Below are 121,896 nucleotides of genomic sequence, written 5' to 3' on the forward strand. Positions count from 1 at the left end.
AAAATCTCCATAACTAGTACCCTTGACATTTACCAAACCAGAAACTAAACCTGGCCCATGTGAAAAGTGATTAAGTGAAAATCATGAACACAGCTTTAATATTTCATAAGAAGCCTCTAATTCAAGGACAGCCTTTTGTTTCAACAGTAAACCAAAATGATCAGAAACCCATATGCATATGAGCATGATGAATGTTTTATTAATAACAAGTGGCCCAAATTGAGATCCAAACATAGCTATCTGTAAATGTCAGATGAACTAGTGGGAGGCCCAAAGGAACTAATTTGCATGAATCTGTTTGTAAGTGACTAGGGTTTTTGGGGTTGTGGGGTTTTTTGCCTTGTCTTGTTTTTTGGTTTGGACTAATCAAAGACGGAGGTTCTGTGTGGCACTTTAAAGAAATCTGAGAAACGGACAAGAGAATATAGTACATGCCTCTCCCCTTTGCCACCGGACCCATGAGCACAGGCGGAACCAGCTTGTGAAGCACGGGGATATATCAGAGCATAAAGACCATAGCTTTGATTCCAAGCGACAGAATGAAACCTTAAAACATACAGTCTCCCTGGCAATCAGAAACTGTGTTCAATAGCTTTTGTTGCTGTTACACTAACCCTTTAACTGTGTGCCTGGTCTATTTGCTCTGGTTCAGTGATCCTAGACAACAGACTTTAATGTGAAAAACAGGTAAACAGCTCAGCAATACTAGCTGAACACTGTAACAGTTTCTCCGAGGTTTGAGGGCATTCTTTGCAACCTGCATTTTCTCATAATAATAGCCAATCAAGGGAGTGGAGGAAATGAAGGAAGAAAGGTGAGAGAAAGAGAATGAGAGAGACTGAGCAGGATCTAAGAACTCAAAATTCGTAAAGTACTGTTTTTCAGTTAGTCTTCCTGATTTTTTTTCATTTCTGTTGTTTTCCTTTTTTAAACACTGATAAAATCCTACATAATTTTCTTTTTATGTAATTGCTCTCTCCCTAACCATAACAATGCCTGTGCTTCTGGTTTGGGTCACTACACCTCAGACACACACAGGCGCATCCTTCTCTTGGTCTTTTCAGGACTGTGGCACTGACCCAGGAGCCCTCTCCCGCCCAAGAGATGTGCATATTCTCAGCAGATCAACCGCCCGGAAGTGAGGAGGGCAAGGTCATGCCCCTCAGTGTCATGGGCCCTTGGAAAATGTGGACATTCCCACTGCAACCTGCAGTCTGATCCAGACAGACTGACCCTTATAACACAGGAACCAGGAGCTCCTGGAGACACTCAGTTCCACAGCAGGTTAGTCTGGAATAAAGGCTCAAACTTTCAACAACAAACTGCAGAGAGGAAGGAGACCACCGGACACAGTTAAGGCAGGCACTGCTTTGTTCTCCAGGGGAGTTTTCAGTAGGATGCATACACATCGCACTTGCAACCATTTATAAAACTTGTAGCACAGCTGCCTTGGTGGTCAGAAGTCTGTAGTCACGGACTTGTTGCTTTAATTATGTTTTGTCACTGACATCACTCATCTGTTACACACCAGTATAATTCCAAACTCTACTGCAAACCGCCACTCCCAGGACTATGAGATGTGGTAAAATCCTCAGGTCAGCCTCCACAGGCTGAACCATTTCAAGGCAGATGCCACTTGTTTCTTCTTTTTTTTTTTTCTTTTAATTTTTATTTTGATGTTATTACTTATTTTTGAGACAGAAAGAAAGCACGAGCTGGGGAGGGGCAGGGAAAGAGGCAAACAAGAACCAAAGTGGGCTCCACGCCAACATTACAGAGCCCGACGCAGGGCTCAAACTCACAAGCCATGACATCATGGCCTGAGCCAAAGCCGAACCCTTAGCCGACTGAGCCACCCAGGTGCCTCTCACTTGTCTCTTCTTAGTGAGGGAGCTTGTAGTTGTCTCCCATGTGTTTCTGAATAATGTTCCTCCTGACACCTCCCTGAATCCTCCATTCAACTGCCGCTGGCACTCAGGGAAAGTGATGCTTGGTGCCATCCATGGAATGTCTTTTCCACCAAAGGTGAGTAAAAGAGACCGATGTTCTCCATACCTTACCCCTGCCATAATTCCCTGTATTCTGCTTTATCTACTTTAATACCACCCTCTGAAAAACAAAATCTCCTAAATATGACAATCTTTGTCCTAGGTTTATGTCTTTTTTTTAATTAAATGTACATCTTGCCTCCCATGTTTTAGTATTCTAGTACCCTTGAGTAGCAGGGGTCATAAATTGTAGCCAATAACATTAGAGAAGCTGGGCTCTAGTCTGGTCCCTGCCACCTTCCAGGTGGGTGATACTGGGCAATAATTTCTATCTCAAGGTGCTCACCTATATGGGGTAATTATCCTACCTCAAAGGCAGTTGTCAGATTATCTGTTATATTGTCAAATTCCCTCAGACCCTACGGAAGTCCTCTAATTGAACACATCTGGGACTAGAAGTTCATAGGTTAATCAAAAAAAGCCATAAATATGGAGAAATCTTATGAATTAATAATACATACTGTGGTAAGCAGAACAGTTGGCCTCCCAAAGATGTTCGCATCCTAATTTCCAGAACTTATAAGTATGTTGTTATGTGACCAAGAGGAATCAAGATGGCAGAAGGAATTAAGATTGTTAATCAGATGATCTTAACATGGGAAGATTATCCTGGATTATCCCAGTGGACCCAATGTAATCACAAGCGTCCTTAAAAGTGGGAGTGGGAAGAGTGCCTAGGTGGCTCAGTTGGTTGAGTGTCCAACTTCAGCTCAGGTCATGATCTCATGGTCCGTGAGTTCAAGCCCCATGTCAGGCTCTGTGCTGACAGCTCAGAGCCTGAAGCCTGCTTTAGATTCTATGTCCCTCTCTCTCTGTCTCTCTCTGCCCTCCCCTTCTTGCGCTCTCTCTCACTCTCAAAAAAATAGAATAAACATTAAAAAAAAAAGTGGGAGTGGGAAGCAAAAGAGGAAAACCAAAGAGGTGAAAGCACGAGAAGCATTCAGCCTCGCATTCCTGTCTTTGAAGATGGCCACAAGCCCAGTAGTATAGAAGTCCCATAGAAGATATAAAAGGAAGAGAAATGGATTCTCCCCTAGACCTTCCACAAGGAAGGCACCCCTGCTGACACTTTGATTTCAGCCCAGTGAGACACATTTTGGATGTGTCAATCACAGACCTTTAAGATAATATATTTGTGCTGTTTCAAGTCTCTATGTTGTGTACTTTGTCACAGCAGCAAAAAGAAACTAATACATATTAGTAACATTTCAGATTAAAACATGTAATTGTTCATTCACCTGCCAATCTTTTGATTTGACTATATATCAGAGATAAGAGTTACACAAAGTCCTTTTTTATTAAATAACATTCATATATTTGGCTACAATTTCCATTTTGGTTTCTTAAAATGAAGCAGGTATCTGCTAAAAGACTGTATCCAAATATAAAACTAACTCTTACAACACATTCAGATGATAAAAAACAAACCAACAGAAAAAAGGCAAAAAAGTAGACATTTCACAAAAGAAGTTATAGGAGTAACCAAAGAGCATGGGACAAGATGCTCGACATCATTAGTCATCAGAAAAATGCAAATTAAAATCACAGTGAGATAAACTGCATACCACTAAAATAACTAAAATTTAAAATATTAAGTACTGTCAAGGATTAGAGTTTCCATTACACTGCATTTTTATTTTTATTTTTATCTTTAGCTTTTTAAAAATTTCTTTTTAAATAGCTTTTTAAAAAGTAGGGGGCTCCTGGGTGGCTCAGTTGGTTAAGTGTATGACTTCAGCTCAAGTCATGATCTCACAGTTTGTGACTTTGAGCCCCGTGTCAGGCTGTGTGCTGACAGCTCAGAGCCTGGGGCCTGCTTCCAGAATCTGTGACTCCCACACTCTCTCTGCCCCTCCCCTACTCATGCTGTCTGTCTGTGTCTCTCAAAAAATAAATAAACGTTAAAAAAAATTTTTTTTTAATTTTTTAAGTAGGCTCTAGGCCCATCGTGGGGCTTGAACTCATGACCCCAAGATCGAGAGTCACACCCTCCATCCAGGACCCCCTCTGCAGCATTTTTTTTTTTAATTTTTTTTTTAACGTTTTTTATTTATTTTTGAGACAGAGAGAGACAGAGCATGAATGGGGGAGGAGCAGAGAGAGAGGGAGACACAGAATCGGAAGCAGGCTCCAGGCTCTGAGCCATCAGCCCAGAGCCCGACGCGGGGCTCGAACTCACGGACCGCGAGATCGTGACCTGAGCTGAAGTCGGCCGCTCAACCGACTGAGCCACCCAGGCGCCCCAGCAGCATTTTAAATAATATATTTTGTTATCTATTCTTAGAAGTTTCAGCAATGGTTCAGCTGACTCTACAACTTACTCAAGAAGCAAACTGATGGATTTTCCAAGAGAAAATTGATACATATTTTTAAGACTAAAGTTATCTTTAAGATGTATATTCAAAGTAGGGCGCCTGGGTGGCCCAGTCAGTTAAGCATCTGACTTCAGCTCAGGTCATGATCTCCAGGCTCTGTGCTGACAGCTCAGAGCCTGGAGCCTGCTTCAGATTCTGTGTCTCCTTTTCTCTCTGCCCCTCCTCTGCTCATGCTCTGTCTTGCTCTGTCTCTCAAAAATAAATAAATGTTTAAAAAAAAATGTTTTTTTAAAAATATGTATATTCAAATAAAAATAGATCCGATGAGCATGAGATTTCTTTCCCATAATAGTATTTCAGGAAACAAAGTAGCAATATCAATAGAGTCTCAAGGAAAGAATATTGTGACCCAGAATTACTGTTCATGTGAAAGGGAAAAAAAGAAACCAGTGAAGAAATGGTAGTGAGCCATGTAACAGGAAGGAAGAGGACGAAGAAGAAGGGGAGGAGGAGGAGGTAAGAGAGGGAGGGAGGAGAGAAAGCAATGAAGGAAGGAAAAAGTGAGGGAAGAAGGGAAGGCGGAAAAGGACATGTATCAAAAATAATCCTTGAGAAAAGGAAATGTGACCAAAAATTAAGTAATAATTACGTGGATCTAAAATATTATAGGGGTACCTGGGTGGCTCAGTTGGTTAAGTGCCTGACTCTTGATTTCAGCTCAGGTCATGATCTCACAGTTCGTGAGATCAAGCCCCACATTGGGCTCTGTTGCTGACGGCACGGAGCCTGCCTGGGATTCTCTCTCTCCCTCTCTCTTCCCCTCCCCCCACTCTCTTTCTTTCCCTCTCTCTCATAATAATTAAACATTAAAAAAAATAAAAATAAATAAAATACTACATATGTTTTAGGGGCATCTGGGTGGCTCAGTTGGTTAAGCTTCTGACTCTTGATTCCAGCTCAGGTCATGATCTCGTGGTTCATAGTTCATAGTCTCAAGCCCCACGTTGGGCTCTGCACTGAGAGCACAGAGCCTGGTTGGGTTTCTCTCTGTCTCTCTCTGCCCCTCCCCTGCTTACATGCATTCTCTCTTCTTCTCTCTCAAAATAAATAAACTTAAAAAAATTAAATAAAATAAAATAGTACATAGTTTTCATATCTTAGGATATAATTAACGATGTGAGAGGAGAAAGTAAAAGCACACTAAAAGTTCTCAGCTTTTACTCTCTGTCATATGTGAAATGTTATAAAATTTCCAAAAATTGAGGACTTTGATACAATGATATGTTATATAGTCATTAAAAGTATGTAGTTCTGATTAAAGATAGCACAATAAACCCATTTCCCTCAGGTCACATGGACCAGACATGGTTCCCATGCCCAAACCTGGGCCCATTTGCAAAGACCAATCGTGAGGCATTCTGGGTTGGGAGTGAGGCTGACCTTCTTGGAGAACAAGAGGGCTTTACTAGCCCCACGTCATGGTTCTGTTTTCAGGAAAGAAAAGATGGAAGGATTGGCTGTTTAGAAACCAGTGGTTAGTGTCAATGTCCTCCAGCCCAAGATCACAAGGAACACACCCAAAGCTGAATGAGCTAAGTTTAGCACTCATTGCAGTGAGGGAGAAGGCACGGCATAGGGGACCGCGGGGCATCTCAGTAAGAAAGAGTGAGAAAGGACTAATTACAGAAGTTAGCCAAGGGCTAGGTGATTTGGGGGAGGGCTAAAGGCAGCAGGGTTCACAATGGATTGGATGCTACCAGGAAACGAGGGCAACTCTAGCCTTGTTGTCCTAGTAAATCTGACCTATCAGGCAAGCGATATAAACCAAAGCCAGAGCTGTGATAGCCACTCATATTAGCCAGGAAAGGAGGATGTTCAGTACTTTTGTGGTTTGTTTTTGTCTGTACTTGGAAAATGATCAAGTTCTCTCATGTATGTTTTCTCTCATTTCACCATGGTCACAGAATTCCCTTGTGTGACGTGGATAGATGTTCAGTGAGGTTATTTGTGTCCAACAGGAGAACACTGTGGCCTCATTGTTCAGTGTCCTGCCAGTCCCTGAATGTCAGGAGTGCCTTGCCTCCTTTTCCACAGTTTTATCCAAATGGCGGGGTTGAGGGGAAAGCTAATCCTGATGCCATTATTTGTACCTATTACTTTTGGTGCTGTTCCATATGCCCAGTAAGAGGCACAAATGTGGCAAGATTTCAGTAACAACTATTTCAGTTTACATAGTTTGTGTGTAAACTAATGAAACAGTTCATTTTCTCTGTGTGGGAAAATGACCCCCTCCCACCCCTCGGTTCCCCTAGAGCACCACTAGGGTGTTTCTGTTTGCAATAAACATATCGGGTTTTATTTACTTGGTCCTCCCTAACACTCACAAATATTGATTTATATCAGTTGGTTTATTTAACCGGCAAGCAAAAGAAAGCTTCCCCAAATGAACATCTCTAAGCCAAGTTTCTGGCCGGAGGGAATATGCTTCCCTTTCAGTTATAATTCTCTCCCAACAAGGTACTATCAGGGGAAGCCTAAGAAACAGCATGTGCCACTCAGCTCATTGTGGCTTTAGATCAAGCCTCAGCTGTAACCAGAGCTGAGTTACAAAATACAGATACCAATGGAAACAAAAGGTTCCATTTCCACTGGAAAGAGTAGCTTCCAGATCTCGGTGGGCAACAAAGAGAAAAGAATACTTCTCAGAAATTGAACATGAGGCTTTTTCTCTCTCCGGTTTACCTTCAGAGCGCTGCCATTCTGAGTTTTCCACCCATTTGAACCTTCTCAGCTCAAGGAAGACAAAATAAGACTAAACTGGCAATCGTTGAGTCAGACAAATAAATCGGGCAACTATCTTCTACAGTCTCCTAAGTGGGACACAAAAGACAGCCAGAGACACAAGTCAGGCTAGCGTGCCTCCGGGGAGCTAGAGAGCCCCAAAACCAGGAAAGAGTTGGATCTCGGCTGTGCCTGCCCACCCAAAAGAGCAGAGACAGCCAGTAGGCAAAGCTCACTTGTCTGAGGATGTGTTTTGTGGAACAAGCGAAAGTTGGAGAAATCACTCTCCTCAGATTTCCATCCTTTTCCCATTCCCTGCCACCTGCACTATCATAGGCTTCTCTAACCCGGGTCAGTTGGTCAGAGAGGCCCTTCCTTCTGGTTTCCAGGACAGGATTCCATGACAGAGCCTTCCAGGAGAAACTTCACAAGAGGTTGAGCCCCGCTTTGTTTGTCAGCAGGAATCCCACCACCTCCCCCCCACCCCCACCAGCCCCTGACAACAGGAATACCTGATGACCCATTTACAACCCTGGGTCTAATGCAGCAGGGGTCTAATGAAGAAAACACGTGACTCTTCATCTCAGGGTCATGAGTTCAAACCCTACATTGGGCCTAGAGCTTACTCTAAACAAAAACAAAAACAAAACAAAACAAAAATTGCTACAAATCTCAAGGTGGTGCCTGATCCTGACCCTGTCACCCAGGCACTTAGGATCTGCCCTGGGCCAGGTGGTAGACCCCGTAGTCACAGCTTCCCTTTCTGTCCTCTCTACCCCACCCCATCCCTTGCCCTGTGTAGGGACCAAGGGCAGTACCCCAAAGGCCACTTTGGCATGAAGATTATTTTGAATTAAAAGCAATCAAAAGCCAACAAATTCAGAAGAAGCTCTTTATCTCCCCTTCAACTAACAAAAAAGAATTTAGACAGAAGACATTCCTGAGGAAGAGAACTATCACTATAGACAACTATATTATAATATGAACTAGGTATAGTAGACAGGGAGGAACCTAGTGAGGCTTGTTTCATCAAAGTCCTCTGTGTCCTGTCATTTCCGAGCAGCCCAGCAAACACTTGGTTACCATTTATTCTTTTTCATCTTCCTGTGAGTTGCACTCCTTCCCTTTGAAGTCTCAGACCCCTATCCCCTTCTCCTTAGTTCAGAATGACATAAATACCTCATTTTGCCTGCCTTTCTAATTTCATGTCTGTGTGGCTTCCTCATATATACAAAATTAAATTTTATTTTCTCCTGTTAATCTGTCTCATGTTAATTTGATTGTTAGTCCAGCTAAAAGGACCTTCACGGACAGAGGAAATTCTTCCTCTCAACACCTGAAGCATTGATCCAGACTCTGGGACATGACTTTTTCCTTTATTTTCCTGCCTTACACTCCCACTGTTCCCTAAGGCCACCTGAGCCCAAGGAAGCCTGATTAAGACCCAAAGATCATGCCAGCCTCTTCTGGGAGACTGGGTACTATCTCAGCTCCCTGCCTCTGGCTAAGCACCTAGTTTAAACTGACCTTTCCTTACCCCTTCCAAAGCCAAACCTGTCACATTTATTCTGACCTGAACCTGAGGTCTCACACCCCTCTATTCTTCATAATATTCTGTACTGATTGGTAAACAATAAAAATCAGATTCACAGTCTCAGCTATACAAACCTCAAACTAATGAGGTGATATAATCATGTCACAGTGAAAAAAGGATACGGGGTACATGTAAGAAGAAATCATTTGCTGTAACAAGTCTGAGCCCAGTTTCTACCCAATGTTGGTTGTGTAGGTGGCCCTTGACAAACGGGGAGCACATACACATAAAATCAAATGCCTGCCTGGAAAATATCTGCATGTCAATCATGTGATTAATCAACTCCGCATCACGGCCACATTATATATGTCATTTTATATGTTAAAGTTTAAAAAATGCGGACCCTTCTAATGTGCAGTCTCTCCCATCCTCTGCTGAGTGGTAAATCATGGTTCCAGGAGCTTGCACTTCCTCTCCCTCCCCCTTTCTCCTGGAGGGTTCTGAGGGTTACGCATTTGCCCTTCAGCAGTGATGAATGGAGTGTTGTGCTAATGCTGGGCGCCACCATTATTCATGTCCCCATCCTCTGTCCAGGCCTTTAATTGCAGCATGGTGCAAGTAGAAGCAAAAACTGTATTACAGAGGAAAACTTTCATCTTCCTGATTATAATAGCTGACAAAAGGCAGGCTCTTCTATTAATCTTGGGCACCTTCCACCAGAGGGGCATCCATTCACTCACCAGATTCATGCAGGACCCATATCGAGCCAGCATCACACGGAAACAGAAGATGTGGCTCTTGGGACCCATAACTTCAGCCAGAAGAAGCTGAGCTGATAATCATATCACTCTGTGGTCACATCCTTAATCGGCCTATTATGGGGCATAAATTAAGAATTTTACCGGAGAGAATCTAGGTCTCAGAATTCCTGACTGCAGGGACCCAGATGAGCTCTGCTGAATAAAAAGTTTTCCAGCATATTCTAGCTCTCTCACTGCAGCCTATTATAATCCAGTTCACGCTTATTCAGAAATGCCCTGGATTCGTCAGAGTCCTCTTTCCTCCCTTTTTAGTTCTTAAAGCAATATTCAAAAGACGGTATTCAGCTACACAAATCATATCTAAAGGATATTGGCCAAAGATCTATTGTTCCATATGTATAATTATAGTGATTTTTTGTCATAATTAACAAAGAGACAGACAAGTGGCAAGCCCATCAGACCACAATAAAAGCATCAATTTGGGGGGCGCCTGGGTGGCTCAGTCAGTCAGTTAAGCATTGGACTTCGGCTCAGGTCATGATCTCACCTTTCATGAGTTCGAACCCCACATAGGGCTCTGCTGACAGCTCGGAGCCTCAAGCCTGCTTCAGATTCTGTGTCTCCCACACTCTCTCTGCCCCTCCCCTGCTCATGCTCTCTCTCTCTCTCTCTCTCTCTGTTGAAAATAAGTAAACATTAAAAAAAAATTTCAAAAATGAATAAATGTTAAAAAAGTTTTTAATAAAAATGAAAAGCATCAATTTGGGTTACAAGACAGTCCATTACTGTAGTTGATCATGGTTTCTATTAAGTCTTGGAGCCACAAAGGTTGTAGTGTCAGGAACTGACCATTTTCAGACAACAAGCCCCCTTTTCTCAAGAGCTAAAGATAAATCTTTTCCTTTGGTATCTGGGACAAAATTGGCTATGCCACCTCAAGGTGGGACACAAAAAGAGGCAGTCAGAAGAGGTGTCCAGGGGCTCCTGGGTGGCTCAGTAGGTCGAGCGTCTGACTTCGGCTCAGGTCATGATCTTATGGTTCGTGGGTTCAAGCACCATGTCAGGCTTTGCACTGACAAGCAGAGAGGCTGCTTTGGATTCTGTGTCTCCCTCTCCCTCTACCCCTCTCCTCTCTCTCACTCTTTCTCTCAAAAATAAATAAACATTAAAAAATTTTTAAAAGGGGCGCCTGGGTGGCTCAATCGGTTAAGCATCCGACTTCAGCTCAGGTCATGATCTCATAGTTTGTGAGTTCCAGCACCGCATCAGGCTCTGTGCTGACAGCTCAGAGCCTGGAGCCTGCTTCAGATACTGTGTCTCCCTCTCTCTCTGCCCCTCCTCCTCCTCCTCTCTCTCTCTCCAAAAATAAACATTAAAATTTTTTTAAAAGATTAAAAAAAAAAAAAAGAAGGGGTGCCCGTTGGTGGAAAGTGCCAATTTTGAACACTTTGAACAGTGGCTTCTTATTCTATCCTTCCAATCTCCTTTTTTATAGAAGCTATAGCACGTGCCTGCATGCGTGCATGTGTGTGTGTGTGTGTGTGTGTGTGTGTGTGTGTGTGTGTAGAGACAGAGAAAAAAAGTTAAAACAAACTTTAGAGAGTTTCTATCCCTTGCCAAGCATCTCACAGTCTAGTCAAGGAGATGGACAAAAATTGCACTAATTGCGAAACAGCATATTACACTTTATGATGGAAAGGTCGTGCGGGCACCAAGGAGGGAGTGGTAAACGCTGTCAGGTGAAGGCAGAGAAGACTTCATGGAAAAGGTGATGAATAAACTGACTCCTGAAGAATGAGTAGGAATTTCCAGATTCCTTATGGGGTTAAGGCCATTTCTGCTTAGCTTGGGTGAGCAGTTCTCAAACTTTAGTCTGCAAGTTTACTAAAGCACAGATGGCTGAGCCTCACCAGCAGAGTTTCTGATTGAATAGGTCTGAAGTGGGCTCACAAATTTGCATTTCTAACAAGCTCACAAGTGATGCTAATGCTGAGAACTGGGGCTTAGGTGCAGGGTGAGGAGCAGAAGTGGAGAAAGATACACTGGAAAATAGGCATGGCCTGGATCATAAGGGACCCTGGGGTCCACAGGGAGACCAATCACTCTCTGGACAGTAAAGACCCACTGACACGTGTTAAGCCACAGACTGGAGTAACTGTAATTGTGTTTTCAGAGGTCACCTTTGGTGCAGGTGTACAGGAACAGGGTGGTTATAACTGGGTCTCACTCAGGAAATGAAGTTAGAACAAAAGCCCCAGGGAGTGATAGGAACATCTAGGAAGGATGTGAGGTTACTTTATGTGAAAATGAGAACACTCGCCTGGTCTCCTGAGCTCTCCTCTCAAAGCAGGGAAATAAATCAACTGTCTCCTTTGCCTCTAGAAACTCTTATTCGTTTTCATCCCTTATTAAAATATGCATGATGTATCTTCTGGGAATGGACACACAGGTTTCAGTATCATTTACTTACCTGCCATAGTTTGTTAATTCTTTTTTTCCAAGAAATAAAAGGAAACATCCTTGTTTACTGAAGTCAGAGTATCCTGGTGGGTCTTTCACATGCACCTCTGTTACCTACAAAGCCCTGGATTAAGGGTGCCTGGGAGATGAAAAGGGTAGGGTTAGGGGAGCCTTTGTGTTTCCAGTTTGGGCAGAAGATGACCAGAAAAGGTTGGAGCAACACAGACTAGCCATGTAGAGGAGGCGGGGGTGGGGGCCGGTGGCAGTGGCAGAAATATCAAAGGTTGGTGCACCTGCAGGGAATAAAATGAGGGTTTCTAGGAAGCCCCAGAAGTATTTGGTAGGCGACTGACTTTCTTCTAGAATATGTTGGATGAAGGAAATATACAATATTAGCAGTAACATTAAAAAAGCTAACATTTATTGATGCTTACTGTCTTAGCCTGGGTTCCCCCTAAAGCAGAGCATGAAACAAAGGCTCACCTGATGGTGGTTTGGGAATTGGGATATGAGAAAGCAGGGGTGCAGCACAGGGAAGTAGCTTGGGAGTAGAAAAAGCCAGTCCCAGCTTCGGATAGAACTGACCCCTGCCGTGGGCCACCGCTCACTTGACTCACAGGACCTCCTGAGAAGATTTTTTTTTTTTAATTTTTTTAACACTTATTCATTTTTGAGAGACAGAGTATGAGTCGGGGAGGGGCAGAGAGACACAGAATCAGAAGCAGGCTCTAGGCTCTGAGCTGTCAGCACAAGGCCCAACGCAGGCTCGAACTCACGAACTGGGAGATCATGACCTGAGCTGAAGCCGGATGCTCAACCGACTGAGCCACCCAAGCTCCCCTAAACCTCCCAATAAGCTTTATGAAATGCTTATCAAATGTCTGTCCAGGCAAGAAAAGGGGCAGGTTTCATTCAGACATTGGCCACCTTCCCCCAGTGGTCAAGGGCTGGCCTGCAAGACATTATTAAACCCCTTGAACTTCTGAGTCACACACACAGGAGCACCCACAGCAAGTATCAGAGAAGACTGGGCAGAAAGTGGGAGTGCTGAGGGGCTGTCAGCCTGCACCTGCACCCAGTGGGTGAGGCCTACGTGGAGCTGGTCACCACATGGCAGCATCAGGGATGAGGCTGAGAGCCTACGTGATGGAACGTGAGTGTCCAGTACACTGGTGATGGGCCAGGTCCAGGGCTAAGGGCCTCACATGCATTCTTTCATTTAACCCATAAAACAACCCTGTAAGGCAGGCATTGCTATCCCCACAGTACAGATGAGGAAATGAGGGTTAGAGACTCAAGACGGTTAGCAAAGTTAGTTAGGCGCGAACTCAAATCTACTTCTGGCTTCAGAGGTCATGCTTTCCCACAATATTAGGCTGTATCCAACACATTCAGCTGGATGGTAACTCAGAAGGTCAGTTTAGGAAGCCATATCAACAATCTTTAAAGTGCTTATTAATTGCATTTCTATCCTAGAAATACGACTTAAGGAAATCATCAGAAATGTGCACAAGAATGATGTTTACCCCAATCTTATTTATAATGAGATAGGTACATGTATGTATATGTATATATATGAGTATCATGCAATTATTTAAAATGACTATGAAAAAATATAATCCAGTAAAGAGAAAAAATATAGCCCACAGAACATATGTAATGAGCTTAACAACATAGAAAACATAAAAATATAGAGAAAAAACAGAAAGGAAAAGTAAAAAAATGTGAAAGTAGGTAGTAAGATCATGTTAAAACTTTTTTCTTTCTACTTCTCAATAGTTTTTAAGTTTTCCACCAAAAAACAAAACAAAAACAAAAACAAAAACCTATTATTTTGCATTGAGGAGGGCACTTGTTGGGATGAGCACTGGGTGTTGTATGTAAGCGATGAATCATGGGAATCTACTCCCAAAACCAAGAGCACACTATATACACTGTATATTAGCTAACTTGACAATACATTAAATAATTTAAAAAACCCTATTACCTTTGGGATAATTGGCATTTTTTATTTTATTTTAATAGGCAGTGGGGGGAGCGACTGCTACCCACCAGTGGCTCACCCCCAGGGGCTCTAGGTCACCTTCCAGGACCAGCGGGGTTGGGTTGTCTGTCCATCCTGCAAGTTTGCTGTCCCTGAGGAAGAAAGGGTCCTTTGTAGCTGAGAGAAGGTTTTGTGTGCTTTACAAATAATCTCCTTCAAAACCTTCTGCTTGGAGCCTAGACCTGTATCTCCACTCCCGGGCTCCAGAGATATCTCTGTCACCCAAGGCTGGGCACCACCGCAGCCTGGGCTCTGCTCTAATAAGTCGTGGAATGCTTGTGTCCGAGATCTTAACTGGGGGCAGCCCTGCTGAAATGAGCTCTGTCCCAGGTGAGGACAGAACTGTTTCTGTGGCATTCCCTGAAGTCCAGGAGTCCTCCTGGTGGAAGAAGATGGGAATGTGGGACGGGAAAAGGGCACGGGATCTGCACCTTCCTACCCTTTACTAATATCTCTAGTGCTAGTTTTACTTTCACACCCTGGCCAGCCCAGTCTCCCTCACTCCCAATGGAGAGAGAGATTCTTACACCAATACGATTTCCCACTTCTGAGTCTGCCAATTAAGTCCCTCCCTTCTCTTTGCTTTTTTTAGGGATACAGGTGACCCTTGCTACATTTTACTCATAATTGCCATGTGGCCACTTCCATTATTATTTTGTTTGTGGAGTCTTATTCCCTCTGCTTACCTCCTAGAAATAAGTCCTGGAGACCCAAAACTAGAAGACTACATGCTCAGAATGGTCATGGCCCAGTGCTTCACAGTGATGTCTCAAAAGCCCACATGGTTCCCTTTTGTTCTTTACTAAATAATCTGGGCTATTTCAGGGAAAACAGTTGCTTGGTCAGGTGTCCAATGGAGGAGACAAGGCTGTAAATTCTGGCTATCACCCGAAGCATATCTGTAGTTCTATCTTTCTCTACATTATCAGACATCAAAAGATACTTTGACAAGAGAATCATTTGGAAGAAATCTTGAAACCAATCATTTGCTAGTTCAGTGGAGGTACAGCATATTTTAAACAGCATTTCTGTGTCTACAGGATTTCACACATTATGAGGCCCATGTTCCCCAAGGAGATGTGAGATCAATCTACCCAGCATCCTTTCCAGTAATATGATGGTAAATATTTCACAATTAGTTTTCCAGGGGGGGCAAAAAGCCCTGATTTGTATCACTTGCCAATTTTCAGGGTGTAAATACTCCTAGTAAGGCCATTTCAAATCACCAATAATTTTAAAACTGGCCCATAAAAATCCTTGAGACTTAACATTCAGCTCTCAGAAGCTGGTTTGAGCCACTTCAACAGACCACTGGACAGGCACGTGACTTAGACCCTGTAAACAGATGCACCTGCATGAAATGAGCTTTGAAGAGAAAAATACTAGGAAGCAGTCTCCACATGGACTCTATCTTTTTGCAATGTGGCAGAGGAAGTGCCCTGTTGTGGAGTGTGGGAGCCTGGTTGTGGTGTCCAGTCCGAGCACCAGCAGTGTGAGCTGCTGTGTCTGTTCCCATGGCACCGGCCCTAGGGTCGGCCCTGGAGCAGACCTGAGGTGCACCTGAGTGTTGTTCCTGACTTCATGGCCTCCTGGCTCACCTACAGGTTCTGTGAACTTGCTCATCTCCTTTAATAAATCTCTTTTGTGGTTTGCCTGAATAGAGTGAATTCTCGTATTTGCAAATATGAGCCCTAGCTGCTTCTGTTTGAGGCAGAGATAGATTCTTGGAAGCGTAATTAAATATTGCTTCCATTACATCTGTCTTCAGAGTTTATGATTTTCCCCGTCGGGGTGAATTCAGGTTTCATTCGATCCCCTGTACTCCCATTGATGGCAATCGTGGACAGAAACCTCAAACTCGGATTACTCAACAGCTCCTGATGCAGGAAGGGTTCGGCTTTACTGTGCAATGAAGCATCTAATAAGAAGGCCTTGCTCTCCCAGAAAGCCTCAGGGAGAGGGAGGGATAATTCCTTTGACCTCAGCAGTGCCAGCTCTCACACTCACCAAAGACACTGTGGAAAACTCTCTGAAGAGCAACACAGGAACCATGCAATTATCCACTACGTACATTTTGATAACCGCTCCCAAATCATTGATTCATCAAACTTTACCTTAGATATTATTCTAGCACTTTAGGAACCTCCCACCCGCAAGGCACCTTCAATTCTTGCTAAAAATTATATATGCCTTGCCAGACCTCCTGAAGACCAGGAATTTACATTTTCAACTTGTCCTTAAAATTTCTGAGAGCCAAACTTATTTATGATCAATATCACACAAAAAAAGGGCAACTCCCCCCCCAAAAAAAGAAAAAAAAAAAATATATATATATATATATATTTAAAAGTTTAACAGAAAATCCTAGGTATACAATACAGATTACATCTTTAGACATTCACGCATAACATTATCATGAAATGATTAATAAATAAATTTTAACCCATAGTTTCAGGCCAATAAAGTTCTCCAAAATGCCTCACGTGGGTGAAGAGAAGCTGAGTGGAACCCAGTGCATTTCCTGGAAGTCACCACCCTCCCCCAACTTTTTCTCCGTATCTACAGACCTTCTGTCTCCCGTGGTAGTTTCCAAAAGAGAACTCTACCCAGCAGTTTTGAAATTCTGCTGCTTCTCATCATGCCTGAAAGATATGGTGGAGTTAAAAATAACAACAGCTGAGCTTGAAGGTCTGTTTAAAAAACACCAGGCTAAGCACTTTGAATGGATTATTTCATTTAATCCTCACAGCTCTGTGGTGTAGGCACAGTCATTATCCTCATTATATAGATGAGGAAACTAGACACAAGGAAATTGTCCAAGTTCTCAGGAAGGTAATGGCAAAGGGAGGATATGAACTGTGGGAATCTAACTCCAGAGTCTATACTCTTTTTTTTATTATTATTTATTTTCAATGTTTATTTATTTTTGAGAGAGAGAGACGGTGCAAGCTGGGGAGGAGCAGAGAGACAGAGGCAGAGGATCCAAAGCAGGCTCTGCACTGTCAGCAAAGAGCCCAACACGGGGCTCAAACCCATGAAATGCGAGATCACGACCTGAGCTGAAGTCAAATGCCTAACCAACTGAGCCACCCAGGCGCCCCTGGAGTCAATATTCTTAAGGACTGCACCACACTGATAGTAGCTGACAGTGGTCAGATCAAAGACAAGCCAAAGCAGTCTTAAGAAAGAAGAACAAAGCAGGAGATATCACGCTCCCTGGTTTCAAACTATACTATAAAACTATAGTACTCAAAACAGTGTAGTACTGGCATAAAAATAGATACAAAGATCAACAGAATAGAATACAGAATCCAGAAATAAACCCAGCTTATGTGGCCAATTAATCTTCAACAAAGGAGGTAAGAATATACAGTGGGGAAAAGACAGTCTCTTCATTAAATAGTGTTGGAAAAACTGGACAACTATACTCAAAAGAATGAAACTGGACCATCTTCTTACACTGTACACAAAATAATGTAAGTAAATGTAAGACTAGAAACCATAAAAATCCTAGAAGTAAACATAGGCAGTAAGCCCTTTGACATCTAAGCAGTATTATTCTGGATCTGTCTCCTCAAACAAAGGAAACAAAGGACTACAGCTAGGTGTATCAACTAGGACTACATCAAACTAAAAAGCTTTTGCACAGCAAAGGAAACCATCAACACGAAAAGGCAAACTACTGAATGGGAGAAGATATTTGTAAATGATATAATCAATAAGGGGTTAATAACCAAAATGCATAAAGAACTCACATAAGTCAATATCAAAAAAACAAACAATCCAGGCACCTGGGTGGCTCCATCAGTTAAGCATTTGGCTCTTTACATTTCGACTCAGGTCATGATCCCAGGGTTGTGGGATCAAGCCCCATGTCAGGCTCCATGCTCAGCATGGGATTCTCTTTCTCCCTCTCTCTGTGCCCCTACCCTGATCATATGCACACACTCTCTCTTTCAAAATAACCTTTTAAAAAAATAATCCAATTAAAAAATGCTCAGAGGACCCAAATAAACATTTTTTCCAAAGAAGACACACAGATATCCAACAGACATATGAAAAGATGCTCAACATCACTCATCATCAGGGAAATACAAATCAAACCACAATGAGATATCACCTTATATCTATCAGAGTATTCTGGCTATTATCAAAAATATAAGAAATAACAATTGCTGGCGAGGATGTGAAGAAAAAGGAACCCTCCAGCACTGTTGGTGGAAATGCAAAATGAGGGCAGCAACTATGGAAAACAGTATGGAGATTCCTCAAAAAATTAAATATAGAACTACCATATAACCCAGCAATTCTACTTCTGGGTATTTGTCAAAAGAAAGTGAAAAATTCTAATTCAGAAAGATATATGCACCCTTATGTTTACTGCAGCAATATTTACAATAGTCAAAATATGGAAACAACCTAAGTGTCCATCTATAGAAGAATGGATAAGGAAGATAAAATATACACACACACGTGCACACACACACACACATACACACAGGAATATTACTCAACCATAAAAAGGAATGAAATCTTACCATTTGCAACAACATAGATAGACCTAGTAGGTATTATGATCAGTGAAATAAAGGCAGAGAAAGACAAATACCATATGATTTCACTTATATGTAGACTCTAAAAAAACAAACAAATGAACAAACAAAACAGAAGCAGACTCATAGATACAGAGAATAATCTGATAGTTGCCAGAGAGGAGGGGGTAGGAAGATGGGTGAAATAGAAGAAGGGGATTAAAAGGCACAAACTTCCAGTTATAACATAAATAAGACACAGGGATACAATGTACAGCTTTGAGAATATAGGTAACAATTGGCAGCTTTATACAGCGATGGATGGCAGCTAAGTTCACCATGTTGATCACTTCATAATGTATCTGAATGCTGAGCCACTATGTTGTATATCTGAAACTAATATAATATTGGGGCTTTTTTAGTTTCAAGTTTTTATTTAAATTCCCATTATTTCACAAAAACAAATATTACATGTCAACTACACTTCAATAAAAAAAGAAAGAAAGAAAAAGACAGAGGTGGGACGCTGGGGAATGACAAGTGCTGCAAGGAAGCTGCTTAATGTACACAAAAGGACCTCCCAGAATGTCCAAGGCTTGCAGAAAATCTTGGAGGGTTTTACAGGGGCTGGGTGTCCTCATTAGCTAGTGAGGACTAGTCTGTGACACAGGGATGGGAGCAGCAATTGTGACCCCACTCACAGTTTGTGGCCCGAAGAGTCAGTAAAGTGGCTACAGTTCTTGCTACAGAGAACAGATTCTGTCATTGTCATCTGATCCATTTGTTGTCTTTGTTATAAAAGCCAGGTGTAAGAATACTTTCTAGGGTTTCTGCTGAAAAGCGTTGACCCGGGGTGCTCACTGAAGCAGTCCCAGACTCAATTCCACCTCCTCCACTGTCTTGCTTTTCAGGTTTCACAGGAACTAAAACCGTTCCCTTGAATCAGGGCAGCACAGACCTGGGCTCAAATCCTAACTCTACCACACAAGGTCCGAAACCTCGGGCAAGTTAATTGACCTCTCTGAACCTGGTTTTTCATCTGTAAGAAATTGATGAACATTCTTAACTCACGGGAATGAGCATGAGAATTAAATGAAAACAGCATTTAGCAAAGGTCCTGGCTACGAGCAAATGTTCAATAAATAGTAATTACTTGGACCATCACACAAGCGCACACTTCTTCCCAAATCATTTATTCATTAATTCCTTTATACACAAGTCCCTTCAACAAACACTTCTGAATTCTGTACTTTTGCTTTGTGTACACACATATCAACGGGACGTGGATAGATGGAGGGTGTGGGTATGTGTCATCAGGCCTGTGCTTACTTCCTTTGCAAAAGCAGTATCTGGAAGGTATAACGCCCACAGTGCAGTCTGTGTTCAGACAGACATGGACTGCAGTCAGGCCTAGGGCATCCAGGGAAGCAAGCTATCTCTTCTTCTGCATTCCCTACCTTTTCTCTCCAAACAGCAAGAACAGGGTTTCTTTTCACATGGGAATAAATGAAATGCAGAAAGTTTTGCTTCCATTCACAGCCTCCCTCCCATCCCTCTGCCATCTGAGCACTGACTGCCTGGCTCTCTGTGTGTCTCCACACTGTGCTATATTGAGACCCTGCCTGTAATAAAGAGAAGTAAATCAAGTCCATATTCAAAAGCCACACTGAAGAGCAAAACAAACTCAGACACAAGACTGTGCCCATTCTAATGAACGAGGACTGCCAGCCTGGTGGGTGAAGGTAAGACTGAATGATGCCTGTACATAGATTTCATTTTCTGCCTTTCCCCCAGGGCCTCTTAGCTTGGCGTTTTTCATGTATATTTTTGACATTTATTCATAGGGATAAATGGACTGTTTGATCTTTCTGGATTTCCCTTTCAGTGACTAACCAAGACAGGAAAATATAGAAATACATAATTTCGAGCCCTCAAACCACTGGTTGTATCTGCAAAGACGCAGATAAGAAATGAATACTCTCTTCTTTGACCAATATTTATCATGTCTTCTACAGCTTGCTGCAAGCTCCCTGCCCTCAGATTTCATGGACTACAGCAGGGCTTTGCAGCCTCAGTACTATTTGGGGAGGGATCATTCTTTGCTGTGGAGAACTGTCCTGTGCATCGCACGATCTGGGCAATATCTATAGTCTCTACTACTCACTGACGCCATAGCACTCTCGACCAGAGCTGTGCCAACCGAACTATCTGCAAACGTTGCCAAAATGTCTCCTGGGGGACAAACCCCCCCTCACCCCGGTTGAGAACCACAGGACCAGAGAGACATGTAAATGAATACCTATCATGAAATGAGAAGGCGGTGACTGGCAGAAACGTGTCAAGTGCTACAGAAAGAGAAACTCCTTCCACCAGGAAAAATAAGGAAAACAGGAGACAACAGCTGAAGCTGAGCTTAGAGCTTTCGTTGTCAGAAGTAACTCCCCATTTTGAACTCAGATTCGCCTTCTGACACCACTACCATCCTTTGGTCTAGTTCTCTCATTCGATACAAAAACGATTTGCCTATACAAGTATTTGCCAGCTCGCATGATACTGTCTGGGTTTGCTACTCTGGTATTAAAGGAGAATTCCCAGGAATGGGGTGGAAAATCACCGGTGGAGCCTCAGCCATGGTCCATGAAGACAGGAGGGCAAAGAAGAATGCAGATCCTGGGAGACAACCTGAGGAAACAAAAGCGTATCATCTATCACTAAGCATAAGCATCTATGTTTACTATAAAAACAAAAGTCCGGACAAGAACTTCAATGATCCTTTGCAACTACGTGGATGGAACTGGAGGGTATTATGCTAGATGAAATCAGTCAGTCAGAGAAAGACAAATATCATGACTTCATTTATATGAGAACTTTAAGAGACAAAACAGATGAACATAAGGGAAGGGAAGCAAAAATCATATAAAAACAGGGAGGGGGACAAACATAAGAGACTGTTAAATATAGAGAACAAACAGAGGGTTACTGGAGGGGTTGTGGGAGGGGGGATGGGCTAAATGGGTAAGGGGCACTAAGGAATCCACTCCTGAAATCACTGTTGCACACTATATGCTAACTACCTTGGATATAAATTTTAAAAAACAGTAATAATAAAAATTTTTAAAAAGAACTTCAATGATCCGATACATTTCTCTACTATGAAATGAAACAAAAGTGAGCTCTAGCTATTGAGTTTTCTGAAACATCATGAGTTTAAGCTAGTGAATTCAACACTCAGAAACCCTACGCATGTGGCCAGTGCTGCTTGCAGTGGTGTTCCCTTTGCTCTCCTTCCATGTTGTAACTGTTTGCTCCTCTTGAAGCTAAAAGAAGTTCCAGATGAAATGGCAGGTGCTTAGACACTCACTGCCAGACGCCATTCACAGCAAGCAGCCCCACAGCCACATTGTCCCATGTGAGCAAATTTGTGTGGGTGCACAGGAGCCCATTTAATTGACTTTTAATGCTGATAAATCCACAAAGTAAACATGGAGGGACTGGAGGGAGGCACTCCAAATAATGGAGCATGAACCTCTAAAGATCCACTCATGTCAAAATTCACTTTTTCAGAACTCCACAAATCAAAGGCTCACAATGATCCAAGAAGTATTTATTGAAGTACTGAATCTGGGTAAAAAGGGTGAGCTTCATGGTATTTGAACTTGTCCTATCACAACCCTATTTTGAATCAGAAAGTTTGCACCGTTATTTGTTGAACAAATGGATGCAGTTTGCTCTGGCTGATTAAGCATCAGTTGGGCTATAAAATGGCTGAAAAATCTGCATTAACAGCAAAGCGACAATTTCACCATCCACAAACCCAGCTTTGGCAGTTACGTTTCCTTCCACTAAGAGAACTGACACAGCAATTTTTCTTGTGGCCTAATGGAGCTCACGTAGATCCTAGGAGATGACTTTAATAAGGAGATAATCTGAGGGGCACCTGGGTGGCTCAGTCAGCTATGCATCTGACTGCGGCTCAGGTCATGATATTGCGGTTTGTGAGTTCAAGCCCCACGTTGGGCTCTGGGCTGACAGCTCTGGAGCCTGGATCCTGCTTCGGATTCTGTGTTTCCCTCTCTCTCTGCCTCCCCCCTGCTCACACTCTGTCTCTCTCTCTCTCTCAAAAATGAACATTAAATTTTTTTTAAAAAAATAATGTGATAATCTGAAAGCTTAAGGTTAACACCACACGTACTGACTGCTTTGTAAATTCTTGACGTGCTATCATCACTAGTTTCACTAGAAAATGTGTCCATGGGCTTTTGACTGGGCTTCTGCCACTGAGCTTAGAATTATAAAATAAGAGTTGCAGGGGAAGCAACAAATAACTCTCCTCTGTAACTACTACTCCTGCTGGGATGTAAACCCTACACCCGAATGAAAAAAACAAACGTTAAATTGCCTACAACTGTTAGTTGTAGTGATTCAGGACTTTTCACACCTTTCTTTTTTCTTTTTTTTTTTTTCCAATTCTTTTGCCAAGAGTATAAGTCCCTCTTACATTATCTCTGACTACATTGGTTGCCATGGTTTTCTAGCTTTCACTACTTCTGGAAATAAATAACCCATTAGATGTATGTCATTGTTAATTTGTCTCTTTGTATCACACAGATAGGTGATTTGTAGCCTGGACATCAGCACTAGTTATCCTGAGTCTCTCTTAGTGAAAAGTTGGCGCCAGAATGTTTTAGCAAAATATATAATACCCCGACTTCCGTTTAGGAGATCTGTCCTCATGAAAAGGTGAGTATTGTTTCTTAGTAGTGAGTCAATCTTACTTGCTTCTATTGTTACTAAAGATAATTTATTTTATTAATAACGTTTTGTACATTTTCTGTACTATCTTATGTCCAGGCCCCCTTTTTTATAGACACTGTAAAAATTAAAATTAGCCTCAACTGTTTCAAAACATCACAAATTCCAAAGTGATAGACTCCAAAGGAATGTTTAAAAAAAAAATTACATGAAAATGATTATTACAGAATATCTGGGTGGTTTTTTTTGTACCTTCTGAACTGTTTTTACTCATGACACTTCTGACATCAAATATATGGGTTTTTTTTTTTTTCCCCACACCAACCAACTCTCCAAATCTCCAGACGCTAACTGGTTGCCTACAACTCAATTCAGTCTTGACATGGTCTGGAGTCCACTCCTGTCTGGAATTAGAAGAGATCCCACAGGCGAAGGGTTCAGCCCCATAAGACTACCCCCCACTTCAAATGCCAATCACAAGAAATGCCAGGGCCTTCCTATACTTTTGACTGACCAGCTATAAATCAGAGGTCCCCATGACCCCCTCATCAGTGTCAAAGATGATTTGCTAGAACAGCTCACAAAACTCAGGAAAACAGTTTACTATTACTGGTTTATGATTTTCAAAATGCAACTCTGAAACGGCCAAATGGAAGACATGCATAGGACAAGGTACGGGGTGAGCAGCGCAGAGCCCCCTCCAGGCATACTGCCACCCTCCCAACACCTCCAATGTGTTCACCAACCCAGAAGTTCTCTGAACCTCGTGTTTTGGAGGTGTTTATGGAGGTTTTATTAAGCTGGCATGACTGACGAAATCACTGGCCATTGCTGAGCCCCTGTCTCCTTCCCAGAGGTCAGGGGATGAGTATGAAATTTCCAACACTCACCACGCCTTGGTCTTTCTGGCAACCAACCTCCATCCCGAAGCTATCTTGGGAGCCCAGCCATCAGCCATCTCATCAGCATACAAAAAAGACACTCTTATCACACCAAAGATTCCAAGGGTCTTAGAAGTTCTTGTGTCAGGAAGGAGGGAATAAGACTAACATATAACATAAGATGTTTTTATCATCCCTATCACTCAAGAAATTCTAAGTTTTAGGAGCTCTGTACCAGAAACTGGGGACAAAGACAGATGTATCTATCTATCTATCTATCTATCTATCTATCTATCTATCTATGTAGAGAGAGAGAGAGAGAGGGAGAGATCTTATTATTTCATGGTATCACAGAGGTACATCAATTCTTTCAAGTTGCAGAGATAATCAGTCTACAATTTGGTGGGTATGAGTCTCCCAAATGACCTCAGCCCCACGCAGTCCAGGATCCAAAGAGAATTCAGCATGAAAAAATACGGTTTTGTACCCACTAGCAAGAAAGGAAGATGGGGCAAAAGTTAATCTCCCAAGGGGCTAGATCCTATTTCTTGTCAAAAGTATCTCAGAAGCTCCTAAATCAAGACCATATTCCCTTTTGGTGTCATGAAGAACTTTGCACAAAACCTTGATGTTGGGACTTCCCATACATCCACCCACCCCACCTACACCATCTCTAGCTCAGTGGCACCCTTGACACGTAATACTTGTTAGTGGCTTTAGGCCCTCATCCTTGCACTATCAGCACATACCACAGAAAGCTCTCAATTGTGTTGAAATAAACAGGACTGAAGTTATTTGTTAAATGAGCTGTTTATGCACAAGCCTGTAATCATAACAACTTGAATGCAAAGTGAGACATCTGAGGGAACAATAGGTCATTGTGCCTGTCCCAGGCTAAACCCAGTCAGTCTGACAAAAAAAAAAAAAAAAAAGAATAGCAGAGCTGAGGGGAATGGCCAAGAATCAGAACCTTCAGGGAGGTCACATACACCTAGGCCACTGGCCAATCCAGAGAGAGTTCAAGAGGCAACAACACACATTAAGATTATTTGCCTTCCCCATTGGCTTGGGACATAGCCTTGACTTCCAATGTTCCCTGAATCTGTTTATTCTTTGATTCAACATTCAGCAAGTCCATATGCAAAACCGCCTTCTGAGAGATACAGGGATAACTAAGGCTTTCTAGAGCCCACAGAGATCCTCTGGAGATGGACATAAGTAGCCACAACACAAAATCAAATGGGCAGAGGTCATAAGAGGGACACAAATGAAGTTCTCCTTGATAAGAGATCTGTTAATAACCATCTTCCAACCTGATTTTCATGAAAGAAGTTCTTTCTCACTTGTGACTTTCTGAATATATCTGCACAGAAGAAAGGAATTATGAAGGCTGCTCAGACTGGTCCCTCCCCAGTCAACTCCACTCATCATTAGGTCTCAACTTATAAGTCACTTCCTCCAAAATATCTTCTTCGATCCTTCCTAGGTCCCTGCTACATTCTCCAAGGTCCATAGGATTTTCCTAATCAGATACTTAATATTCTGCTTAATTATTTGCTTAATTTTCTGTCCCTATAATTAGATTAAATTCCATGAAAGGAGAGCTGCGCCCTGTATCTCTGCTCAGGGTTTGGTGCACAGTAGGCATGCAGTGAACATTTTATACACATTTATCAATCAGTCAACACATAGCACATTTAAAAAGCCTCAGCAAAAATCAAAGGGGAGGAACACTGAGCAGCAAAACTGCTCAGCAATCTAACTGGACATGAAAATGGATTAATGCAAACTTTTAACACAAAATATAGAATTATAGACTATAGGCCCTGCCCCTCATGCATGGAAAGAGGTTCAATGGTGCTGGCAATAAATCACAGATCGTTTGAAACCCAAAATTATTCAACATTTTTTTTATCCCTACCTACCATTAGTTTCCCACACACACACACACACACACACACACACACAATACTTTTTAATAGAACCACTAATAAATTAGGAGGAGAAACCATGCTCTGACTTTCATCTCCTCCTTCTTCTGCCTTCCACCTTCTGGGAGGCTTGAGAGAGAGACAATAGCCAGAAGAAGAAGGAATAAAGAGAATGAATAATCCCTGTGCTTCAGCTTTTAGCTGTCAGTCTCTCACTAAGGATCAGAATCCTGCCCAAGATCTGAAGAACCTGGGGTTCTGGCATTCAGGGTTCTGTATCCCCAGTCCTGGACCCTCTGCTCAGGAAGCTTCCACATAAAGGCTGCCTCTCCACCTAAGAACAAGGCTGCCAGGGGATGTCAGGTCCAGCCAGCATCCATCAGCATCACTGAGTGTCATACATACCTGGACAGCGACTGAACATGACCCTGAGCAGGCAAATTAGCACTGGGATGCAAAAAAAAAAAACAACCTGTGCTGCACTTTTCAATGAAAATGCTCCCGTTTGATCTCTATCAGGAACAGTGCTTTTCTACAAGCCTGTCACTGCATGTGATGCCTCTATTACATACACAGCCTCTGGCAACATGGACAAGGCTGAATCCCTGCCCAAAATCAAAATGTGCCAAGGCAGATCAAAACATGAAGCAGTGCTTAAGTTGAGGTGAAGAGCAATTCACGAGCACAGACATCTAACTCTTAACTCTTTCTTTGCTTCTATCCTTAGTTTCCAGTTGGACTGTGGATACCACAATACCACCCTCCTCCCTGCTCCTCAAACCCATATCACCACCAAAAATCACCCAGATTCCACAACATCATACAATGCATTCATTGGATTCTAGCAGAGAGGCAATGGAAACACAACATGACATCTTCCATTTCCAAACAGAGCCCAAGGAAAGCATTGCCCCATTGACAAATGCTTGCTTTCAGGCGCTCCCGCTATCCCCAGGTGGTTCATATGCACACCCAGTGGGAGACCGGCACTTTCCAGTCTAGAACAGCTGTTCCACTGAGCCACCCCCAGAAGGATGCCTCAACCAAAAGCCAATTTTTTATGGCAATGCCCACTGATTAATAAAGCATGTGCAAAGAGACAGCCCTCCAAATAATTAGCCTTCCTTTTGCAGATCTTGGGAAGTCATGCCCGATCCAAGCCTGCCTGCAATTCTGGCTCCTTAACCAGCACAGTTGTGAGCAAATAAGAGCTTTTGTTATAAACTTCAGGTGTCTTTGCTAAAGCACAGGTGAGAAATGTAGGACAGAGTAACTTCCAGCTCTTACCAGAATGCAAACATGCTTCTCTCTTGAAGCTGGAAGGTACCAGTGGGGTGGCCATAATGCTCCTAACTAAAATGAAACCACATTTGGGGAGGAGTGAGAACAAGGACTGATGTTAGACCTTCCTGAATCTATATTTGAGGAGACGTGAGAAAAAGGACTGACAATGAACCTTGTTGGGATTGATTCTTGCAGACGTTTAAGGAATAATGGGATTTTTTTACTACAAAAGGAATTAATGTTCACTGTAGAAATACAGACAAGCATGGGAAGAAAAATAAATTAGTGATAATCCACTTTCTAAAAGTAATCACTATTAAGATTTTACTGTAATTCCTTTCTTCCACGCATGAGTGTATGTGTGTATGTGTATTTTTTGTTGTGAGTACTATTTTGTAACTGGTGTTTTTACTTAATAAAAACTACTATGTTAATTTTTTGCACAATTTTTAAATGTTGTTCTATTTATTTATTTTTGAAAAAGAGCATGAGTGGGGGAGAGGTAGAGAGAGGAGAGGAGGACAGAGGATCTGAGGCAGGCTCTGTGCTGACAGCAGTGAGCTGTATGTGGGGCTCGAACTCATGAACCATTAGATCATGACCTGAGCCGAAGTCAGACACTCAACCAATTGACCCACTCAGGTGCCCTGTTCGTTTTTTAAAGACCACATTTATGGGTACTAAAAATAGCTCACATTTATTAAACCAGGAACACTACTGTATTATCTCTTGCTAAAAGACAAACTGAGGCATATTAAAAATTTTAAGAGTTTATTTGAGCAAAAAATCAGTTCAAATTGAACAGCACCAAGCAGAAAGTGGACAGGAGTTCTCCACCAACAGGAGCCAAAGGAAAGACTTATATGCATAGAGAAAATGCAGAAACAAAGTAAAGGAGTTATTGATTGGCTACACCTTGAAGCCTGGCTGGCTATTTGGGACTGGTTGTCCTCAGCATTTTGATTTCATAACTGAGGCATTTACAGACTTAGATTTTGGTTTGCTTGCAGAGGGTTAGAACCACATCAGTCTAATGGTCTCCTTGTTTATTTAACCTAACATTCTTAATCTTCACAAGGACTCTCTGAGTTGGATACTATTAGATTTTGCCATTTTTTTAGAAGTTTTATTTATTTGTTTTGTAAGGGAGCATGCATGAGCAGGGGAGGGGCAGAGAGAGGGGGAAAGGGAGAATTCCAAGCAGGCTCAGGTTGTTAGTGCATAGCCCGACTCAGGGCTCGATCCCACGAACCGTGAGATCATGACCTGAGCTGAAAGCAGGAGCTGGACGCTTAACTGACTGAGCCAGTCAGGCACCCCAGATTTTACCATTTTTCAATGAGGATACAGAGATGTAGAAATAAGACAGGTGGTGTCTCTTGTCTGCTCCTCCTTTCCTTCTCCTCTTGCCCTTATTCCATCCTCACATCAAGAGACAGAGACAGCTTCCGGTGCCTTCTCACAGCTCCACAAAACCAGCTAGATGAGGCCATGTGGAAACAGGTCACCAGAGAGATCTTCCAGGACCATCTCTGCCAGGGCAAAGCAGACCTCCAGGAAACTCAGCCATCAGACTTCCAATGACAGCTTCCTGAAGGCTCTCTGCCCTGCTTCCACCCAGTGTGGGACCTGGACTCAGTTTAATACAAGCGGGGAAGACACACAGCACCAATTTCTATGCGTGCTCTTTCTGGCTTTTTAGCTCTTGTTTTGAATTATTTTATCTCTTGTTTTGATTTCTTTGTCTTCTGTTTCTCTTCTCTTTCACTCTATTTTCATTAGCGCTTATGTCTTTGAAAGACAACTTTTGTTTCCTTTGTTCACTGCACCTCTCCCCCAGCTCACCCCAGTCCCCTCCACCAAGCAAGGGTTTCTCAGCTTCAGTTTCTATAGATCTCACTCTGGTCTAAGAGGTCCCCTTCCTTTTTCCCTTGGTTTAGCATGCTCAGTCAAGGCTGCTTCTGGTACCTGCTTCTGGTACCTGCTTCTGGAGAAGCCAATGACACCAAAATGGACAGATCACTGTTCCAGTGTAATAAAGAGATGGTGGGAAATTATCCCACCAGGAAGAAACTGCTAGCTGCGCACACACACACACACACACACACACACACAAGCACACACTCCCCTTACCAAGTGAAAGCTGTTTCCCTTACTTTGAATTTATCTGCATCTTTCCAGCTCTCATTTGTTCCGATGCAACCCAACCCAATGTGATGTTATTACACTAAAGGGTCTTTCCTAGAGCCTCTCAGTCAGCATTTTGCTTCACAACAGGTTATATTTCACAAATGCAAATATAAGTAATGTGTGCAGAAAGATTACAATGCACCCTACAGGTACCATCTGGAGTCTGTTCTGCTTAGCTTTCCAACAAAGGCCGAGGTATTCTAAGACATTTCACTGCAGTCCAACCTGCTACCTAGAAACCAGGCTGCCTAATTTCACTTGTCACCAATAACTCAGGTTTAGGAGTCAGAGCACTGCAAGCAGTTTAGAGTGAGGGGAGGGGGGCAGTCTAAATGCAATTCATTTTCCTTTCTGGGCTGACTCTCCAGCCAAGCATTAGGGAGCACTTGTTTTTCACTTTGATTATATTCCCTTACCATTCCAGGGTCTTCAGCTCCTCCCATCCCTTCTCTGTGTCCTGCCGCCCCCCCCCCGCCCCGTTTTACATATGCATACACACACACACACACACACACACACACACACACACACACACACACACATACACACACACACACACACACACACACACACGAAAATCTACACCTAAGATTCCAAGGACTTTCAAAATGTACTCACTGATAGGAACCAAGTGCTGCTTATAATGGGTTTTTTGTTGTTGTTGTTGATGTTGTTGTTATTTTTACTATAATAGAAAACAGAGAAGAGAATTAAAGACAGATAGAGCTTATAATAAGGACAAATCCCTACGTAGCTGCTGAGACTTGACCACTGAAAATCTCCTAAGAGGCCTGGCAGCCTCCATGGGACTCATCTCAAAGGTTTGATGCATTAGGGTCCTGAATTATTGGCAGCATCCCCTGAAAATAATGAAGGATCCAAGAATGCAGATTGTGCTATTCACTGGGTCTGCTTTCTAGAAGTATATCCAATCCTGACCTATCCTCTAATGCTAACGTTGGGGAGCTATTTCATAGACATTAGTGTTGCAGTGAACAGTGAAGAGGCTCCCGTCTGAATAATGTCAGATCAAAATTGTGTTGCTGCTTCACCTCAACACACAGTCTCCAACTCCAGACAAAATGATAGTGGCACAATTCTGCTCTGCGTTGAGCTAGGAAAGAATCTGCATGATTTTTTCAAGGATGACAGAAACATCCAGAATATGTCAGGACACAAATATCTCACTGAAGACAGAGTGCACAGGATTAAGACAAAGTCTACGGAGAAATCAGAAGAATCATTGATTTGGGAAGCTTTCAAGCAGGTAGGAGCAAGAGGCAAGGCTTTAAATAGCTACTGCTGGCTATAAAAATAAGTGAACTGTAAATTCTTCTGACTGGAGGTTTCCTAAAACAGCAGAAATAGAAGTATTCCTAAAATCCTAATACAGGGAAAGTCACTCAAAGAAATACTTCTTAAGGGAATTGATGCATTAAGAGGAAGCATTTGCAGACTAAAAGCCACATAATACACAGGGGTTGCATCCTGACAGGATACTTGTTAAAAGAATCCATTTGCGGCTCCAATATTGAGGGTCAGTAATTTCTCAGAAAAAGGTTAATGGAAACAAAACAGAATTCAGGGCGCATTCTCCCAATCAGTGTGCAGAAGTATAAGCAAAAGTACACCCTTAGCATACCCTCAGGCTATAGAAAGCAAAATTATTGCAACATTCTATTTTGTAGAATGTGCAATCAATACCATGAAGAAGAGAGGGAGGCCAGATGTAGGGGGACACTTGTGTGTGTGATTAGGCAGGTGGACAAAATCACCCTGTCACTTCCAGAGAGGCTGCAGTGATGCCCTTTTTGAAGGCAGAGAGAATGAATGTGAATAAACCAAGTGGTGACTGGATGGAGCTAAAGAAACTTTCTCAAACCAGCTTCCAGCCCCAGAAGCTACTCCAAAAAATTTATAAACATGTCACAGATGAACAGAGATTAGGGAAAGCTGATGGAGAATGAAGACATGAAACCTAATGGCTGTGGTCCATATCTTCCCTCCTGGAAAGAAAGGGAAACATGATCTGAGCCACAGTATTCTAGAAAGGTTGGGACGGGGGAGTCTGGCTTGGCTTTCATGGTATAAAGCAGCAGTGTTCTTCTCTGGAACATCACAAACAACGAAAGTACCAACAGAACAAGAGAAGGATCAAGCTAGAGAAGATGCGAAGAGAGTCTAGAATCACCAACAGGACACAGGAACAATGAACACAGAGGTTTGGAACAGGATGAATAAGCAAATATGAGGCTAGAGGGAACCCTTCCAGAAGGGGATATCAAAGTTAACTCGTGTCCAAGGACTTTTGAAAAAGACACCACTGCATTCAAGAGGCCATATGGATATCCACACAAGTCAGCCACAGCAGATAATCTGTGTCCTTTGGTTAAGGGTGGTGCAGGTGCAGGCTGACCATGCATGGCTTTCACCACCTGCTAGGCTCAGGGCCAAGTGTTCTGCATGCAACATGTTATTCAGTCTTCCCAGCAGTCTCCCACCCTCATCAAACCCCTCAGTCAGAGAAATAACATCCACAGAGAATTGATGGATTCTGAATTGTATCCTTCTGTTAAACTAAACAATCAGAAAGCTACACTACAAGGGATGTTTTGGGATACATGGTGCTCACCCTCCACCTTCCACCTCAAATTCCTTTAATTAAATCATGCTGTGGGACTACCCATCAGCTGACACTGTAAGCAGTAGTCCTGTGAAAAATATCACTGGGTTAATGTAAGGGTATTACCTATTGGATTACACAGTATCCCCTTCATGAGTCCCCAAGAAACACAACTCCTGACCTTAGTATTAAGGATTATTATAGTTTCCCTAGCACAGGGCATGCTTTTACTTTATAGACACTGGGCCATGCAACTAATCCTGTTTGCTGACTTGCATGGGCTGCTAGGAAGCTCCAGGCCAGATTTGTGGCTCAACTCAAGGCATGCTATTACTCTAACTTCATTCCATTCTTTCTTGCTCCACTTTTCAAATATTTATGCTTATCTTTTTATCCTATAAAATTATATACATTTTTTAAAACCCAGTTTGTACAAGATCAGGTATAAACACATACATACATACATACATACATACATACATACATACATACATTCACATGTACAGATCTAAAAGTGCTATGGCCAAATTGCAAAAACAGTGCAAGTACTATGAGGTTCATGTACATATAATTGAAATTAGAGAAAAATCCTGTCCCCTGCTAAAAGTATTTCTTATTAAAATTTATAAGTAACCCAGTTCTCCTGCTTCACATTTTTATTGAGCAAATCCATTTTCAACTTGCCAGAAACCTGAATTTCTTTAGTCATCATAGAGGAGCCAAGCCTTCTGATTTATATGGAACAATCTCTCCATCTATTGGCACAATTTAATATTGCAGATGATATCTTGAAATCAAACGTTCCCTTATTACTTTATGTAGATTTTGTTTCCTTCATTAAGTCTCTCAAAAAGTTTCCACTGTCAATAATTAAATTCATCTCCCCTGAATTAAGCTCTTTGCCTGCCGGAATTAATAAACCTATAGAAATTAAAATCACAGCATTATCACTGAGCTGAGAGGCTTCCTGGATCACAATCTTCAACTCCTAAAGGAGGTCAGGCCAAATTTTCCAAAATAAGATATAAAAGAATGAAGAAGTATTATGCATATATTTAATATAAACCATTTTAGGATGTGATCATCATTTTAAAGTCATGTTTAATGGTTGAGTGAAAGGTTGGACATGCCAACATTTTAATCCTCATTTGGAATAGCTCATAAGAGACCAAACATATGGGCATCCAAATGTGCCGATCAGATTTAAAAGTCTGTATCATAGACTGATATTGACTTGAGACAGAACCAGTCTCACCATTCCTCGCCCACCAGCGAATACCTACCTTTGAGTAAATCCCTTCACCTGACAAGGCAATCCCACTCGTTAACAAAATACATAACCCTTGAAGTGTTTTTAAAGCATAAAATGTTCTCAAAAGTCTCTGTGATATTGCAATCTCTCTATGACTCTATATATCTGCAGTGAATTTATTTTTATGTACATCTCTCGTATTACTACCCTACAGATCTAAGCTTAAAACCCAGTCTTCCACTTATACAAAGCATGTAGCCTTGAGTTAGTTTAACCTCCATAACCTTCTTTCCTTATGTATATGCGAATATAATACTAATTACCTTATGGTGAGGATTAAAAAAGATAATTTAAAAAAATATATGTGGCATTCAGCAGACACTAAATAAATGGTAGATTTTAGTAGTTGTTGCAGGGAGAAGAAAGGGCTTTGTCACATTTTTCCCCTAAGTCCCTTAACAATTCAGTACTTTTCAAATTGAATCTCTGGCCTGAAGAAACAACTTTAAGAGGATCTGAAAGCAGAGAGGTTCACCAACAGCAAGAAATAAGGGCCTTAATGAAAACTCTGAAGGAAGGAAGAAGCAAATGGAAGCAGAATGAAAAATAAGAGCAGAAATCAGTAAAACAGCACACAGGAAATCAATAGAGAAAATCAGCAAAACCCAAAGTTGGCTCTTGGAAAAAAATTCAAAAAAATTGATAAGTCTCTAGCCAAGGTAACTAAGCAAAAAAAGAGAGAAGACACAAATTACTAATATCAGAAATGGAAGACGGGACATCACTCTAGATCTCACAGAAATTGAAAAGAGGTCTCACAGACCTAAATGTAAAATCAAAACTATAAAACTCCTAAAAGATAACATAGGAGAAAACCTAGATGCCCTTAGGGATGGCAATGATTTTTAAAATACAAAACCAAAGACTTGCTCAATGAAATTAAGAATTGATAAACTGGACTTGATTAAAATTAAAAACTTCTGTTCTGTAAAAGACAATCTCAAGAGAATGAGAATACACACCACAAACTAGGAGAAAATATTTGCAAAAGACACAATTTATAGAGGTCTTGTTATTCAAAATATACAAAGAACACTTAAAACTCAATGATAAAACTCAATAAACAATCTGATTAAAAATGAGCAAGACCTAAGAGACACTTCACCAAAGAAGAAATACAAATTGACAAGTAAGCACAGGAAAGATGTTCAATATCATATGTTATTGGGGAAATGCACATTTGCACAACAATGAGATAACAATACTTATCTATTAAAATGACTAAAAGCCAGAACAGTGACAACACCAAATGCTGGAGAGGATATGGAGCGAGAGGAATTCTCATTCATTACTGATGGGAATGCAAAATAGCACAGCCACTTTGGAAGACAGTTTGCAATTTCTTACAAAACTAAATATATATTCTTTCACAAAATCTAGTAGCTGCACTGCTTGGTGTTTACCCAAATGAAATGAAAACTTATGTCCACACACAAACCTGCATACAGATGTTTAAAGCAGCTTTATTCATAACTGCCAAAACTTAGAAGCAACCAACTTGTCCTTCAATAGGAGAATGATGAATTAAACTGTGGTACATCCAGAGAGTGGAATACTACTCAGCACTAAAAGGAAAAGAGCTACCAAGCCATGAAATGACATGGAGGAAACTTAAATGCATATTACTTCATGAAAGAAGCTGATCTCAAAAGGCTGTATGATTTCAAATACATAGCATTCACAGAAAGGCAAAACTCTGGACACAGTTAAAGAATCAGTGGTTGCCAGGGATTGGGGGAGAGAGAGTGATGAATAGGCATAGCACAGAAAACTTTTCATTTGCCTTTCCATATAAATTTTAGAATCGGCTTATTAATTTGTACAAAAAAAAATCCTGCTGGATTTTATTGGTTTTGCATTGGATCTCTAGTTCAATTTGAATAGAATTGACATTTTAACAAGTATGAGATTTCAAATCCTTGAACATAGTATTGTTGCCCATTTATTCAGCTCTTTCCTTGATTATAAGTGTCATCAGTGTTTGGTAGTTTTAGCATATAGATCCTATCCATATTTTTTGAGATTTATACCTACGTTTTGTATAATTTTTGTGCTATTGCATATAGTACTCATCTTTAATTTCAACTTCCAATTGTTCATTGTTAATACATAAAAATGTAATTGAATTTTATATATTTACCTTCTATTCTAAAATCCTGCTAAACTGGGGTGCCTGGGTAGCTCAGTCAGTTGAATGTTCGACTCTTGATTTCAGGCCAGGTCATGATCCCAGGGTCATGGGATCAAATACTCTGTCAGGCTCCATGCTGAGCATGCAGCCTGCCTAAGATTCTCTCTCTCCCTCTGCCCCTCTCCCCCACTCATGCACTTTCTCTCTAAATAAAATATTTAAAATAATAATAATAAAAATACAATCCTGCTAAACTTGTTAGTTCTAGTAATCTTTTTGCAGACTCTTTGAGATTTTCTATATAGTTGTTCATATCAGCTGCAAACAGATTATAGTTTTATTTAACTTTCCGGTTTGTATGCCCTTTATCTTTTTGGACCCAGAACAAAACTGAATGGAAGTAATGACAGGGGACACTCTTGCCTTTTTTCTGACCTTACAGGGAAAGCATTCAGTCTTTCACCATTAAGTGTGATGTTTCACTTAGCATAATATTTCAAGATTTGTCCATGGTGTAGCATGTATCAGTATTTCATTCTCCAAACAAATGGATTTATGGATTGGAAGAATCGACATTGTTAAAATAGCCATATTACTGAAAGTGATCTATGAACTCAATGTAATCCCTACCAAAATTCCAATGGCATTTTTCACAGAAATAGAAAAAGCAATCTTAAAATTCATATGGAACCACACAAAAAAACTCCAAATAGCCAAAGCAGTCTTGAAAAAGAACAACAATGTTGGCAGTATTACACTTCCTCATTTGAAACTACATTACAAAGCTAGAGTAATAATAACAGCATAGTACTAGCTAATCTGACACTTTAAAAATATCAGATTTTCAGCTTTTGCCCTTATCTCCTTAACAGCATATAATGACTATCTCAGTGCTTTATACTTTCAGACCATCCATGCCAGCAATTTTTTTTTTCTTTCCTGCTACTGAAATGTGTGGCACCCGGTTTCAACTATAATTTTGATCAAGCTAAATCAGGAATATTTTGGTCTTATATTTACAAATTAATATTCAAGAATATACACTTTTAATGAGTATCAATTTCTCCCATTAAGTTAACAAAAAAAAAAATTATTGGTAGTATCCAGCATTGTGATGGATCCCAAAAGACAGTTATTCTGTCTCAGCCAGTGGAAATTTGACCTAATACAAGTTCTCTAAAGAATGATTTGGGGGCACCTGGGTGGCTCAGTCGGTTAAGCATCTGACTTCATTCAGCTCAGGTCAGGATCTCACGGTCCGTGAGTTCGAGCCCCGCATCGGGCTCTGTGCTGACAGCTCAGAGCCTGGAGCCTGCTTCTGATTCTGTGTCTCCCTCTCTCTCTCTGACCCTCCCCCGTTCATGCTCTGTCTCTCTCTGTCTCAAAAATAAATAAACGTTAAAAAAATATTTAAAAAAAAAGAATGATTTGGGAACATATTTTAAAAGTTTTCAAAGTGTGCAAACCTTCAACCCAGCAATTCTTCTTATAGGAATTTGTGCTAAGAAAATAATTAGATATTTAGTCAACATTTTATGCATAAAAATGTTCATCTGTTCATAAGGGAAAATAAGAAATTTTTTAAATCGCTAAACATGGGAAATGGTCAAGGGTTAAATAAAATACAATCTATTTGTGTGCTATAATATTATGCAATACAAAAATCATGCTTTCAATTCAGTTTCAATGACCTGAGAAAAGTTTCTAATGTTATGTTTTGAAAAAAAAAATGCAACATATAAAAAACAGCTACTATGCACTCCCTACTTATTGAGGTAAGCCGGAGACTGATAAAATGAAACATATTAACAGTGATAACTCATCATGGGTGATAGGATTACAGGCAGTTTTTAATGGGTGTGTGTGTGTTTGTGTGTGTGTGTGTGTGTGTGTGTGTGTGTACGCACACATCTAAGTATATTTTCAAAGTTTTTGGCTGCGAACATGTTTTACTTTTATACAATGGTGAAAGTGATGTACAGAAGTGTTCTTAATTTGACCTCTGTTTAAACCACTTCTTTATTTTACTGCACAGCGATAAATGTCTCCTTCAATAATACCTCATTTTGTTTTCTCCAAAAGTTGCAAAAACAACTTAGATAATGAGCAGTTTATTTGCAGTAATAATGTATTGGCACTACTTAGGGAACTAGTTCACAGAACTTTTCCCTATGGCAAAACAAAAATGTCATACACAGAGGTATTACAGTGTTTATGCTAACTCTGGCATTTTATACGCTTGAGCTCATTATTATTCTCATTAATTTTGTGATTGTTAATAGCACTGCTATTTATATGATGACTTAACCTTTACAAATTTATATCAAAGATTTCAAAATTCAATGGAGAATGTGTCTAGAATGTAAGAGGATGTATCTCTGAATGATTTTCCCCAGGGGGGAGCATATTTTGATCCTTAATGTATTTAAATAATTGGGGACGCCTAACTACAGAAAAATTGAGAAACACTATTTTATCAGTAAAAGTATGAAAATTGGAAATGATTAACTGGCTTTCATAAAAATACGTATGAATGTCAAAAATACATATGAAATGAAAACAACCCAAGGGAGTATTTTCTACATGTTCCCTTTTGTGAAGGTGATTTTCAAATAAGCAAAGAATATGAACCTTTTAACAAAGAGGCCTTATTTTAAAGCAAAAGCTATCCTAGGGTTAAATCTGAGCAAGACAAACTGAAAAATTCAACAGGATAAAAATATGGAAGATCCTCTATTTTAATTGTTAGGAATGCAGTGAGGACCCCGCTGTTCACTTTTGCCAACAGATGGTTTAGGCAGTCTTGCAGTCATTTTATCCCTGGTCACAGAGTTGTTCTGTGTCAGCTGTGTTTCTGTACAGTTGTCAAGTGTTTTACAAGCATTGTTAAAGCCATTGTATATGATGAGCATAAAAGCAGTAGGAACCATTATATCTTCTATCTTTTTCTATACTTTAGAAGAGTTCATAAAGCATGATAATTACCTGTTGTTGAAAAGTAGAATCTGAAGGCAAAAATGAAAGTCTAACAAAATACCAGATCTGTTGCTGAGCCCGTGAGGAAACAGGGCCTCCGTGGGAGAAATGCATAACGGGGCCTCCACACCTACAGACAGTTGACCAGCAGAGATTATAACCTTGCTGTCTCTCAGTTCCTCCCTTACTCTGCTCGCTGATGCTGGGCCAGGCTTCTCAAGCCACCTTTCAGGCTCGAAGTCAGGATGTATGGCTGGGGGCACCAGAGGGAGTCTGAGAGGCTGGAGGAGGAGGCTGGAAGGGACTGGCTCCTTCCTGCCTGTATCTGGGGGGCTTCCTGTTTGCTTGCAGTTCCCAGGAGACTGCGCTGCGATGCTTTCCACCCTGACAGCACCAGTACCTTCCCAAGTGGCAACCAAATACAGTTTTCAGTCTTCCCCATAGTTGCAAACTCCGATTTCCCATAGAAACATCAGAATCAGGGGCACCTGGGTGGCTCAGTCGGTTGAGCGTCATGATCTCACAGGTCATGATCTCACAGCTCGTGAGTTCGAGCCCCGTGTCGGGCTCTTTGCTGACAGCTCAGAGCCTGGAGCCTGCTTCAGATTCTGTGCCTCCCTCCCTGTCTGCCCCAACCTACTCACATTCTGTCTCCGTCTCTCTCAAAAATAAATAAACATTAAAAAATAATAATAATAATAATAAAAGAAACATCAGAATCAGCTGGCTACCGCCTTCTTCAAGATCCGGGCCCTGTTTCAAACTCAGAACCACAGCACCAGGGAAGCAGCACCACCTCCACAGAGGTCTGAGTTGCCATTCCATGGGATCCCTCCTCAAAGTTTCCTCAGCCGTGGGCTAGTACAGGCTTCCAACATCTGCTGCCTTTTTGATTCCCTGAAGTTTTCTTTTTACCCCTTCAGCGATTTAATTAACCCCATACCTAGTGAACAGTTCTTTATATTAAATTCCATCGGTTGAAATAACTGATGTGGTTTGTTTCCACACTTGACCTCATCTTTGAGTCAGTTTGGGCTCTATAGCAAGTTACCATAGACTAAGTGGTTTAAACAACAAGCATTTAGCTCTCACAGTTCTAGATCCTGGAAGTCCAAGATGAAGTCAGTCGGTCCTGAGGAGGACCTCCTTCTAGGCTGCAGTCTGCTGACACTGCATCCTCGAGTGACAGAGAGAGCTCAAGCTACCTCTCCAGCGCCACCCTCTCCAGTCACCTCCCAAAGGCCCACTTCCAACTACCATCACATTTGGTGGGGAGGCCAGGGGTCATCAAGATTTCAACATATGAATTTGGAAGGACACATTCAGTCCACTGCACACCCTAACTCACACAGTCAAGAGTTTGGCAATATGTAGAAAATTGACATGGACTCACCCTTTGACCCATCAATACCACGACTGGTTCTCCAAGCAAAAAGACATAGGGTCTAGGATTTTCTTTGAAGTGCTATTTGTAACAGCAAAGATTGGAAACAAAAATGTCTATCAATGGTACATGCACATAACAGAGTATTATAAAGTCATAAAAAGGAATGGGAAAAGTCTCCATATACTGCTACAGGGTCATTTCCATGAGAAGTGGTTAGGCAAAAAAAAAAAAAAAAAAATTTTGTTTTAAAAAACTATGGAGGAGAGGAGAGAGGCACCTGGCTGGCTCAGTCAGTTAAGCATCTGACTCTTGATTTCATGATTTCATGATTCGTGAGATCGAGCCCCATGTCAGGCTCTGAGCTGACAGCACTGAGCCTGCTTGGGATTCTCCTGCTCTTCCTCTCTCTCTGCCCCTCCCCAGTGCACATACTCTCCCTCTCCCTCTCTCTCTCTCTCTCAAAATAAATAAATAAACTTAAAAAAAAATGGGGAGAAAACATGCATAGGACACTTCTATTTACCTATAAAAGAAAAATATAAAAGCATATTCACCCATTTGCTTTTGTTAAATTAGGGACACCTGGGTGGCTCAGTTGGTTGGGTGACCAACTTCGGCTCAGGTCATGATCTCGCAGTTTGTGAGTTCGAGCCCTGCATGGGGCTCTGTGCTGACAGCTCAGAGCCTGGAGCCTGCTTCGGATTCTGTGTCTCCTCCTCTCTCTACCCCTCCCCTGCTCACAGTCTGTGTCTATCTCTCAATAATAAATAAACATTAAAAAAAAAAAGGAAAAAAAAAAGAATGTAGGGGCACCTGGGTGGCTCAGTCAGTTAACCATCTGACTTCAGCTCAGGTCATGATCTCACAGTTCATGAGTTCAAGCCCCGCATCTGCCTCTGTTCTGACTGCTCAGAGCCTGGAGCCTGATTCAGATTCTGCATCCACCTCTCTCTGTTCCTCCCCCACTCGTGCTCTGTCTCTGTCTCTCTCTCTCAAAAATAAACAAACATTGAAAAAAAATGTTTTTTAACAATGTAATAGACACCACTTACTCCCCCTCAGGTTTCTCTCAGGAATTTGACAAAAGACCTGACTTAAAACAAGTAGAACATAAAACGTATGACCCACAAGGAAAGGTATGGCCCCCTCATACAATGGAAACAAGCCAGTCAAAAAGAAATGACTAGGCAATAGAGTTACCTAGCCACTAAGGGTCAGATCTGAGAAGGAGGGAAGGAAAGGGACAGACCAAAACCCTGTAAAACAAAGTCCCTTGCTTATAGTCGTTGACATTCACTTTGGAATGCCCCCTCTCTGTAAAGAGAGCTTTCCTACTATTCTTACTTTCTGATCTTACATTCTAATAAACTTTTGCCTGCTGCTCATTTTATTTTGTGTCCACCCTTTCATTCTTCGAAGCAGCAAGACAAGGAATCCCAGGCATTAAGGTAAAAAAAATCCTCCAACGGTAGGAAAGAATAGGTTGAAGAAGATTGAGATAGAAGCTAGACTTCTCAAAATACACCTTGTTTTATAGATTTGACTTTGAAAGGTTCTGGTACCAATTCCAACATGGGTGTGGGTGTGTGTGTGTGTGTGTGTGTGTGTGTGTGTGTGTGGTAGTTGGGGAGGGGTTTCCCACACCATTAAGCAATTCTCAGACAGCACCTGGGTGTCCCACAATTTAACTCGATTCTGACACTAACAACCCGGAGATAGCATCAAATCTCACAGGTTAAGGGCTCAGTCCTACAACACTTCCCCCACCCCACCCCCATTTCAGAGGCCAGTCACAAGTCCAGGTTGTGACCTGTGCTTCTGACTGACTGGTCATATGTACTGGAGGTTCCAACAACCCCCTTCTTAGATTCAATTAATTTGCCAGAGCACACAGAACTCAGAGAAACATTTTACTTTCTAGATCACCAATTGATTACAAAAGGATATAACTCAAGAAGAGCCAGATGCAATAAAGCATAGAGCAAGGTATGGGGAAAGGGTGCAAAAGCTTCCATGCTCTCTCCAGATGCACCACTCTCCTCAAATCTCCACATGTTCACCGAGTCTGAAGCTCTCCAAACCCTGTCCTTTGGAGTGTGAGTTTTACAGAGGCTACATTACGTAGACACTGCTGATTAAATCACTGGTGACAATTGATTCAACCTCCAGTCCCTCCCTTCCCAGGCCTGAAAGTTCCAACCCTAATCACATGGTTGGCTCCTCTGGCAACCAGCCCCCATCCTGAGATGCTTTCCAAAAGCTGCCTCGTTAATGTAACAAAAGACACCTTTATTGCTCTTATCATTCAGTAAATTCCAAGGGTTTTAGTTGCTCTGTGCCAAAACTGAACAAGGACCAAATGCATATTCCTCATCTCAAATCACAATATTACAACTTTGAAACAAAAAATAATTTGCATAATCATAAATCATACTCTTAACTAAAATTGACATTTTTTAATGATGTATTTTATAAACAAACAAAAACGCCATCCACTGAAAAGGCATTGTTTCTACAATGCCAACCCCACAGCCAGAAGCACCCATAGGGTGCAGATTATGTCTCTAAATACCATTTTCCAGTAACAGGTACAAGGTTCTAGATCTGAAACAGAAAATATACAAAGTGAATGAGGAATCTCCTATTATACCAGAAAGCAAGAAAGATATCAAACACAGCTAGGTTATGTCAAAAAGACTCAGGAGCCAACTTGAAGATATTCTATTAGAACTTCTTCATTTCCAACCCCTAATGATTAATGAGTCTAGGAAATGATCATCAAGACCTACTAACATCATAAAAAACAAAAAAGAGAGACAACCAGATGTTACGTACTTCCTAATAAAAGTATACAATATCATCTATGAAGTATTCTTGTGCAAAACACACAAGCATAATGTAATCAAGCTTCAATATACATGTACCTATGTGCAGGAGATAGAAGAACATATTAAATGACACAGTGGAGATGCAATTAGCAAAATCCAGGTGGTAGAACACCACAGGACAATTATTTCAACAAACAAATTGCAAGAAGAAAAGAGAATGTGTAAATTAACAGAAAAGATAGCAGGTGAAACTTAAACAAACAAATTGTTTTTATAAGACAATTGGGGAAATATGAATACAGGCGGCATATTATAAATTTTGGGATTATTTTACTGTTTACTATGTTAATATAATAATATTGTGGTTACATTTTTAAAACAATTTATGATTCAAGAATGAAATTGTATAAGGTCAGGTATTTGCTTCCAAATTATCAGGTGTGGGGAAGAATTGGGTGAGGATACAGTAAAAACAATATTGTCCAAGGGGTACCTGGATTGCTCAGTTGGTTGAACATCTGACTCTTGATTTTGGTTCAGCTAATGATCCCAGGGTCATGGGATCCAGCCTTGCATCAGGCTCCACACTCAGCATGGAGCCTGCTTGAGATTCTCTCTCTCTCTCTCTCTCTCTCTCTCTCTCTGCCCCTCTCCCCCACTTGCATGCTATCTCTCTCTCTAAAATAAAAACACAAAACCAAAAAAAAATCCAATATTGCCCAGGACTTTATAATTGTAGGGTCTGGGACATAGGTATATGGGGGTTCATTACATAATTCTTTTTACTTTTTCATATGTTTATATTTTCCATAATAAAAAGTCTACTTAAAATGCAAAATCATCTGAGTTAACATTTTCGGATGTAATTCTTTGATAACTTTTCCTATTACTTGCATTTTCATTTCTTCTAGAGTCAACTTTTGGTAGTTTATAAGTAATGCTGTGAACAAAAAAATTATTCATTAGCATTTTTCTTAGAGAATAAAATAAATAGATACATTCTTTAGAGTGTAAGACTATAGGCAAACCGGACTATGGGAAGAACAATCGTGCCCGATTTAAAAAAAAAAAAAAAAAAGTTGAGGAATTTCTTGGTTACATCTGAAAGAAATGAGGGGAGAGAGAAGAAAGAGAGTAGCAATAGGAAGGAGAAAGGCAGCAGACGGCTATGCAAGGTGTGATTAAATCCAATGAACACAAATATAGTCTTGATAATAACATCGAACGTGCAGTGAGCATTCACAATGTGCCACTTTTCTAAGCACGGTACACATATTAGCGCATTCAATTTTCATTACAACTCGATGAAGTAAGAATTGTTATTACCACTGCTTTCAAAATGAGGAAACTGAGGCCCAGAGAAGGTCAAGCTTTTCCCCACGTTGACAGAACTAGTAAACACTGGAGTCAGGATTAAAACCCAGAACGAAAGGCAATATGGCTACCGGGCCTGCACTCTTTAGCCATTATTCTTCAGGGCAGAGTTGAGAAAACTGCCCACAGGCCAAGCACAACCAGTAGCCTGTTTCTGTACCTTTTTTTTCCCCCAGGGGGCTGCCCTGCTTAGGGTCCCCGCAGGCCGGCTGCAGGGGTGAGAGTGGCAGCCGCAGGTGCCCGCCGAGCCCTCCGCACCTGGCCGGGGGCTCACCTGCGACAGGGAGACCATCCGCACGACCGCTGGTAGCCTTCGAAGCTCTAGGTGGCTGTCAGCTGCCGGTAGGCCCCGGAAGCCAGAGGTTGCACCGCCCAGAAGGACCAGGAGAAAACCGCGGGAAGGTAGGCCCCGCCCTGTGCCGCCAGCCGCCCCGCCCACCGTAATCCGGCCCGGGGCGCAGGGCAGGTAACTCTCACAAATGAGGAGAGGGCGCTTCTCTGGCATCCAGAATCTCGTCTCCCAGAGCAGCCATGAGCACAGCCTCCCCCTCTCCTCGCCACATACATCTTGAGAGCTAAATGTTTTGGGGGTTTTAAAAGGTTGTAAGACAAGAAAAGAAGGATGAGAAGGAGTAGTGTATGTGTTCACAGAGACTAAAATATTTGCTATCTAACCCATTACAGAAAAACTGACCAATCCTTTCTGTGCTCTCAGCGGTTTCCGTGAGCACACATGGAAAGGGGGTTATATTGCCCCCTGTTAGATGTTGCTGGGAAAATAAGGACAGCCCCCGTGGATGCAGGAGTGTGGATACTTAGAAAACTATGAAGCAGCCACAAAATCTCAAAGCATGAGCAGGTTCTGGGATTGTCACAAGCAAACAGAAGTGGCATTTGAACGAAAGTCAACCAAAATCTCTGAGGGGGGGACGGTACAACTGATATAGATTGTATATATATTGGCCAGAAACTTTCTCTTTATGAGTTTCAAAATTATTTGCATAGAATACTTTATGTATTGTATTAAATTATTTTAACATCTATATTTGTAGTTATGTATCTCAATAAGTATTTACACATTTTACCTCATTTGTTAATTTGTCAGAGATTAGTATATTTTATTTATTTTGGTGCAGTTCTCACAAGTAGTCAATTACATATATTAAATAATTCATTAATATTTTATGTTACTAATTTATATTTTCTTTAGTTCTTTTTCCTAATTTCTTTTTTTGTTTTAATAACTACAGAACTGAAGATTTATTTGCCACTATATAGAGCTTTAGTTACATTCAAAATATTTCGGGGGTGGGGGAGAGAGAGACTTGTGATGCTTTTTTAAAAATTATTATTAATGGAGGAGCATCTGGGTGGCTCATTCAGTTAAGTGTCCAACTCTTGATTTGGGCTCAGGTCATGATCTCACAGTTCATGAGCTCGAACTCCACATGGGGCTCTGTTGTGTCAGCACAGAGTCTGCTTGGGAATTCTCTCTCTCTCTCTCTCTCTTTCTCTCAAAATAAATAAGTAAACCTTAAAAAAATTATTATTAATGGAGCAATATTTTCTCAAAATAGCTCTTTAGAAGTATAAATAAAACAAATATACTAGACCATAAAACAAAGCAGATTCCAGCAATGATTTTAAAACAGATTATATTACAAATGAAATTCTATAATTGTATATATGTGCTGCAGAGTAATTGGGAATGGGAGGCAGATATAGAAGTAACAAGATCAGCCATGAGTCGATCATTGTTGAAGCCAAGTGATGTCTATATGGGGGCTCATTATACCAGTCTCTCTAATTTTGTAAATGGCTGACATTATTCATAATTTTAGATATTTAAAATAAAGCTTAAAAAGGGACTACATAGAGAAGTTCCAAATTTCAAGCTTGGCAAAATTTGGGGCAGTTGCAAGACAAGTTTAACAAACTGATTTTTTTTCTCAATGTGAAAACAAAGCTACACAACTAAATTTGTGCCTGGTGATTTCAATCAAACATCAAAGCATCCCCCACTCCCCACAAAACAATATAGATACTGTCAGGGTCTGGGATTTTACTCCTACTTACAAGGTACTAAGATCCTGTTACCATTTTATAAATACTGGAAAAAGACACAAGACTCGTAAATCACAGAAGAGGACTTTATTACTCATGACACAACAAGCAGCATGAGCCTTATCCCAGATCCCATGGGGGTAACATAGAGGGGCCCAGAAGGATATAATACATACAATGAGTTTGTATTGCTAACAAGGAACACACTTGGGAATCTACTGTTTTTATAATAAGTGGTAAGAAAGCCTGTACTTTGAACCCACATGTACCTATGACCCAGCCTCAACAATTACAAATTTTTAGATGATATGGTTCACCTACACTCTCACTCAATTCTTCACACACACACCCAATAATTTAGAAGCAAACATATGACTTGATATAACTTCAACCCTCACAGTGTTCACTATAAACACAACCCAGAGAAATGACATTAGGAAAGAATAGTCAGGAAGGAACTTGAATTCTTGGCATAGCTAGCAAAAATGTGCAGGGATGTTCAGGACCTGTGGAAGATTGTTTTCCCCATCAATCCACCTGTTGCCCCTACCTGTCTTGGCTTCTAGCAAACTGTCACAAAAGTATGTCACTCTGTTGGCCATTCTGATTACTTTAACCAACAGAGGCTAGAACTAAATTTCTCACACAAGGCTACTATCATCGGGACTCCAAACAAGATGAAATTAACCTCAAGTATTGACCTCAAATATGCCTTCCAGAGTCCTGGACCCAGGTGACTATCCCAGGGAAGACCAGAGGACTCTATTTCAGACAGTCAGGATGTAGTCTAGCCTAAGGCCCATCCATTATTCATTTCACTAACCTGCTGATCTTTGGTGTCATTGCCAATAATTACAGGAGGCAATAGATGAGCCAAAAAACAACCTCTATCCCTAATGGAGAGAGATTCCTTGGCCCATTTCTAGCCACATACAAGCATATAACCCAAGTAGGCACAGGTCACTCCTAACAGGATTTGTCATTAAACTTGATTTGGATCAACATTGCTACATTAGCTTGGTTAAGTCACACGGGCAGTGTCACTGAATGGTTGTAATTTCCTTTTCTATATGTGGCATATCCCTCTCAAGCATCAGAGAAGCACGTGATTTTGTAACAGAATGAAGTGAGGTTGTGCCAGTCCATGTGTTTGTACCTGTCTGCAGGGGCTCCATGTTGAGAGCTGCTATTGACGCACAGGCACAGCAGTATCATTTATGATCAGCTACATGCACAACCTGTCAACTGCATTTGCTGTTTGACTTGAGTGATGGTGTTCGATCTAGGCAACAAAGAGAATATTTATGGCCTCTTCCCTTGTATATCTGTAGTCTCAGATGTTCCTACCACAGGTGCCAGGGGTGTTTAATCCATCAGTCTATAGTCTTCCAAGGGGTGGACCAGATAACAGACCAGGCCACTAAATCATGGCTACTATCCCAAGAGTCAGTAAAAAATATGTTTCATCATAGGGAATATTGGCCAGAGTTATGAAAATGGCCTTGAGTTCTATGCAGTGAGTGAATAACAATGCCAATTTTCAGTATGGCATATACGGAGCAGCAGTTGAACAGCTCCAGCCTCCCCTCTCCCCTAACAGGTTTGAACTTAGCCAGACCATCATTGAACCAGGCCCCAGGATTAAGGTGCACCTCTGTGAACTAAGGACACCATTGAGCCAGTGGCTTTACTTCAGGTGGTATCATGTGAGTATAGTTTCCCCAAAGCAACAGCTACCACTTTTTCATATAAACTGAGATGCTGCTAGGGCCAGGCTACTTGGTCCTTAAATACCCAATTTCCAAGTGCGGAAAAACTTTCCAATTTGACAAGTGAGATATATTCGGCCTTTTCCTTATTGGTTGTCAAGCGTGAGTTAACCCACCCAAAATGGAGACCTCAGGCTGCAGAGTCACAGGTCTTTATAGGTCTTTTTTTTTCTTTTTTTTAAATATAATTTATTGTCAAATTGGCTTACATACAACACCCAGTGCTCATTCAGTTTCTCAAGATCCACATATGAGTGAAAACATACGACATCTGTCCTTCTCTGACTTATTTCACTCAGCATAATACCTTCCAGTTCCTTCCACATTGCTGCAAGCAGCAGGATTTCATTCTTTCTCGTTGCCAAGTAGTATTCCACTGTATATATAAACCACAATTTCTTTATCCATTCATCAGCTGATGGACATTTAGGCTCTTTCCATAATTTGGCTATTGTTGAAAGAGCTTCTATAAACACTGGGGTACACATGCCCCTATGCATCAGCACTCCTGTATCCCTCGGGTAAATTCCCAGCAGTGCTATTACTGGGTCGTAGGTAGTTCTGTTTTTAATTTTTTTGAGGCCCCTCCACACTTTTTTCCAGAGCAGCTACACCAGTTTGCATTCCCACCAACAGTGCAGGAGGGTTCCTGTTTCTTTTTCGACAAGAGCTCGGCAACAGGTCAACAGCTGCATCTGCTTCCCAAACCCCAGCTTTTTTAAAAGAGGTGCACTTGGTGCCTGGGTCGGCAGGTGGCGATGTTGTACTAGGGAATTGCTTTTCTGACTTGTGCAATAGCGGTCTAAAGCTGTGATTTCCTTTTCTTCTCAGATTTTATATTCTTTTTGCTAGACCGCCAGTAAGAAGACAGAGATTACCTCTCTACCACAGTCTTCGAATAGAAGAATCCCTTCTGGACTTCATAAGTATTCACAATGCAAGCACGTACAACATAAATATCAGTTATACGTTCAGCAATGAAAGACAGTAGTACATTGAATCAGCCCAAAAAGCCCGCCCTACCAGGTCACTTTAATTTTCCTTCTTCACAGAAAAAGTTGCCCAAACCCCATCAGTTGATTTTTGGATGCTCCCCCCACCCCCAGCCCCCAGTAAGGATCCCAATCTTGGCAGTACTAACGTTTTGGGTAGGATCATTGTTTGGGGAAGGCATCCTGTGCACTGTAGGATATTTACGGCATCCCTGCTCCTATCCACTAAATGCCAGTAGAACACACCCTTCCCTCTTTTAGTCGTGACAATCAAAGATATCTCTAGACATTGTCAAATGTCTTAGGGTCGGAAGGGGGGACTAAATCACCCTGGCTGAGGACCACTACACTATGGGAACATGGACCAATGGATTAAGAAGCCTAATAGGCATATAAAGGGAAGTCCAGAAGGTAAGGGGATGCAGATGGGAGAGGAGGAAGACAGGCTTTGGAGGATGGCTTTTTTTTAAATCCTTGGTCTCCTCAAGACAGGCTTGGTACCAGTTTCCTTGCTCATATTATGCAGCTTCCTCCACAGTCCTCAGTGCCTTCAGCTACCCTTGCATCCAGCACCCCAACCCCCTCCACTAACTGAGCAGAATTGTAACCTGGGCAATTATGCACAACAGAGCTAAAAATATTTGAGCTTCCCCCTTCTTGAAGTTCCCCAAGCATACTCAGCTTTTTCCTGAAAGCAGCTGAAGTTGGGAAATGGGGGAGGGGAAGGGTCAGGAGGTGCAGAGGGACAGAGCAATTCATTGTCCATAAACAAGGCCTTGCATCAACTTCCAGTTTCAAGCCTACAGCTTGGGCTCATCCAAATCAACACTTGTTTTTGATCCACTTAAGTTTCTATCTCCATATTGTTGACAGCATTTATTTAAACTTTGGGGATTCCTTGACTCAGCAGCTACAGCCACTTTTGGCCACCCCACTGTCATATAACATCCCTTTCTCATTCTACTCTCGAGGAGAGTGAGCACAACCAAAACATCGTTTGGGTAAATTGTTTCAAGCCTGTTTCTTATCACTTAGCTTCTAAATATACATTAACAGGACGTCAGTGGAGGACACTTACTGTGCCCCTTGATCACCACTTGGGTAAAAGCATTTGCTACTAGATCCTGGAAGTCCTCTCTTGCCCACTAACATAACCCATAGGGTCTTCCAGAAAGGATTGTCTCTGCCAGCATTCCATCACGTCACCAAAAGTGTCAGCAACTAAGATTTTACCGTACACAAGCTAATAAATAAGCCTCTTACTGTTGCATGGATGTTGGCAGAAGACACAAGATTCTTGGGTCAGAGATAAAGTATTTTATTACTCATACACAGCAAGTAGCATGAAAATAATGTCACATTGGTTCCCTGTGGGGACAACAGGTAGAGGGCCCAGGTGGATGCTATGCATACAGTGAGTCTGCTTTGTAGCTTAGGAAAAATGAGTTTGGGGAATGCACTGCTTTTATAGTGACTATAAGACAGGTCAAAAAGAAATACCCCGAATGAAGGACAAAGTGACTAATGGGTGGAAAAGAATGAAGAGAGCACAAGGGCATAGGGGCTGTAATAAGATTTTTAAATAGTAGTTAATCTAACCCATGAAAGCAGTCTCCTCATAAACTGGAAACAGAAATGAGCCCAACTAGTGACAAATATGCTGTTTTTCTAACTCTCATTTGTTGATGTTACCAAACCATTTTCTTGGGGGAAAAAAAAAATCAAGTCAGGAGCAGCAGCCTCAGAACAATGACATTACTGCCCCCAACTTCCAATATTTCCTTCCCCCAGGATGAGGAGCATCTTTACTGATGTGTACCTAAACTACAGGGCTGCATCAGGGGTTTTTTATACTATGATTAGGGAGAAGAAGCCCTGAAAATAAGTGAATAAGGAATTCTAGACGGTGATAGACCAAAGTTCTCTTCTAGAACACTGATGTTCCTCTTCTTTTCTGCAGAGAATAAATGATTTATAGCCTCAGAATATCCCATGATTTCACTTAAATAAAATTCTACATCATTGCATCGAGGTTAAAAGCACCAGCTCTGGAGTTATATCACCCTTAGTTCAAACCCCAGCATCACCATTTGCCAGTTGAAGTGTTAGAATCATCCTGAATCTCACTTTCCTTATCTGTGGAATGGTAAGAATGTCACCAGCCTCAAAGGGTTGTTGTGAAGATTCAATGGGACATTTGATCACGTTTGGCTTTTATCACTATTTAGGTTGGGGGGGGGGGGTGGCAGTGTTAACTGTAAAACAGATGGCCAGCGGGTCTGGGGAAAGCAGCTCAAGGATTCAGGCACTTGGGTGGTAAGAAAAGAAGCACAAACATTAAGTACAGGAGAGGCATGGAAGGGGGTACCAGTTGGATACTTGGGAGGGAGGGCGAAGATGAAGTTAAGCACTGACTTTCCTTATTATCAATATATAGCATTTTTTAAAGGAACAGAAAACATTTATTTCAAACTTCCTCTAGTATGAGGAAGACACATTCAGCAATGAACGTAGGTATTCTAGAGTCCTCTCAAGCATTTCAGGAAGGACCACCTTATGCTTCACTCATTGCCAGATGTTCCCCTCTGTACTGTGCTAGAGAACACTGAACAGAGTGTAATGGAGGAGGGGGGCAGAAAGAAAGTGACAGTAAGAAAGAGTCAAGAAACTCATACTGAGCACCTGCCATGTGCCAGGTTCCAGGTTAGGGGTGATGAACAAAGTGACGTGGTCTCGCCCTATGCAGCATGTATCTCCAGGTAGCAGCTCCCTGGTGCCAATCTGTGGGCCTGCTGGAGCTGCATCACCTGTAGAATTTAAATTCCTCAGACTCTGAGCACAGATCCTACCCCTCACCTAATTAATCAGACATTCTAGGAGGTGGGGGACACCAGAGGCAGTATTCTTAATAGGTGCTCTCTGTGATTCCAAGAAACACTCAGTTTGGAACCACCACTAGTGTTTCTCAAAAGGTGGTCAGACTGTCAAACTCAGTCTCTCCAGGAGAACAGCATATGAATGTGCTCTCAGACCGTCTTTCTCTGATACCATTTCTTTTTTCTTAAATAATATGTGTGCAAGGGGCACCTGGGTGGCTCAGTCGGTTGAGCATCCGACTTCGGCTCAGGTCATGATCTCATAGTTCATGAGTTCAAGCCCCACGTTGGGCTCTGTGCTGACAGCTCAGAGGCTGGAGTCTGCTTCGGATTCTGTGTCTCCCTCTCTCTGCCCCTTCCCTGCTCACGCTCTGTCTCTCTGTCTCTCAAAAAATCAATAAACGTTAAAAAAAATTTTTTTAAATAATATGTGTGTGAGTGCATTATAAATTGGAAAGCGTGATACAAAGTTAATTGGATACAGTTTTTAGGACCTTTCTATACCAAGGAAGTCCAGTTTATACAAGTAACTGAAGTCAGTGTGAACTACAATAAGGCATTCCTCGGAGCATAACAGGTCTCTGACCACATCTTCATGGTTCTACTTATAGTAGCAGAAACTTCTGGCAGTGAGGCTACTAGAATAGTGCAGTCACCTCAACTGAAGGTCCTTCTGCCACTGGCCCCTGGAGTGATCTGCGGTGCCTGAGCAGCTCCACAGCTGGCTGGCTGGCTTCCCCTCACAAGGTCCATAAGGTTTATACATTCCTCTAGACCTCTCGCAGAGTCTTTTGTACCATGGCAGAAATGTTTATCAGGTGGGCCCTGTATAAGCATAGTAATATGGTTCTAAAGCCCTTAAATGTTTAGCTTTTGCAACACACCATAAGACCCAAATTCAAGATGTGAGATTCAGAGTGAGGAAGAAACTGGATGGGAAGGAGGGGATAGACTGATGGTTAGAAAAGATGACGAATTCTCATTTTATATGTGAAGAATGGCAGGTGTCTTTGGAATATCCAGGTATGAGACTCCACAAGTGGCTGGAAATAAAGCATGTGGAGACCTGAAGAGAGTTAAGAACAGTGACAGAGACCTAGCAGGCTTCAGCTACAGGTGACAGGGAGTCTGCACAGAGAAAATAAATGAAGAAAAGCTCATCAGCCTATGGAATCACATGTAAAGGGAGAGGAGAAAAAGTATAGTGAAAGAGCCTAAGAAAGAGAGATCAAAGACTGAGAGGTGATGAGAGCAGAGGGCTCTAAAGCCAAAAGGAGGTTAAAATTTCAAGGAAAGACTAGTCACCAGTGTTGAGTAACACAGAGCAGTCAGTGAGGACAAGAACAGAGGGCAGGCCAGTGGATTTGCAATCTGCATGTCACTGGTGACTTTCTAGAGGGGAACAAAGCTGAGTGATGTGGGTACTACAGGTTTCTCATGCTTTCTCAAAGTAGAGTGTTCCTATGAAACCAAAATGGCAGAAAGCAAAGAAGCAATTACCATTAATTTCTGTGGAAAAGTTTTTCAGCACTCCCAGACCCAAAATACAGCTTCTCTTAGGCTTTTCCAATACCTTAGGACACATCTTACTAATGAATGCACCAAATAAATCCAGATACAAGCACAGATGCTCACAGACACAGTCCAAAGCTACAGCGGCTTGATGCTGAGGTGCTGAGCGTAGTTCGCAGGCAAGGAGCTTGATGGGGCCCCTCTCATCTGGAACAGCTTGCTGCAAAATAAACACTGAATGTTATTTTCACTTTTCATCTTTTTTGTAACAGCAAAAATCCTCTTCAGATTTCTTTCAGTTAGCGAAAACAGGTACTAAGGTAGGTCTTTCATAAAATCAAAGTGGCAGAACACCAACTCTTAAATGTGTTTCCTTCATGGTTTTGACCAGTGTTTATTAATAAATTCCAGTTCCCTTTAGAGTTTTGATTTCATTATTTTCTGCCAAGGATTATCAGTTATTGTGCTATATGCCTGTTATCATTGAACATTATCACCTAACTTCCAAAGGAATTCTATTATTATTATTTTTCAGAGTTTGTGGTGAACCTCTGGCATGGGATAGACACTCAAGGAAAATTTGTTCAAAGAATGTGCAAAGGAAGAATGAATGAATGTGAATTTAGAAAGTGTGTGGAAAGAAAGTCTTTTCCCATATTGGAAATATAGTAAATATCTCATTTTTCAAAGTTAAATACAACCCTTTATATTTAAAAACTAGATATAATTAAGGATAGCTTGTACCCTAGAAGAGTATAATGAGAAAAGTATGGACTTGGGAAACAGACAAGCATGAGGACTGAATCCCAGCTATAGCATTTCATATCTGCAAAATGGGGTAATATTTTTCACTTCACAGGACAGATGGCAGAGTTGATTAAGATATTGAAAGATCCAATCATACGGCCCTACACAGAGGAACAGAATCGTAACTAACTGGTACCAATGGGAATTAGTATTAGCTATTAGCTATTCATCTTATAAGCTGTTTATTCAGATACTCAATATAGAAAACTACAGTAGTTTTCCATATAAATCGGCAGGAAAACCTCACCACCTTGGATCTAGAAAGATTGAATCACTTCTTTCTAGTCAGCTTTGCTAGAGAGGGTGCAACTCGAATCACCCAACAAAAGCAGGTCTGGTGAAGAAGGTCCATTCAGCGTCAACTCTCGGCCATTTCTCTCATTTCTAACCGGTGAACAGCCTGCATTATAAATCGTTGTCACACGTTAAAAAAATTTTTTTTTTACACCAGAAACTGCATTCATAACCATGGAAACGTCGAAGTCCTATTATATTTCAGCGTGGTTCCGAGGCCCACTTGGCACGCTTTGCAAGGAATTAAGGCGGGAGTAGAGGTCGGGGGTGGGCACAAGGGGGTGAGAGGGGCGTGGCGGTGGGGACAGGGGCCAAGTGACCACACGTACTGGAGCAGCTGAAGAACGAAAACTCTCCCTTTATGGCCAAATCATTTTTTAAAGCAAAAAAGAAAAACAACTACATTTCTTCCCCACCCCTTCCTGGCGCGAGCCGGACAGTCACACCCTATACCTCAAAGCGAGCGAAAGTCACTCTGCTCCCAGGACGGGGCCCACCGAAGTGGTACGGGCCCGAGCACGCGTCCGCCTGCTTCCTGCGGCTGGGCCCTTAGCCTCCGCCCCCTCCCGCCAGGGGCGAAGTCTCTCCAGCCGGGCGGGGCGGGGCAGCCGGGAGAGACTCCGCCCCACCTCTCGGGCCGCTACCCCGCCGCGCCCGGGCCCCGCGCCCCCCGCCCCGCCCCTGCTCCGCCCATCAGCGGGTGGCCCCGGGGGACGCAGGGGGAGGGGCGCGGAGGTGGCTGCCCCTAGATCCACGCAGCGCTCGGGAGCGTGCCCCGCACTTGACGCCTGCCCACGCTCAGATCCCGGCCGTGCACTTAGCGGTGAGTACCGGCCCGGAGGGACGGATGTCCCGGGGAAGGAGCGCCGGCCCCCCTCTTCCCGGAGGCAGACGGCGCGAGCCTCTTCCGAGGCGCGTGGAGCGGCCACGGGCTGGGTAGAGGCCGGGGAAGGCCCGGGGGAGAATCGGGGACGGACTGGCTCCTGGGGACTGACCTCTCCGCCTTGTCTGCAGCCTGTGCCGCGCGGGGGACAGGGTTCAGGGACTGGAAATGGCTCTCCTCGTCTCTCTGCCTCGGCTGTGCACGCCGCCGGAGAGTCCTCACAGAGGTTGTGCGGGCCTCGCTGGGAGTCCTCATCCAGGCTCTAAGGCCGGCCGAACTGGAGTATCCTCACCCCAAGGAGGGTGTGCGTTCCTCACTGGGGAGTCCTAACCCCAAGAAGGGTGTGCGGGTCTCACCAGAGAGTTCTCACCGCGCCCGGGCTTGCAGGATAGGGAAATCCACAGCTGGCAGATTGGGGAATCCACACCAAGTAATAAGGGGAAAATGGGGTGAGATGGAAGGGTTCGGCACAGAGCCTGCCCTAATGAATTCAGAGATCCAGGAAGGAGAATGGGCTGCCTTTCTTAATTCAGCCAGATATCTGAACGGCACGTCTTTCCTGCAACGTACTTAACATACATAACCCTCCTCACAAGCCTGAGGACGAGGGGTGGGCGGGGGATGGGCAGCCTCTTGGACAGCTGTTCTCAAACTTTTGAGGGGGCTCAAAAACCCCTTTACACTTAAAAACTAGCATACTAAGCTTTCGTTTATGTGGGTTATATCTTTTGATATTTACTATATATATAAAACAGAAAGTTTTACTATGTTTAATTGATTTTTTTTAAATAGTGGACCTATTTATATTAACAGAATTTTATTTTCTAAAATAGAATGTTACTGATAAGAGTGGCATTGTTTTATAGTTTTGCAGTCTCTTTAATGTCAGGTTTAATAGAAGTCAGCTGGATTCTTATATCCGCTTCTGCACTCAAGTCTGGTGCACTGTCACATCTTGTAGCCTCTGGAAAACTCCACTGTATACTCCTGAACACGTGACAGAGGAAAAGGCCAATTGCCTTTTGGTATTATTATGAAAGTTGTTTTGACCTTGTGGATTCCTAGAGTTCCTGCACCACACTTTGAGAGCCACTGGTGTAGGAAATGCTCTGGAGGCTTTAATCATTGGTCCTGCTTCTTGTTTGGCACGTTTGCTCTAAATGGAAACACATACAGCACCCCATGCACGGACAGTGTTAACCTCTGGTATTTAGGACCAAGCTTGACCTCACTGTGGCAATTTTTAGTAGTAGGTCTCCGCATAAGAGATGATGAGTCCCAGTGGCCTCCTGAAAATGCAGCAAGGTTCACAGATGGCTAGTTGTTCCTGTGCCCCAAGAGCTGATTTGTCTGTGCATCCAGATTGCGGCAGTGATGTGGCAAACAGGACCTGTGGGTTCAGCCAAATGCCCATGGGGAGCCTGTGCCAAGTGTGTAGGGGTTTGTGTGAGAGTTACCAAGTAGTCAAAAAGTCATTTCCAGAGAACACTGCCTTCCTTTCCGCCATGTTCACTGCTGTTTTTAGCTGTGTAGCCTTATTGGAATATCATGATAACCCAATTGTGGCATTCGTTCACTTTCCACTTTCAGAGATGTGCCACCTTGAGTGGCCCTTCCTCAGCTCCTACCAGAAAGCAATGTCCTGCATCGTGGTGTGTGGTAGGTGGGATCCCTCACTGGATTTTTCCTTGGCTTTATGCTCTGTCAGAACAAGTTCCAGATAGAAATTACATGCATATATACATCAAAGGAAGACAGTTCTCTAACTCTGTCCTCCCTTTTGCTCTTCCATCCACAGAGCTTCTCCTGCTCTGATGAAGCAGCTTGGATACTGCAGCTGATAGTTTAGAAATGTTGCAAGCAGGGACGCTTGGGTGGCTCAGTCGGTTAATCGTCTGGCTCTTGGTTTCAGCTCAGGTCATGATCTCATGGTTTCTGGGTTCGAACCCCACATTGGGCTCTGCAGACAGCGTGGAGCCTGCTTGGGATTCTCCGTCTCCCTCTTTCCCTGCTTGCTCTCTATCTCAATCTCAAAAAAATAAACTAAAAAAGAAATGTTGCAAGCATACGAGCATGTTTCATCTCTTGTTGCCCTGGCCACAGATGGGAGAAGGGAATGGAATCTAACCTCTGCATACCTGCCATGTTCTTGGAGTAAAGCTCCACTTTGATGGTGGGGTGTCATTCCTTTATCCCTTGAGCACGTATTTATGGACTGTCTACTTACCAAGTGCCCAGCTCTATACTGGACACTGGGGAAAATAGCACAAACAGGCAGTCCCTCTCTTTCTGGAGTTCACAGTCTGGTAGCCTCAGCATCTGCTGGTTAATTGAGACAGGCCACTGTCAAGTGTTCGCATGAAACCTGGTCTTGTGTGAAGAACACTACCTCTCCCTGATGTGAGCTTCAAAGCACATGCTGAAGAAGCCTGAGCCCCAAATTGTGAACATAATGATAAAAACCAACATTTATTACCATGGGCCTGGCAAAGAACTTCCTTTGCCTTCCTTCCTCTACTCTTCCTTTTATGAAGGACATAACTCCCTGTGAAGCAGCCAGACTCTACTGGGAAATGATTTCCAGCCTGGTTCCAGTCCCTGGGCCAACCTTGGGCAAGACACTCTCTCTGGGCCTCAGTGTCTTCATCTTTAAAGTAGGCGGTTGAGGGGTGCCTGGGTGGCTCAGTCGATTAAGTGTCCGACTTCAGCTCAGGCACATCATGATCTTACAGTTCATGGGTTCGAGCCCCGCATCAGGCTCTGTGCTGACAGCTCAGAGTCTGGAGCCTGCTTCAGATTCTGTGTGTGTCTCTCTCTGCCCCTCCACAACTCTCTCTCTCTCAAAAATAAATAAACATTAAAAATTTAAATAAAAAAATAAAGTACGTTTGGGCCACTGATGTCCTGAGGAACCAGTCGTTTGCTGGAGCTAGTTTGCACTAGCATTTGTGGCCATCTCTTCCCAATTCTGTGTTCAGTGACATCACATTTTTTAGCTTGAGGTAAGCCATTATGGAACTATTGACACCATGGAGATCAGCAAATGGTATAATCCAGGGCTCCCCTGTGGCCGAGAGCAAGTGATTAAACGTTTACCAGCACACCATTGCTACTGTCAGAGCCAGGGCGCTTTTTGTTTGTTTGTACAGTTGACCCTTGAACAACATGGAGGTTAGGGGGACTGACCCCTCCTACGCAGTAGAAAATCCAAGTAAAACTTTTAACTCCCCAAACACTTAACTATTAATAGCCTAGTGCTGACCAGAAGCCTTACCAATAGCATAAATAATTAATGCATAATTTTGTGTGTTACATTAATTATATGCTGTATTCTTATAATAAAGCTAGAGAAAAAAAAATGTTAAGAAAACCGTAAGGAAAATGCATATATTTTACTGAGAACATTTACTTTATTGGGAACAATTTGTAGATAAGTGGACCCATGCAGTTCAAACCCTTGTTGTTCAAGGGTCATCTGTATTTAAAAAAAAAAAAAAAAACTCTTCAGCCTGGACAAAGACACTGAATATGGAGTATGTGATTCAATTCCTCCAGAACTTTTGGTAGGGAAAAAACAATCTGTTTTTTACCCTATTCTAGAATGTGAGTCAGCAAACGTTTCTGTAAGGAGGCAGAGTATTTTAGGTTTTGTGGGTTCTACAGTCTCTTACTACTCAGCTCTGCTGTTGTAATGTGAAACAGCTGAAGACAGTATGCAAACAAATGGGCACAGCTGGGTTCCAATAAAACTTTACTCACAAATACAGGTACTAGGCCATAGTTTGCAGACCCATCTCAGAATGTCAGAACAGGAGCCATGCTTCAAGGAGGTAATTTCATGGAAAAGGATATTCTTTAGGACTATATCCATGAAGAGCAGAGACTTGATACTCTAAGACAGATATAGCTGGAAGTGGCAACTGCAAAGGATTTGGAATCAATCGAGAAAGAATCCATAGTAGGTTGTTTAAAGCCAAGTATGTTCACGTTTTGAGGACACAGCCATGTATGGTGAGTAGGGGAAGGTGTTTTAATTCCCAACTGCCATTCAGAAGCTGTCTCAGTCTAAGCCAGCATGTGAATTTTGGGTGTTGTTATGCAAAAATCAGTAGTGCATCTAATAGCTATTCTGATTCCAGGGAGAAGGACAAAAGTAATGTTTAAAAAAAGGAAGGAAAATCCTCATTATATGTGTTTATATTTTATATACTGTATATATACATTATATATATGTATACCTACATATATGCATATTTGCATGTCTGTATACCTAAGGTATGTGGCTGTGCTATTACTTTTCCATGTATTTTTTAAATGCTAATTTTTGAGAAGGCAAGCATGCATGCATATGTTGGGGAGGGGGGATGGGTAGACAGAGATGGGGAGAGAGAATCCCAAGCAGCCTCCGTGTTGTCAGCACAAAGCCCGACGTGGGGCTCGAACTAACAAACCATGACCTCATGACCTGAGCTGAAGTCGAAAGTCCAACTGACTGAACCACCCAGGTGCCCCTGCTCGTCCATGTATTTAAAATAGGTAATGTTTGGAAGTACCTGTAGCTAGTTCTTGGCAGTGAAATGGGGTAGAAGAAAGCTGGGAACTTTTACTTATTACTCTTTGTAATACTATGTGTATGCCTACCCTTCAACATTCATGTATGTATTCATGCCTTTCCAACCTAAAAATAAAACAAAAAAACTAAGATCCCAAAACCTATATTTTTTAAAGGAAAACAGGATTATTTCTCTGGTGACCATGTTACTACCACCCTTTCTCCCCCAATAAAACAAATTATTTTGGGGCACCTAGGTGGCTCAGTTGGTTGAGCCTCCGATTTCAGCTTAGGTCTTGATCTCATGGTTCTTGGGTTAGAGCCCCGCATCAGACTTGCTGCTCTCAGTGCAGAGCCTGCTCCAGATCTTCTGCCCTGCCCCCCCTGCTCACCCTCACTCTCAAAAATAAAACATTAAAAAAAATTGTTAACATATTATTTTAATTGTCACATCACAATTCTGAACTAGTATATATACTAGTGTATATTAGTTCAAAATAATATTGGGAAAGAGGACTTTCAGAGCAAAACATTTTATTAAATGGTATTTTTTTTAACCCCTTGTCCAAGGTTACAAGTACCAGTGTTCCTTAGTGGACTCTTATGCAGCCCTTAAACTAGTGCTGTAAAATGTTGTTTCATGAGATGCCATGAAGTACAGTTTTTACATTTAAAACCGTGTTACCCACGAATATTTTCCTGTGATCCTGTTTTTATGAGGAGAGAAAGCAGGTGCACGTATACATGGGTGAACACACCCACGGACAAAGGCAAAGGGTTTACCAAATGCTGAGTAGTTTCCTCTTGGTGATGGGGTACCACTGATTTTTTACTTCTCTTCACTTTGCTTATCAGTATTTTCTAGCAAGTATTAAACAGGTATTAAATTTTAAAAATTTTTTAATTTTTTTTTTATTTTTGAGAGAGAGAGAGAACATGAGCATGGAAGGAGCAGAGAGAGAGGGAGACAAAGAATCCAAAGCAGGCTCCACACTCTGAGCTGTCAGCACAGAGCCCGACTCAGGGCTCAAACTTACAAAGTGTGAGATCATGACCTGAGCTGAGGTTGGAGGCTTAACCCAGGTGCCCTAAGTATTAAATTTGATATAAGCATTAAAATTGAACAACCGTTACATTTGATATGACCAAAAATAATCACCCAGTTACTTAATACAAAGGGACAACACAGTTGCCTTCATTTTTCTTAGACTGAGTTACTCCTTACTTGCCTAGCAGCAGCTGCCTCTCCCTTTCTGCCAGTGAGAAGTAGAGGAACAAGTATGGAGCAAAAGGTGTGGAGAACCAAAAAAGGGTAGCTGATAGACTTTAGTCACATGGTGCCTTGTCTGCTTCCCTGGGGAGCAGCTCCAACCTCAGCCCTTTCTTCTCCCTCCAGCTGACCCAGAGGTCAGAAAGGTCATAGGAATCTCACTGTCACCTGAAAAGCCATCAGCTGACCATTTCCCTAGGTTGATCGGCTTGCATTTCTTGCTTAGCTGTTTTTCAATGCAACATGTCAAACATAGACCTGGAGAGTATAAATCCCCAGCTTCAACAGTTATGAACATTAACATTTGGCCTATCTTTCCCCCAAATTCACTTCCTTTTTTTCCCTATTCCAGGAGATAGCATCTTATTTTCAACTGTATAAATTAACAAAAAATTATTCTTTGTTGGGTCTTTTTAGTAAAAAGCATGCACTGGTGCTGTAGCAAAAATCTCTACATTCTGCCCTGTCAGCCCAACTGAACAACTGTGCAGTCCTTGAACGCTTGCTGTGTTGTCCTGCTTCACTGCTTTTGCATTTGATCTCCTCTCTGCCTACGAGTCTAAATCAGCCTTCCCTCATTCCTTCTCCCAATTCTCTATAAGGCCTTTCTTGATTCCCCTGGTTATAGCTGTGTCTTTTCTGTGACCTTCCTTATAACCCTTATCATGTTACTGTTACTTGTGTGCTTATCTTAGTCTCCTTGTTAGATAGTACTCATCTTATAAAACTCTTCTAAAACAGGGAATGTTTTCCTTATCTCCCTTTCTTCTGTGGTACTTAGCAAAGCTTAATGCAGAGAAGTTGCTCGGAAATACATATGCTAAGTTAATTTGAATTGAGTTCATTAAAGAAAATTTTTTATTATAAAAGAGATGCACCACATTCAAAGGAAAATGTTCAGAGATGGCCTAGGACCGAGAACATTTCATCTCACCTGCAAGGATTTTAAAAGAGTTTAAAGAATTGTGATGAAAAGAATCCTCCATTTGAACCAATATGAAAAGGCAACTTTTTATGAGGAAAATAATTTTTCTTTGTAATCTGTTGTCATTTTTTTTCACATATATATCTGGAGACTGTAGCTCTTCTCTGATTTTATTTTATTAATGTTTGTTTATTTTTGAGAGAGAGCATGCATGAGTGGGGGAGGGGCAGAGAGATAGGGACAGAGGATCCAAAGTGGGCTCTGTGCTTAAAGCAGATGCGGGGCTTGATGTCACAAACCATGAAATCATGACCTGAGCAGAAGTCCGACATTCAACTGAGCCACCCAGGAGCCCCTCTTCTCTGATTTTAGAATGCTTTTTTACCCCACTAATTAAGAGTGAGTCTGATTATGTTTTAGAATATCCATTGTGTTTTAAGATACAGATTTAAGGAGCCCACAGGTGGCTTAGCTGATTTGGCTCAGGTCATGATCTCATGGCTCACCTTGTGAGTTTGAGCTCAGAGCCTGATCTGTCTCCATCTTTCTCTGCCCCTCTCCCGCTTGGGTTTTCTCTCTCTCTCTCTCTCTCTCTCTCTCTCTCTCTCTCTCTCAAAATATAAATAAACATTAAAAAAAGAAGATGTAGATTTAAACCTTCAGTAAAAGAAATGGGCTACTTTTAGGACCCACACGCCCCGTGAAGTAAGTTGATAGCAATCTCATGAATAATGGTAGCTCACAGGTATAGAGTTCCAATGTACACTGTGCTTTCACCTATTCCCTTGTTTTATTATCACAGCAGCCCTCGTGAACTGGGCACAGGAGTGCAGGGCAGGTATTATTACCTTAAATCTGCAAAGAAGTAAACTCCGGTTTAGGGAGATGGAGTGAATCTTGCCTGTGGTAAAAAGTGGTGACTCTGATTTTAAATGTGTATTGGAAACCATAGGACTTTGGGATTGGGTGCTGCAAACATGCAAAAGTAAGAAACTGTCTTTTTCAGTACTATATGTCTTTGGGGGACAGACCAAGTTTTGGAGGTTAAGTATGGATCCCTTAATGCCATAGAACCACCAGAGTGATCTCATACTTTCGGAACCAATCATTTCTCAGATTCCTCTTCTGCCTTAGTCGTTTGTTGAAAAAGTCAATCCACCTTCTATTGAATTAGCGCGGCTGTTGTGTGTGAATGCTGGTGTGGTTTTCATTCCCTTTTCTTGACTTGAAGAGAGCTCTGGACAAGCCCATATTTGGATAGTGTGACTTGCCTGGGCTGTTGCTCAAATAAACGTGTATGGAGGACTTATTCCTTATCCTCATCATCCTTTTACAACCATTATTGTAAAATTACAAAGCACAGTACACACTGTAGCGTAGTTCATGAAGAAGGGGTGCCAGTCTAAGATTGTCCTCCTGCACGATCAAGGAAAAACAAGAAGTGAATACATCATTGCTGACGGTCTGTTATATGCAAGAGCTGTGCTAGAACAGTCATGCCAGAAGTACAGTTCTGTACTCGTGGTGGCATAAAGACCAGCCGCAGGTTTGGTTTTAAGGGTGGTATGTTTCATAAAACCCCTTATTTGCTCAGTTAAGAATCAGTTGCGTTTTAAATGCTGGTTTGGCTGTGTTACTGACATCAACGTATCCTTTCAAAGTTACCTATCATGCAGATTTTGCCAAAATCAAGGATATTTTAGGGGAAATAGAGGTTGACTAGTCTTAACATATGTACCTTCGAGTGTGAAATTTGTTTTAATACGAGATTACATTTTTTAAATCCAATTGGTTAATTTGGGTTTTTGTATAAGGAGTGACTGTAAGTTCTATCACCTATGCTGCCTACCGGGAGGAGACATGGAGCTAGAATCAGCCCTGGCATCACAGGGCCTGAGTTGAACTCCCAGCTTGGCCACTGACCAAGCCACAAGGCCTCGGCAGGTTACTTAACCCCTCCAACCCTCAATCTTGCCAACTGTAAAATGGGATGGTGATGCCTTTCTCACAGGGTTGCTGATGGACCACATTAGACAACATGGCTGAGGTGCCTGGTACCCCACAGGCACTCTGCACATGTCACTGGGCTGTAGTGCTCATGGATTGATGTAGCGTTCATGGCACGATGCCTACACATTGCTGCCATTCTTCTGAACTCTTGTCCCAGCCCCGAGCTCCTGAGCTCCAGATCCACCTATGCAACTGCTTGCTGGATGTCTTCATCCCAAGGTCACTGTAGCCAAAACCAGCATCTTGGCTCCAGTCTTGGTCATTGGCTCTGCCATTTTGTCCAAATGAGGCATATAGGAGCTATCCTAGACCCCTTCTTCATTTCTCACCCTCAGTCCATTCTGTTTTTTTTTTTGAAATGGTAGAACAGTGTTTATTTGTAGATGCCATGCTTACCTCAGTTGAAAATCATACAGAATCCACACAAACTATCAGAACTAATGAGGATAGCAAAATTTCAGGATAAGGGCCAAATAAAAATAATTCAGTTGTATTTCTGTATGCTAACGACAAACAACCAGAAATTGAAAAATATTTATTTATTTTTTGTGTTTTTAAATATTTATTTATTTTGAGAGAGAGAGTACACATGAGCATGAGTGGGGGCAGAGCAGAGAGAGAATCTCAAGCACATTCCAGGCATTATGACCTGAGTCAAAACCCAGGTGCCCCTTAAGTTGTGTTTTTTTTTTTCTTTCTTTAAAATTTTTTAATGTTTTTTTTTGAAACCATTTTATTTAATTTATTTTTTAAATTTACATCCAAGTTAGCATATAGTGCAACAGTGATTTCAGGAGTAGATTCCTTAGTGCCCCTTACCCATTTAGCCCATCCCTCCTTCCACAACCCCTCCAATAACCTTCTGTTTGTTTCCATGTTTAAGAGTCTTTTATGTTCTTTCCCCCTCCCTGTTTTTATATTATTTTTGCTTTCCTTCTGTTCATCTGTTTTGTATCTTAAAGTCCTCGTATGAGTGAAGTCATGTATTTGTCTTTCTCTGACTAATTTCGCTTAGCATAATACCCTCTAGTTCCATCCACGTAGTTGTAAATGGCAAGATTTCATTCTTTTTGATTGCCGAGTAATACTCCATTGTATATGTATACCACGTCTTTATCCATTCATCCATTGATGGACATTTGGACTCTTTCCACACTTTGGCTATTGTCGATAGTGCTGCTATAAACATTGGGGTGCATGTGCCCCTTCAAAACAGCACACCTGTATCCCTTGGATAAATGCCTAGTAGTGCAATTGCTGGGTCGTAGGGTAGTTCTATTTTTAGTTTTTGAGGAACCTCCATGCTGTTTTCAAGAGTGGCTGCACCAGTTTGCATTCCTGCCAGCAGTGCAAAAGAGAGCCTCTTTCTCTGCGTCCTCACCAACATCTGTTGTTGCCTGAGTTGTTAATGTTAGCCATTCTGACAGGTGTGAGGTGGTGTCTCATTGTGGTTTTGATTTGTATTTCCCTGATGATGAGTGATATTGAGCGTTTTTTCATGTGTCATTTGGCCATCTGGATGTCTTCTTTGGAGAAGTGTCTATTCATGTCTTTTGCCCATTTCTTCACTGGAGTATTTGTTTTTTGGGTGTTGAGTTTGGTAAGTTCTGTATAGATTTTGGATACTAACCCTTTATCTGACATGTTGTTTGCAAATATCTTCTCCCATTCCATTGGTTGCCTTTTAGTTTTGCTGATTATTTCCTTCACCGTGCAGAAGCATTTTATTTTGATGAGATCCCCATAGTTCATTTTTGCTTTTGTTTCCCTTGCCTCTGGAGACATGTTAAGAAGTTGCTGCAGCCAGGGTCACAGAGGTTTTTGCCTGCTTTCTCCTTGAGGATTTTGATGACTTCCTGTCTTATGTTTAGGTTTTTCATCCATTTTGAGTTTATTTTTGTGTATGGTATAGGAAAGTGGTCCAGGTTCATTTTTCGGCATGTCACTGTCCAGTTTTCCCAGCACCATTTGCTGAAGAGACCGTGTTTATTCCATTGGATATTCTTTCCTGCTTTGTCAAAGATTAGTTGGCCATACGTTTGTGGGCCCATTTCTGGGTTCTCTATTCTGTTCCATTGACCTAAGTGTCTGTTTTTGTGCCAGTACCATACTGTCTTCATGGTAACAGCTTTGTAATACAGTTTGAATTCCGTCCATTCTGCTTTCTTAATTCTCACTGAGATATATTGCCTCTGACCTCTCTTTCTGACTATAACCTGCCTCCCCAACACCAGTCCAGCATCCTTCTCCTGAGGCAGTCCCCCAGACTACCAGAGTGATCTCAGAAAATCAAATCAGGTCTTGAAGCATCCAGACTAGAATCCTTTAATGGTGCCCCTGTCTTCAGGATAAATCTGAACCTTTTTGTGAAGCCCCTTGTGGTGGGGACCCTGCCCGCTTCCTTTCCCTCCTCACTTAGCTCTGCCCACATACCTCCTGTACTTCATCCACCTGGGCCTGCTTTATGATTTCCACAGGGTCACACTTCCATGCCTTTGTGTGCTGTGTTCTCTGCCCCAAATATACTTTCATTGACTCCCTCCATTCGTGAAGTTCTGGTTTTGCCTGTCCCTGGAGGTCTTCATGCCCCGCCTCCCAGGCTGGATTAGCTGTTCTCCCAAGAGGTTTCTTTATCACCATTCACCACTGCTGTAGCATGGATCTCATGATATTGTCATTAATTCCTCCTGTCCAGTCTATGTGTGACTGAAGAGCAATGGGGACTGTGTTCCTTTATCCCAGTTGCCTATAAATGTCAAATGTATGGGGGCGCCTGGGTGGCTCAGTCGGTTAAGCGTCCAACTTCAGCTCAGGTCACGATCTCGCGGTCCATGAGTTCAAGCCCCGCGTCGGGCTCTGGGCTGATGGCTCAGAGCCTGGAGCCTGCTTCCGATTCTGTGCCTCCCTTTCTCTCTGCCCCTCTCCCGTTCATGCTCTGTCTCTCTCTGTCTCAAAAATAAATAAACGTTAAAAAAAATTAAAAAAAAAAAATGTCAAATGTATGAATGAATTTACATCCTGTCTCTTAGACAATCCAGAGAGGCCCAGGTGCCAAATATGTCTAATGCTATTTTATTACTTGTTATGTCTTTGATGCCATGAAAGGGCATTTGCATATAGATGCCATGCCACTCTCTGGGCCACTGAGATAGGGTGAAGGCTTAGCTGCTTAAGAGGTAGGCTTTAGAGTGTGATGGACTTGATTTTGAGTTCCAGCTCCCCCTTTCAATACACCTGATATTTAGCTTCGGTTTCCAGCTCTGAACCACATCACTGAACTGCTCTGGGGAAAGAATGTGATGGTCAGAAAACAGGAGCATCGGGTCATCCTGACAGTTGTCTTTCTTTTGGAAAATCAATAAATACATGGGTTTATACCTCAAGCTTCTGAGAACTCTGTTAGCATGAGTCATCATTCTTAAGTCCAGTTCTGAGGTGAGTGAGGGTTGATGACCTCAGAAACTTGGGAAATTCATGGAGATAAATGCTGCCCTCTGAGACCCTGGCAGCCTGACACCCTGCCTCTTGTAGCGACACTCTTTCTAGTTCCTAAAATTTGAGTTAGAAAAGTTCATTACCAAACATCTATACAATTTGTTCAGAAGCTTGAGGAAATCATGCAGCTTTTCTTAAAGAATGGATATCAACTAGGCCTGCCCCATAATGCTTTTAAAAACACAGTGGTCTGCCCCTACCCCGCTCCTCTCGCCTCAAAAGTTAGATGCAATAGGGGGTCGCCTGGGTGGCTCAGTCAGTTAAGTGTCCGACTTAGGCTCAGGTCATGATCTCATGGTTTGAGCCCCAAGTCCGGCTCTGTGCTGACAACTCAGAGCCTGGAGCCTGCTTCGGATTCTGTGTCTTCCTTTCTCTCTCTGCTCCTCCCTCACTCATGCTCATTTGCTCGCCCTCTCTCTCTCTCTTTCTCTCAAAAATAAATAAACCTTAAAAAAATTTTTTTGTAAGTTAGATGCTATAGGACTTGGTTATGCAAAATGTCACTTTTGGGGTGTCTGCAGGTGTCATTTTTGAAGCCCCACTGATAACTGTGGGTTACTGCAGGGTAGGAGACCCACATTCCAAGAAGAGGCTGAAGACTGACCTTTATGAGGAGAGGATGAGATCAGGAGCAGACGGCTGGGTCAGGACGCCTGGGGGGCCCTGCCCTGCTTCTTCCTTTCTGACCAAATGTTTTATGACCCCACGATGACTTTCCTGGAAGTATAAATTCTGAAGTTGACAAGCCCTTTTGTGAAACTGCTTCTATTAGACCACAGTGATATCAAAAATTAAAACTATTTCTGTTCTTTTGAGTTTGTGCTACTGCAGTTAATTTAAAATGAACTTAAAGAATGTGTCAGGTAAGTCTTCCTCCTTGGGAATTACATATGATGTTGTGCTGTCTTCACCAGCAAGCCTAGAACTGGGAGTCTTGACAAGGCACAGGGGCTATTCCCTCAGACAGTGCAGTGGCCATGGCCCCTGTCCCCCAAATCCTGTCTGTTGCCTTTGGCAGTGGTTGTGTATGTCTGCTGAGTGAGTCATGATCATCTTAATGATACATCCTAAAAATTTCCAGTGTTACTTAATAATGAAGTTCAAGGAAACAGAAGGGTTAGATTTCAGGAAGCTAGCTACTTTTTAAATGTAATCTAGTATTTTCACATTATGACTTAATTTCATATCAGACTTTAACAAATTCCAGTGTTGGGAATCTACAGTTAATTTAAACCAAGTGTAAAGCTAGGACAGTACTTTGTAGTTTGTCTTCAGTCACGGTCCCTACAGTGGCCAAGTCTGCTGCCTCCCCACCATGTCTCCTTCTGCCCTCATTCACCTTGCCCTGGCCTCCTTGCCTTCCTCAGACCCGCCTCAGGGCCTTTGCACATCCTGCCTATCCACAGAGCTGGTCACCATCTGACATTCTGTTTGTATATCATTTAGCTGTGTACTCTGTCTCCCTCCTCATGGAAGCACCACACAGGCAGGGCCTTTGTCAGTTTTTTACTGGGTGTATCCCCAGTGCCTAAAACAGTTCCTGGCACATATTAGATGGTTAATATAAATGTGTGTTGAATACATGAATAATGAAGCATAGAATTTTTTTCACTCAGAAGGGACTTTTTAGGATCATCAACTAAACTTATGTTACAGGTTAGGAAACTGAGTCACAGAAAGGTTATATGGCTCATTCAAAATGGAACTCAATCATTTCAAAACTGTGACAGCTCTTTTTAAAAATCTAGGAATATATGTGGAGCCTTCTGGGCAGTTGTCCAGGATGAGATGGAAGAATAAGTGAAAATAGACTGCTTATTTAAAAATTTGGCAAAAACAGGGGCACCTGGGTGGTTCAGTCAGTCGAGTATCTAACTTCGGCTCAAGTCATGATCTGCAGTTCATGAGTTCAAAACCCACGTCGGGCCCTGTGCTGACAGCTCAGAGCCTGGAGCCTGCTTTGGATTCTGTGTCTCCCTTTCTCTGTCCCTCTCCACTAGCACTCTGTCTCTCTCTATCTCTCTATCTCTCTCAAAAAATAAACATTGAAAAAATTTTTTAATTTAGTAAGGAAATAAAAATAAAAAAGACAAGCAAATTGTGTGATGGCAAAACTTTCTGATACAGAAGCAGTCTTATTCATGTTTACAGACAAGGGTGCACATTGCATATAATTATTGCTCAAGAAAAATGAGTTGATGGATTTGGTTATATTGTTGCACAACAATTCCTTTCTGCAAGACCCTCCTTCTGCACTACCTCTTTCTTTGTTTACATTCTGTCCCAAAATAGATTGTTGCTCTTAGGGCTTCTTATTCAAAATTCTTTCCAAGTACCCCATTTAAGAGATTTCTATGGGTAGTTTTTGTTTTTGTTTTTTTAGGTGACCTGGTCTCTGGGAAAATCCGGAGATATTTAGTTATTCCAGTTGTCCAGATGTAGTTACATCAAAGAAAGCAAAGAGCTAATCTTTCTAGTTCTCTACTTTGTGAAAAAATCCACTTGACAAGCCATGGTGGTTTGCTGGCCTGGGTGGTTCTGACCTCAGTCTTATTTATGCTTACATAGACATCCTTGGAATCTCGCTTTTGACAAAAAGTTGTTTATAAGTAGCATGATATTTAGATACACAACAGTCAGTTTGGGAGTGGGACCAATTAATTTCTCTTTAAACAGAAAATAAATGAAGCATTGCTAATCCTTATAGTGAACTGAAATGAACTCTAGAGATGCAGTGACTTGACTTTGACTTCAGAGTTGGGACCCGTGAAAATTCAGAATGGGTGTATTTAGGAAAATGTGAGGAGGGGAGAGATGGGAAAACCACATGAAATACAGAAGAAACCTCTTTCTGTTGTCTGGATGGATTTTAAAAGCCCACCCCTGTGTGCCTTTAGATATCCTAAATAATGTGGAGCGTGTGTTGTCTGTACTTTATCCATCACTCTCCACTAATCTCTTGGAAACTCTTTGAAACTATACAAGCTCTCCTGGAAACTGATAGGCACACTCCCCACCCTCCAGAACTAAACAAAACCTCTGTCCTCCCCACCCCATTACTGGCAGGGGTCCCGCTGCTCAGGCTCACTCCTCTCCCCTGCTGGTTGATTGTGGGGCCCATTCATACTGCCCCTCTTTCCCTATCCTAAAACAACCTAAAAAGATTCAACTCTGATAACAGAAGCAGCTAAATCTTGGATTTCTATACTCCAGAGTCTGGAAAGTGACTTGAAGAGGTGAATCTTACTGGATCTGATCACTGGCATTTAGCTAAAGTCAGTCGACCTCTTCGCGCATTTCTGCAAATCTGGCTGTGCCGAATGAGCATCACGGTGTGGTGTTCTGCAGGGTGTATGGTCCGAGATGTTCCTCTGGCAAGAGTGATGGGGCAGCAGTGTGCTGCCCGTGCTCTGTGTTCAGTGTTCCAAAACCCACTTGCAAGATTGCTGCCTGGGCTTTGGAAGTTCAGTCTGGGAAACAGAGAGCAAAGCTCACTGAACCAAATGGGGGTTTGCCCATGATTTAAGCTAATGGGGCCTCTTACCTTGCTATAACCAGCTAGGTTCAGGATGCACCTCGGCATGGGGTCAGACTGTACATCAGACCTTAGAGCTGCCCAAAGATTTTAGGGGTCCCAGAGCCAAGTCTCATCCACACTAAGAGCTCAGTGAAGTCCTCCTCCAAGGAGAACATTTGGTCACCAAAGGCCATCTGGGTATCACTCAGTTTGGTCTGTGTCTGGCAGACTGACACTTTACAAAAGAAGAAATTCAGATGTCAAAGAGACAGATGAAAAAGTGTCCACCTTCACTGGCAATTAAAGATACGCCCAAGATTAGCTTTTTAATCTTTCCATTTGGCAAAGAATTATGTTGCCTAGTTGAGGCACCTCCATTCACTGCCTCAGAGAAGGGTCATAAATTGGCACGGCCTTTCCCAGGCCACGTGGTGATGTTTAACACAATGGAGACATGCAAATCCTTTCACTCAGCTGTCCTACTTCTAGGGACCAGAAGCTAGGAATTTATATTAAGGAAATGGATTGAGGACCTACTCAAAGAAGTGTGTACAAAGGTTGCAGCATTGTTTGCCTGTTAATACCTGGAAACTAAGTATTTTACTAATGGGAGATTTAAGTAAATTGTTGTATATCTAAATGATAGATTTTTATGGTGTAATTAAAAATGATATAAAATATCACCTGATAGCCCGATAAAGATATATTGCTGAGTGAGAAAAGGCAATTTGCAAAACACTGTGAGGTCTAATCCATTTTTTAAAGAAATCTAAATACATTTATTTCTTTTTTTTCCAATATTTTTTAATGTTTATTTTGAGAGAGAGACAGAGTGCGAGTGGGGGAGGGGCAGAGAGAGGGATACACAGAATCTGAAGGAGGTTCCAGGCTCTGAGCTGTCAGCACAGAGCCCATCGTGGGGCTCGAACTCACAAACCATGAGATGGTGACCTGAGGCAAAGTCGGACGCTCAACTGACTGAGCCACCCAGGCGCCCCAAAATCCAAATACCTTTAAAAGTCATGTTAGATGAAACTCCAAACCATGGTATTACAGGTGACTTTTATTTTCTTCTTTTTGTTTACCTGCACTTTGTAATATTTCTGCAATGATCATCTTTTACTTAGTGTAATATTTTTGAAGTTCTCACCAGCCTAGAAGATATGGTTCTGCAGCAAGTTTGGTCTCCTGCTGGGATTGCAGGACAGTAGGGTGATGGGGAGAAGGGGGGCTGGAGGAGGGCTGAGGAGGGTGGTGAGAAGGAAGGGGTCCAGCTTGGATTCATACTTGTGACCTGTATGACATATGCACCTGATCTGTCTGATGTTAAATGTGAACCATTTACAAATTCTTGAGTGAACCGTTTCACTGCATCATTGGACAACAAGGACGTAGTTTGGAGGAGCAGAGTGGGTTTATCTAAAGAGTAATAGTCACAAATTTACTTTTAAATAAATCCTCATCAGACATTATTAAAGAAAGAACCGTATGTTGTGGTTTCAGGAACTTTATGAAGTGTTCTAGCTTCCTTTCAAAAGATAGTTTCTACTTAAACATTTATCTACTTAAGGATAATCAATGTTGACTTTATTTTAGATCTTTTTCTATTCATTTCTATATATGATGGTATGTGTGTGTGTGAATGAATATATACTAATAGTCTTGAAGTTTTTAAATTAGATTCTCGTATATATGTAATTCAACTTTTTCTATTTCATTTCTATTAATGTGAGTCTTTGCTCACATTTCTTATGTTGAATCTGAGTAAGGAATTGTATGTTTGATATTTATATCAATAAAATTTATTTGCCCTTACTTGTCTGCCTCTCTTAGAAAAAAAAAAACTAGTTACCCAGGGTAGTATGAAAAACTTAACTCTAAGTTGTTTTCCCAAAGTTCAGCTGCCAGTCAGTTCTCTGGTATTTTGCACCACATGGACGGCTCAGTCAGTGATTAGAGAACTAACTCACAAAAGTGCCAGAAGACTGTGATATGCCTAAGTGGTACTTTTTTAAACTTTACTTTTGGAGGATTTTGAGCATACGTTTTATCCCTGCCAGAAATTTGCATTTCATTGGAGAGAAAATCAGCTGTATCTTCTTCCTTGGTCTACCACTCATAAATCTAGTGATCCCACTTTGCTTCTGGGGACCTCTGTCTCCTGGTCAGGAAAATGCTATGGCATCTCTAAGTTCTCTCCAGAAGGCTCAACATTCTCTGATTCTGTCTCATCACCTGCATAGCATCTAGGGCCAGGTGTCCCAAGGGCATGGTGGGGGATGGGTTAATGCCACGCCACATATGCACAAAAAGGTGGTGCCTCTCTGAGTCCCCTGCAGGTGTCCAAAATTGAGACCAAAGGTGGGTTGGCAGCAAGACTGTGGTTGGGGAGGAACCCCAGCTCTGAACTGCCTGCACCTATTTTGCCAAGAGCATGGTTCATTTGTTAAATTAGATCTGTCTGCCTATGCCTAATGTTTAGTGTTTTTAGTAATTTGCTTTAAAAATCTGGTGTTCAGTACTCTTTCCCCAACCTCTCCTGTCCCGGCACAAGATGTACCTGAGGGGATCATGACAATGTACAAGTCACCCAGCTGGTATTTCAGGATGGGTTAGCTTTGAAACACACTGTTTCTCAACTGAATAATTCTCTTCATTTTAAGAGTGTGAGCTAAGTGTAGAGAAGGGTTTCAAGTACAGTGCAAGTGTCTGTCTTTAAATTCCTTTTGCATAAGAACTGTTCATGCGTCCTACTTGATTCACACGCCGGGGCCAATGTTCAGCGGTCCTACAGTCCTGAACACAAGGTTCATGAAGCACAAGTTCTGAATGAGCTCTAACATCACTGCTTAAAAGATATCATTTCCCTTTCTTAACTTTCTTTTTCTTCTTTTTAATTTGTTTTCTCTTTTCCTCTATGCAATACTATCTTACTCTGTGGAGCAGAAAAGGTAGCACCCATGCTTATTTCCATGACAGTAACCCTCACCCTTCCAAAAAGAAAAAAACTAGGATAACACTCCACCCGCTCCCCAAAAAAATCCACAACAACTCTTTCTGTTCACTCCTCCCTTTTATTAGTATTGAATGGGAATTAGGTGAAACAGAAAAAAGGCAGGAACAAAACAGAGGGAAGGGAGGATGGCAGATATGAAAAGAAGGGAGTTGAAATGGTGGGGGTCTGTGCTTCCTGTGCATGTGGGAAGTAGGCAGCGCTCCCTGGCCAGCTGGTGGGGTTTCTAGATGAAACCCAGACCTCGGGGAGTCTGCAGGATTTGCAGTAATACTTGAGGTTTGAGGATGGGATACGAGTCTGGCCAGGGGAAGGCAGACCTAGGAGGCATTTATGATGCCTAGATTCTACTTTGGATCTGGACTGTTCCCAAGCCAAAGGTCTTTCCCTTCTACCCTCCTTGGAACACAGTTGTTTTTGGCTTTCTCTTGGGACTGCTAAAGCATTGGGAGCTCCTATAAAGTGATTTTAAGACAGGAGTAATAGCATGAGTGAAACCTGGAAGGGATTTCCAGAGCCCTCCAGCTTTTTGAAAGGACAGTTTCCCAGAAGCAAAACCAGTTTTGGGTTGCTGCTATTGCTTGTCACTGACCTGTGACTTAGTAAAAGTGGCAAGGGGCATGTGACAATGCCCAGCTCAGACTAATGTGCTGGGTGACCCCGGAAAGAAGGAAAAGCAACACCAGTATTCCAAACTGAGTCTCAGCAGGAGGGTTTCTCAGGCCCATGAATCTCTCCTGTTTTGTTTTTTTGGGTTTTTTGTTTGTTTGTTTGTTTTAGCTTTGGGGTTGGTCTGTGACCTCTACACAGCACCACCTTCAGAACCGAAGTTGCTGCTCCTGGGGTGGAGGAAGTCGCTTGAGGGTGGGGTGGGAAGAGCCAGGATTTCAAACCTGGCTCTGCCTCTAACTAGGTGTATGTCCTTAGGCAAATTGTTGTATCTCTCTGAGCTGCAGTTCCCTCGGCTGTAAAATGGAAATAATGATATGCTTTAGCTTACAGAGGTGTTGCCAAAATTAGAGAAGATGGTGTAAAGCATTGGGTATATTTAGGTACCGGTACCCGTGTACTTATGTGTTGGTACTTAGTAACTGGTGACCGATTTCTTTCTCTTTTAGCTTCTGCAAGTAGAATTTGGTTCATTGATTAGTGAAATTAGACAATTGTCTAGTTGGTTTTTGCATGCGTACAAGTTAGGGAGTGACAGAGAAAGAGGGAGACAGAGGACCCAAAGCTGGTCCTGTGCTGACAGCAGAGAGCCCGACACGGGGCTTAAACTCACTTGATCATGACCTGAGCCGAAGTCAGACGCTTAATTGACTGAGCCACCCAGGCACCCTGACAATTTTCTAGTTTTTAAGGAAAAGGGGAGGCAGACGGTAGAGCACTTTTTACACAAGCCATTTTCCCTAAGAGCTCTGTCGGTCACCATATCTGTCCTGAAATACTGGTAGGCTTCATAGGGTGGTGGGAACAGCAGAAATTGTGTAAGGTTTTCAGAGTTCTGCCAGAGTTACGGGGCATTTGTAAGCTATAGGGAAGTAAATTGACACATTTCATCCTCTGCGTCATGGCAAACGGGTACAACTTACAGTTGGTTTAATCGTAGACTTTTGGCCAACTTGAGGCACCTGTCCCCATTAGGGTTTGACACAGAGATAGGGAAGAGTCAAAGACTCCAGGCTTTTTAAAGATGTGAATGACTCACCCTGCCCCATTCTGCAAGGGCCTCCCACCACTTCCTCTGGCTGGAGAGATTCTCAAATGTCCCACAGCCTCTGTGGAGAGGCTCTTCCTGACCCATTTCCCAGGCAGGCCAAACAGCAGTTTCACTGTTGCAGTTGCTACTGTGTGGGGTAAAAAAGTTACATCTAGGGGCAATGGAATTGGTAACAAGTCAAAGGGAGAATAGGATTATTATTGCCTTTTTCAATTTACGTCCTCAAAATTCCAATCAGTGGAATTATTAGTCTTGTTTTCTGAGCCCACCAATTTGTAAACTTCTACCGACAAGCCAGCGTATTTCTTACTAAACAGTATATTTATAGGGTTTTTTTTTTCCTCCTGACTGGCTCCTCATTTAGTGGGGATGAACAATGAGTATCTTACATCTGTGTAGCACTTTAAGAAATGTGCTCTGTCCTCCGGGACACATGGGTGGCCCAGTTGATTAAGCATCCAACTTTGCCCCAGGTCGTGATCTCATGGTTCATTGGGCTCTGTGCTGACAGTGCAGAGGCTACTAGGGATTCTCTCTCTCTCTCTTGCCTGCCCCTCCCCCATTCATGCTTTCTCTGTCTCAAAATAAATAAAGATAAAGAAATGTACTCTGTCTTCAAAGCCACAGTGTTCCTTCCCAAAGCAGTCCTAAGATCCTCCAGCCTTCCACACGTAGGGTTCAGTTGTATTTCTTCTGCCCCATGATTCAGTGATTCTCTCCGTGGCTGTTTTCTCTAGCTTTTGCCTCTTCTTTCCATCCACCACTTTTCCACGTCAGCTGCCGCCATCCAGTTGCCCACGCAGGTTACTTCTCACCTCCTTTCTCTCTGTAGTTGCCTACCTGAGTTTTCTCTCTCGATTACCCTGCCATTCTCCAGTCTGAGACATCTGCCAGGGGGGGCTGGGACACATGTCACGGGCTGGCAGTCCAGTGGTCACATAGAGCCCACAGGCGTGTTCGGTTTAGCCGTCATGCTACAGACTCACACGGTATTTTAGAAACATTTAGTTACCAACATTTCTAAATCAAGAGAGTTCACGTAGAAATCCCGACTGCCAGACTTGCTTGAAAAATTGGATGATCTGTCAACAGTGGGCTGGGCATTCCTGCATCAGCTCTAGGCTGGAGCCAAATGGCCACTGCCCCCCTTAGACGGCACATTCCACCCAGGCCTGCTCCCTCCTCCCACCTCCCCCATCAATTCTGATTCAGTAGCTTAGGGGTGAGACTCAGGAATCTATCTGTATTTTTAACCAGAACTATCCCTGGGTAGTTCTAACTCAGATGGTCTAGGGGCATATGCTTTTATAAACACCGTTTCCCTTGCTGGCCTTTCTTTAGTTTTGGTTCCAGAATTCCCAGAGAAGGAAGTGGATTGGCCCAGATTAGGGCAGATAGCTTTCCCTCTCCCTGACAAAATGGCAGCCCCTGCAAAACCACGTGGAACTCGGGGAAAGAAGTCATTGCCGGCACAGAGATGCTGGCAGACAACCTCACTCTGTACTCTGCATTCTCTAGTGCTCCTGACAGGTGTCTGGCTTGTCCTGTGGCCTCCAGCACTGCTAACTCCAGGAAGGCAGGGGCTGCTTCTCAGTCCACTGCCTCTCCCCAGAATTCCCTAGCCCTGGACTTTAGACAGAGGATATACACAAATATCTATTTCTTTTAAACTTTCGGTTAGTTTTCAAAAAGTTATATGGGTAAAAATACAACATGGGGACGTGGGTAAAAACACAAACAAAATGAAAGGATGTGTAGTGGAAACTGAGTCTTACTCCTAATCTTGACTTCGAGGCCCCTGCCCTTCTTAAAGGAGCCAGTCGCTTTGGTGTTTTCATGAAGCTATGGGCCTGTCTAGGGAGAAAAGAACCTCTTGTAACTTTTTATCCCCCCAAACCGTCATTTCCTGTTACAGACACACCACATTTTATTGTGCTTTGCAGATACTGCATTTTTTGTAGATGGAAGGGTTGTAGCAACCCTGCTTTGAGCAAGTCTGTTGGTATCATTTTCCCAGCAGCATTTCTTCACTTACTGTCTCTGTGTCACATTTTGACAATTTTCACAATATAGCAAACTTACTCGTTATCATTAGATTTGGTATAGTTGTCTACAATCAGTGATTATGACTCCCTAAAAGCTCAGATGATGGTTAGCATTTTTTAGCAATAAAGTATTTTTTACTTAAAAAATTTTTTTAATGTTTATTTTTGAGAGAGAGAGAGAGAGAGAGAGAGAGACAGAGTACGAGAGGGAGACACAGAATCTGAAACAGGCTCCAGACTCTGAGCTGTCAGCACAGAGCTCGACGTGGGGCTTGAACTCATAAACCGCAAGATCATGACTTGAGCTAAATTTGGATGCTTAACTGACTGAGCCACCCTCCTGCCCCAGCAATAAAGTGTTTTTTAATTAAAGTATATACATTGTTTTTAAATAGATTAATGTATAGTGTAAACATAACTTTTATATGCATTGGGAAACCAAAACATTCTTTTGACCCACATTATTGCAATACTTGTCTTATTGTGGTGGTATGAACTGAACCCATATGTCCAGAGTTTGCACATATTGTTTTTTCATTTTACAGTAATATGTTGATCATTCCATATTAGTCATCCTCAAATATGTTGAATATTTAAGTATTCATAAAACCCCTGAATTAATTGGGGAAATGTTAGTATTCTTGTGTTTTGTTTTTGTTTTTTTAAGATTTTAGTTTTAAGTGATCTCTACACGCCTCAGAAATGTTACTATTCTTTTTAATTTTTAATGTTTTTATTTATTTTTGAGAGAGAGAGAAAGAGAGAGAGCATGAGCAGGGGGAAGGGCAGAGAGAGAGAGAGAGAGAGAGAAAGCCAGGGAGGAACAGAGAGAGGGAGGCAGAGGATCCAAAGCAGGCTCTGCTCCAACAGCAGAGACTCCAAACCGGGGCTCGAACTCATAAACCATGACATCATGATCTGAGCCGAGGTCAGACGCTGAACCGACTGAGCCACCCAGGCGCCCCGGAACATTACTATTCTTATCTCAAAATTGGGAAATGGATTGGTTGAAGGATTTTTGCCCCAGGGGTAGGACTAGAAAGCAAGTTTTCTTATTCCTTCTCTACTTGCTATTCCTACTGTGTTTTTCTCTGAGTCGTACATTTATGTTATTTGAAATTGCTATTTATCTGTGTGGTGGAGGCCAGGAACAATTACTTCCCTGGTTCACTGCTTATAATCCTGCCTGGAGCTGGGGTAGAGGGTCTCCTCCACACTCACTTGGGAAGTAAGTTTAGGCCTTTACACCCCACTGCAGTAACAGAGATTCCTTGATGTGAACACTTTGTTGCCACCTTGTGCAAAGTGAATCAGGAAGACTTCAAACTACCATGTTTCTTTCAAATGGCTGCAGAGACTGTTACAACAGGAAATAGTGCTTTCAAGCCCCCACTTCCAAAGTTCAAGTTTTATACAAGTCCATGTCATCTGCTATGACCTTTTACCTCCTGTCAGGCAAGACATGAGTCCAGCTCAAAGGGCCGGTTTGTATCTTCAGGATTTACCATAAGACACAGTATATCTTATTAGTGGAAGAATGTTGGAAAGTTGTAGACATAAGACAAAAGTGTGGGATTTTATGGTCTCTCAAGAGGTGAATGCTAGCTTTCACGATACCTTCACAGAAGCCCATTTTATTTGCTAAGAATATAATTCTTGTAGTCGTTTATGTCCTGCCTTCCTCCTGTGAAAAGATGAGTGATGTCTTGAAGTGATATCTACCGTGATTGTCAAAATAAATGAGGTCCAGTTTTGACAGTTAGAAATTAAATGTTCCCTTTTCTTTTCAGGGACACGTGGCCTTCAGGAATCATGAGCAACCCATTTGCACACCTTGTTGAGCCTTTAGATCCTGCACAACCAGGAAAGAAATTCTTCAATTTGAATAAACTGAAGGATTCAAGATATGGTAGGTGCATGGCTCTATGATGTTAATTGTTCTGACAGCAGTTTGAGTCTCGTTTGCATAGTAATTAAGCTATGTAATTAATTAGCCTTTAGGAGATTTGAAGGAGGGAGTAGCAGAAATGGCTGAATGGTCTTGAATTAAGCACACAAACTCACACACCTTTTCTTACGTTGCTCATTTTTATGTTAGTAATGATTATATACATGTGACATTTATATAACACTTTATAGTATATAGAGGGTTTATACATATATATTACATCATTTGGTCTGCATAACAACCCCTTGAGGTCATGTTTATAAAATGTTAGAAGTCCTGAGGAAGCTGAGACCCAGAGAGGGTCAATGACATGATCAAGAAACAACAATGTGGGTAAGAGCAGAGGACAAAAACATGTCTTTTTTATCCCAAATCCTCTGCTTTTCTACCTTTGCACTCTTGTCTTTTCCAAATAATATTGGTGAATAGTTTTCATAGATCAGGAATGAACATTTCTTTTATAAATAAACAGTTTTTCTTCTGAACTGTTGTTGTATCCTTGAACCCACTACCAGTAGCCATTCTGCATGGCATGTGGGCTTATATTTCCTTTGAAAGGTGTATGTGACCAAACTTTGGTCTTAATTACATTAGTTGTAAAGAAGTTATTTTCTCATTTCTTGAACACTAGTGTTCATAAGAAATATTACTGTGTGTGTGTGTGTGTGTGTGTGTGTTACTTGCCAGCACATAATATGGTAAATATCTAGGCTAACTTCTTTCATGATGACTTAACAGAAACTATTAACGGAATCCAAGGTAAGGCAATCATTTATTGTGAAAGAATTAACTTTTTCTATTACTGAATGTCTCTTCAACCCATTCAGTATTCTTACATATCGAACTGTTGAAATCAATTTAAATTTACCCTCTTTCCCTGTTGGAAAAATAGTCTGATGCTTCATATCAGGTTTATATGGGGACTGGCTTTAAAATAGCTCTTATAATAATGTGTCTCATGACTTGTGTTTATTTTGTTATACTTTTTTCTTTTTTTCTAGAACGCTTACCATTTTCTATCAGAGTTCTCCTGGAGGCAGCCATTCGGAACTGTGATCAATTTTTGGTGAAGAAAAATGACATTGAAAATATCCTAAATTGGAATGTCATGCAGCATAAGAACATAGAAGTGCCGTTTAAGCCTGCCCGTGTCATCCTGCAAGACTTTACGTGAGCCTAATGTCACTTCACTTCCCTGTTCACTGCCTCCCTTGCCAGCCTTTAAGGAAAGCTTGAATCACACACACACACGCACACATGCTATGACTGTATAATTTATCACCCGTTATCCAGACACTTTTGAAAACGAAAGAGGTCTGTTATCCTGGACAGCTAGAGATTGTCTCCGACAAGTGGGATGTGTAGTCACTCCACTTCTTCCAGTGGCAAAGGTCATTGTTTTTGGAGATCCTAACCTTAAGTATACTAACAAAAAGTGGAAGAAATAGCATGGAGTAGGGCTATCTTGGAATCTTCTCTCCCTCACATCCTGTCACCCAGATAGCCAGGTTTGAAACAGCTGTCCTTAGAATATCAATATGCTGTGTCCTGAGGGGAGACTTGTAGTTCACACGGCCTGACCTGTTGCCCTTAAACCTCAGTTCACATCCTGCTATTCCTGGGAGTCTTTATTCCCCATCATGGCCTGTTTTCTGAGATCTTGCCTTTCCATTTTTAAGTGATGTTATTTTATTCCTTATAGAGACGAAATTTTACTTTACCAAAGGACAGTCTAGAGGACAAATTTTATACTCAAAATAATAAAAAGGAAGGATTCACAGCATTCTTCTCTGAATCACATCCATTTCTTTAAATTTGGTTGGAGGTTGGAGGTTGGAGGTGAAATCCGTGTATCTTCTATAGGCCTTTGTCACCCACCCCCCCACGTGAATGGGAATCAGCCATGGCAGTAACAGCCCCAGTGTTAAGTGCACATTTTACCACAGTCTCTATTGTGTTGTTTACCACAGACCGTATGTGTTGTTAACTTTAATGCAAAATTGCATGTAGAGATACCACTCAGTCATGGCACTTACTACCAATTTCTGCTCAAGGAAGTGTGTTTAGAAACTTCCACTTTTCTAAGGCATCTATTGTTAGCCCCACTGATGAGTTTGTCTCGTGGCCAGTATTGTCACTGGAGGCAAAAGGTGAAAAATCTAAGTATACTTGTTTAACAGTTTTGTTTTCTGTTTAATTCTCTCTTTTCTTAGGGGTGTGCCAGCTGTGGTTGACTTTGCGGCAATGCGCGATGCTGTGAAAAAGTTAGGAGGAGATCCAGAGAAAATAAACCCTGTTTGTCCTGCTGATCTTGTAATTGATCACTCCATCCAGGTTGATTTCAACAGAAGGTGAGAGATTAGGATGAATACTTGGGTTTTCTGTTTTGTGCAGAATCTTGGAGATCAAGTCTTCTTTGTGTGTGTAAGTAAACAAAAGAAGAAAATCTTTAAAATATGTATTCAGAAAAACTCAAACTTAATACAGATTTTCCAGTGAAGATTTTGGGGGTGGGGGGTGGGGGGTTACTATGTGTGGGTTTTTTTCTATTCACTTCTTTTGGGGCCCAGGCTGAAGGAGAAAGCACCTGGTGATCACAGAGGCTCAAGAGGGCAAGTGGGAACCCACAATATCTCTTGAGGCTTAGATTAGGGCTGGCAGATTAGAATGCTGTCTATTTGCAATAATATTAATCAAAGCAAGACACACAGTCAAGCCCTAACTCCGTAGTGGGAAGTACACTCCATCTGTTGTAAAAGTAAGTGCAAGATTATACAGCCAGGGTTTGGATACAAGCAGGGCAACCAGGTACTGCTAAAAGCCTGATATCTTAACCTAGAAGAATAACTAAATATAGTTATCATCAACTATGAGTGCAGAAGAAAGAACTATTCCACATTCAATGCTGGGAAAATTAGTTACTTGATAGAGCAGGTCCTATGAATTAAAGCACTAATATTTTTTAAATTAAATCATCAAAAACTTTAAAAGAAATATAAGTATGTATATGTCTTGATGAGAAAGATCTTTCTAAATTTAAAAGCAGTAAATGAAGCAAACAAGGAACTATAGATTTAATGGCTTCAAAGTTAATGGTAAATATCTTTAAAATATTTGCAACAAATACAACAAAGGGCTAATATCTTTAATATATAAACCTTGTGTATAATCCATTAAAAAATCGTAAAACCCAGCAGATAAATGGGTAAAGGAAAGTGGATGTTTCATAATAAAAGGAAAAACAAATGGTAAACACGACATAAATCCTTTTCAACTTTACAAGTAATAAAAAAGTAGATTAAATCCTTGAGATACCATTTTCTCCTATCAGTAAAGATTAGAAAATAAACGTTAATTATAAAGGTGTCATGAGGGAGACACTTTTATGTGCTGCTGATCACACTGAATTAGAAATGATGAAGGCAGCGTGTATTAAGATTATTAGAAATCACCATACCTTTCATCCTGGAATTTCCACTTCTGAGCATATCCTTCACAGATATGCTGAAATTCACAGAAATACCTGAAATTCAGAAATAGCTTAATGACTGCATAGTGTTCATTAAAGCATGATTTTTAATAGTGAAAACCTAGAAGCATCCTAAACGTCCAACAAAGGAGAATGATTAAATTAAGGTATGTCCTTGAAGTAAATTATTAGGTAACATTTGCTGTTACAATTATAAAGCGTTTAATAACACTTGGAACATGCTCGTGTCTTAGCTCAATGAGCCAAATATAAATTGCTTGTATAGCGTGATTTCAGCTAGATGAAGAACTATACAGAGATTAAAAGATTGGAAAAAGAGATGCCAAACTGCTAGATGATTTATCTCTGGGATTGTAACTGTTCTTCATTTTCACAATAAGAAGCTATTGGTTTGGTTTATTTATTATTTTTATTTTTAGAGGCAGAGCGTGAGCAGGGGAGGGGCAGAGAGAGAGACAGAGGATCCAAAGCAGGTTCCATGGTGACAGCACAGAGCCCGACGTGGGGTTCAAACCCACAAACCACGAGATCACGACCTGAGCTCAAGTTGGACACTTAACTAACTGAGCCACCAGGAGCCCCGGAAGCTATTGTTTTTAAATTAAAAAGTCACTTAAGATAGGAAACAAACCACTCAAAGAGAGAGACAGAAAACTTTATTTGCTTCCTTGGGGACTTAAGTGGGTTCCATACAGCCTCAAGGGAACTGTAGTAGCTGGTCATTCTCAAGTTAATGTCAATATCCAAGCCAGATAAATTCAGGATAAAAAGACATCGGCTTTGTCCCCTGAATTGATGGTTCTTGGAACAGACTGGAGATTCGGCAGCTGTTCCCTTTCCTTTGGACTCTAAACTCATCCTTAGGCAATTTGTCTTTTCTTTTTTTCCCTCTGTGAATCACATGAGCTCAATTTAATAGTTTGGTGTCAAAGGGAAGAATAAGAAGTACATGGATAGAATGTTACTCTATTTGAGGGTAAGGATATTTCCTAACACCCCACTTCAGAAGTTATAAAAGTAGCCTCGCAAAATCATTGGCAACTTTATCTTTCTTGAAGATTCTCACTGATGTTGATAATTTACCTTTATTTCACTGCCTGCAAGGGGAAAGTACTGGTGGAGATAGAATTGTAATTGTTTTAATGTCTGAAGTCTTTTGACTGAAAATTCAAAGAGCTCCTGGCTATTATTAAGCAGTTAATGAATCTGAGTCATCACCAAGTTCACTGTGATTTTTTTTTTCCTTGAGACCCATCAACTCTGATTTCAATTTTTTATGGACCCTTTACATTTATACCGTAGTACTGAAAACATTATTATAAAAACAGCAAAGTCCAGGGGGGAGCTTTGATCCAAATTGATATCCAAATCTGGCAAACACTTTTTTTTTTCTTTTTTGTAATTAAAGAGAACATTTCTGTTAGAAGTATTTTCATTGGTGGTGTTTTGTTTTTATTGCTTGAGTTTGGTTTTGCAATTTGACCTCCCAGGCTCTTTCCTCATTTTTGTAAGGAATTAAATGTGATATGTCTCAACTTCTGTGGAACTGTGTGCTGTGGGCTTATTTCCAGCTATTTCCAGAAATGAACTCAAAAAAACTGTGGCAGGGTGCTGGGATGATAAAGGTTCTCGTTTAAATATTTCCGAGCTCTTTGCCTTGCTTGAATAATAATAATTGGCCACACACCATTTTTAGGAATGGAGGGTCTAGCTAACTCATTATTGTAAAATTACAATAATCATTCAAAGTTACCTCAAAAATAACCTTTTCTTTTTAAAATCCCAACAAGAATATCAAAACAACTTCTGACCAGATTTCATGAGTGTGGAAGCTCTCTCCTCTGTAAATAACTATAAATAACTCTGTAAATAAGTTTGTGAATTTCTGGAGTACCATTAAACGTAATAGAAACTTTGATATACGTCCAAATCTGAATTCAAATTACATAACTAGGGAGAAATTTCCTCTTTAGTCATATTCAGAAACTTTATTAAAAGCTCAGTAGATTGGTGAATTCAGGGAACTTCTGAGTTCAAATTCAAATTCTAGGTCTGTTCATTCATCCCAGTAACTAGAAGTGTTCATTGAGCCAAGGTTAGAATAAAAAAAGTTTTGTTTTAAATAGTAAATAGGTTTTTACCTAGAGTTAACCTATCTTAAAACAGCCTGAGCATGTCTGGCTTCTGCTTGTCCTGTGAATATGTCGTTTCCAGAATTCTCTGGGGTGAACGTTCCCCTCCCAACCCTGCTTCAGCTGTGAGAGGCTCTGTTGTCCTTCCGCTGCTGGAGGCATGAGGGGGAGGAACCCTGACTGGGTGTCCACAAGTGCTCCGAGTAGAAGAGCCACGGGCACCAGACACAGGGCCACACAGGGAGTCTGGAGGGTTCGGCCAGCAGTATCACTTGATCCAGGGTGCGGACCAGGGAGGGAAGAGCTGGAAAAGGCACAGAGAGAATACAGGAGAGAATAGAGGGTGCAAAGGCATGAGGGAAGTGAGGTTTGGGAGAACATGAGGGCTTCAGCATGGCTGAAGTTAAAGTTTGAGCCAGGCGATAGAAGAGGGCTTATAAAGGAAGTTTGAGAGGTGGCTGGGTGGCTCAGTAATTTAAGTGTCCTTACTCTTAATTTTGGCCCAGGTCATGATCTCACAGTTAGTGGGTTCCAGCCCCTCATCAGGCCGTGTGCTGATAGTGTGGAGCCTGCTAGGGATTCTCTCTCTCTCTCTCTCTCTCTCTCTCTCTCTCTCTCTCTCTCCCTTCCTCTGCTCTCTCTCAGTCTTTCAAATAAATAAAAGTTTTTTAAACAAGGAAATTTGAGGTTACACTGAAAAACTTCATTTTTTTTAAATTTTCTTTTTAATGTTTATTTATTTATTGAGAGAGAGAGCAAGCCAGGGAAGGAAACAGAGAGAGAGAGAGAGAGAGCGAGCGCATCCCAAGCCAGCTCCGGGCTGTCGGCACAGAGCCGGATGCGGGGCTCAAACTCACGAACTGTGAGATAATGACCTGAGCCAAAACCAAGAGTCAGACATTTAGCTAACTGAGCCACTCAGACGCCCTTGAAGAACTTTTGTGTTTTATTTAGGGAAGAGATTTGTACTTTACTGAGAAATGGGAGGCCATTGGCAGGTTCAAGAAGGGTCATGATAATCTATGTTTTAGAAAATGGATGCTGGCAACGGTATAAAGGTAGGTTGAAGAGACTGACAGAGGAGCCAGTTAGGCCTTTTCTGGAGTAAATGCTTGGATAGTTGTAGATACTAAGTAGCAGGAGGGGAAGTCAGTCGCTAGATGATACAGACAGATGGGGACGGGGATGAGGTTCAGGAAGCAAGCTCATGTGTTAGGGTGTGACCCGTTGAGTATGTGGTGCCTGAGGTGTTCCTGATGCCGATAGATGCCTGGGATACATTGGAAATGTGGACCCGGACCTGAAGAGACAGGTGGGAGTCAGAGGGATGGAGCCCTCAGTGTACTGGTAAGAAGGTGGAAACGAGTGCCTAAAGGAGTAGCTGTACTGATCCAGAGGATCCAGAGGCTCTGTCCTTCCAGGGGTAGCACCCTTGTCCTGCCTCGTTCCCCTACATCACCATCTCCTTTCTCTATTTCTACCTTCTGCTTTTCTCTCATGCATACACACACTCACAGACATTCATACAGTACATCAGGGATCACCTTTTTTTGTAAAGGGCCAGTAGTAAATATTTTAGGTTTTGCTGCCTACACACTGTTTCTACTCACATATCCTTTTGTTTTCAACCTTTAAAAATGTAAAAATTATGGGGCGCCTGGGTGGCGCAGTCGGTTGAGCGTCCGACTTCAGCCAGGTCACGATCTCGCGGTCCGTGAGTTCGAGCCCCGCATCAGGCTCTGGGCTGATGGCTCGGAGCCTGGAGCCTGTTTCCGATTCTGTGTCTCCCTCTCTCTCTGCCCCTCCCCCGTTCATGCTCTGTCTCTCTCTCTGTCCCAAAAATAAAAAAAAAAAAAAAAAAAAAAAAAAAAGTGTAAAAATTATTGCTTGCTTCAGGGCAAAACCTGTACAGACACTGGGCTGGATTTGGCCCGCGGAGTTTGTGGACCCCTGCTCTAAAGCACCCTCAGGAATTGATTCTCTTAAAGCAACTGACACTTAACCTTGGAGAATATTCACATCAGGAGAAAGAAGTCAGTGTCGTAACTGAGTGTGTAAATGTGTAAACTGAGTAAATGCTGAGTGCTTGCAGCCCTTTTCTTCCCAAGGAGCACCTACCTGTCTTTATCTGGCTGACTCTTCTTCATCCTTCAGACTGGATCGGTGTCATCTTCCTCTCGAAGGCATTCCGGACCCCCAGTCTGAGTGTGTGACCCTATCTGAGTGTTCCCCTGGCACTCTGTACTTCCTGTATCATGGCATGATGGTCACACTCCCATAATTGCCTGGTTGTTTCTCTGTATCGCTCACCAGGCTCTGGGCACCAAGTGGGCAGTGCATTGGCCGCTGTTGCATGCTCGTATTCCCAGCGAGTGGCAAGGATGGGCTCTGTGGATCACGAATGAGTGAGGAAGAGGGTGGAGGAGAAATAGAGCACAGCGGTTAGGGGAGAGGCCCCAAGGTTGTCAGACCTGGGCTCAGATGATGGCTCTGCAAGTGTCCGATGTCTGGCCTTGGACAATTTAGCTAACCTTTCTGCACTTTGGCTCCTGCTGTTACTACGATTGTGGTGGTGGTGGTGCTGACCACTACCACCACTGCTGCTGCAGTCTCTACCACTCCAGGAAGGCCGCGTGGCGTAGGGATTCAGAGGCCGCCAGTTCATTTCCAGCTCCACCATTTACTAGCTGTGTGGTCTTGAGCAAGTTTCTTAACTTCTCTGGTCTCAGTTTCCTCTTTTGAAAGATGTGGCTGATCCATCTAACTCAAAGGGTTAGACTGTGGAGACTGAGAAAATAAATTTTAAGTTTAAAATTTTTTTTTTTAACATTTTATTTATTTTTGAGACAGGGAGAGACAGAGCATGAACAGGGGAGGGTCAGAGAGAGAGGGAGACACAGACTGAAACAGGCTCCAGGCTCTGAGCTGTCAGCACAGAGCCTGATGCGGGGCTCGAACTCACGGACCGTGAGATCATGACCTGAGCCAAAGTCGGACGCTTAACCGACTGAGCCACCCAGGCGCCCCATAAATTTTAAGTTTAGAAGAGTGGTGGCTTCCTAGTAAAGTCAGTAGGTGTTTACTATTAATGAATGAAGTCTGACTTGGGTCTTAGCTATTAATTTTACCGCCCTTTCCTGGGTTCACTCAATCCATGATATACAGTTTATGAGTGCCTTCTGTGCTCAAACCTGCGAAGTTGTAACTATGAGTTGTTCTACTTTGACTCAAGACGTATGTAATTTGATTATAAAAATCCTGGAAGAGCTTCTTGATTCCCTGCTCTGCCTGTGTCTTTCCTATTGGACTGAATGACTTTGAGTAAACTCCAGCATATAATATGTGCTTTATAGATACTCTTGGGTGGCACCATCCTCCTCAGAAACCTCTCTGGGAGCTAGGAGACTGATTTTATAAAGGCCTGTGCCTCCTGGCATCGCTGTTTCGCTGTCTCCCAACATAAACAGATGAAAATGCCAGCCCGGACCAGGCTCAGCTCAGAGAGGTATCATAACAAGGTCAGGCAGGACGAAGTACAGAGACCAAGGTTCTTTAAATCTCTAAGCTGCTGTTGTCGTCATAAATGTCCAGACACTGTTCCTAAAAGTCAGGCTGTGTGACTAGACTAGCTATAACTTGAATTCACTTAATGTTTGTTACTCACCATGTTTAAAGGTATTATAGAGATCACTTGAACCAAATAATAATTACTCTTTTTACTTTTTCTGATTACCTCTCGTTTCCCATGTAAATAAACACAATCGGTATCACCCAGCAAGGCCACAGATGAAATTGCCAGTTGGTTTCTTTATCACTGAGAAGTCTGACCGGTAACATTTTAAGCCTTAAAATTTGTACATTCAGCTTTTCTCTCTGACAGGGCAGACAGTTTACAGAAGAATCAAGACCTGGAATTTGAAAGAAATAGAGAACGGTTTGAATTTTTAAAGGTATGGGCGGAGTTTGCTTCCATTGGCTGGTTGTTTATAAACGCGGGTACGAGGGGGAGGTACCAAGGAGCTGGGCTGCATGGAAGTGCATCGGATACTCATTGCGTTCTTTCCGGTCCTTCCTAGTGGGGTTCTCAGGCTTTTCGCAACATGCGGATTATACCCCCTGGCTCAGGAATCATCCACCAGGTGAATCTGGAGTATTTGGCAAGAGTGGTATTTGATCACGATGGCTTTTATTACCCGGACAGCCTTGTGGGCACGGATTCGCACACTACCATGATTGATGGTTTGGGAGTTCTCGGCTGGGGTGAGTATTGTTCCAGGTTCCTCTTCCACACACGCTGTTCTGTAGTGTGTAGCCTAATTCACACTGATCCCGTTATAACATCCCAGTAGCACGACTTTGTGTGACCACACATATCAGAGAGACGTTTTTGTCTGCTTTATTTACTGCTGGATTTCCACCTCACAGGTACTCAATAATAATGTTTGGAAGAACGAACTGGAGCTGTTTGTTAAAAATGGAGACTCCAGAACCCCACTTTCCAGTTGGTATAGAACCAAAGGGATCGTGATACTGCTGTTTTGGGGACCACACTCTGAGAAGTGCTTATAAAAATTCTGTAGAGGGAAATAGAAAAAGATAACTACTCATTACAGGATCCAAATCTACACTAGGAAGACATTGTAATGGGGTTGAATTATGCCTGAGGGATATACTAAGGCATGCTGAAAGCATTCTTCTGCCCTGCCTTCCTTGCAGGAGTGGGTGGTATCGAAGCAGAGGCAGTCATGCTGGGTCAGCCAATCAGTATGGTGCTTCCCCAGGTGATCGGCTACAGGCTGATGGGAAATCCCCACCCTCTGGTGACATCCACTGACATTGTGCTCACCATTACCAAGGTAACAACTTGCTCCCTCTTCCATGGTCTTGGGCAGTCACAGTGACGGGAGGAAATACAGGCTGGCATCCATCTTGGTTTCTCTGTGCACTAGGAAACAGTATGTTGATGATTTTTAAAAAGAGATGAGATGAGGAGAGGGTTCTTTGTTAAGTTTTAGATAATTATGTTCATTTTACTCTTCCATGGCTGCATGGATCCTTTTCTTTAAAAGGGTACTTTGAAATTGTGAAATAGTTCAGACACACAGAAGTTGAAATGACATTGGCATGCACCACCACCCAGAACTAACAGTTGGTAACATTTTGCCACCTTTGCTTCAGAGCCCTCTCTGTATGTATACTTTTTATGAGATAAAATGGGATATTTATGGCTAAAGCCATCCTCCACATTCTTAGAAATAATGGCTATCCTAACGTTCCAAGACTCATTCCCAAGCATGTGTTTATACTGTGACTACATTTTCTCACATGGTTCTTCTTTATATGTAAATAGCAAACTGCTCCTATGACTTTAATGTCTAACTTGTTTAATTCCCTTCTATGTATTCTAAATTACAACAGATGTTTCTCCAAGCTGGAAATACTCCTTTTTTTTTTTTCTTTTTCCTTAGCTTTTGCAAGAAATAATGTTTTTTGTTTTTTGTTTTTTTTTTTTTTTGGTGATTTGCTTGCTTTGCAAAAAGAAGGCCATTTCATTTTGAAAGATTATTGGAAAAGTGATGGTTTTTTATTATCACAGACATTTTTTTCTGGTTGTACAGTTTGGAGGCTTGGAGTGTTAGGGATGGCCACTATCCTGTTAAAGGCCAAAGATGTTTCTCTTTAATCTTTATGGAATTTGGAATCACGTTTATTTGAACCCTGTAGCTTTTTTGAGAAGTCTGTGCATTATTCTTTAAATGTAGAATAATGTAGGTCTTGCCCACAGAATTTGGCAGAATCCCACATAACCAAAAGAGCCTGACGGTTGTCCACACAGTTCATGAAACTGGCTTCGTGCAGGGCCACGTCAGTCACTGAGGCCCCAGCCCTGGCTGATGGCGTGTATGGAAAATATATGGGAGTCAGACTGTCTAGATCTTTTGGTTACATTTGACTTGTACCTCTGTTCAGGAAATTTGTTCATTATACCCTTGAAAATAATCCATTTATCTATCCGCTTAAACTAGTGCAAGACCGTTTAGGTTGAAAGAATTTATTTAATTTTTAGCACTTCCAGTGATCTCCTGAGAGAGAAAAAGCCCTTCTCATTTTAGAAAACTTTTATTAATGTTGATATTTGTGATTTGGGCATTAACTTTTTCTTTTCTTTTTATAATAATTATTTTGATGTCATTTTATTTTTTTATTTAATTATTTTTTAAATTTACATCCAAGTTAGCTAGCATATAGTGCAACAGTGATTTCAGGAGTAGATTCCTCAACGCCCCTTACCCATTTAACCCCTCCCCCCCCAAAAAACCCCTCCAGTAACCCTCTGGTTGTTCTCCATATTTAAGCGTCTCATATGTTTTGTCTCCCTCCCTGTCTTTATATTATTTTTGCTTCCCTTTCCTTGTGTTCATCTGTTCTGTGTCTTAAAATCCTTATATGCGTGAAGTCATATGATATTTGTCTTTCTCGGACTAATTTCACTTAGCATAATACCCTCTAGTTCCATCCACGTAGTCACAAATGGCAAGACTTCATTCTTTTTGATTGCTGAGTAATACTCCATTGTATATATATATATACCACATCACCTTTATCCATTCATCTATCAGTGGGCATTTGGGCTCTTTCCATACTTTGGCTATTGTTGATAGCGCTGCTATAAACATTGGGGTTCATGTGTCCCCTCGAAACAACACACCTGTATCCCGTGGATAAATGCCTAGTAGTGCAATTGCTGGGTCGTAGGGTAGTTCTATTTTTAATTTTTTGAGGAACCTCCACACTGTTTTCCAGAGTGGCTGCACAGTTTGCATTCCCACCAACAATGCAAAAGAGATCCTTTCTCTCCACATCCTCACCAACATCTGTTGTTGCCTGAGTTAATGTTAGCCATTCTGACAGGTATGAGGTGGTATCTCATTGTGGTTTTGATTTGTATATCCCTGATGATGAGTGATGCTGAGCATTTTTTCATGTGTCATTTGGCCATCTGGATGTCTTCTTTGGAAAACTGTCTATTCATGTCTCTTGCCCATTTCTTCACTGGATTATTTGTTTTTTGGGTGTTGATTTTGATAAGTTCTTTATGGATTTTGGATACTAGCCCTTTATCTAATATGTCATTTGCAAGTACCTTCTCCCGTTCTGTCGGTTGCCTTTTAGTTTTGCTGATTGTTTCCTTCACTGTACAGAAGCTTTTTATTTGATGAGGTCCCAATAGTTCATTTTTGCTTTTGTTCCCCTTGCCTCTGGAGACGTGTTGAGTAAGAAGTTGCTGCAGCCAGGGTCAAAGAGGTTTTTGCCTGCTTTCTCCTCGAGGATTTTGATGGCTTCCTGTCTTACGTTTAGCTCTTTCATCCATTTTGAGTTTATTTTTGTGAATGGTGTAAGAAAGTGGTCCAGGTTCATTCTTTTGCATGTCGCTGTCCAATTTTCCCAGCACCACTTGCTAAAGAGACTGTCTTTCCTGCTTTGTCAAAGATTAGTTGGCCATAGGTTTGTGGGTCCATTTCTGGGTTCTCTATTCTGTTCCATTGATCTGAGTGTCTGTTTTTGTGCCAGTACCATACTGTCTTGATTACAGCTTTGTAATACAACTTGAAGTCTGGGATTTTGATGCCTCCAGCTTTGGTTTTCTTTTTCAAGATTGCTTTGGCTATTCGGGGTCTTTTCTAGTTCCATACAAATTTTAGGATTGTTTGTTCTAGCTCTGTGAAGAATGCTGGTGTTATTTTGATAGGGATTACATTGAATATGTAGATTGCTTTGGGTAGTATTGACATTTTAACAATATCTGTTCTTCCTATCCAGGAGCATGGAATATTTTTCCATTTTTTTGTGTCTTCTTCAATCTCTTTCATAAGCTTGCTATAGTTTTCAGTGTAGACATCATTTAGATTTACAGGAGAGTTGATGTAAAGAATACAGGGAGTTTCTGTTACCTTTCTTCCAACTGCCCCAGATGTTAACATCTCACATAACCACGGTACATGAAATCAAAATGAAGAATGTGGGTCCAACACTGCTAATGAAACAAGTAACTTCACCAGTGTTTTCAGTAATGACCCTTTTCTGTTCCAGGATTCAATCCAAGATTCCACACTGTATATAGTTAACATTACTTTTTAAATTTTATTTCTTAGAGTAATCAAAAATGTGTTGGGCCACTTCATTGTTTGTGTTTACGTACCAGGCTAGTTTATAAGAATTGTAAGGAGCTAGTTCTGCATTTTAAATGTGGGCTGTCAAGTCTCAGACTTTTCTATTGTTTTGCTGCCTAGCACCTGCGTCAGGTTGGGGTAGTGGGCAAATTTGTCGAGTTCTTCGGGCCGGGAGTAGCCCAATTGTCCATTGCCGACCGAGCTACTATTGCGAACATGTGTCCAGAGTACGGGGCGACTGCTGCGTTTTTCCCAGTTGATGAAGTTAGTATCAAGTACCTGGTGCAGACAGGTAAGTGCAGAACCGCGAAGGCAGAAGCCCTTCGTAAAGTTTCATAGAACTCTGGGGATTGGAGAACTGCCTTATGCCTCTGTCCCTTGGAGTGCACAGGGTCAGACTTACGGTGTTTCTCCTTTTCTCTGTAGAGTCAGAATGGTTGTTGGGATTTCAGAAGATATGAGACAGACACTGTATGGCCAGTAGAAAGAGCTCAGGTGTTCTGGAATCCAAGTTATGCATGCTGGTCTCTACTTCTAGTTATTTGACAGGAAACAAGGGATCTTAGTAATGAGAACAGCTGTCGTGTGCTGGGCACTTGCTATGTATTTGCTCTCACCCTCTTCACAGATCTGGGGTGGATTGATAGATGAGTTCATTAAACTAATCGGAGAGAAGACTGAGGATCAGAGAGAGATGTAGGGTATATATCCAAAGCCAATAAGTAATGGAGCTAGAATCCAAAGCTGAGGCTCCAAACAGGACAGCATTCCAGGACACCTCTGTCTGGGCTGTCCCAAAGGTAAAATGAAAGACCGCATGTGAGGGCATCTTGAAATGTTGGCGGTTTCTTGACTCTGTATGTATTTGTTTAGAGATTTGACTTGAACTTGGAGAAAGGTTTTTTGTTTTTTTTTTAATTTTTCAAATTTATTTTTAAAATATTCAGTCATTTATTTAACACATTATCAACATCTGATCTAGGTGTCAGAGATACAGCAGTGACCAACATAATGTCTCTGCCCTGGTGGAGTTTCCATTCCAGTGAGGGAGACAGGCGTGAACAAATAAATAAATGCATACATATGTATATAAGAGAATGAGGAAGAAGGCAGGGGAGGTGGTTGGAGTAGCTGAAGGGTGCTAATTTATATATAGGAAGGTCAGCCAGGGCTCCTGAAAGCAGTTTGAAGAGATGCTTAAGTGGGGGACAAGCAGTGGGAAGTGGTGGAGGAGGCATTTTCCAGACAGAGGAACCCAAGTACAGCAACTCAAGACGGGACGGTCTCCGTGTGTTCAGATAACAGCCAAGGGAGTGGGGGGGCCTTTGCGGCTGGAGCCCAGGGTGAAGGCCATGGGAGGGGAGGTCAGGGACCAGATCCACACAGGGGCTTGCAGGCCATAGTGGACAGTTAGAAATTTATTTTAAATTCTAAATGTTCTAGGAAGCCACCGGGTCATTTTGAGCAAGAAGATCACATGAAACAATTTTATTTTTGATGGCTCATCCTATGTGGCAGAGGTGGAAGGGACCTTTTGTTTTCCAAATGGCTTTTTTTTTTTAAACATTTTTTAGTGTTTATTTATTTTTGAGAGAGACAGAGAGAGCACGAGCCGGGGAGGGGCAGAGAGAGAAGGAGACACAGAATCCGAAGCAGGCTCCAGGCTCTGAGCTGTCAGCACAGAGCCCGATGCAGGGCTCGAACCCACAAACCATGAGATCATGACCTGAGCTGAAGTCAGACGCCTTAACCGACTGAGCCATCCAGGCACCCCCCAAATGACTTTTAAAATTACAACTGAGTTATTAAGGAGAAAAGAACGGACAGACTTGGGCCTTCTCATCAGTATCCAGTGTTTACTATTGAAAGGTTCTAATGGCTGATGTTCCTTTTGAGATATCAGGAACAGCAGGCATCAAAAGTAAAGGCTAGTCAAGGTAAAGGCAAACGCAAGGACGGGGCAAATGCACACACACCTCATCATGAGGGTTTGTGAGATGTTTACAGACTTCAAGTTTCATCCAGGTCTTCTCCCTGATTGTCCTGAGGAAAACCCTCTGGAAGTAGTTAATATTGTGATAAAAAGTGGTCTTTTTAAAATGTTTTTATTACATATAACCGTATTGAAATTGATTGAGATCTCCCTTACTCCCCAAAAAGTTGAAGTGAAAAAGAGGTAGAAATAAAAGAACAGAAGAAATGGTTGAGGGAATTGACCGAGAGAAGGGGAGGGTTGACGGGGAGGAAAAAGAGGGGAAAGCTGCAAAATACACCCAGAGATCAGATTCATTTCTGTGGCTGTAGAGGTGGCCACCAAGCTGCTTAGTGATCTGGCACCAAATTTGCCACATCTAGTGCATTGAAACAAACATACTGCTTCAGAGAAGTAGAGCCCTTTCTCACGCTGAAAGCTAAGAGAATTTTCTTCTGTGCATCTTCGGAAGAGGATGGCTGGGTTGTACCAAACGTGATAGATACATACATTAATGAAGCTCAGCCATCTTTTAAGAGGTCCAGGCTGAAAGCGGGTAACTTTTACAATCCAGCTAAAACAAACAGGCAAATAAACAGGCTCATCTGTCATGGTCCAAGAATCAAGCTCTCAAACAGTCTTACTTAACTGTCAGAGAAATGAGTGGAATGTGTGCCCATTGGGTATTGCTCCGTGAATATTGTCATCTACAGTCAGGATCTAGATAAAACAGCAGAGAGGCACCTGGCTGGCTCATCGGTAGAGCATGTGACTCTTGATCTCGGGGTTGTAAGTTGGAGCCCCATGTTGGGTGTAGAAATTACTTGAAAATAAAATGTTAAAAAAAAAAAGAAAAGAAAAAAAGATACAGCTGAGCATTGAGGGTCATATTCCATTAGGAGTTAAGACTTGGGACTTTGGAGTCTTGAGCCACTATTTCCTTATCTAGAACTTGTCTCATTAGAGATGGAGATGACACATTTAAAATGTTTAGCACATAGTGCTGGGCAGACGCGAAGTGCTCAGAGCTGGTGGCAGCTTGAGAGGATTGCTATTTTCACAAGAATAATGTGGAGTGCTGAGTCTGGTCACTTGAAGGCAGAGGCTTCGGTGTGCTTTAACAGTTAACTAAGCCTTAGGTCCTCTGAATGAAGGACAGTGACCAAAGAGAGGAGAGTACTTACAGATAGGACTAGAATCTTCTTCAGCACATAGTCCAGATCAGTTCATGGCCCCTGATAAACAGCAGCATCACCCAGAGAGTCAAAACGTTAGACTGAATGTTGAAATCGAAGCAAAGCTTTTGGGGTGTGTGTGTGTGTGTGTGTGTGTGTGTGTGTGTGTGTGTGTGTGTGTGTGTGTGTGTGTGTGGTGTGTGTGTGTGTGTGTGGTGTGTGTGTGTGTGTGTGTGTGGTGTGTGTGTGTGTGGTGTGTGTGTGTGTGTGTGTGTGTGTGTGTGTGTGTGTGTGTGTGATGCACCTGACTTCTCTAATTGCTGGCGGAGGCTTTAGTTTCACCAGGAAATATTAACACCTGTTACTTGTTATTTCTTAAAATGCCCACTTAGGTCGTGATGAAGAAAAAGTAAAGCAAATGAAAAAGTATCTTCAAGCTGTAGGAATGTTTCGGGATTTCAGTAACCTCTCTCAAGACCCAGAGTTTGCCCAGGTATGAGAGCACCTTTCACCAAGTGTGTGTTTCCTCTTCCTTGAGCCTGTGATTTCAGTCGTGTGTGTTTTTTTCTTAGGAGGTGTACTTGTAGGATATTAGTCACTGCCAAGTCATCACAGAAGAACATGTTAAAAGGCTGAAAAAAATCAAAAAGATAAGGAATTGTAAACATAAAATAACTTCTTCCATTAGGCTGAGTGTGCGCCCCCTTTCTGACCTACCCATTTACTCCTCTAAGGTGGAAAACCTTTGAAGAAGGCCTTTGCCAGAGGGAGTAAGGCTGTTTAAAGGCTAAGCTCATTGTTATTATAGATGGAAAAGAAATGGAGGTCAAGTGTAGCAATTAGTTCTGATTTATCCATTCATTTTCTTCATTCATTTTCTCAGGTGCAAACCGATTCCCAATTTTTCTTTTCAAGAAAGCCCGGAGGGTAACCTGGATACAGGCCCCTGGTTTTGTTTCATAGTACACTGAGAGAAGGAAATATGCACTTAGACCAAGGCCCATTTCCTGGCATTGATGACTGAGTGGCCGCATCCTACCAATTCATTTTAGCAAAAAGCACAATGGTGTATGTATCATTTTAGAATAAACCCATCTCAAACTAAGCTAAGCCTTAAAAAGAGTGTAGGAGCTGCTTTGGAAAGGTGGATGCATAAAAGACACCAGCCAGCAGCTACAGCGCCCACCCTGGTCATCCTGAGAGGTGACAAGTCTTCCCGCCTGTCCCGCACCACTTACGTGTCCATCTTGATCTTCGGAAACTCATTCTTTAAGTATTAAAAAGAACATTGACTCCTTGCTTATGAATGTGGTGGTTTAGTTTGTTTGGTTTTGTAGCTGTGGTGTTATAAATTGTCTGACACAACCGGAGTGTTTTCTCTGAGGTACAGCGTCCGCGCCTGAGTCCCTTCTCTTTTGGGTGGACAGGTTGTAGAATTGAACTTGAGAACAGTTGTGCCTTGCTGCAGTGGACCAAAAAGGCCTCAGGACAAAGTCGCTGTGACGGACATGAAAAAGGACTTTGAGAGCTGCCTTGGAGCCAAGGTAGGGTCCAGGAAGGCAGGTGGAAGTCTCCCCAACCCTGCCCCGTGCCCGATCTCTTAGTGCCCACGCTGCTTTTCACCCTCTAATGAGGAAGCTTCCTGAAGCCTGACTCTGAGGGCGTTCCTTCTCCATCCTGAAGTCCTCAGTGCCTCTCCCATTAGCCAAGAGCCACACAACTTCCTAAGAGCACTTGACCACCTGTGAACACAACTCATCCCGCGTTTTTAAAAGCATATCTGCTTTTCATATGACTCTCACGACACTGTCTACTCGACTTGCCCAAGCTTTTCTGGCCATTTTACTTCTTGTTCATGCCCTGCCTCCACCCACATGCATCCGTCTTCACCCTCTGTGCATGTCCTAATCTATCAGCCCCTCCATAGCATGGCCTCACATCCCATAGCAGAAAGTCATCATTTGAACTTCTGGCACTTGGTCTGAGATGGCATCCATGTTCTTAAACCTACATTGCTGGTCCTTTACATTTCCCTTATTGGATGTCCCTTGTTGGACTGTATGTTTTGAGTATAGGATTTGTGTCAGAATCACCTTTGTATCCCACAAAGTACCCAGCATAACATCTTGTATGCAGATTTTCAATGAACATCTCCCCACATGATGATTACGGTATGTGGTGGGTTTTATCCTTGAGCCACCAGCATTAAACCAAATGTTCAGCTGTACTTTATTTGCCTTATTGATCATGATTAGTTGAATCTGACCAAAATGTATATATATATATATATATATATATATATATATATATATATATACACACAGTGAAAAGTTCTCACTTTAGAAGAAAAAGAAATACTTTGGTAACCATAATTTTAAAAGCAATTTTCAACAAAACATAAGTATGTCAGCTAGTGAACTCTGAAATGCTAGAGAAAAATTAAAGTTCTCTTTATTGTTTTTAAATATTTATAAAAGGCAGTCATAATTTCTGAATCTTGATCTACTTTGAAGTCCTATTAATATTTACTTCCTTCTCATCTCAAAAATGGAAATGCTAAAGCTACAAATTTAGTTTCAAGTTCGTCTGATTAACTCAATGACATCATTGTAGAGTTTAATGGATAGGAACCAAGGCCACTGATTCTAATATGATGGAAACTTAGAACTTCTTTTTTTTTTTTTTTTCTCTCTCCCCATAGCAAGGGTTTAAAGGATTCCAGGTTGCTCTGGACCATCATAATGACCATAAAACATTTATATATAATAATAGTGAATTCACTCTCACTCATGGTTCCGTGGTCATTGCTGCCATTACTAGCTGCACAAACACCAGTAATCCATCGGTGATGTTGGGGGCAGGTGAGTGCATTTGAATTGGTCCCCATGGTCATGTGGACGTGTGGGTGGAAATCTTTCAAGACACGACCCAGGGGCTTAACAGTTCTACATGTCCAAACGTTGTCTTTTACCAAGGCAGAGATTTATTGGCCCAAAAGTGTTTACACAGTAACTAGTGTCCAAAGCCAAGTATTTAAAGTAGAATACATAATGCGTACTAGTCTTTAGGATTAACACAGAAAATAAGTAGAAGAAAGCCAAAAAAAAAAAAAAAAGATGAATTTTTAGTAAAGCTTAGAATCTTGTGTTAGATTCTAGAAGGAAAAACAAAAACAAAACCTGTTTTCATATCAATATCACAGACTAGTCTCTGTAAAACCCCTATTGGGCCTTTTCATACAGTAGACTTCGTCTGTCTTTGAAGTGCTGTCAGGTGCATCTGACTTAGGGCACAGGGCACTGGTTGATAAAACTTCCTGGTCTTTTAGGCAATTCTGGTTAAGCAGTTAATATTGACATACAGAGTTTAATTAATAGAAGGCTCTTTAGTGGGAATGCAAGCTGGTGCAGCCACTCTGGAAAACAGTATGGAGGTTCCTCAGAAAACTAAAAATAGAACTACCCTACGACCCAGCAATTGCACTATTAGGTATTTGTCCAAGGGATACAGGTGTGCTGTTTCGAGGGGACACATGCACCCCAATGTTTATAGCAGCACTCTCAACAATAGCCAAAGTATGGAAAGAGCCCAAATGTCCACTGATGGATGAATGGATAAAGAAGATACGGTTTATATACACAATGGAGTATTACTCAGCAATCAAAAAATGAAGTCTTGCCATTTGCGACTACGTGGATGGAACTGGAGGGTATTATGCTAAGTGAAATTAGAGAAAGACAAATATCATATGACTTCACTCATATGAGGACTTTAAGAGACAAAACAGATGAACATAAGGGAAGGGAAGCAAAAATAATATAAAAACAAGGAGGGGGACAAAACAGAAGAGACTCATAAATATGGAGAACAAACTCAGGGTTACTGGAGGAGTTGAAATCATTGTTGCACTCCTGAAATCATTGTTGCACTATATGCTAATTTGGATGTAAATTTTTAAAAATAATAAAACTTTTTTTTTTTTTTTAAAAAGGAAAGCTCTTTAGTTTCCAGTTGTTTTTTATCATTCCCAAGAGTTCCTGTTGTGTCCAAAGACCAAGGTCATCACAGAGTTCTTTCTTTTTAAAGTGCACAAGTACGTAAGGAAAACCTTTGTCCAAGAATTCTTCTCTGGACACCTAAGCCTTTGTTGTCTGGATCGAACAAATTTCCTTAAGACAAGTCACCAGCTTGTCTGTAGCTTTTTGTGTCTTTTGACCCCCACTCCTCATTTCTTTCCAAATTCTATGAGATGTTCCTAAGAGAGCACCCAGTGCCCCAGTAATGGTCTCTGTTACTTGCCAAAAATCCAGGGGCCTAGAGCTGGTGATTTTCTGCTTTAAAAAAAAAAATATCTGAGGACTAGATTTTTACTCTAGACTGTATTCCTCACCTACCAGTACACAATTCATATCCCTTTAAAAAGGGCCCTTCCAGGGGCGCCTGGGTGGCGCAGTCGGTTAAGCGTCCGACTTCAGCCAGGTCACGATCTCGCGGTCCGTGAGTTCGAGCCCCGCGTCAGGCTCTGGGCTGATGGCTCGGAGCCTGGAGCCTGTTTCCGATTCTGTGTCTCCCTCTCTCTCTGCCCCTCCCCCGTTCATGCTCTGTCTCTCTCTGTCCCAAAAATAAATAAAAAACATTGAAAAAAAAAATTAAAAAAAAAAAAAAAAAGGGGCCCTTCCAATTATAATTTTCATCCAAATAAAACGTAATTAGAAGGATTGCTTTCCCTCCAAAAGTTAAAAACTTATTCTGTAATATATTCCTGAACATTTTTAAGTTTACTTCTTTAAAAAAAAAAAAAAAGCCCATCTCTTTCTTCGTTTTCATGACTAATTTTGAGTTTACTGCATACGTGTAAATGACTTTGGGCCAGTGAGCTTTTGATTTCTGCTAGGCAGCAGAACTAGAAAGCACCATGAATGGGGCTTTGTCAGGCGGTGGCAGGAAATGCAGACGGAAGGACCAGTCTCCTTGCTGAACTGTCCCTGGCAGCTAGGCTAGGTGGCCACCCTACCCAATGTTGGTGTTCACTATTTCACAGGATTGTTAGCAAAGAAAGCTGTGAATGCCGGCCTGCACGTGAAGCCTTACATCAAAACTAGCCTGTCTCCTGGAAGCGGTGTGGTCACCTACTACCTGAGAGAAAGTGGTGTCATGCCTTACCTGTCACAGCTTGGGTGAGGAAGAATTTTCTTTTACACATTGCTTTTGTTGTATTTTGTTCCACATGTATCTTACGGTGTCACCTTGTAACACGTCAGCCTATCTGATGGTATCTAATTAGTCTTGTCAGAAGGTGAGTAGACTTCAGCCCTTACATTCCAACAGAGTAGGGCCCTCGTGTGGACACTTGTGCTGGTTGTTCATCATACAAGGGTGCCTATAAGGGCAAAGCAGGACTGAAATCAAGCCTGTGGCTTTGCTATGACACTGCATCCTTCTAGAGGAGAGGCTGCCATTTCTCAATTGACAGAGGTATGCTGTGGGCTAACATTGGCTCTGCACCTGAGAGACTGCCCTTAGGTATGAAAATACTTACTTACCAGGACTAAAAATGTTTTAATTCCTTGGTGTAAACTAGTCATTTGTTACCAAATACAATTCCTCCAGTTTGCCCACTGTTCCTAATTTGGATGAGAAAGATTTTATCCATGTATCTCATTAAAGTCAAAGTCCTTGGGATTATACAGAGTAGTAAATACAGAAATTAAATGGCATATGTGATTTCAACTTTTAAAAAATCTAGATCATTCTCTCATGGTTCATGGTTTTGAACCCCATGTCAGGGTCTGTGCTGACAGCTCAGAGCCTGGAGCCTGCTTCAGATTGTGTGTCTCCCTCTCTCTCTGCCCCTCCCCCACTCATGCTCTGTCTCTCTCTCTCTCTCTCTCACTCTCTCTCTCAAAAACAAATAAACATTTTTTTAAAAAAAGTCTAGATCATTTAGTTGAACTCCTTTTTACAATTTACTCGAAAAAGAATTTATTTTATTTTAGTTTTATTTGAGAGAGAGAGAAAGAGCAAGCAGGGGGCGGGGGGACAGAGAGCAACAAGGAATCCCGAGGAAGCTCTGTGATGTCAGCACAGAGCCTAACATGGGGCATGATGCCATAAACTGTGAGATCGTGTGACCTGAGCTGAAATCAAGAGTCAGATGCTCGACCAACTGAGCCCCCCAGGAGCCCCTCAAAAAAGACTTTAATTCAATGATCTCGAATGGATGAATAGTATATTAAAATGCTCTACCTGGTTGGTCAGTCACATGTTGACTCTTAATCTTGGGGTCATGTTCGAGCCCCGTGTTGGGGGGTTAGATTGTGCTTAAGATTAAAACAAAAACAAAAACACCTTTAAAATGCTCCTGAGAGGGGCGCCTGGGTGGCTCAGTCAGTTAACCATCCGACTTTGGCTCAGGTCATGATTTCGCGGTCCATAAGTTCAAGCCCTGCATCAGGCTCTGTGCTGACAGCTCAGAGCCTGGAGCCTGCTTCACATTCTGTGTCTCCCTCTCTCTCTGACCCTCCCCCATTCATGCTGTCTCTCCCTGTCTCAAAAATAAACGTTAAAAAAAATTTTTTTTTTAAATAAAATGCTCCTGAGAATGAAAGCTTTCTAGAGACAGTGCTAAACTTACTCCATGTGCTGCTGTTCTCCTTAAATCAGTAGTCTCTAGACCTGTCATCAGCAGAGAGGCTCGCTGAGAATCATTGCGCACCCGTGCTTCTCTCCCGGCACCTAGGTTTGATGTGGTCGGCTACGGTTGCATGACCTGCATTGGCAACAGTGGGCCCTTACCCGAAGCTGTGGTAGACGCCATCACCCAGGTAAGTGCAGAGGAGCCTGTGGGGCTTCAGAGCTGTTGTCTCCTTTCATAAGATGTGCGACCAAAATGCCGGTCGTCTCAGGAAGGTCCGGGGAAGCAGGGAATGGATGCCGTTGCACGTACGGTCTTCGGGGGCAAGCCAGCCTTACCACAGCTGTCTACCTTGTGCGGCACATTTCTCAGCCGTAAATTGGAGATGATAATAGTACGTGCTGCGAGCACGGAGGTGATAATGGACATGCCGGACTTTGAGTGGTGCCGGCACACAAGTGCCCGGTCGGTGCTGGTGTTGACTGCAGACAGCTCCAGAACTGTGTGTTCCTGGTAATCTGAAAACTGGCTCGGAGTCAGGGCTCCATGCAAACAAATCAAAACTAAGTTGCATTGGTTTGATTTTTGTTCTGTAAATTCTGTAGCTTTGAGAAACACTATTTGGTTTGCTTTGCAAACATAGGTCAGTGTGGCTTCCTTGAGCTTTCAACTGTTACAGACTTTCCCTCCTGTTCTCAGGCCCCAGGCGGCAAAGTAACCAGGATGCTGCCTTCTGACTGACCTGGGAGTTTCTCATGACCAGAAACCATGTCTCTCTGTGTCTTTTGACCCAGAGTGTCTCCCCAGGGACAGCCGTGCATGTTCTTTTCCCCACACCCAGGGGACCAAGTGAAAGAAGGGTTTAAGGAGCCTCCTCCATTGATGGGAAACTTTAGCAGGTGGTCTGAGACAAAAAGTCCAGGCAACCTCTTCTCTGCGTGAACTGACTTTTCTCTTGCCGGACACAGGGAGACCTTGTAGCTGTTGGAGTACTATCTGGGAACAGGAATTTTGAAGGTCGAGTCCACCCCAATACCCGGGCCAACTACTTAGCCTCTCCGCCCTTAGTGATAGCATATGCAATTGCTGGGACCATCAGGATCAACTTTGAGAAAGAGCCACTGGGTAAGATTTCGTTTGTGTGGTTACATTTGTTTGTTTGATTTTTTTCCCAGTGAATCTGAAAATCTTATTGGAGGAAAATAACTGCTTTCATTAATAATTAATGAGGCAAAGAACTAACAAAGATGAGAAGGAGTCTTTTCTTTATTCCCTCACACACAGGGAAGACCTACCTGAAATACACAAGAATTAACTGAAGGACAGAGATAACAAAAGGAAAGAAATAAGGGGCACCTGGGTGGCTCAGTCGGTTAAGCAGCCAACTTTTGATTTTGGCTCAGGTCAAGATCTCAGGTTCATGAGTTACACACAGGCTCCGTGCTAACACTGCAGAGCCTGCTTAGGATTTTCTCTCTCTCCATCTCTCTCTCTGCCCTTCTTCTGCTCATTCACTCTCCCTCTCTGTCTACCTCTCAAAATAAATAGATAAATAAAACTTTAAAAAAAAAAAAAAAAAGGGCTCCTGGGTGGCTCAGTCAGTTGAGCATCCGACTTCGGCTCAAGTCATGATCTCGCAATTTGTGAGGTTAAGCCCCTGTCGGGCTCTGTGCTGACAGCTGGAAGCCTGGAGCCTGCTTCAGATTTGGTGTCTCCCTTTCTCTCTGCCCCTCCCCTGCTCGCACTCTGTCTCTCAAAAAACATAACATTAAAAAATAATTTAAAAAAATAAAAAATAAAACAAAAATTTTAAAAGGAAAGAAATACAAAAAGGCATAGAGAGCATGCTATTCTGGCTTCTTCCCTAGTTCTTCTCTTTCTAGCTCCTGCTTTTATCTAACGATAGGCACTGTTTTAACATATACTCTGTGGAAACACATCTCACACAGTTCACCTTCCCCAAATTCGGACAAATGATGCTGTGTTTCCTTTCCTCTGGTGGTTTTGCTGTGCCTTCCCCAATCTGTTCTGAGTAGATTAAATAATGTGAAAACAGTGCCCCTTAAATTAACTTTTTGGAAATCAAAACTAGAGCTATAATTGATCCTCATTATATGGTAGATTTGATATTGCAGATTTGCTTATTCACCAAAATGTATTTTAACCCCCAAATCAATACTCACCTTGCCTCCAAGGTCATTTGCAGACACACACAGAGGGGTGACAGCTTTGAGTCACTCAACGAGCGTGTTCTCAGCTGCATCCAAACTAGGCAGGGTTCCACCTTCTTGTTTCAGCACTCCTACTGTCAGCAAGTATCCTGTTCATGCTCTGTGTAGTGCCATGTTTTCCCACATTTTTGTGGTTTTGGTGATTGCACTTTTAAAAATAGTCCCCAAGCGTAGTGCCAAAGTGCTGTCTAGTATACGTAAGCCCGAGAAGGCTGGGGTGTGCCTCGTGGGAGGTAGACTTAGTTCAGGCAAGAGTTATCGTGTTGCTGGCTGTGACTTCAGTGTAAACGCATCAACAAAATATATTAGATAGGGTGTCTTTAAGCAGAAGCACATGTAAAGCAAGATTATGTATTGATCGTTGCCGAAAACGTTAGGCTCGAGGCCCTCAGGGGCCTAACCCACATCCCCTGGGGGCAGCGACTGAGTCTTCACTACTCAGTGTTTGCATGGATTTTACAGAATATTGCTACCACGGAGAACGGGATTTGACTGTATGTGATAATGAAAATGGGGTATTAAATTCAGTTTTTCTCTAATAAACTTTTTTTCCCCCAGGAGTAAATGCAAAGGGACAACAGGTATTTCTGAAAGACATCTGGCCAACCAGAGACGAGATCCAGGCGGTGGAGCGTCAGTACGTAATCCCTGGGATGTTTAAGGAGGTCTACCAGAAAATAGAGGTGAGGTCCCCCCCACCCTGCCCCTACACGTTTAGGGGAAAGCCGTTCCTTTGTGGCCTCTCTGCAGACCTTGAGGCTGATGGAGTGGAAGCTATGGAGAGTAACATTTACTTCTAAAGATAACCAGGGGAGTGGTTCTCAGTCGTTTCTCCTGAGACTCACATTTTTACAAAACCGCACACTCCCCAGATGTTCCCAGATTTGCTCAAGGCCCCAGCTTTGGCAGTAGCCTCGGGAAGAGAGGCCTTAGGTTGTGTGTGATTCCTAGCCAGCTTGCCCGAACCCACCCCCTCCTCAGACACCCTGGGTATTGTGTCAACTGTGGTTGAGGATCCGTGATGTCTACTAGAATTTGTCACTGAGGTAGAGGTGTAATGCACCCTCAGAATTATTTGGATGCTTAAAAAAATTTTTTAAACTCATTCAGTAAAAAGCCCCAAACTACTGAAATAAATAAAACTTTTTGTGCAGTTTACAAACAGGGAGAAAATGTGTGGGGCTCAGTATCATTTTCGGAGACCCTTGAATGTTATTCTTTCTCTGCTTTCTGTGGTTGGGTACCTTAGGGAGTGCTGACTGGGGCTTGGGTTTGAAATAACAGAGCAGACTGTCTGGGGAGAAGGGTCAAATGGGGGGTCATATTCATGCACCGTGCCCTCCCACGAGTTGCACATTGGGAAGTGGTTATGAGCAAGTTTGTTGGGCGTTGGGTTGAACGCATTTCTCCAAAGGCTGAGGTAATGACCCTGTGGAGACATTCAAGTTGATTTTAATGCATAGCAGCTGTCATTTGCTATCCAGTGTCCGTGTGACCTAGATGTCCACTTCCCCAAATTTTCAGAGAGTAAATAATTTCCCCTTTGGTACAGTCTGAATTATTGCTTCTTAAGTTAATACTTTGTATATGGATTAGTTTTCTGTTGCTGCCCAACAATTTATCCTAAAACTTAGTGGGTTAAAACAGCATTTATTATCTTACAGTTTCTGTGGATCAGAAATCCAAGTGTGGCTTAGCCGGGTGCCTCTGCCTTCACAAGGCTCCAGCCAAGGTGTCATCTGGGGCTGCAGCTCATCTGAAGGCTCAGCTGGGGGAAGACCCCCTTCTAAGGCCACTCACATGGTTGTGGGAGGATAATGTGCCTCACAGGCTGTTGGGCTGAGGGCCTCAGGTCCCTGCCTACAGTTAGCTGGAGGCCCCCCTCATTGCCTTGCCAGTGGGTCTCTTCATAGCTCACAGCATGGTACTGACTTCCATCAGAGCAAGCAAGAAAGGGAGAGAGAGACAGAAGGCCGAGTCTCTTTATAACCCAATCTTGGAAATTAGTCACTGGGTTCAGCCCACACTCAGCAGGAGGGGATGGCTTAAGGGTGTGAATGCCAGAAAGGTGGGGGCAAGTCCTTGGAGCCATCTTAGGGGCTTCCTGTCACAGTGCATATGTATTTTTAAGTTATTTGCCATGACATTGTCTTAGTATAAAGGAACTCTTTTGTATGGCTGGAATAAGAACTGTTTTGGGGTTTGTTGTATCGAAGTGGAGTTGACACACAATTACGTTAGTTTCAGGCCCCGTACATCTCATTGCTCACCACAAGTGTAGCTACCCTGCATCCCCGTTCATCACTGTTACGATACCACTGACTATGTTCCCCGTGCTGTGCCTTTCATCCCCATGGCTCATGCATTCCATGACTTGGAGCCTATACCCCCCAACCCCTTTCACCCCTTTCTGCCCATCCTTTCACCTCCCCTCCCCTCCGGCAACCATCAGTTACTTCTCTGTGTGTATCAGTCTGCTTCTGCTTTTTCTGTTGGTTTGTTCATTTGATTTGTTTTTTAGGTGCCACGTACAAGTGAAACCATGGTATTTATCTTTCTCTGATGTATTTCACTTGGTGTACTCAGTGTTATGCTAAGGATGGTTTTTATTATACTCTTAGAACATTCATTTTTTGCTTACGTGTTAAATATTCCTTAGAATGGAATGTGATTCGATTTGCTTTTCTTTCTTTTATCTTTTTGTATTTTTTTAAAGACTGTGAATGAAAGCTGGAATGCCTTAGCAGCCCCCTCGGATAAGCTATATTGCTGGAATCCCAAATCAACGTACATTAAGTCACCACCGTTCTTTGAAAACCTGGTATGGCTTTTTTTTTAATGTTTAACAAAATCAGTTTTCCAAATGGTTTCCTTATAAAGTCTACTTTATTACCCTGTGCCCTTGCTTTGTCCACCCATTCCATTGAAACCTGTACAAAGCCGAACGGATGATGCTGGGAGAATCTTGAGAAGCTGGGATATTTGGCTCTAGTGAGCCTACAGCTTCTGTGTCTGGGGCTTCTGTGTGGCTGTTAGAGACACCCTGGGGCTCCAGTGCCACCTGGACGTAGACTCAGAAAAGTCTGCGGAACTGACTGTTCCGGGAAGACATCCCCAGGCCTGTTCTATTTAAACCTTATACTCAGAAATCAAGGGAGATCTTCTCTACAACTGATGAACCAGGAGCCTGTGACCCCCTGGGTGGGGAGAGGGTGGGAGGAGAAGTCGGGATTCTCGTGTCCTCAGCTTCTGAGCTCCGTGGATGTGGACACAAAGAATGCCACCTATGGCTGCATCCCTGTTGGTTTTGACAGAATAGTGCCCAACTTTGCCTCCCTTCAAGGGTGGGATGTGAGTGTTCTGAGTAAATTCACCTTACTTTTCTAAGTACCCCTGACAAAACTAGGACCCCTAGTTCAGGTCCACAGACCATTGTTGTGACTGTTGAGACTCCCTTGGTGACTTGTTGGAGCAAACCTGGGCCAACGCTGACTTGCTGTATGCTTTGCTAGACTTCAGATATCCAGCCGCCTAAGTCTATAGTGGATGCGTATGTGCTGTTAAATTTGGGGGATTCAGTAACAACTGACCACATTTCTCCGGCTGGAAATATTGCAAGAAACAGCCCCGCTGCTCGCTACTTAACTAACAGAGGGTAAGTGTGAGTGAGGGAAAAAAAGACTAAAAGAAATGGAATGAATGAAGCCAGTATTTCTCTTTTGAATCAGAGTCTGGTTTTCACTGAACGCTGAGGCTTGAAAAACAGTCACCCTTTCTGTTTGCTGCTTCCAAGCTTCCTTGGGAGATTCCATCAGCAAGGGAGGGGACCTTCCTTCTAATGTCCCCATGAGACCCAGCTGTCGTTCCCGCCCCAGCTTGGCTGCCGTGAGGGTATGGGCTCTGCTCTCCGCCTGTGTCGCACTCAGCAGGGATGTCACCTGAGGTGCGTAGCCAGGTCCTGGTTGAGAGGAGGAATTTCTGAGAACAGTGGCTGACACATCCATTTGCCAATCCTTCAGTCTAGACTGATTTTAACAGCTATTATGCCAGTATTATCTCTTGTCACCTAATACACCGATAGTAATTGGAGTCGTTCCCAGATCTGACTTTCCATAAGAATCATCTGGGGAGATAAAAATTCCGGTTCCTCTCTGCACCTCCTGAATCAGCTTCTTCAGGGATGAAGCCCAGAGCTGATCTGAAGAACAAAATCCAGCACCTTCTTCTTCCTTCCCTTTCCTTGCCCTTCCCTTTGCTTTCTTTTCCCTTTCTCTTTCCTTTCCCTTGCCCTTCCCCTTCCCTTTCTTTCCCTTTCTCTTGCCCTTCCCTTTCTCTTTCCTTTCTTTCTTTTCCCTCTTTCCTTTCCCTTGCCCTTCCCTTCCCCTTCCCTTTCCTTTCCCTTTCTCTTGCCCTTCCCTTTCTCTTTCCTTTCTTTCTTTTCCCTTTCTCTTTCCTTCTTCTTCCCTTCCCCTTCCCCTTATCTTCCTCTTCCCCTTCCCTTCCTTTCTCTTTCCTTCCCCCTCCTTTTCCCTTCCCTTTCTCTTCCCTTTCCCTTCCCTTTCCCTTCCTTCTTGTGTTTTGTTTTGTCAGTGGGAGAGGAAAACTGCCTTGCCCTCACCGCACTTGCCTGGTAGCTGACCTGTTTTCTTCATACATCCCCCTCCTACTGTGCTCCACTCAGTCTCTGCCTTCTCCTAGTGCATCCTATGGGACAGTCATGTGCAGAGCAAGACTATTCCATGTTCCCCAGAAATGTGAGTGTTGAAGGTTTAAGAAGATAGCCCACCTCTAGCGGAGGTGATATACAGGAGTCTATGTCAAGATTTTTTTTTTAATGTGGGGCAACTACTGTATTAAATGTACAGGAACTTTCTATACACAGACGCATATGGTAAGGTTTTAAAGGGATATGATTGTACTTTGAATGGGAGACAAGCGTCCATCAGCAAGCAGAGACAGGCAGGTGATATTCAAGAGGTGTCAGCGAATCCCTGCCCTTCCCCCTCATCCGTGCAGCTCAGTCTACACTGGCGATTGCCTTGTTTATCAAATGTTCCAGGCAAAGCCAAACGCCTTTCTGCCTGATGGTTTGAGCTGGCTGTTTTTTCCTCTTGGATCCTCTTCCCCCAAATAATCTGCCTGGTTAACTCCATTGCCAATTCAAGTCTTCCTCCATAAGGTTACCCTGCCCATGCTCTTGTTCTCTTTGCTTTGATCTACTTTTTTTTTTCCCTCAGTTATTAACCACATTCTAGTAACACTAATAAACAGTGCTCTTTTTTTTATTATGATTTCTTTGTCTCCACCTTTTAGAATGTAAGCCCTGCGAAGGCGCAGATCTTAATCTGTTTGGTTCATCAGTGTACCTTAGGCCCTTTGAATAGTTCTTGGCCCATAACTGGTGGTCAGTAAATGTTGAGTGAATGAATGAATGGGAGAAAAGAATTCAACAGCAAACAGAGAAACAGAGATTGAAGCTGAATACAGAAACTAAGGAAACAAGCCGTGACCAATACTTTTTTTGATTGGTGATTGTTGACAATCTTTTGAGAATGGGAATCGTAGGGAAATGAATGAAGGGAAATACAGTACATTCCCAGAAAAATGCACATATCCCCAGCATTCCAGATACAATTTCAGGAGTTTGTAGATATGCTCACCTACTCCTAAAGCCCATTCACACCTTCTCTCAATCTTCAAATTACATCTCATCATGAGATCAGATCACCATCAGACACACTTCCTAGCATTTTCAGAAACAGCCAGGGAGCTGATCGCTGTGTTAATTGTAAGCTGTTGTCCCTGCCGTCACAAAGTGTCCTTTCACTGGGGCCCACAGACAGGATTTTTCTTTGATTTCAGGACAAGGAATAGCTGTTCTGCCTCTTCAGCATTGCTCTGATTTTTATCTTATGAAAATCGTAAACCACGTTGCCAGTCGTGTGTCTGCCCAGCACATTGAGTTCGTGAGAAGTAGATCTCCTTCCTGTTAGTTTACAGAATGTACCTTGTGTTTCCCTCATTCTTGGCTCCACCTGACTGGCCTATACTGATTATTCTTTCTGTTTTCTTTTTCTTACCTATTTTTAGTGTTTTATCTTTTGTGAAGTTCCCTAGGCTACCCTAATGAATAAATAAAATACTCAATAGAGTTCCTCCTGGTTTTTTACCCAGATTTATGAGACTACAAGTTAACCTGAGGAGAATGTTGATTTCTGCCTTTCAGTGCCCCACTTCTGACATCTGCCTCTACTGTCCTCAGCAGATGTTAGGAATAGCTTTCCTGCCTTGAAGAGCAAGGCTTATTAGATTAGAGAGCTATCTAGGTCTGTGGTTTTTCTCTTGTCTTGATGTAAGTTAAGTTTCACCTTTGTTCCGTTCACTAAGCCAGCTCCTCTCCCGCTTGCATTATTAGCTTGACTCCACGAGAATTCAACTCCTACGGCTCCCGCCGAGGTAACGATGCCATCATGGCACGGGGGACATTTGCCAACATTCGCTTATTAAACAAATTTCTGAACAAGCAGGCACCACAGACTATACATCTGCCTTCTGGAGAAATTGTAAGTATTGTGTCTTCTGCTTGGTTGAGAGGCCGGCATTTGTCAGGCTCTGACTGAAATTTCATCGGTTCAGGTATTTGAGGAGGGAAATTCCAGGTTAAGGTCTCCAGAGCTCTTTATCAACAAGCACTGTTGTATGACTTTATTAGCATTTAATTTCACTCACCACACCACTAGAAAAAAAAGGGCCCTCGGAGGCCTGCTAGGGTCCTAATGGGAGCCATTTGGAGTTGGCCCTGTTACAGCGGGACTTGTTGAGCCACAGATGGGAGGCATGTGAGAGGTAGAGAAAGTCTACATTTTGAATCGGACATACCAGCTGTGGAGCGTTCATTCAGCAAGTTATTTTCCTCTCTGAGCCTCATTTTTCTGACCTGCAAAGTAGAATGGTACTTGCCTTGTCCGGCTCTGAGGCTTACACTTAAATGGAATGACACATATAATGTGGCAGATACTCTCTGACACATGCAGTCCGTCCTCGGCATCCAGCAGATACTGCAAAGCTGCTTGAACACTGTTTAAGTTACTTGAGAAATAGCCCTTCCGACTTACTTAACAATAACAGTAGCTAGTATTTATATGGAACTTACTACATCCAGGTACTCTTCTGAGCTCTTTGTATATATTGATCTATTAATCCTCATAACAACCCTCTGAGGTAGGTACCATGATTGTCCGTGTTTTAAGATCCCAAAAGTGGATATTAAAACCTAGAGAGTCTGGCTCCGAAGTCAGTGTGGTCTACCGCCACCCATATGCCCCACTTGTAACAGATGATATTTTAGTAAAGCAGACTCTTCACAGATAATCACTAGTCACCAGGACCCAACACAAAGTCAGTGCCCAGTAGATACTTGTTCAGTGAAGAACAGGGACGATAAACTATTCAATGAAAAAAATACAATTAAATGGTCGAATGCCCAAGAGACCAAGGGGAAAAGGCGTGCAGTTATAGACACTGGGAGGCCTCCGGGATACGGCCGTCACAGTGAACCCCTCTTATTTTTACAAGTCCTGCCGTGGCATAGAACTTCTGGTCAGATGTTCAGTGCCTCATCTGAAATAAGGAGACCGAGATGAACCGACATTTGAGCCAAGCCTTGAACCTGAAAGATAGACATACACAAAGAACAGGGTGTGGGGAGGGAAAGAAGATAACAGAGATAATGCAGGGAGCAGAAGAAAACTGCAAGAAAAATACTGTCTTCTCAGAGTGCTGAAATGATTTTCTGTTGGTGGTATAAGGTAATCAGAGGACAAAAAGGACTTTTCATAAAAAAATAATAATAATAAATATGGGCTCTTTTAATAATTAAAAAAAAGCCCCTAAAAAATTTCACAGGAAAAGTTGGTTAGTTGAGAGAATCTCTCAGAATATAGAACAGAAAGACAAAGGAAAAATTAGAGAGAAAATATAAGAAAATTCAAGACGGAGATGAGGAGGCTCGGCATCGGACTCAACAGAGAGGCTGAAAAGAGAAGAGAGGAAAATATTCAAGAAGTAACACAAGGAAAATTCCCCAACTGCAAGATCCGACTCCAGATTACACCCACTGGATGCCCACATGATTACGGGAGAACAGCTCCAAGTCACATCATTGGGAAGTTAAGTGCAGCAGAGATAAGAAGAAGATCTACAAACTTCAAAAGCAAGAAGAACAGCTTATGTGTAATGTTCTGGGGATCAGAAGTGCTCAGAGCAACACTGGAAACAGACTGGTTTGCACCCCAGGATTCCATGTCCTATGTTAAAATAATAACATATTCAGATTCAAAAACTTTAAAAATACCCCTCAATCCCTGTCTCAGGAAATGACTTGGTGAATGCGTTTTACCAAAATGAGGGAATAAGCCAAAAAGGGAAGATGTAGGATCCAGGAAAAGAAAATGCGAGGGATCCCCAGGACGTTGGTGAAGGAAGATTCTTCCATAACATCAGTGCACCACATCTAGAGAAGAATCCGTCTGAATTGGAATAGGACTGAAGCTTGAGGAGTTATCCCTCCATGGAAAGGATGTTTTCATCTTTATTTTTTAAAATGTTTATTTCTTTATTTTGAGAGAAGAGAGTACGTATGTGTGAGCGCACACACGCAAGCAGGGGAGGGGCAGAGAGAGGAGGAGAGAGAATTCCGAGCAGGCTCCGCACTGTTAGCACAAGGCTAACAGTGGGGCTTGATCCCATGAACTGTGAGATCATGACCTGAGCCAAAACCAAAAGTTGATGCTTAACCAACTGAGCCATCCACAAATCTCATGGTTGGTGAGTTTGAGCCCCACATCAGGTCAGCCTGCTGTCCTTCTCTCTCTGTCCCTCCCCTGTTTGCTGTCTCTCTCAAAAATAAAAAATAAACATTTAAAAAATAAACAAAAATAAAAACAAATGACATACTTCCTGATACATTTGAATGTCCTTAGAGAAGATTTGTACTTTAGGCAGAGTGTTTGAGGATTCATTGATGGGTAGGGACATAGAAATAGATGAGTGTGTGTGCACGCACATACACACACACACACACACACACACACACACACACAATACCAGTGGGGATTTTTTTTTTAATTGCCAAGAAAAGGAAATCATAGTATATTACATGACTCAGCTATAAATAACATTCACATAGTCAAAGTAATGCAAATACCAAATACTGACTTACCCAAAATGTCTGACATAATTCTATTGGGAGGTTGGGGAGAGGGGACCCTAGGGGAATGGTAGTTAGCCAAATCCCCATTGAAGCAGGAAATTGGTAGATAACAAAATGGAGAAATGAAGAACTGGTGGTTTCAATATAACACTAGAGCCATAGAGGAGCAATAGAAGAAAACAACAAAATTTTATGTCCTCTTCTTTAGAAGAGAGGGAGAGTGCAGGGAGCTGTTGCTGTGTAAGCTCCCCAGATTCCCAGAGGGCCATGTAGAACTAACCAGAGGCGCCAGCAGCCCGCCAAAATAGTAATTTGTGAAAGCTTACTTCGGAGTTTGATTATACACCTTTCTAGAGCTTCTTTTGAAGGAAACACTCTTCTGAGGGATTTTTTTTTTCCCTTAAGTAGCCAGGAGAAACAATTGTTTCATTACTTAATCACGAGGAACGATATCACGTCTTCCTGAAGTCTTGGCTCCGCAGAACATTCAGAGTTCTTGTGAAAAACACATGAAATTGTTTGTGTTAGATGTTTCTCATGTACACTAAAATATTAGTCCTCTCCTGTCCTTTATTGATGGAGGCTTCTACTTCCTACTGTCTCTGCCTTGACTTCCATGTAGAAAGGTGGCTAATAAAAATTTGCATTTTTTATGATTTTAGAACATGTTGCCTTCTTTGTGTTTAGCTACCCTTCCCAAGGGACCGTGACTGAGTCTCTGAGTCAAATCCCAGGTTTAGCTGAGATTCTCTGTTTTTTAAGCTTTAAAATAGTTTAATCAGGGGTGCCTGGGTGGCTCAGTCGGTTAAGTGTCCGACTTCAGTTCAGGTCACGATCTCGCAGTCCGTAAGTTCAAGCCCCACGTTGGGCTCTGTGCTGACAGCTCAGAGCCTGGAGCCTGGTTGGGACTCTGTGTCTCCCTCTTTCTCTGCTCCTCCCCTGCTCGCACTCTGTCTCTTTCTCAAAATAATAAACATTCAAAAAAAATTTTTTTTAATTGTTTAATCAATGGAAGAGGGGAAAAAAAGTCTGATCTTTCCCTTTTTTTCCCTTGGTGCCTCAAGATTAGAATTGTTTTTCTAAAATGAGGACAACAACCAGGCATTTCAGTTAAAAGAATATACAATTCACCGGTAGGGGTAAATAGATGGAGTTAATTGGAAATTTGTAAATCAGACAACTGATTGGTTGAGTTTCTGTTGGCTTTGTGTTGACATGGGCCACTGAAGACCCTTCTGACCCTGCAGTTACCAGGTGCCACTGCCTGTGTCCACACTCTGTGCTTTTACCGCATCTGTAAAACCTTCCTTTTCTCTTCCTCAGCTTGATGTGTTCGATGCCGCGGAGCAGTACCAGCAGGCTGGCCTTCCCCTGATCGTGCTGGCTGGCAAAGAGTATGGCTCGGGCAGCTCCCGGGACTGGGCGGCCAAGGGCCCTTTCCTCCTGGTGAGTATGATGGAGAGAGATCCCAGCAGGCGAGCTCAGGAAAGCGTGTGATGTTTGTGCAACTGCTTCATGGTGGACCTGGCTTTACCTCACTCAGTGAAGGGTGACCTAGAGTTGAACTGGTTCCTTAGATCGGTTATTCATTTTCGGGAGACCATGGATCTTTGGGGTGTCTGTAGAGCAGTTGGGACGAGGGTCTGTGAAGTCTCTGAAATTCTGTTGAAAAGGGTATATGTATGTCTTTGTTTTGTAGGGAAGAATTTCATGGTTTTCATAATATTCAGTTTGAGGATCAGAAATGTATCTCAGGCGGTTGTCCCAGGAGCGCAGTAAGCCCGGGCGGCCCATCCTGTGTTGTCGGTCAGGAGGTTCACAGAAGGGGAAAGTAAGGAGCCTGCGCTTTGGACACACACGGGAGCGCACGTTTTTACAGTCGCTTCTCACTGCCCGTGAATCAGCTTGTAGACTCCCGAGGGAAAAGGCAGCGCTCTCTGGATGTAGACAGGCAGCTCTTTAGAACCTTCTCCCATTTCAGCGCCTGACCCTCTGGCAGCGTCCCCATGGAGGGGCCATGCAGGGAGCAGGCAGCTTTTACCTCCTGAGCATTTGCTGGAAGAGCCTTGCAGCTCAGCTTTAATTCTCAGGGTTGGGTGAAACGCCATAGCCAGTGTCAATCCAAATGATTTATGGCTCCAGCAAATTAAGCCTTGGGAAGCACTAAGTAAGTTGACATCTACTAAATAAGTTGATGTCTACAGTAAAGAATGTGGTGTCTGGCAGGCTGCCCTCCAGAAGTCCAGGATAATGTGTTTGAACATCACACCTACTGTGTTTTTCTTTTCTTTTTTTTTTTTTAATCCATCCTTTTGCTCTGGCACGGGGTGGGGGTGGGGGGAGGATGTTCTCTGATTACTTGGTAATATATCAAAAGCCTGCCTTTTTGAGAAGCTGCTAGAAAGAACCGGAGAAATGACAGAAGAGGAAAGGGTTTTAGGAAGAAGGCTGGGAGCTGGTGGTAGAAATGAGACCCGGTGCAGCACGCAGCCAGAGAGGGAACCGTAAGAGCTGGCGGAGGGTAAGAGAACTGGCACGCAAGGGGCTCCTAGGAGCCTAGACCTCTGTACAGAACGGCTCCAGGTTCGGGCAGCCCAAGCCGGGCTGCTCAGCAGTGCTGGGCTGTGCTCCTGGCTGAGGGGGACTGACGACTGCGGTCTGCGGTGCCGCGCGGCCTTTGCCGGGAGCTAGGCACGTGCACAGGACCACCCGCCTCCTAGTGAATACGTGTACGTAAATCCAGACGGAATATCTGCTGCTCTGAAGAACCTGTTCTTCCGCTATACACTTATTTTTAAATGTGGAAACGCTTGTGGGATTTTTAAAAATACCTATGCCAGGATCTCATGCCCAAAGATTCTGGTTTAGTTGCTAAGGAGAAAGGCCTGCATGTGGGCATTGTAAAAGCCTGCCCGGGTGATGTGAATATGTGGCAAAGTTTGAGAACCAGTGCTTTGTGTCTACGGCTCCCGCATCTTACAAGAATCACCAGCTTCCTCCCCTCCATGCTCCCTGCAAGAGGTCCTGATCTGGGGTAATGCCTAAAGAACCTACATTTTTAACAAGTTCCCAGAATGATCCTCATGCAGGGGGGCTTAAAAGTATACCCTAAAGGGGCACCAGGGTGGCTCAGTGAGGTAAGCGTTCGACTCTTGATTTCGGCTCAGGTCATGATCTCACGGTCGTGAGACAGCCCTGAGTCGGGCTCTGCACTGGGTGTGGAGCCTGCTTGAGACTCTCTTTCCCTCTCCTACAGCCCCTCCCCCCTCAAAAAAAGTGCACTCTATGTATCAAGAGCCCGTTTAGGGGTATCTTAATATTACAATTAACTAATATTTAAGAGTGGGGTGTTCTAGTTAATCAAGGATCCTGGCTTTTTGAGCACTGCTGTATATTGCCACTTCTAGTTCACCAATACAATGTACTTTACAGGAAGTCTTAATATCAAGACTGTATTCAGTGCAATTCGGTCCTTGAAACAGGAATTGTAAAAGCAGCACATCATTTACTTTCTCGATAGTATGTTCTGGAAGTTGCTTTTTTGGTTAAATCTTTTGTGTCTACACCTATAGTAGCAAAATCCCAGGGAAATAGAAATGATTATGGTGTTTTGTGGTGTAGAATCCAGATAACAATGAAAGTTTGCTAAGAGATGTTGTATCACAAAGCAGCTAAGTGTGTGGTCAAACTACATGGGTTCCAATACCAGTTACTCCACTGACTGCGTGGGTAAAGGGGGGACAATAATGGCCTCTACCTCCCAGAGCTGGCGGAGGGTGGATTGAGAAAATCCATTCACGTGCTTGCACGTGGCCTGTACCTATAGGCAGTCAGTTCAGACTATCTACTGTGTTATTTATTATTAGAGAGCAACTTTATTGTAAACAACCAGTTGGTACTTAGAAAGAATTTAGGTGTGAGAAGACTTAAGAAGCCTTTTGTAAAGTTTCCTTGTAGCTAAAGAAAACTGGAACTGTGTCCAAAGTACTGTCTTGGCTCCTCAGGGAATCAAAGCTGTCCTGGCGGAGAGTTACGAGCGCATTCACCGCAGTAATTTGGTGGGAATGGGGGTGATTCCCCTCGAATATCTTCCTGGGGAGACTGCAGACATCCTGGGACTCACAGGGCGGGAACGATACACCATCATCATTCCAGAAAACCTCAAACCACGAATGAAAGTGCAGGTCAAGGTAAGCTGAGCCTCTCCGCACCGGGCCCAAGTAAACAGGGCTGTGTGTTTATAATCAATCCCGTCAGAAGGAAAGGAGTAGAGTTTGGAAGGAAGAAAATCACTCAGTAGGACTGCAGGGAGGATGGCAGCTGTTGACTGATCACTTACTGCTTGTTTATGCGTGTGGTCACCATCACTTCCTTTCTTACCCTCCAACCAGCCCCGCTGTCTCCGCTGTGGCCCAGTCTCCCTTAGCCCAGAGAGGGGTGGGGGAAGCTCAAAGACCGCACATTGTCACATTACCCAAAAAATACCTTTTTATTATCAAAATGTGGACACACCCCATCCCTGAGCCTCACCCCAGGCCCCAGATTTTGATTAGCCCAGAGGTAAAAATGACAGCTCCCTATGTGAGGTGAGGCCAAGTGCCCCGCACTGCCTATGGGACCACCTTAATGAGACTTCTCTTGACCCGCAGCTCCTAGAGAGGGTTAGAAAATACCATGCAGGGGCACCTGGGTAGCTCCATCTGGTAAGTGTCCAGGTTGGGCTCAGGTCATGATCTTGGGGTTTGTGAGTTCCAGCCCCACACTGAATGCTTGGGATTCTTTCTCTCCCTCTCTCTCTGCCCCTGCCCCCACATTGAGGTGCGCGCATGCTCTCTCTCTCTCCCTCTCAAAGTAAATAGAGAAAACGCCATCCTGAACATCGTTAGTTGCTGCTACCCCAGGAGACCTGGTTCTCTGTTGCCTGTCACCGCCATCACTCATACGCCATGATGCTTCCCTGTGCAGAGAAGTCCACTGGGGTCTCGTCCAAATGCAGCTTCTGATTTCCTGGGTCTGGGCTGGAGCCCGGGACTGCACGCGGCAGCCCTGAGGACAGGGTGAGTGGGCACCCCTCCCTGCCTAGCCTCCTCCCTCACGGATTCTCCTCTGCTTCTTTGTCATCACAGCTTGACACCGGGAAGACCTTCCAGGCCGTCATGAGGTTCGACACCGACGTGGAGCTTGCTTATTTCCACAACGGGGGCATCCTCAACTACATGGTTCGCAAGATGGCCAAGTAGGTCACCTGCACCTGGAGCTGCACCAGGAGGGAGCGAAGTGCCACCGGCCGGCCGGGCCCTTGGTGCAGAGCAACCCCCTCCACGTGCGGGCCTCCCCCCAGGGGTGCCGCCTTGCACACATGCACGTGAGCACGGACGTGTTCTGGTGCCATCCCTCCAGGCACAAAACGAGCAGTTTCTGCATTCTCTATTTTTGTGAATCTTTGGCTCTCTCTCTGGAATTTGGAAGCTCAAGTGGTGGCAATGTCAGTAGTGCCAGGAAAGGAAAACTGAGCTTGTCTTTAAGGAAACTGATTACAGGATGTTGATTTTTTTCACTGTCAGCCTGTTAAGTCTTCTCAGAAGGTGTTGCCTGTCCTCTTTCCTGTTTGGCTCTGCTCCCCTCTTTTCGGTGAAACCTTTCCCTTGAGACTCCCTGGCCTATGCATAGTATGCCAGAGTTAACTGACATGGATAGATGTGAACTTTCTCCCACTTCAGATCACAGTAGTGATTGTGACTCCCCTGCCCCCTTCTTCCTTCAGAGTGAATGATCCAGACAGCTCAGATCAGACACTGACATTTTTTGATTATGTACCTTTGGATGGATCAACACTAAAGAAATTGTGACATTTTTCTTTTGCTATCTTCGAAAATCGTCCCCAGAAAATTTTTCAGTTAAGAGGAGGACTTTGGAGGTGGTTTTGGAGAGAGACTTAGAACATTTGTAATTTGAAGAAGATTAAATCTATTTTCAAGCAAACCTTTTTGACTTTGGAATTGAATTCTGTGGTATGTGAGGCTTCAGTCTGGGCCTGTTTAGAGCAGAGCGAGTCTCAGGCTACCAGCATCCTGAAGCCTGGGTGACGTTTAACCTCTCCTGCTTTTACAACCACATCCATGCTATACAGGTGAAATGGAAGAGTTGGGGAACCAGGATTTCTCTGCCCTGGTTGGGAGCAGACAAGAAGTTAGTAGGAGCAATAATGTAAGTGTGGTGAGCAGATCATCATTTTTTTATTTTCGTGTCCTATAGTTTACGTCCTTATTGTCATTGACGTCATTTTGGGGCACATGTCTCAGCTGCCGTAACAAAATATCATAGACTGGGTGGCTCAGACATCAACAATGTATTTTCTCCTTCCTGGAGGCTACAAGTTAAGATCAAGTTTCCAGCCACTTCATTTCCTGGTCAGAGCTTTCTGTCTTAATGCATGTGTGAGGAGACAGAGAAAGAGCTGGCTCTCTGTTGTCTTTTAAAGATACTGATTTTATCAGATCAGGGTCCCAACCCCTGGACCTCATTTAACCTTAATCACTTCCTCAGAGGTCCCTTTTCCAAAGAGACACACTGGGAGTTAGGGCTTCAACATAGGAATTTTGGGGTGGGGGACAAAAGACATTCAGTCCATAACAGGGCACCTTATAGCTCACAAGTTAGTCTCCTTCTAATGAATTTTAAATCTCAAGTCCAGCATGCAGGGAATGTGGCCAGGCCATCGGAACACCCGGGATCAAGTCCCGTCTCTACCTCTTCCAAGATAAGGGACAAGACAGGTTATTGAGCATCCCTGCCTCTGAGGTCCTGGGACCTAGTTTGTGCTAAGAAAAAATTACAGACATAACCTTGTTGTATAAAAAAAAAGCCTGGGACCTTCAAATAAGGATCAGTCCTAACATAAAAACACAAAGAAAGGCTGAGAAAACAGACCTCACTGCCTCAGCTCTCCATGACTGAGCTCCTGGGGAGCTGTGTGGCTCCCCGAATCCAGTGGCTATGCAGAGACAGATTCTTGTGGCTATGACTTCCAGAACGGGGTCCCTT

General features: G+C 42.5%; 1 protein-coding gene across 1 annotated transcript; it reads left to right on the forward strand.

Annotated features, from left to right (window-relative positions):
- The first annotated feature begins 55,158 nt into the window (after positions 1-55,158).
- ACO1 (aconitase 1) lies at positions 55,159-120,834 on the forward strand. Its single transcript, XM_019424186.2, has 21 exons — positions 55,159-55,281; positions 79,679-79,797; positions 80,838-81,006; positions 82,050-82,187; positions 89,339-89,408; positions 89,535-89,718; positions 90,175-90,314; positions 93,750-93,921; positions 97,169-97,269; positions 98,204-98,320; positions 99,478-99,637; positions 101,818-101,953; positions 103,516-103,600; positions 104,379-104,535; positions 106,200-106,324; positions 108,358-108,462; positions 109,154-109,296; positions 112,057-112,204; positions 116,176-116,298; positions 118,857-119,042; positions 119,979-120,834. The coding sequence occupies exons 2-21, from the start codon at positions 79,701-79,703 to the stop codon at positions 120,090-120,092; spliced, it is 2,670 nt and encodes an 889-aa protein (XP_019279731.1). The 5' UTR covers positions 55,159-55,281; positions 79,679-79,700; the 3' UTR covers positions 120,093-120,834.
- The last annotated feature ends 1,062 nt before the right edge of the window (positions 120,835-121,896 follow it).

Source organism: Panthera pardus, unplaced genomic scaffold, assembly GCF_024362965.1.
Source record: "Panthera pardus isolate Hobbes unplaced genomic scaffold, ASM2436296v1 HiC_scaffold_20, whole genome shotgun sequence".
NCBI lineage: Eukaryota > Metazoa > Chordata > Mammalia > Carnivora > Felidae > Panthera > Panthera pardus.

Coding starts and splice junctions, on each gene's coding strand:
- ACO1 (XM_019424186.2), top strand. CDS start 79,701: ATGAGCAACCCATTTGCACACCTTGTTGAGCCTTTAGATCCTGCACAA. Junction 90,315..93,749: donor TTGTGCTCACCATTACCAAG/GTAACAACTTGC, acceptor TTTGCTGCCTAG/CACCTGCGTCAGGTTGGGGT. Junction 101,954..103,515: donor CCTTACCTGTCACAGCTTGG/GTGAGGAAGAAT, acceptor CCCGGCACCTAG/GTTTGATGTGGTCGGCTACG.